Consider the following 144179-nt stretch of genomic DNA (forward strand, 5'->3'; position numbering starts at 1 on the left):
TGTCGACAGGAGCCAAGGCCTCAGTGAGAAATAATTGGGCCGGTGCCACATAATTCAGGTTCCGATTTTCGCAAGTGGGGGGACCTCATTATAAATCAGGTCATCCTTTGATACAACACCATAAATCAAAGACAGGCATGGCTCAAACAATTAGATAATTACTAGGCCCCCATGTCACCGCTGTTTTACCGCACCGCTTTGGAAGACAAGGAGAGGAGGGAGGGGGAGAGAAAAAACGCTCCGTAAACTCCACCATAATTAGTCGAGAGCCAAATGGGGTGAGTAGGGAGGCGAGTGGGTGGTAAGAGTAAGACAGGAGTAATTGGGAGGAAAGCCCTGGTGGGTTGACAGGTACACTGTAGCGCTTGAATCGTATGTGGGTCTTTGCAACTGATAATAACAATATGAATGAGAAGTAGCCTGCTTGTAGTCTAATAGTGATTACGGTTATGCTAATAACAAGTTAAAATGTGTAATATGCTTTAAGGCAGCTAATGAAGTAGTAGCATAACTGTAGTGCAATAGTGATTACACTATTAATGACATACTATTTATAAAAGACCATTATGAAGATGACAGGGAGCAAGTTAAGACTTGCAAGTTAAGCTCTGAATGTCACTTGCTCTCCCATGTTTTGACACTTCAACTCTAGATTCAATTATTGAATATATAGTTTAAATTATAGTTTATTTTAAAATCTAGGGACTCTGAAGAATCTGAAAAGTTTTTTTTTTGAAAATATTATGAAAATATGATCCGGAGTTGCTGACGAGTCCTCAAGTTTTAAGGTAAAAATTACATTTAATTTCAGATTTAACTCTAAACTGGTGTGTACAATACACAGGTACTTTGACAATATAAAGCTACTGGAGTCACCCTTTCATCTCCTCCTTTTCATTTAGCCATGAAGTGACACAGCGGCATGTATTTTTCATGAAGTCTGACCGTAGCTAGTTTGCCTTCTGTGGACTTCCACTGACCCCTAGTGTTTCGCATCTCTCTCTCTCTCTCTCTCTCTCTCTCTCTCTCTCTCTCCTCCCTAACTCCCTTTCTCATTGCCTGGCCAGCGTATTCCTCCAGAAAGCCAATTATTTCCTCATCCCGTGATTACCCGTAGGCAGGGCTGCCGCCTTGAATCCAGAGGCAGGAGTCCAATTGACCCCAATTGAAAGTGTCATTTTTCAGCACCGCCAAGTTAGCAGAGACGCTCTCTTAGTACGGGACACAGAGGCTGAGAGAGCAAAAAACTCTGCTGCACTCTTCAGCCAGCTCCACAGGCTGTCCTTCTCTTCTCTCACCCACTATGCACCCACACACACACACACACAGCCCTCCTGCCCAGGGTAGCTTGGTGGCGAGACAAGCAGTGCCACACTTGTGTCAAGTAAAGAAGCTCTCGACAACAGTTGGAAAATCGAGGTCACAGTGCGGGAGTGAACCAAGTGGAACAGATTGTAGCGGAACCTCCAGGCCTTCGTGGACACATGTTGATCCCTGGCAAAATGTGTCCTGCTTTTTACACTACACACACACTTACAGAGACACTTGTTTTTTATTCAGTGTCAGCTTCAATCTTAAACCTCAACCTGGTCTGGCCTCAGTAACCAAAAATAAATGTTTTTAGCATCCTATTGAAACATCTAGCTGTGGTTAAGGTGATTTTGTTAGTTCATTATCTTATATATGTACCCTGTTTTTGTCTGATTTTTGAGGACCTTTAGGTACTAAAAATGTCCAAAAACAAGCTCACACTCACACACACACTCCCTCTCACTCTACCGACCATCCCACTTCCACTCAGTCAACTCCCTTGACACAGGCTTTATAGAATATGAGGCGAATAAGTCCCTCAACCGTGGCAGTGCCCCTTGAATATCCGCGGCTGCCTGCACTCAGCACTGCCCTCCCAGGGGCCCTGAGTGCCCACCCCCAACACTCTGTACCACTCACTCCATTAGCTTCATCCAGTCTTCCAAAGGGCTCCGAAATTGGCGCGTTATTTTCATTCTGTGCTAAAACACACACAGAGAACACAAAAAATAATCCACACCGTGACAACTGCACACTACGCACACGTGGCATATAATTAACACAGACACAAACAGCAGGGAAAATAATTAAAAGCGCTTCGACGCTGAAATTTCTCGTGTTCCTTGCAGCATGGTAAACGGCGGATGAACTCGTGCCTATGGTTTGTTTGTTCATTTTATCACATCTCTGAACAGCAGCTTTGAAGAAGGAGGAACATATATGTCATATCTTTATTGTATGTTCATGTAATGAGATAATGACTCTGTTTACACCTTGTCACTTTGTCCATCTTGAGCATCAGGATTATATCTGGACAAGGCCAAGTCACATAAAAATACAAGCATAAACACACTCCAGATGCATTTAAAACAGGTATAAATCTGATAGCTTAAATCACTTTAGGAGGTGGTCTGAGACTCATTTGAGCCAAACGTTATAGCAGCGTAAATGTCGTCAAAATCACCAGTAAAAACTGCCCCTCCCAAAGCAACAGAACTCCAGTCTAACTAAATGGAGACACATTTGACTAATAAGTGCAAATGCATGTGGCTTAAAGCAGATCAGGATACAGTCCAGATACTTGTCACATAACGTGACCAAGTGTAACAGTCTATGGGTCTTTGCTGCAAGTTATTTAGGAACATGTCTACTGATCCACTGCAGTGTTCCAACAATATAAAGGACAGCTAATTTCAAAGTCTATAAAAAAGGGCTACATGGGTGTCTTTAAAGACTTGCTAACCTAAGCTTACAATGTTTGCACAAAGTCAAACCCCCAGTTGAAAAATTCACATAACTGCTACAGTTTTGTTTTGCCCATTGCATACAAGCTCCCCAGTACTGTAGGTGGTGCTATGCCATACTATAAATTATCGCCATATTGTGCTTTGTGTTGTGTTTGTTCATAGAGGTTGCTCAGCTGCTAGGCGCATGACACAACAAATGCATCTGCAGACCTTATAGACAAGTTTAAAATGGTTAAAAAACACATAGACATACATGGAGTCCCTGCTTTTTGCGTTAATGGTATTTGTATTTGTATATATGTGTTTTTGTGATATTGGTGTTTTATCTGGAAAGAAATAAACACATTCTTACTGTCTATATAAACATTAAAATGAATTTTAAAATAAAGACTTGAGCAGCACTGTAAGCCAGTATGTATGCAAAAATCTCTGGCCGAGATTCAGTCGAAAGCAATGGTTCAGGTTCACAATGTACACATCTCATTAGATGGTTGTCAGCAAAGCTCTCTAAATAGATATTAAAGCCGCTTTGGCATAAGCTCCCCGGCCACAGCCTTACAGCACGGAGGCAATGTTTTAAGGCACGATTGATCTTTTAATAACACTGTGACCACAGCATGACCCATAGCAAGGGCCAGGTCTGCCCTCGAAAAACGTGGCGGGAGGCTGAAAGTCCTATGGCGAGAAGAGCTGACGATATGTGGTCAGGTGACGTGAAACAGAGAGACGGACAGAAGGGGACAGATACATGCTCTGCGTAAACAGAGACAATATGAAGTATAAGGGGGAAAAAGCACGAAACACTTACGCCATCTGATATCGCTCGTGACATTCTGTCATTACTGTCATTTTGCATGAGGGATGTGCAGAGCGCTGTGACAGCAGATTGACCCCAGATGCTGTTCATTTGATCGCTATTTGTACCGACAACGATGGGTCGAGGATTTTTTTTTTAATGTTTCCTGTTTGTTTCTTTCTTCCTCCTCCCCCCTCTGCAGTGCTGGTTGGTTAGATGGGAAACTGTGTGTGTGTGTGTGTGTGGGGGGGGGGGGGCATGTTTGAGATAGGGTGGGTGGGTGGTGGTGGGGGGCAAATGCAGGAGAAAATGTCACACCAGGAAAGTCAGCGAGGCGTAAAGCCCTGCCCAGGCGAATGTGAGGTCAGTGGCTCCTCTCTGCCCCCTCTGTGCCCTGGGTAAAATGATCTAAGTGATTCTGGAGCGCCGCCATGGAGCTGCTGGGGCGAGAGAGAGAGAGAGAGAGAGAGAGAGAGAGAGAGAGAGAATAATATCTAATGAACTCTATCAGTACTAGCATTAGCAATTAGCAGTACTCAGCCGCATAGTCATATACAAACCTCTAATCAGATTTCAATGGCCAATTTGTTACCCGTACGCTTTACATATACTATTTCATGAGTACTTCTATTCAAATAAAGCTCTCCTGAACAATACGAGGTCGGTTTCACATTTAGCTGCTGCAACAGTACAGTTGGGATTAATTCTGAAACGTTTTTTTTTTTTTTTTTTTTTTTAACCAAAACGCTTTGCTTTCATGGTGTGTCTTCTGCCGTAAAAAGACACAGATGGGTTTCTTCATTTCCAGCGTAATGACTTGAAGTCCCTGATGATGAAGCGAGGGGGAAAGGTTAAAATTACATTGTTCTGGTAAATTACACTCAGAGAAATGGCTGCGAGGCACAAGATCTATCAGAGCACCGTGCCAAAAGCAGGCGGCGGTCCTGGGTGGCTTAGCTTTGGCTGCTGGATGCGAGCTGTCTGCAGCCTGATGATTGTGATCAGCCTTAATGAAATGTGCTAATACTGTCCTCGCTGTGCCTGTTTGTCTTCTCTTGTTTTTGACCGACATGGGGATGAAACGTGTGCCTCTTTTCTCGTCTCTCCTGATTCTTTATTGTTGCTGTGTGCAAATAATGGCAAATAAAGCCTGGATCATGCATAGAAACTGCTGTGAATTGGCTCTACTGTTTAAAATAAGAGCACACACTTTTTTTTTTGTTAGATGGAGGGAGACAGAAAGAGTGAGAGAGAGAGAGACAGAGAGATAGCAAGTTCAGTGGCAGGCTCGTCACAGTGCAGGGTAATAAGGTCAATGCGAAAAACAACCCAGGGGCACATTTCCCAGTAAACGCACATAGTGCGCACATACACACACAGCACACACACACAGCACACACAGTCCCAGCCTTATGCTGCAGAATCCAAACCCATCGAGTCAATTGCCAGAAAACATGACATGACCTTTCAGATTCACTGAACATCAAGCGTGAGTAGGACTGGCGTGCTTTCCATCTCTCCAACTGCCCCCCTCTCTCCCTTCCCTACCACCCTGCAGCCCCCCCAGGGCCCTCAGCTCACCACAAATAATTACTCCCCATCAAGTTCGTGCTGTGCCAAACTGCAGCCCCCCCCCAAAAAAAACTTGACTTCCGACTTGACCCTTCACTGGGTGCATGTTCCAGAGTCACATTACAACCTACAGTGCAACTTATATTCAAAGACACAAGAGCTGTGCCCAGGTCAGCTGACCTTAGTCATTGCTCTGTGGGGTGAAGTCAAGTGACGTTACGGACGTCTGCAGGCTGTGGAAGGATAAACATAGCAAAGATGCAAGGAAGACTGTCAGCGTAGAATGCATTTCTTAAAGCATTAAATCATATACAGATTTCGATATGTAGACATCGCCTGAAATGGTTGACAATATTTTGCATGGGGTGTACATGAACAAAGTTGAGCATCTATCAATTAGCCCCCTGTTACATCTATTTATGTTTATTAGTCAGATGTAAAGTGTCCATCACGATTAATGAAGAAGAAATGTGCTGGTGTAACTCCCCAGTAAAAAAAAAAAAAATCCACAGGGGCTTCTGTGCATGAACATCCCTTCTCGACATTGTCAGGAAGCATAATTTCAAAAGTCCCCATTTGCCCTGTGTTTAACCCAAGAGCTGATCACTTTCAGGAAGATAGTGGTGCAGTGCTTCAGGGTTAACCCATATTTGGGGTGGTGGCGTTGGGGGGTGTCATTTCCTCCCCATGAGCACCTTTCTTCCCTGTGCCTTGTGCCCGAGAACGGCACACTGATGTAATGTGACTACCACCTACTGGTGGAAAAAACAGACCCTAGCCTCAGCGTTCCCTGTCCTCCATGCTCTCGTGAGTTGCTCCGTTAATTATTCAGGACGCGGCCGTCGTGGTGGGGCCCGGGAGGAAGCTGTAACGTAGCCGAAGAAAAGCACGTTTGTTTGTTTGTTTCCCTCCACTCAACCTAAGTAAAGTGGAAAGCTGCTGGTATGAGCTCACTCATATCACACTCTTTATGAAACCACGCTGTGTCTTCTCTTGCCCTCTAATTACAACAGCCAGTCATGCGCACCTCAGTGGCTATCCCTGTGCCAGAAGAGCTCGACTAAAGTTTTTATTATTATTATTATTATTATTTATTTATTTATTTAGTTATTTTTAAACATCAACATGTTTTACACAATCTGAGGTTATGGTTAACTAATCAATGAGGGCTGGGAGGTATGGCTAAAAATGCTTAGCACAGCATTTGTTTTTCCCTCATGGTGGTTTCATAGTACATTAAGGCATTTTCATATTCCATTATTGAGACTTTCTATAGGTTGGCAGCTTATGTTTGTGTCAAATGTGTGAGAGATAGTTGTTAGAATATCTTACTAGCTTAAAGACCTCTAATCTAATCTCATTACTGAAAGTAATGCGGTGAGATCAGACAGTAGTGGTGGATTTATTTGTGCATTTGGCCTGTGTGTTTGCTCTCTGTTGCTAGCCTACTCTTGCTAGCCTACTCCTACTCCTACTCGCTGGCAACATGTTAGTGCTAAGCGTTTGTGCCGGCTGTGATGCGTTTAAACTACACAGCTCTAAATGGCTTTCTGCATTTTTTGTTGTACACTGTGGCATTACAGTACGTAAGAAACACGGACCATAGGAAGAATTTCAAACGGCCTGTACAGTGTATCATCATACTGCCCAGCACTATAGTCAAAACAAGCAGCAGTTTGTATGGATGCTTGTTGAACACGCACCACACAGACTAAAGAAAGCATCCGGTCCCAAAAGCAAGTGTCCTGCCTTTTCTTTGTTTGATTTAAAAAAAATACACAGATCACCTTTAAGTGCATTGGATAGTTTTCACCCGTGAAAAAGGTCACATTATATGTCACGTCTGGTAGGCAGGAATCAGAGGGCGTTTTCACACCAGACCCAGGTCAGCTTGCAGTAGAATGCATTTGCTTAAGTGTTTTAGTAAACCACAGATTAATCACCAAAGTTTAATCATAACAGTGTGGAGTACAGTTTTAATGCTGCTGTTACTTTTTAGCAGAATATTTTCCTCCACCTGGAGAGTTACAGTGAAAACATACAGACTGAGCAGTTAACTGTCACTTGAATGGAGTGTGTGGTTAAAACCTTTACAGAGCCATTAGACAACATGGCCACACATCTGCAGCGACATTACTCTGGTGTGTAAGTAGAGGGTAGAGTCTCATATGGACACAGGCTGTGTGTAAAAAGAAAAACCCTTAACCCAGAGGTGTTGTAAATGAGGAACCTGGTCAATGGTTGAATGAGTTATTGTAACGCTAAACATGGTGTCTGTTTATGGGTAAACTACTCCCTCTATGATATTGTGTCTCTGGACAGACCACATTAAAAAAACAGTCACTTTATTTATTTTTTGATGATCCAAAAAATTACTAATTACTATTAGTATAGGAAATTTTATTCACCTTTTATATTAGCAGTAAAAGTTAAAACAGTGTATTTCTGATGTTACTCATCTTTATTGCTAACTTTTTCAGTTAGCAAATGCATAACACAACCTCAAGCTAAATTTAAAAGCTAATAGCTACATAAGAGTTATTTGGTAACTAAGTGATAAATAATCTAAAAAATCAATTATTTGTTATGATCATCGCAAGATTTTTGACTATTAAAATAGTTGCTTGTTGCAGCCCTGCTACACATGCCGTTTAAGTTTAATTTGCTAGTGGAAAAAATAGTTAGCAATTTCCTAAACCACTTGAATGCAACATTAGATGCAGGTTGGAACTAAACTCTGCAAGAAAGTACATCTCCAAGAGAAGGGGTTGGTGACCACAGCTCTAAAGCAATGACCCTGACTTATCAGTCTAATGAGGGAGGTGAGTCCAGTCAAGCGACTGGTTTCCGAAGGCTGTTGCAGCATTGCCTGAAAACATGGATCATTGGTTCTCGACTCTACTTCGCAGTGTGAGAGTCTGCCTCCGTCTGAGCCCCGCAGACGGCGGGACACATTTGCCGGAGGGAACAGGCATACATGGTGCACTGATTCAGGGAGTTAACAAGCACCTTGGACATGGCTTTCTCGGAGGAAGCTTCTGGACGCATGGATCACTGAGCACTCCGCTCTGCGGTTTGGGGGTCCCAGGTTTTGAGAAAGATGCCAAACTAAAATGTGGCCAGGGGCCGGAGTCCTGACCCACAGGCTTGTCTGTCTGAGCCTGCCGCCATTTTCGCTCCCACACCAGCCTGACAGCAATCCTCCAGCTATGTTCTGCAGGGTTGACCACACATTAGCCCCCTTTTATATGTCGCAGCACAGATGCTGGTGAATGCAGTAGGAAACTGTCTTTTAAACCCACATGGAAATATGCTCTACACTAAAGACTTTATAGTTCAGCACTATAGGCCAGAACTTTCAATAACTATCTGATCAGATTTTGTCTTGTGGGGTTGACCTTTATTTCAGGGCTTAATCCAAGGATATACCCAATAATGCAATCAAGTATCTTCAGAAAAAAAAATCTGGTGATAGGTGTGCCTATAAATTTAGTCATTATTTTGCAAAGCACATGAACACAGTATAGAGCCTACAAAGCCCCCAAGGGTTCAAACAGGTCAGCTTAAGCAATTAAACAGGGCAGAAACTTAAGATTCTTCTTAAATGGATCCGAGTGTGTGTTATAGTGGAAACAGAAATCAAACTGAAGCTCAGAGTTCAAACCTTCCATAATCTGACGCAGTGTAGCTAAACTCTGATCCCTTTTGAATAGAGATACTCTTCATAAATGCGAACTTTTACTTAACCCCACTGACCGTGTCAAATATGTTTAACCCTTTGTCATCCTGGCCAACTTATCTAGAACGTTCATGCAGCCCTAACTTCCTCTATTGTCTGTACCTTTACCCCTTCTTAAATCAGACTGCAACATTGTGTTTAAGCTCTAGCAGCAAACACCCATTGTTACCCAGCAGGGGGGACTCAACAAGTTTCTTTTCATTTAACAGAAAAAAAAGATTGGACCTGAGGAGCGGGCGAACATCAGTTCACGGCAATCCTATTTCATGGGAGAAATCACCCCCCTCCCCGGACCACCCCCATGTTCCTGTAAAGTTGATTTGAAGTCATGGTTAAGTTCTCTCCCTTTGAGCCTGGGCCGGAGCAATTTGCCACCTGGAGAGGAGGGTAAAGTTGGGGGTGTCCGCTTTTAATTGGAGGGTCACTTGGTACGGGGACGCCACATCCTTTGGGCGCTTTGGCTGTCTTTGTGCTGGGCTCCAGCCACAGGAAATCCCCCACCTCATTAAGGGAGAAGAAAGATTAATTGACCAGTTCACTAACTTCCAGCCCCAGGACTTGATCAACTTTGTAAAGGAACTCGCCAATTAGACCTTGGCTCAGCATGATCCGTTCCTTAGAAGAGGAGTAATCCTTTTTTATTACCATTAGCCCAGGCAGTCGTCTGAAGGGATGAAGGTTTATTCCCCTTCCATATCTTCAGACACAATAGTGAAATAGTGTTGGGTTTGAGCCAATTTCTTCATGACAGGAAGTGTGGTATCACTCTAAAATGAAGCATGTGTTGAAAAGAGAGGCCTTGCACACACATGCATAGGCAGACACTTGTGACACAAACAAATTGATCGAGCAAATTCAAAGCGAGATGCCCGAGACTGCTGATGCTCCACAGTCAGGGTCGCTGTTATGAAGAGGTGCTGCTACTACAGAGCCTTTTGCTCTGACCTGAAAACTCACTACAATATCCGCCTTTTTATTTCGACAAACAGGAGGGCACGACATGCAAGCAACATCATACTGGAGAGTTGTTACCTCAGCCCAGGAGGCCTGAAATATGAATTTAATACATTCTGTAGGGGAGCTGGGTCCTGTCTGCACCACAGAGGATTATACATCAGACCAGACCAGGTCAGCGACACAGTAAGCCCATTACAAATTTAACAACCCAGGGTCTGTAGAAAACCCCATGTGGCGATCTCCGCCATTTCTCAACAAAAGGCCAGGCCAATTTCTTCTGGTAAACTGCTAGATTGATGTGACACTTTTGGCTCCAATTAACCTTAAAAGTGAACATTCTCCTCTACCACTCCCCCTCACGTTCTTGCTTTTCCAATTTTATTCCTAAATTAGTTTTATTTATTTATTTCTCAAGGTGGGAGGCATTCGCAGAAACAACAAAGGAAATTATGAAGAAATCCATTTCCCCCAAACTATATCTCAGTTGGCTTCACTGCATTTCACAGTCCTTAAAGGGATGAAAACAACATCAGAACCTGACACCCAACATCAGATATGTTCCACATAAAGTAGAATATTACAGCTTACATATGTAGTCCTTTTGGGTAATTATTTTTGTAATTCTCCAAACACACAACATAACGGCATAGACAAACAGCAAAGAATCATCATTCTCTTATGCTCACAGTTCCAGGCAATGAGCTGTATTATTTAGTAGCAGTGCAACGGCACTGTGCTATCCAGCTCTGATCTTTGTGGGCCTGCTGTGTGCTGCGGTTAAGAGGTTTGTGTCACTCGGCTCTGTGTGATGCCTTTTTAACCGCGGGCAAAGGAGATGTCACAGTCTGAGAGGTGTTGGGAATATGGTGCCAACACCTGTCGGTTCTCTGTGAGGTTATGTCCCCGATAACAACTCTGATGCAAAAGCGCACACACAAACATATGGGAGTGTGTGCATGCATGCACGCACATGCGCGTTTGTGCTTTTAGGGGAACAGAAAGCTGCATATGTCAGCTTCACTCACTTCAAGAGTCCATTCTCAGCCTATTATAGATCTACTCCAATGTGGGGTGCGGGAACTTGCCTCTCCGTGTTACCCAGGGCTGGTTAGTTCTCATGGGTGAACTGATACGATTGGTTGACATTTCTTTGGCTCCAATTAACCTTCGATTTGACTCCCAGTATACTCTGTCTTCTTCTATTGTCTCTCTCTGAAAAAAAAAACAGGAATAGTAGAGGGATGCATGTATAAGGGAAGCATCTGTTAAAGATGAGAGTGCTTTCCCTGGCTCACTTCTTTTTCTTCCAATGGAAGTTTTACACTGGAATTGAACAATTGATTTTGTCATTATATGTTCTTTGGTATGCCAAAGTATATTGATTTGTCTCCTTCTATATTTTTTACATAGATTAATTCCAGTAATCATGAAATGCATTACTTTTTTAATTTGATTCCCTGCCTCTTAATCAGTGGTCTAATGTGAGAATTAAATGTGCATTATTGTGGATTACACGGATCACTCTGAGGTTGCCTAATGCTTCCCCTGCCGCACTGCTCCCTTCCACTTTCCCATGGTTCAAACAGAGGGCATTTGCACCAAGTGTCCTCATGCAAGCATTTTCCTTATTTCAAGCGAATCTGACAATCGTAGGCTGTGGGCACTTTTACAGCTTTCTCTCCATCGCTCTCCTTCTCCACCCCCATGTCTCTGAACTGCCATTTCTACCCTGACCAGCCTTTCATCCTCCACAGAACAGGTGCGAGAGGTGTTCAAAGACTCCTGCCACACAGCGCTTTCATTTGGGGCTGTGCTAAAAGTGGTGTGACAGATGGCCTGGGCAGCAGTTTATTTTGGGGAGGGGTAGAAGAGTTGGAAATTAGGCTAAATATTTTGTCAGGTTTCTGACAGATAAACACAGGTAATGAGATTAAAAGTCTGCAATTTGATTAATCAACTCATTTGTATAATTAAGAGTTTTTTTTTAGAACTGTGGTTCTAAAACATACTGACTATTAAATAGGGGTATAGAATATAGAATATACACATTTCTAAAACAAGCTGCATTGCTTGCTTACAAAATGAAATACACAAAATATACATAAACCTACATTGTCATGTGTTCAGTGTTGAGCTGTTAATTGTACTAATTTTCTTATTCTAGCTATGTATTTTTATTTTAAAATGCACCACAACTCCAAGGGGGTGTGGAAGTAGTGGAAGTAACGGGAGTGCTCTTCATTTCAAACAATATTTAAAAATAAAATAAAGCAATTGTTTACAAAGAATTGTCCATGCTGAAAAGTTATTTCAACTAAAAATGAATAAATTGTCACATGATCCCTATTAGCAATGAGTATAACCAACATTTTTTACTTTTATACTATCATAGTCTATCAGCCTTTCACATTGTTGTGGAAGAACTGCTTTAATTCATATATATTGGTAGGTTTGTTAAAGGCCCTGCAACAGAGTTTGACTTTGACTTACTCAAAAGTCAAACATTAACTTGTGTGAGTTGGATTTGGTTATCTGATTTAAGTCATTGTCTAGCTGCATAGCCTGATTGTTTCAGCTTCAGCTCATGGACGCATGGACCAAACGATATATATAAAAGAGAACATGGTTCCTTCAATAATTACAATTTTCTGGGTCGCAAGGCAGCAAAACATTCCCACACCATCCTACTAGCACCATCATACATGAATGTTAGTAAGATGTTCCAACTGTGAAAAGGAAGGATTTTTACATCTCCATATTCAACAAAGCTGACTGCATTCAAACATGGCTGTTTTCAATCAGCTAAACCTCATTATCAATTAAATGGAGTTGAATATTTGTAACTAAGGGGCCAAATGTGTTGAAAAACTTTGCCTATTGAATAGGTTTACATATAATTATAAACACTGTGTTTTGTGTTTCTTAAAGTTTCCATTGTGTTTCCATTCCAATGTTATGTTTAAAAAAATGAAACCAATTATTGTGACAATTATGCAGGACTAAAGAATTATTGATAAAAATACTTTTTCACAGTATGCATACTTTATATATTTTTATATTTCCACATTAAATTTCTCACTCTTTAACAGGCTGGTCTGAGTAAAACACACTTCACTAAAAGAAGCGAGGTTCCAGCAAGGGCCAGAGATGTTAGTTGTTGTGATAGGCTGTCATCTCCTGTCGTCACACGCCAATGACCGAATGAGGACCCCGGACGGGAGCTTGATGAATATTTCAGAGCATGTGCTTTTCCCCAGCCTGGCCCATAATTTAGAGTCAGAAGTGCCGAGGTCATGTAGTGGTTAAACTAAGGCATGAGTTCTGAACAGTGAAGAGCCTAAACGCGATAGGCATGCATTATTAAAATCCCCAGGTCACTCGCAAACTCACATCCTATCAAACACAGAAAAAGGAGCTGATGATGCCTGTGACTCTGGTTTGAACTCGTGCCGAGAATACAAACCATTACAGGTTCAAACAGTTCCCACCTTAACATTTGATAGCCCTATATCTCTTTTTTTCTTTTAAATTGTTCATTACAAGTGGCCTTTAAACTGCCATAGCTCCAAATAAACTCCATGTGAAATAGTGCATGCAGTTTCAAGGAAGGAGAAGTCACGTTGCCATGTATTATTCATATTTTAGTTATATTATATAGTCAAGAACAACATGCAAATATGATTAGGATTGTTCATTAATTCCTATTTTTTACTAAAATCACTTTTTCTGAGTGTTTCTATTTTTACTGTCTCTGTATTTACATTATTATCTGACTTTTTTTTTTTTACCCAAGTCACTCCTTCCATTTGTGTGAATATGCACAGGCATAACTAAGGAACTGCTGGACAAACGGAGAGTAGTCTCATCTCATTTTCCTAAAGTGAGATGTTCCACAGTCAGTCAGTGCAGTGCAGTCTATTTGACTCCAAAATTGGATAGTTTCACACATCACTGCAAAAACCATCAGACTGGAATGGAGACTCCCCTACCCAAAGTTAATAAACAGGCAAAAGTCACTGGACTATCACTGTTGAGAGAGCTACAACATTAACGTGTTTGTTGACTTGGTTTTATAGCTGTGGAGTTTTTCTGATTTGTAAAACTCCCCCCAAGCCTTGTTCTCTCAGAGTCTTGAAAAAATGGTTTCAGTTCTAACTGTTCATGGTCCATTTTCACCAATACTGATTGTGTTCTGGAGAGGACGAAGACGAAGGTGGAGGAGGATAGGAAGACACTGCCAGCTTATATAGACTCTGGAGTGGAAGAGAGCAAAGCTAATCAAGGAAAATTATGGTAAATGACATAAAAGTACTTTTTTGGCTGATTGTTCATTCTTACTATCACTCACATCAATCCTGGAAATTGATCTTACGGGGGCCTTTCTAACCACTGCCTACCTGCTGACTACAATGCATTCCAAGACCAGTTCTCCATCACAGTTCAGCATGCATCACATGACACAAGACTGTATTTCACATCTCTGAGCCTGAGGTTTTGACATTAGCTTGAGAGATCAGCAGAAAGGTGACAGGCTGAAGTAAGTTCAAACTTTAAGCATAATGCCCTGAATAGACCTAGGTACAGAGCACAGATGAGCATGTTTTCTAACAACAACAAAGATTCTCTCACTGCGTGATGTTCAAACAGCATCCCTCCCTAATCTTTTTAAGTGAATTTGGGTTGAAAAAAAAAGGATTTAAGATTTTTCTTAGCACTACTGTGGTGATATTGAGTACTGTGTATCTGGTACTTCCACATTAGTTACTAGTGGTGTAATGGTCCATGTATTTATGGTGAACTGTCACAGATTGAATGTTACAGAGAATAAACACATAGTATGCGCTATTGTAAGGTAAATACAGTAATTTCACAAATGTGTGTGCCACCTGGAAAACTGTAGCTGTAAGCCCTTAGAGTCAAATGATAACATAAGTGTTCTGCCTTAGCAGTATTGTGTTGGTAACTGTAGTCTTGTTTGCTCCCCAAAGTCCCCTCCACCCACCACACTTCCTCCTTCTGTGTGGAGAGAGTGACTTATACGGTCTGTATTTACACTTCTTAGTATGTGTGTGGAAATGTCAGCATGCCAACATTTACACTTTACAAGTTGTCATGGGACACTATACAGCACTAGATGGAGCAAACTGTAACTTAAATGAAAAGAAACCTGGATTATGTTTTTTTTGTATAATTTTTTCCCCCCGTTGTACCAAACCCTGTGTAGCTCAAAGTATGTGCCATACATAGTTATTACATAGTAATAATTTCTCAAGCTTATGCAGTACTGATTCAACTTACCAGATAAGTACCAGGTTTAGTAGTCATGTTGGGGTGGAGAAATCACTAAATGGTACTGGACTGTAAACCTTTAGAACCAGAGTTGCCAATTTGATTAAGGTTTCTAAAGGTATCTGAGGCCTTTTTAGAACTAAGGAATTTCACTGGTGCCAGCAATCGATATGCACCTGCATTAATTTACAATGAACCACATGGGTGTTTACGAAAGTATGACACACAATATGTAATATGATGCAAAACATTTGTTTAATCATGAACTAAATATTTATAAGATGGTATAAAATGAGCTTTTAAAAGCCATCAGAGCTTAATGAACATATGCATAGATGCCTTTTTGCAGTGAGCTGCAGGTTTAGTGTGATCCACTTAATGATACAGATTTTAAGGTGTGGTAATGTTGAAGTGCAAAAATAGGGAAAGCCTACACTCTCAAAAAAGTTTTTTTCGAGTATGGCAATAGAAGAACCACTTGTGGTTCCAAAAAAAGAACAAAAAGAACCAGAGACGTATGAGTGTAAAGAAAGGATTAAAAACCATCACTTAATGTAAAGGTTCTTTACCAGTTTAAATATTTTTTACACTATCACATACAATCCTTAAATTAGCAGCTGAATCAATTTAACAACACAATTACTCTAAACACTAAGAACTGGATTAGGAGTTGGATTTGGGATTTTACTTTATTTACTTTATATTTGAAAGATGACTGAACCTGGCTGAATGTTTGGTTGTTCCTTGTTCTAAGAATGTAAGTTGCCTATATGTATCTATTCAGGGTCCTTTTGTGGTACAAGACTGGCCCTCTACAGACACTAAAGTCAAGGTAAATGTTTATCAGCAGCATCCTACCTGTCAGCACACCTGACCTTTGCAGCAACCCCCTGAAGTACTTGTCCCCTAACTAATAATAAGTGTCCCCTCCAAAAAAAACAGGAATAAATCTGGTGGGCGTTTATCTCTGTCAGCTTGGGGTCATGAGTAAATTCTGTTTTTGCTTTTCCTTCAGAAAAAACTACTACTAAGATGGGAACAAACCCAGGGTGTGCTATCGAAGGAACTATTGACAGACCAAGCCGCTCAGTTTGTCTCACGACAGAGGGCTGGAATAAATAGACTTTCAAAAATGCAAATACTTATGTACCTCATTCTTAGATGGACAGACTGGTGTAACGGTTCGTCCAGATCCTGAAACAGATGCTCTGACAAGTGATGAAAGTGGATGGTCATAACTGTGGCCTCCCCTACCATATGTGCTCTTTGCTTTGAGAGACATATCCAATATCTTCACTTACTTCACTACTAGGAGTAGCAAAGGAGGCCTGGGAAAGCCAGCCTTCCCCTTTTTGCTTGGTAATATATGCTAAGATATGCAGCAGTGCACTGAGAATAGCCTCACTACTAATGATCTACTAGAGAAGGCAAAAACAAGCTAGTAGAAGATCTGTGACCCCCTAGCCAAGCCATGAAAATTCAAGCTGGCAGACAAAGTATTTCCATCCACCACTTGGAAGTTCTTTGAGGAAAGGGTAGGTGAACCTGGTGAATTAGTGCCAATCTGAACAGTTATACTATAGAGCACCATACTATAGCTCACCAACCTACAACAATGTGTGAGGGCACAGGACTGTGTGTCTGATAAGGTGGACAGCAGCACAGGGGCCCCTCAGGGAATGGTCTTGGCACCGTTCCCCTTCACTCTGTACGCTGGCGACTTCATGTACAGCTCACCGAACTGTCACCTCCAGAAGTTCTCTAATGTTCTGATGATTCAGGACGTTTGGGACTGGTGTCTGCAGAATAACCTCCAGATAAATGCGAGGAAGACCGAACAACTGGTGGTGAACATCCAGGGTATGGACACAAAGAGAGTGGACTCTAATAAGTACCTGGGTGTTCACCTGAACAAACAAACTGGACTGGTCAGTTACCACTGCTGCACTTTACAAGAAAGAATTGAGCAGACTCTACCTACTGGGGAGATTCAGGTCAATTGGAGTGCAGGGGGCAAGTGGTGGCATCTGCCATCTTTTATGGAAGGCTGACAAGAAGAGACTCAATAAACTTATTAAGAGGACTGGCTCTGTCCTGGGAAGCCTCTTAGACCCAGTGCAGTTGGTGGGACACAGGAGGATAATAGTCAAGTTGGCATCCATGCCGGAGAACAGCTCTCACCCCATGCATGCACTGGGCAACTCCTTTAGCGACAGGCTGCTTCACCCCAAGTGTGTGAAGCAGCAGTATCACAGGTCCTTCCTTCCTGCTATCGTCAGACTCTATAACCAGCACTACTCCCAGTGGACCACATTCACACACACTTAAACTCTACACACTTACAGGAAGTAGAGCTCCTTCAATGTAACATTATATTGTGCAATATTTTCCTGTTTCCCCATGTGCAATCAAGGGTCAGTGTGCAATTATCTGTAAATAATATGTAAATAAGAGTGTCTTGCAATCCTTTTGCTCCCCACTGTGAGACTAATAAAGGATAATCTTATCTTATCTTATATAGAGATTGCCTCCCCTGGACAGACAACTTGATAGAGCAGGTAGGAAAAGTGTATTTCATTTTCATGCTATATTTAACAAGAGAATACTGTCAGGTTGCATTCAGACCTGAGGCCCTGAAGACCTCAGGTGATCATCGTTTTGGATTCCTCTGGGCTACCTCAACCTTCCAGAGACTCATGGACATTGTATTGAATTCTCATTATTGCTAAACCAAGGCCTATCTTGACAATGTCCTGATACACCTTGTCAGGACAAGACAAGACAACCATATTCACCATTTGTGTTTTTAACCAATTTGTGCTGTGAATACACACATACCCAGAGCGGTGGTGAGAGGGCTCAAAGGCCCAACAGGGGCAGCTTGCCAAGCCTGGGTATCAAACCCACAACCCTGTCATCAATAGTCCAAAGCTCTAACAACTGAGCCTGATATCCTGTATTGATACCCTGAGCGCTTGTTCCTTCAGCTAAGACATTGATTGATGATTTGACTAACTGCTAATCTACTGCGCATGGCAAACAACTATATAATGACCAAATGGTGACATGGGCTAAGGACACCAATACGAGATTGAGTTGTTAGTTCTTGTCCCTTCAAGATCCGCTTCCAACATCAGCACACTACCCAGCACAGCAACACAGATGGTATCTTAAAACTGCAGCCCCCTCCAGTATATGCCTGCCTCTGGTGGAATGTAATGTGGTTGTGGGCAGCCTGTGAGCTACAAAACTGCCATGGAACAGTGGGTCACTCTCCAAGGTGCTGAAGGTTTTACACAATTCTGCACACCTTTGTGATATACAGACAAGCACGTGTACCAGTGGGGCAGTTCGATCAAGCATGGCTGGCAGGCACTGATGAGCCACACCTGAGTGCACACCTCAGTGAGCACCAACAAGGAAAAGCTATTGCCTTCGTAGGACTTAACCCAGACGCACCAAGAAATCTTATGTACACATGCTTTTCTCAGAGCTTCAATTGCAGCTGTCCCCAGATCCTCTCTAACTAAATGACCTTGACCACATGGCGCCCTCTCATGATATACTATATGGTCAAAAGTATGTGAATGCCTTAAAATCACACTCATGCAAGCCATCTTCATCATCCCAGTTCATCTCAAAGGTGTTCACTGAGTTTGAAGCAGGGCTCTGTGCAGGCCACTGGAGTTCCTCCACACCTAACTTATAAAACCATGCCTTCATGGGCTTTACTATGTACACAGGAGTAGGTGAGTCATGCTGGAACAGGAAAATTCCTTCTATAAAACTGCTGCTTTTGTAGTATTAACATTGCCCTATGCTGGAACTAAAAGAGGCTGAGCCCAAACCATAAAAACCAGTTGTCACTCTGTATCGAGTGATGCAAAAGAGATATTTGTATATGTTATGTGCTTCAGTAATTGCCAGCTACAGTCTGTGTTTGCATGGTCTACTGCAAACACAGATGCTCCTAGATAATTTTATTTTACAATAACAGCACTTACAGCTGACTGGGTGGAAACTTACAGTGCAGAAATTTCACAAACTGACTGGTGGAAGGGTGATACTTTTGAGACAGTGCCACTCTTAAAGCCACTGAGCTGTACAGTATAATCCATTCTACTGCCAGTGTTTGTCTGAAGAGGCATAGTTGTGTACCTGATTTAACACACTTGTTAGTAATGGGACTGGCTGAAACACCTGAACACCTAAACTTAACAATAAAAAAGGAGGGGTGTATATATACTTTTGCCTATATAGTGTGCATGTGGTGATCTGCAAAACCATGACATTTTGGCTTCTACTTGGCCTCTCAAATCAAGAAAAGCCAACAATCACTTTGGAAGAGCTACAGGGTTCAATGGCTGAGAAAGGAGTAAAGGTGCATCAGCCAACAATGTTAAGGACTGTATGCGAGGGGGGCTAGAAAGAACATGAGTTTACATCACAACAGTGAAATATGAGGGCAGGAGTGTAAACATGTTGTAAGGATGCTTTTCCCCAATAGGGAATTGATTCATTTATGGGTGGTGCAAATTACAGGGAGGTACTGCAAGATATTCCTGCTTCAGTCAGCTAAAAAATATCAGCTTTCAGAGATACAATGATTTCAGATAGGGATGGACTGGCTATCACTATGGGTGTGAGCTTCTGAGCTTCTACAGTATCAGACTTGAGTTTTCTACAAAGTGGTCTCATGAGCAAATGGTCTCCCCCACAGCCTCCTCTGTCTCTCTTATGCTCTTATGTTTCTCTTTTTGTCCCTCTTGTCTGCACTCTCTAGTAAACGATGGGGATAGATAGGTAGCTTAATGATGATGCACTTTCACATGCTAAATATGGTTAATTGCACTGTTAATTACACACATATGGCTATATCACACCATCTTTAATGTGTTTAGACTTCACAGCGCATATTGTTGTAAATGTCAACTCAATGTCATGATGACAGTCTTAATTGTTTACTTCAACAAAATGTATTTTCTGTTGCAAGCAGTGGCTAGATGTTTGGTGGTGATATTTTATTTATTAGGAAGACTAAACTAATACTGGGTAGGGCCTCTTTTTGCCCTCAAAACATTCTTAATTCTTAAAACATGCTTAATTCTTTATAGCATGCATCTATTGACATATTGAGAACATTCTTTAGCGATACTATTAGCAATATGTGATAGATCATTTATAGCATTTCTTTTGGCAACCAGTTTGGATATAGCTATTTAATTTGTAATTTGCGCACTTGCTCATAGTATTTACAACTTGACAGTTAATGTCATGCGTTTAACTTGCATCAGCTTCAGAGGGGGGGTATTTAAATAAAACTTGATTTGATTTACAAAATATTACAGACATTCTTATGAAGAGCGACGGTATAACAATATTGCAGAGGAAATTAAACGATTCCCTCGCCCGCCAAGGTATTTCTTGAGATTTTACATCTGAAATAACATGCCCAAAATTAATCAATAATAGCTCACCAACTACAAGGGCTATTTATTAATAACTTTGTTGGAGTAAAAGACAATGCTTCATTGGTCACTAATGAAAGGAAACAAATGGAAAGTAAGAAAATAGATGGACACTGTGGGAAATAGGATCGAACTGACCAAGCTCGAGTGAGTTTGTCTCGTGAGGCCTTATAACAACAAAATGAGTTGTATTTGTTTCTTAAATGAAAGTGGAGAGCCTGAATGATTGAGCCAAGCCATTTATAGGAATTTTGTAGGAGATTTATGGGAATGATGTTGAAACTGGGCTAAAGAAGCTGTGACAAGTTTGTAAGACATATTTTTAGCACAGAGTAGCAGTATTCCAAAAGAATGGTCTCATTAACTTAATTAATACTTTCATTTTACTAATGCCAATTTAAACTATTTCTGACACCATGATGCTGTTATATATTTGAATAAGCTTGGAGGTATCCTTTGATTTATTGGTCTATTCTAACTAGCTAAGGTTTTTCTTGGGTAAATAGCAAAGCACTTTGTAAGTCGCTCTGGATAAGAGCGTCTGCTAAATGCCATAAATGTAAATGTAAATGAATATCATGATATTCAAAAAGATGGTCTCTGGTCTTTCTGGCTGGTTTAATAAAGTTGTTAATGTAAAAAACATCCTTATTAGCTTTTAAAAGTCTTGTAATTAATTATTTTATTTAAGCATACTGGGGTGAAGAGCATTTTCCTCTCACTTTGCTGGTCTCTGATATAACTACTATAACTATTATACTGTAAGTGTTAAAATTCATTTTAGCACCATTGATCATAAATAACACTACTGCACGTGGTTAAAGTCTGCTAATATTCCATTCAACTCAGTTCAGGATAACTGAAAGAGACTTTAAATGGGATCTTGATATGATATATAGGGGGACAATATACTTGCCATCCTGCAAATAAATTGACATTCACACTCCAGCGTATGTCCATGATTTTCTATTTGTGCTTTGTATTACACTGCCTTTAGAAGATCTGGGTTTTCCATAATCCTTATGTGGTGCCAATATTAGTGCTACAGCAATGCCTAAATCCCATGGAGAGTAAATATTTCAAAAAGAGCATTTAATTTAGGCCATGAACTTTGCAATCTGAAGAAACACTTTGGCAACGGGCTGTAAAAGCCAAAAGAGGTCCCTGCAGAAAAGTGGGTGAAGGAGGTGGGGGCATGTAGCATATTAAAAGTGTGCTCTTAGCGCGCTCGCCGCCCAGCGCACCCAGTGCGGTACGGCACACAACATTAACTCGGGAACTTAATGTTCATGATATCATTTTTGTATGCAGTGCGGGTCATTGCATATTTTAATAACAGACAGGCTGGGGGATCATGGAAAACGGCAGTTTGACTCTTTCGGTTCTATGTTTAATTCACTCATGCCCCAGGTTACCAATGCACCACACTCATTATTATTTTATTTTGAGGCTTTTTACTAGACTAGCAAAATGAAGTGAAATGAGAAATGCCTTAAATCTTGGAATATGGAATATGAGGCTAAAATGACAAGAAATCTTACCAGAGGAAGAATTTGAAAAGAAAACACCATGTCCTTTGACCTCTTCTTGCAAAAACAGAATAATTTTGTATTCAGTTTATATGCATCTATTCTGCCTCAAAGTATATATACATATATGTAAAGAGTGTATATGAGTGGGCAGTATGTCCCCATTAGCATGTCCAATGTGTTTCTGCACAAATACCCTACAACTGTCTAACAACACTGACACACCATCCTTGGAATTCATACATATGTGTCTAATTGACCATTTTAGGATTCAATGTGTACTAATCAAAAGCTTTATAGAGAATGTTACAAAACACCTAAAACCTAACCTACTACATCTAAACCTAATTCTAACCTTAACCTAACCTAAACATAACCTAGCCCTTACCCTAACTTTTTGTTTAATTAGCTCCAAACAGAGAAACTCAGAATGCTGTGGTGCCACTGTTTACTTTACTCTTCTTCAGGTACATGTCAGGCTGGGTTGTGTGTATTTGGCAAAACAGCCCCAGCAGTGTACAGGAGCTATTAAAATGTCAATCGTAAAATAACTACGATTGTCAAACAGGAGCTCCTTGTGATTTGTAAAGTATGTACAAATATTAGGAGATATAATCGTGATACTATGTACAGTGAGGAAAATAAGTATTTGAACACCCTGCGACTTTGCAAGTTCTCCCACTTAGAAATCATGGAGGGGTCTGAAATGTTCATCTTAGGTGCATGTCCACTGTGAGAGACATAATCTAAAAAAGAAAATCCGGAAATCACAAAGTATGATGTTTTTAATCATTTATTTGTGTGTTACTGCTGCAAATAAGTATTTGAACACCTGTGAAAATCAATGTTAATATTTGGTACAGTAGCCTTTGTTTGCAATTACAGAGGTCAAACGTTTCCTGTAGTTTTTCACCAGGTTTGCACACACTGCAGCAGGGAGTTTGGCCCATTCCTCCACACAGATCTTCTTCAGATCAGCCAGGTTTTCAGGCTGTCGCTGAGAAACACGGAGTTTGAGCTCCCTCCAAAGATTTTCTATAGGGTTTAGGTCTGGAGACTGGCTAGGCCACTCCAGAACCTTAATATGCTTCTTACGGAGCCACTCCATGGTTATCCTGGCTGTGTGCTTTGAGTCATTGTCATGTTGAAAGATTCAGCCACAACCCATCTTCAGTGCTCTAACTGAGGGAAGGAGGTTGTTCCCAAAAACGTGCAATACATGGCCCTGGTCATCCTCTTTTTAATACAGTGCAGTTGTCCTGTCCCATGTGCAGAAAAACACCCCCAAAGCATGATGCTTCCACCCCCATGCTTCAGAGTAGGGATGGTGTTTTTGGGATGGTACTCATCATTCTTCGTCCTCCAAACACGGCGAGTGGAATTAAGACCAAAAAGTTCTATTTTGGTCTCATCTGACCACAGAACTATCTCCCATGATTCCTCTGGATCATTCAAATGGTCATGGGCAAACTTAAGACGGACCTGGATGTGTGCTGATTTAAGCAGGGGAACCTTCCGTGCCATGCATGACTTTAAACCATGATGTCTTAGTGTATTAACCACAGTAACCTTGGAAACAGTGGTGCTAGCTCTCTTCAGGCCATTGACCAGCTCCTCCCGTGTAGTTCTGGGCGGATTCCACACCTTTCTTAGGATCATTGATACGCCACGAGGTGAGATCTTGCATGGAGCCCCAGTCCGAGGGAGATTGACAGTCATGTTTAGCTTCTTCCATTTTCTAATAATTGCTCCAATAGTTGATCTTTTTTCACCAAGCTGCTTGACAATTGCCCCGTAGCCCTTTACAGCCTTGTGGAGGTCTACAATTTTGTCTCTGGTGTCTTTGGACAGCTCTTTGGTCTTAGCCATGTTAGTAGTTGGAGTCTTACTGATTGTGTGGGGTGGACAGGTGTCTGTATGCAACTAGCGACCTCAAACAGGTGCTTCTAATTTAGAATTATAAGTGGAGTGGAGGTGGACTTTTTAGAGGCGGACTTACAGGTCTTTGAGGGCCAGAATTTTTGCTGATTGGCAGGTGTTCAAATACTTATTTGCAGCAGTAACACACAAATAAATTATTTAAAAATCATACATTGTGATTTCCGGATTTTTTTTTTAGATTATGTCTCTCACAGTGGACATGTACCTAAGATGAAAATTTCAGACCCCTCCATGATTTCTAAGTGGGAGAACTTGCAAAGTTGCAGGGTGTTCAAATAATTATTTTCCTCACTGTATTCTCTTTACAATTGCATCTACCAAACCAGGGACAGAGGTGCCTCATCGGTTAGAGCTCCAGTCTATTGATGACAGGGTTCGATATCCGGGCTCGGCAAGCTGCAACTGTTGGGCCCTTGAGCAAGGCCCTTCACACTCTCTGCTCCCCAGGCACCGCAGCAATGGCTGCCCACCACTCTGGGCACGAGTGCGTTTCACTGGTGTGTATGTGTGTGTTCACTGCACCGATGGGTTAAAGGGGGAAGCCAAATTCCATTTGTGGTTGTCTTGTCTTGATGTCCATACCGTAATGGTTCTGAAAGAATAAATGTACCATTGAGCCCCTAATGAATGATTTATTTGTTTTTGGGTAAACTTTGTTTATTTGTTTTTTGTTTTTTGTTTTTAAATTACATTCTAGACATTTGTAGAATGTAGGCTTTTTTTAACTGACATAAGCTTAAGTGTCCCCTAAATGTAGTGCAAAATCATAACACTGACAATTGACTCAAACTTGAAAGTTGTACAAGATCAACCATCCACACTGCTTAACATTGCATGTATACTGTGTAATATAAGTAGGACTAAAAAAGGGGAAATGCATGCATAAGCCATGCAAAAAAACTAGAGCATCACAAGAAAGTCAAAAAAGACAAGAAGGGGACTTAAAAACATGTCAGACCCTACAAGGCTGCATCCTCTGAATCAGACAGAATGTCAGCTTACATCCCCATTCCACGGTGAGAAACAAATAACTGTGCACATGCAAACAAAATAAATAAACCAACAAATAAATAAATAAATAAATGGGGGGGGGGGGGGGTAAAAGCAAAACAGTGGCAACAAAATGCTGTCCTCGTGTTCTGCAATAATGCATATGACCCACCACCCCCACCCCCGCCGAAAAATCGTTTGTAATTCCTGGAACCCCAGCAGAACAACACTTGCCCTTCTCTTGGCGCAGGACGTGAGCCGCAGCTGACGCCGGAGCCGTTGTGCTCTGCTCCGAATGTCCTCGGCTCATCGAGCAGCCAGGGCGAGGTTATACAGAGCCGCTAAACCCACAGAGCCTGCGCAACGGGTCAACGTCAATCACCCTAATATCAGCTGACGCACTGGTGAGGGTGGTGACAGGGCAAGGTTATGTGTCACCCCATGCTCCGGGCCACGGCAGGGTCCACTACTGCCACTACTGTTCCCCTTGGGGTCTTGGAGACTGCCCAAATGGAACTCTGAGGGAGCAGAGGGGTCTCTAACAGAGTGGCAGCTTCTCTGGACTCAGTGGATTGCTTACCCACAGCCCTGTGGCTGGACTCCATGGCACGAGGTTCGCACTGCCTGCAACCTTGCCCCACCATGTCCATTAGAGGCCAAACTCAGAAGAAGAAAAGTGCTGAGAGGGCAAAGCTGAATTCTTGGCCACGACTAACATCTTAGCCCGAAGCCCTCCACACGGTTACCATGTCAACACCATCAACCTTGAGTCTTTAAGTACATTAGCCATTCTATATATATATATATATATATATATATATATATATATATATATATATATATATATATAGAATGGCTAGAATTGATGGCCCTGGGAAAATTATAATACAGAACATGATGCTTGGAACATGATGCTGTCATCATGCAACAACCCAGAACCTTGATGGAATCAAAAGCTCTTTACAATCATTGGGCAATATGCAACAAGAATGCAACTGGTGGAATGCTTGTCTTCTTCTTTGCTGTGTTTCTTATCATAGTCTAAGATTCATTCTGTCCTGTTTCATGTAGTTTCACATAATTCAGACCCAAAAGACAACACATTCATTGGTTTGAAAGAATTTATCACTAAGGTCAAGCCCTTGTCCAAGATCAAGTTCATATGTGACAATGTTTAGTGCGTCATATGGGCTTTAATCTTCCTGTGGATTTCCTGAGATGAATCGTCCACCAAGGCCTCCTTGGAGTTATGAATCACGTTCACCTGGGGAGCTGACATTTAATCAATAAACTCCTGACCTAGTGCCGTGACCCAGAGCCGCCAGGATTAATTTTGTTTTCCCACACTGACTCCCACAGACCTCCCGCAGACATAATGTCCGGCTTCAAGCTGATCGGCATATCCCCAGTGCTGCCTACCATGTGGACACACACACACACGGTGTGTAAACAAAAACATTGCCATGTTAACACATCTTTTTTTCTTTATAGGTGCAACAGGTCTATTTTCTATTAGTTTTAGGAGCCTAAAATTGACTAAAGTAGTTCAGCAGTTTGTGTTTAAAGATTGTTGGTGCAAGCCTAAATGAACTGTAACATGTTTTACTTAGAAACAAAGAAATTGAAAATTGATGGACAATTCACTTTCTGGATGTATTTTCCCCCCATGCACATATATGTCACTGGAATGCATGAAGCTAAACTTTCAATGAGGTCTCTCACGGACAGCATAATAAAAGGACTACACTGCCATCTAGAGCTTGGAGCAGATATTTATGCGTAACAGTATTTGATAATACAATTCTCTTTTTACATGATCTTACTATGTGTATGTGGACAAAAGTCCTCACAGACGCACAGACTTGCATAATATTCCCATATTTCACATAAAGTAAAAAATTCAGAAATAGATATCAATAATTAAAGATATGTAATATGGTCACTATTTAGACAGAGCATATACATTGTACTATGCTGTGTTATTCCACCTCCATGTTTTCCCCTTCACTTGGACAAGCTGCTCAGTGGCCCTGAAACATGGACATTATGCCGCTTCACTGCTCCATGCTCAAAGTTGCAGCCTGCATCTGAATATGGTGTAAATGATATGATGGACTGCCACATGCAGAAGTTCACATTCATTATTATTTTGCCTTAAGCAAGCTTAAAAAAAGGTTGAACATTCAAGTAAGGCAATCACTTGGTGAAGAAACCACTATCCAACTGCTGCATTTAGAGATGAAACCCTGGTGAAAGGCAGATATAAATATTCAAACTCAAACATCATTAAATAGAAAACAAACCAAATATCTTAAAGCTAGTCTTGTAACCACACTGGTGATAATATATATATATATATATATATATATATATATATATATATATATATATATTGTTCTTTAAATGGAGACCTGATTTGCTGCTCTGTCACAGATGGTCAACTGAAGGTCAGTGGTACTTTCCAGTTGGGAGGACATGAGTTCTAAGTGCAGAGGAGGGGAAAAAACACAGTAAAATATGCATGACATCAATTAGCTCAGCCTTCGCCAGAGCCAGCCCACCATTAACACACATGCACTGTAGAGCAAGCGTTAAATATACATGCAAAGATACAGTGGTGTCAAAAAGTCAGGGCAGAACTGGTTTCTGCACGCTTTATTTGTAAAGAAGCGGAGGTCAATAAACACCATGGACACGAACAATACAGATAATGATGGATCTTTCGGGGCGTGAAATCAGAGACTAGCAGTGACCCAGATGACAGCTTGTACGCTCATCAGATCATGCCATCTGTGTAATCTGCCACTGAGAATGCACATATGCCCAGTTCCTGGAAGGATTGCGTTGCAGAGGTTAACTCTGGTGACTGAATGGCATATTCAGTTTGTGCTGCACTTCTCTACTGGGGTTTCGGATTTCCATGACTGGAGGTTTTGATTTTGACTTGTATTTGTCTAAAATCATCTAAATTTATTTAGCTATTTATTCAAAAGCTTGATGGTGCCATTGTTCTATTACATTCAGAGAGAAAGAAATGCTGACCAGCCATCTCCAATACATTGCCTGCCACTGTATATCATTGCATACAATAAACATTCTGCAGTATTAAGATGCTCAGAAACAAAAACATGTTGGATGAAAATCTAATGGAATAATTGAGAATATATATATGAGAATAATTCCTTGTATACCAGAAACAAACTCTAATCCAGCTCTGTTCAACCTTCTTGCTCTCCTGTGGCCCACTTAATTATGCCTTGCTGCATCCACACAAACAGTCTCGTTCACATGGAGACACAGATGAACTCTGTCTCGTTTCTGTGCTCGAAGGTCTTCAACAACCAATCTAAATGTGCCCCAGCTAGTGATCCATTCACTGCCGTTGCTTCTTTTCATGGGCACTCTGTTATGATGGTGACAGTTAAGCACCGCTAGCAACATGTCATGTCAAACGTGGAACTTGTTGATAATATACAGATTTAGTGGGTCTTTTGAAATGCCATGCCTGAGGCTATGGCCATTTAGCAACCTTGAAACTCTAAAGGCCACGGTACACTGACACAACAATCCCCAACAAACACCCACACTCTGATGTTGGTTGTAGACTTTATACTGCTAAAGAATCAATAAATCAGGAAATATAAACTGAAATATTTGGATATTTCTACAATTTAAGCCTACAGGACAAATATTTACAGGTCAAGTTAGACAGGACAATTTCCTTTTGCACCAGAGAGGGCAAAAACAGTTAACAATTACAAAAGAAAATGCCTTAGATTTTCTTGTGTGGCAGCACCCACACTCATGACTCAAATTGTGGCTCACGAGGTAAGCAAGTGTCTGCACTGTAAGGCAAAATAGTCTCCAAATAAAGGAGTTGATTTGAAGTTCTTGGTTTTGAACAGTAAGTAAAGTGGCAATAGGTAAGCAAGTTTTTACAATTAACTTTTATAATCAAACCACACTTACTTTGTTTGAGTTACGCATACATGCGAAAAATCACCTTTAAGTAAAGGCATGGCTTAAGTGCTTGTGCCTGCAAAAAGACAAAGAAACAAGACAAAAGCCACAATTAATCAGTGGTTCCAGCCACATCCAAAATAAAAATCACACATTGGTCTGGCACATCAACTCAACATCTGGGTTTCCCAGTGTTTGATGGAGAATGAATGCTGGGTCTGTGTTCTTTGGGCATAACACATCCTCAGGTTAAACAAATTGCTGAGGTTAAGATAATAATGTATACACCTCCCCTGAGAAGAAGAATGAGATGGTCACATTGGGTCTGAATGTACGGCGCCCCACATGTTTATTTTGGTCAGACGCCCTGACCTAAACCTGACTCAGTGCTGTACCTCTGGCCCAGTCACGGCAAGCAGAGTGTACATGTCTGCCCAAACAAAGCACGCAAGGCAGAGGCCAAGCGTAGAGAGCTCTGACAAGTGTCCCAGGGCTCTGTCCGTCAGCGTCCAGCGTAGGATCAGCCGAGGCAGGCTTGCATCCTGCTCCGTACACAAGGAGGCCTGCTCACTCACCTGTGCTTTAATGCCAGTGACTGAGACAACCTGATCGCTCTCTAGAAGCGTGGCCTCTATGTTGACTCATCTGTCACAGCCCTAGCACTGTAATGAACCCTACACTCTGGACAGCAGGAGCACTCGCAGTAGTCTCCACAAAGTCCTCACGAGAGTGACCACTTAGAACCTTCTGAAATTATCAAAAAGATTCACAGAACTAAAGCTGTCATAGCAAGAGAAAGAGGGACTCTGAGCATGAGTAACCTTTCACTGACGCATGACTCAAAGCATCACTATGAACTAGTTTTTTAGTTTTTCAGTTTCTTAAAGATAAATGGCTCCACCTAGAGGTTACACTCAAAATGACCATGTTGTGTTTTTATTCTTTACATAACCAATCATGATTAACAAATTTAGTCCAAGACTTAATAAATCAATAAATCGCAATAGGCTTAGGGAAACATGAAAATATGAAGAATACACACTGCACATTACCTGAACATTTCAGTTCCACACACTATATTTATAAATGTTTGTGGACACCCCTTCTAAGAATGCATTCAGTTATTTTAACTTGCATCTATTGTTGACAAAGATGTGCAAATGCACACACACACACACATAGCTTGTCTAGTCCCTGTAGAAAGGTACTGCTAATAGAATAGAACCCTCTGGAGCAAATAAAAATGAATGTATTAGCACCATGCCTAATGCATGGCATGGGCTAGAGAGGTATACACCCCCCACAGCATTGAGCTGTGGAGACATGAAACTGTGTATTTTGGAATGAAGGTGCTCCATTTAATACTTTTAGGATAAGCTGAAGAGTAGGGGATGAGGTACAACATCCTGACTAGTGCACTTTGCAGAATAAAATTAAATCCTCACATCAATGCTCCAGGCTATGTAGTAGAAAGCATTCCTTGGGCAGTAGAGACAGTTACTCCAATAAAAGCAGGATGAACAACTGCTTTTTAAAAAACTTTAATACCCTTGATTTTGGAAGAAACAATAAGATTGGACAGGTACCCAAATGTCTCAGCAGTTAAAGCTCTGAGCTATTGATGACAGGGTTTGATACCTTGGCTTGGCAAGCTGCCCTTCTGGGCCCTTGAGCAAGGCCCTACACCCTTCTGCTCCCCGGGCACTGGAGTTGGCTGCCCACCGTTGTGTGTGTTCACTGCCACAGATGGGTAAAATGAAGGACACATTTTGCTGTACATAGTACAGTGACAAATACACCCGTAGCTTTTTTTCTTTCTTTTTTTTTTTTTTTTTTACTTCTGTGCATATAGTGTATCTTTCTTTACACATAGCAATTTGGCAAACAATGCAATACTTCAACTTACTTTTAGTAGTTTTGACACTTCTTTTAGCATCCATTTTGAGTTTTGTACAGACAGAAAATGATTAATTAAATTGTTGTTTAATTAATTAAATTGTTTTCTGCACTGCAAAAATACATACTGACTTAACATTGATCTAATTGACCTGATCTCTAGTGATTTGTAACTAATCGTTTGAAATAAAATTCATATTTTAAAAGAAATCCTTATATATTTATGAAATTGGATTATGAAAATCTCCATTATATTGAGTATACGAGGGAAATGAGAATAAAGTTAAGTGAATCTCTAAATCATTGAACAGGACGATCGATTCATTTAAACGGACAGTAAATAATAGGTTTGGTAAACTAAACTAATCTTATTATTCGTGGTCAAAATCTGTCTAACTCTTCTGACGAATTGCGTTTATCTGCTCTAAAGTAGAAATGTAGTGAGTGACTTTTGTGTAAAATAGGGAGGGTTTTCCTGCTCTCCGTCCTAGCGATCTCCCTCACCTTTAAAGGAGTAGTCTTGACACGTCGGTCGGCGAAGTGTGTGTGGTGTCAACCAAACTTCCTGGTAGGGTGTAATCGTGAGTTAAGCCTTTAGTACTATCCTTGTGTGCTCGTTCGGACCTTTAAATCAGAATGTGTGGTTTAGAAATACAACGTTCTTGATTATAAATATTTATAAAGCATGTGTCCGCTTACAGCGGGAGTTTGCGCGATCCGCTGAAACTTTGTACAACATACAAATAAATCATCTCCGGCAACATGATTTGAAGATCAGCGTTGCTCGGCTACGCCTATCAGGACCCAAGAGAGGCGTGGACGCTGGGGAACACGCGCTCTTAAACAGCAATAGGACTGGCTAAACCTCCTGTCAGTCATGCCACTGCCCATGTGAAAACAAGCATGTTCGTCTGCAATTAGAACTTTCTACGATGCGCCTTGGAGTTATTTTTGTCACATTATGTAGCTGTTTTTTAACTCGTAAGGTGAGTAACGCAACCTAGCTTTTAGATCGTTTGCGATTATTCGGTTTCCTTAAGATGGGAAATTAGTTTTGGCAAAGATGTGGGTTTTATATCCAGGTCCAATACGGACCATAGAGACTGTATAGGTTCCGAAAATCAGATACGTCTCAATGATTTAGTGCTGTTTAACCTTGGAGCAAATCTTTAGACTATGTAGACTATGTAACAGTGCTGTAGGCTGACCTAGCATGTGCGCCATTTGTCCAACAACCACAAAAAAGCATTTTATATGAAGTCGAATATGCTTGAATGTAATGCAGTGGGTGCTACCTGGCCGCGTCTGCTGTTTTCTGCATCCGTCAAGACTTCGGACAACTTATATAGCTAATAGTCCTCTCACACGATCTTCAGTCAGTATAAATGAAACATTTTATTGTGAAAAAAACTAGAAATGTCTAACTTCCATTTAATTAACGTTATCTAAACTGTCAACTTGCCCCTACCTTTGACCTAGGAATCGATAACAGGAGGACGTGGCCACAAAATACATTCTGAAGGAACACAGAGTTTCTGCATACTAGTGCTAGTTTGCCTTCTTTAATGATTAGTTTTCCAGAGAAATGTAACAGCTATTGGCACAGGATTACGAATGCAATAAAATGCAGACATTTGCTAAAGATGAGTGTAAGTGTGAAGAACCTTTTTAAAGTTTAGAGTTGTAGCTAATGTAGGGTCTCTATAGGCACCCTTAAATTGGCATATCACATTTATAGTATGTTAAGGTAGGGGTGGGCAGTCTGACCATTTCATCAACTTGTAAAAGTTTTGTTATCACCATACACAACATGCTTTTTTTTTTTAGTATATAGTTGATCTTAATTATTGTCAGTACTTGAAACACAGACCAACTGCAGGTTTTATTATAGCTAGTGTGACTCCTTGTTTAACTGAATGGAATATTAAACAAATAACAAAGGGAATCTGTGTACTAACCGTGAAAGAGCATTTGGAGACTGATGATTTGTCTCTGCATCACAAACTTTTATGATTAATTCAGCATCATTGGACCTGCATCAGATCACCTACCCAGTATTTGTTTCATAATCCTGATCCTGAAACGGATGGGTATTTGGCTAGAGGTGCGTCAATCAGGGATAGAGAATCTGAGAGATTGTTTTTGTGAATAATATTGTATTTATAGAATCTAGAAGAGAGCTTTTTAGTGGGCTTTTGAGTTCCTTTTCCTTTTTGAGAAATAAATGAGGAAATCTGTCACTAGCTGCACTGAGCTGTTTAAAAATGACTGTGGCCCTCTTTGACTTTATTGCTGCTGATGGTTCTGCTCAGCTGGAGCCTTGCTCCTACATCCAATGTGGGACATAACAGAATAATTGTTGAGGCTGAGAAATGCATGACTAAAAACAACTTTGCCATTAGCAAATTTTACAAACAGACATTTATCTAGATTATTTATGTACCTAACAAGGGATGCTTAAATTAGTTGTTTAGAAGACTTATTTATTTGCATATCACTAATATGAAGTTTCCCTTTCATGACACCTCATATGTTTGTCCACATATGAGTTTCCTGCCCTTTGAAAACATCAGCATTCCTTTTCCCTTCAGTGAAAATATGGTTTAAAATGTCTGTTTAAAGTGTTTAACAAAAGGGACATTTCTTCCTCCTCCTCCTAATACTGTGTCATTTTGCCTTTTTTGACTCATGTTTGGTTTTGTGTCATTAAGCTGTCACCACACATCCAGTACCTGCAGGAAGTAGCACTGAAAGTTGCAGAAAGTCCATTGTAGAGTGTAAAATCGTCCTTGACTAGTTCAACCTGGACCATGTTTTAATTGCCACAAATTAAAACATTCTAAAATATAATGCTTAAGTATTTCCAGATTCATTTAATGATTTTGATTCGGTCTGGATTCTGGGGTGATCCATCTGCTGTTGTGAGAACAGAAGACTTTCAGCAGTTTGTGAACATTCTTCTTCTTTTTTTTAATGCATTTCAGCTGCATTTCGGTTTCATACCCATAGTGCTGAGCTTTCTTTGTTTTATTTTTTTTTCCAAATCCTTTTATTGTTTTACACTATATGATGGTTGTTACAGTGTATCAAAATTATATTGCAATTCTAAAACTTGACCCTCTGTGTTGTGGAAGTTTGATATCTAATGCAGCTGTATTGTTTGAACAGCAAAGTTACAGACTTTACAAACGTTTACAAACGGGACCAATATACAATGTCTGCAATTTAGCATTGTTTAGCATTAATTGTTTGTAAATTGATCATTAGCATTGTTTGCTTCCCAGATAGGAGTATGGATTTGAAATTCACTCATTTTTGTCCCTTTACCTAGAATGTAGTGTGTGACAGTTACTGCTTTGTTGTTATAACAAAACTGTAGATCTGTAATGTAATGTAATCAGTTTGTCTTGAAATATGCTGAAAAAGTAAATGGCAGCTGGTATTCTAAAATGGCTTTGAAGCCAAGCGGGGGAAAAAAAGAGTTTTGACTACCAGATTTGTTGATTCATACCAAAAATATCTTTGAGATCTGTGATTCTGTCTTGTGTGTAAGTGTAGAAATGCGGCGCGGGGAACCTCTCCCCCAAGCCTTTCAGGCTCCAGTGGACGTGCACGCCAGTGAGGATGGGCAGGTGTACATGTTCAGAGGCAGACAGGAAGAACTGGAGGTTTCCTCAGAAGACGAGGAGTTCAACATCATGGAGCTCCGCCCGCGGAACCGGGACACTTCCTCTCAGGAGCGAAGCAGACTGGGAGAACTAATGCTGCTTGAGAGAAAAATCTCACACGAGGACAACCTCAACAAACTTGCCCTTCAGTACGGATGCAAGGTATTTGTGCAAATTGTTCTATCCTAAGTGGAATGAAAAGGCTCCACTTAGGACATCACAAGCGGATAAAATGTATGGGAAACAGCATTTTCCCCCCAAGGTAGTGTATGTGAGTTTGTATTTAATATTCACAATCTGTTTTTGTGCCGAGAAAGAAAGCATGCTCACTATGAAGTCATCTGTCCCCAGAATTTTGATAAAAATTTGTTGGCAGCGTAAACCACATGCCAACGCAAAGTAAAACACACATCAGCACATTTTGGAGTTTAAAGCACCTTCGGGCAAATTATTTCCAGTATCTGCTTTAAATAACAGTATTTAGGGGTTAAATCAGTGTTTAGGCAAAGCCTGATTTCATTCCACTTAGGATAGAAGATACTTTAATAAATAAAATATTAGTGCATCTCACACAAAGAATTCCATGCCATATTATTAATTTTCATTTTTACACAATAAGGATATGGGTTTAAATTCTATACTCTAAATAGGATTTTGGGTACAAAAAGATGCCGCTAAATAATAAATGGGTCATTCTCTGTTTTTAAAGTTTTCTTAAGTTTTCTGTGCCAAGAATGAAGCATATTCATTTTATAATTTTATTTCTGACTTCATTTTTATTTATTTACTGCTCTGAGTAAATTTAGAAACTTCTACAACCCCTATGCTTCTTAATGCTTAAAAAAACACAAAACAAATGCCCAGCAGATTTTGCAGGTTTACTGGACTGTGATTCTAAACTTTTAGACCGTAGTGTTTGTTAAAGTGCCCATATCTTGTAAAATTATTGAAAAGAAACCAAGCTGTTCCAAATCTTGTCACAATGTACTTTGTGTTGGTGTTTAGGTGGCTGACATTAAGCGAGTGAACAACCTAATCAAAGAGCAGGATCTGTATGCGCTAACTTCCATCAAAATCCCTGTGAAGAAGCATGGTCTGCTAACGGAGACTAACTCTGAGCTCCGGGATCCTCAGCAAAGACCCTCCTCAAGTCCATCACTGCCACCCTCTGACCAGCTGCAGGACTTTGCTGGGGCTGGCCCCTCTGTCAGGCCTCGAGTGGAGGAGTATACACACTTTCTCAGAGAAGTGGACAATGACATTGAGCGTCTGATCCAAAGCACAGATGCTCAGGAGGAAGTGTTTGGAGGCAGCTCTAATGAATCCCGGCAGTGGGGCTTAAGGGGCAAGCGTTTGACTAACTACGGTGCAGACTGGGGCATCCAATGGTGGAACGCTGTAATAGCCATGTTGCTTATTGGTATCGTCTTACCAATCTTCTATGTGGTGTACTTCAAAACTCAAGATAGAGGGGAGTCTACGCTGGATAATGGAGTGGTAAACAGCACTCTAGCTACCTCAAATAATTCAGGAGCAAGCTTCAGTACCACTAACCCTAACAGTTTGATTAAGAGCCACTTGGACAAACCATAGATAAAAATGAAACTGACAGTATTAAAACTGTTTAAAATGTGTGGCCTTTTAATCCGTTGGTGACAGCATTGATACTTCACAGATTTTGTTGAATTGGGCATGTGCTGTTGAGACCTCAGCAGTGAAAACCTAAATTCATTCTCCTTCAAGAGGGCTTCAAGCAATTAGCCTAAGTTACAGAGGTACTTGATTCAATGTTATTACTTGTACATAAAATGTATTGACTTACAGGTGTATGCAGATGTTTGAGCAACTCTGGACATATTACATGTTTAGTTGATTAAAAACACACTACAAAAAAAGCATTTTTGCACATTACTGCAAATACTGTATTTGCTTAATTGATCATATGGGGGGGGGGGGGCATTGTACAAATATTGTCACAATATATATGGCAAATAATGAAACTCGTTTTTTTTTTCCATGCATCAAAATTTCATTTGATGAATTGACCAATATGCAAGTTTTTGCGTGACAGAGGCAATTTATATTTATTTATTTGCTTATTTAATGTATGTTAAATTGAATAAATAAATAAAAATGTGGTCTAATATTTTTTTAGAGAAATACCATATGGAAGTTTGTCCTGTTTTGGAAACTTTATCTTTATTGTAGCAAATCAACTAAACATGTAATTGGAACACTTGAATACAACCATTTCATTTGGATAATTACCCACAAATCCTTAGGAATTATGCATTAAATATGTGTATTAAGCTTTCATGTACATCAGAAGTAAAGAAATGCCAAAGAATTAGATGATGAATGGTGGTGTAAGGAGTAATCATTGAGGAATCTCTGAAGTTACCTTTGCCAGATTAACATGTAGTTCTTTGGAGGATTAATTCCGTACATTTTATATATATGTGTAGTAGCCATTTTTCTTTTAGCCAACTTTTTTTTTTTTTTTTTTTTTTTTTTTTTTTTTGGGACTAGATTGGGTTTAATAATTCGCATCACAGCCCTTGATTAGTTTGTTTCTGGTTACAAGAGGAGTTACAATTTTACTCTTTATCCTGTTAAAGTGACTTGGGATTCATTTTGTGTAACATTGAGTATTTTTAATTGTATCGTCTGAAAACGTAATCGCAATGGTGCCATGGAAGAGAATCACATGCACTCCTGTGCATGGTTAAGTGCAATAAATATTCCCATTTATATAAAAGCACAACAGCAGCACAGTGTTTTTACTGTTATAAAGTTCTAAATCAGATTCCATGTGCTGCTACAGATTCTCTACAAAATTGCTGCATGAAAAACAAGAATACTCACTATACTTCCACAGCTAGTACTGTTCAGGGCAATAAGCCAGCTATAGTCAGTTTCTTTGGTGAGTGTGTTGGCAACATTCAAGTTACAGTTGGCAAAACCTGTGTGCTATCAAGTATAATATATGCTTTCAGTCTGAAAACCTCTTGTGACCCATTAAGAAAATGTTTACTGTTGAATCAGGTTTGTAGGTACCAGCATTTAAACTAGCTCAGAAACTGTAGCCCCTGGAATAAACTTGCAACTATTCAAGATCAGAGTCAAAAAAACAATAACTTTTTTTTTTTTTTGTGCTACTGGGATTAAACAAAAAGTTAAGTCATCCAGTTTAGGTTTGGTTTGACAGAGAAGTAAAGCTGAGTGTCATCAGCATAGCAATGAAAGTCAGTGGCATGCTTATTAATTATTTTGCCCAGCAACAGCATATACAGTGTGTGCAGAATTATTAGGCAAGTTGTATTTAAGAGGATTCTTTTTATTATTGAACAACTATGTTCTCAATCAACCCAGAAGACTCAAATATCAAAGCTTAATATTTTTGGAAGTTGGAGTGTTTTTTTTTTTTTTAGATTTGGCTATCTTAGGAGGATATCAGTTTGTGCAGGTAACTGTTACTGTGCAGAATTATTAGGCAACTTAATAAAAAACAAATATATACCCATCTCACTTGTTTATTTCCACCAGGTAAACCAATATAACAACATTTAGAAATAAACATTTCTGACATTCAAAAACAAAACCAAAAACAAATCAGTGACCAATATAGCCACCTTTCTTTACAATGACACTCAAAAGATTTCCATCCATAGATTCTGTCAGTTGCTTGATCCGTTTACGATCAACATTGCGTGCAGCAGACACCACAGCCTCCCAGACACTGTTCAGAGAGGTGTACTGTTTTCCCTCCCTGTAGAGCTCACATTTTATGAGGGACCACAGGTTCTCTATGGGGTTTAGATCAGGTGAACAAGGGGGCCATGTCATTATTTTTTCTTATTTTAGACCCTTACTGGCCAGCCACGCTATGGAGTATTTGGATGCATGTGATGGAGCATTGTCCTGCATGAAAATCATGTTTTTCTTGAACGATACTGACTTCTTTCTGTACCACTGCTTGAAGAAGGTGTCTTCCAGAAACTGGCAGTAGGTCTGGGAGTTGAGCTTCACTCCATCCTCAACCCAAAAAGGTCCCCCAAGTTCATCTTTGATGATACCAGCCCATACCAGTACCCCACCTCCACCTTGCTGGTGTCTGAGTCGGGGTGGAGCTCTCTGCCCTTTACTGATCCAGCCTCGGGCCCATCCATCTGGCCCATCAAGAGTCATTCGCATTTCATCAGTCCATAAAACCTTAGAAAAATCAGTCTTAAGATATTTCTTGGCCCAGTCTTGACATTTTATCTTATGTTTCTTGTTCAAAGGTGGTTGTTTTTCAGCTTTCCTTACCTTGGCCATGTCCCTGAGTATCGCACACCTTGTGCTTTTTGATACTCCAGTAACGTTGCAGCTCTGAAATATGGCAAAACTGGTGGCAAATGGCATCTTGGCAGCTTCACGCTTGATTTTCCTCAATTCATGGGCAGTTATTTTGCGCCTTTGTTTTTTCAACAAGTTTCTTGCGACCCTGTTGGCTATTTGCCATGAAACGCTTGATTGTTCTGTAATCACGCTATAAAAGTTTGGCAATTTCAAGACTGCTGCATCCCTCTGCAAGACATCTCACAATTTTTGACTTTTCAGAGTCCGTCAAATCTCTCTTCTGACCCATTTGCTAAAGGAAAGGAAGTTGCCTAATAATTAAGCACACCTTATATAGGGTGTTGATGTCATTAGACCACACGCCTTCTCATTACAGAGATGCACATCACCTTATTTACTTGATTGATATCTGTCAGATATGACTTTCATTCCTACAGTATTTTCAAGCCTGTCAAGCAGGAATGCATGATCTATGGTGTCAAAGGCAGCACTAAGGTCAAGCAGCATAAGAATAGTAGTGCAGCCCCTCTCAAATTAAACAAGTAGGCCGTTTGTGACTCTTAGTAGAGCTGTTTCAGTGCTGTGGTTGGGTCTAAATCCAGAATGAAATACCTTGTAAATGCTACTGTTGTGGAGGTGAGTGCACAGTTGCTGAAACACTACTTTTTATAGGACCTTGGCTATGAATGGGGAAATTTGATATTGGTCTATAATTACCAAGCTTATTGGAGTCAGGGTTGGGTTTTTATAATAGGCTTGATAATTGCTGATTTAAAGGATTTAGGCTTTTAGCCAATGCTGAGGGAAGTGTTAACTATGGCCAGTACTGGTTCAATGACCCTAGGCAGAACAACTGTGTTGAAACAGGACCTAGTACACATGAGGATGACTTTGAGAAGCTAATAATGCTAACCAAGTCCTTTTTTTAAGTAACCGGATGGAAATACTCCAAGTGTGCATTAAAGCTGGTGCACCATTTATCAACATTAACTGCAGTGGTTAGGGACTGGCTATAATTTTTCTAAGTCTAATGTTTTAAATTGTATCTTATCATTACTACTTATCATTACTACTTATCTGAAAAAGTAGTAATGAAATCATTACAAGTAATGTCAGCAGGAATGGCTAAGTTTGTTTGTTTGTGACTTCTGGTGAGTTTGGTCACAGTATTAAAAAGGAATCTAGGTTGTTTTTGTTATTGTCTAGTAGTGATGTGATGTATGACGATTTGGCTTTAATCAAGGCTTTTTTGTATTCTGCATGACCATGATTCCATTCAAGCCGTAGAGAGACGCATATGGTCATTATACCTAATTAGTTTGGGACTAATAAAGGATTATCTTATCTAGTTTGATCTTAATTGGCGCAACATTGTCAAGATAAAAGTGGCACACAGACAGCAGATCATTTCTTACATGCTTAAGATCTATAGGCTGATATGGCCGTGAGATGGTTAAATCTGGAAAGTTATTAATGAATACATTTTATCTATTTTTGCATAAAGGCAATGATCTCTTCTCTGAACTTTTTTAGACTACACCTCCAAACGATTTAGCCATATTTCTGACATGCAATCAAACAGTCGACAAACTCCAAGCCAGTCCAGGTATGTAATTGTTTTGTGAAATTTTGAATCAAAGGGAGGATCGTCAAATAACTCAGGTTCCACACCAGAGGTTCTGTATAAAAAGGTCCCTTTATTTCACAATCAACACAAACAAACCAAAAGCATACTTAGCAGAATGCTTTCAGTTTCACAATGAGACTTGCTGTTACTCACCACTCACACTGGATCGTGACAGCCCGTCGATCCTGGTAAGAGACAGCAGTCTCAGTGAACCACCGAGCTGGACATGCAGTTCCACTCAGCCAACTCTCACCAGAAAAAGGGGAACCCTGTCCTTTATATCTTTAACAAAAGATATACTGCCCCCAACTGCTCCCACCAGGCACAGTCTTCCCTTGACCCTTAATTCCAGTGGTTGATAACAGCACCCTCAAGAAAAACAAGTTATATAATTGATTATATAAACGTGAGTTTGCAGTATAACATAACCCGTGACTTAAAACAGCTGTATAGACCTCTTTCAACATATTGCCAATACATTGTGACCAGCAAGCATACCTTTAATATAAGGTGAACATGGACGCATTATATCCTTATATTCGGCTATGTAGACCAGATTAGCGTGCTTCCGCAGTGCACCTGCACCACTTCCTAATGCCTTTCATAGTACAAACACCCTTGCAGCCTATCCAAGGGGGTAGGTCTCTTCCTAGTGGTTACATCCCATAACCGAACAGTAAGTTGCTCATGTGCCACAGTGTGTACTAACTGAATGGAGTGTACCCAAAGTTGGTGCCTGGGCTTCCGCAGGGCAGAATTCATTCTTATTACAGTAATGTATGATGATGCAACTATTGACGTCCTTGATTTGCCATCTGATTTGTAAGTGTGCGCTCTTATGATTGATTCTGTTAAGGAGGTTAAATAAAACTGGAAGTGCAGTAGTCATTAAAAGTGTCATTCTGATTTGAACATGGAGAACGTATTTGAACTGGTCTTCTAAAAGAAACAGCTGAAAGCTTTCTACTAAGCTTAATTAGCAATTGAAGTTGAATAATAGTATGCAACTGTATTTACAGACTGGACTATGTATACACTCTCAGCCACCACGGTTTGTACAGCTTTACCTTATTGTCTGTTGTACCTTTTACAGTAATTTGAAGTTAGCAATCCGCATTTTCTGGCATCATTGTTGTACTCTATTGTTGTACTCTATGGACAGTTCTGTAGCAGACTATTTGAGCCTTATTAATCCAGTTTTGAATTCAATCCATTCCATGTATTGTTAGATCAGATCAGTCATAGAAAGAAAAGGTTTTATGCACAGACTAAACACTGTTAAACACTAAAACGTTAAAAAATGTTTATCCTCCAATGTAGATGACATAACCATACACTTTCAGGACTCTTAGCAGAACTGTGGGATTTGTCACAGCTAGTACCCTGAAGATACTATCCAGCTAGACTGTTTCTCCAGTGACATCAGAGACTGAGGGGCCCTATTTTAGCGATCTTAGGTGAGCTTTTGCTCAGCTTGATTTAGAGCGTGTCAGTGTGTCATTGCTATCGTAACGACAGTTCGCCTTGTGCGGTAAGATAGCAATGAGAATCTCAACACGCCTTGCGCATGTAAATGAGGTCTTTTAGTTTCTTAATTATTCATGGGTGTGTTTTGGGAGTAACATGCATTAATCAGCATGTCACTTGCCATTCCCTTTAGGAGCCAGGTGACTTTGGCAGGTTGCAATTTTAATGCTGCATTGCGCATGGTCTGGGAAGGCATACTGAAGCGGTAGAGCACCTCGCCTGTAGAATAATTGTATTTTATTTTGTATTATGTTTATTGTTAATGTAAAAGCTGATGTAAAAGCTACCTACCATAGCTACCAACTGGCACATGCTAGTGTGTTTTGCTTTGCCAAGATAGCAATATGCTGGACATTTACCAGAACACAGCTCGTTTCATAGCAATGAGCATCACAACGCGCCCAGGGTGTAAGATAGGGAAAACAACAGGGTTGAGCAGTGTAAAACTAATATGCCCATCTGCCTAGCATTGTGATACCACATGTTTCACTGCGAATTACAGCACTTGGAATGTCGTTACTTTAAACATAGTCATTCAGAAAATCACAAAAAGTCACTCTTACAAGGAATGTGCTAAACCTTATCTTCATTTCTTTTATGCAGGTCTTTATTTTTTCTGTGGAAGCCTGATGGAGAATTGTTCGAAGTCACACCTCTACAGGCCCTCTTTGGGTTGTCACAGTTGTCATCAGTCACAGTTAACTTCATCTACAGCAGAGACTTTTGATGTTCAAAATGACAATTCATAAAAGCAGGAGAGGATATGATCACTGGCCAAATGAGCAAGATCATGACTGGTCAGACTGTTTTAGGTCTGAATTGCAGTTGGGGCAGATGCCAAGACTGTGGCATCCAACTTCTGTACTTCTGGTTCAAATGATGTACATTCCTCCGCTCGGACTGAAACTCTGCAAACCACTTTAGTATTTGCAAGACATTGAAGCAGATGGTTGCATTAAAGATGTGATAAATGAAATCAGTGGCACATACACTCTTCAATAATAAAGGTAAAAGATGTGACAATTAAATTGAGAACCTTTACATCAAAAGAACGATTTTTGATTTTTCACACTCACACATCTCTATGACAAACATGTTTTTTTTAATGGATTTTTAAGAGTGTACATATCAGAACAGAACAAAAGATCAGAACATCTTTCACTGTTGAGAAAAAATAATTAGCTGTTTATGTTCAGGCAGATAAAATTGTTAACAGCAAACTACCTTTTCTTCTGAGACATCAGTCAAAAGCAACATCGTCTATCCAAAACTGATCATGTATCTGGCTTGTCCAGCAAATTCAATCCAAAAATGGACAAATTTTAGAGCAAAGAATTTAAATGATAAATTACAAAGCGATTCAGCCCAATCTCTCTCAATAGTCAGTAAACAAGTTAAATGATACAGGAGGTTTCCATTCATCAGCTTTTCCCTCTAGTGAAAATGGCAGGACTGATTCATGTCAATCCATCAGTACTTCTTATTAATTTCTACTATTTCTACTATGATAATGTGAGAGAAATACAGTGGGTGGTAAAAACATAATGGCAGTCCATATACCAAAAGTTATGCAAAAGAACTCCCCAAGAACACACGGTACAAGACAACTTAACTATATATATTTTTTTCCCAAAATTTCAATATTAAATGATTAAACTAAAGGTAAACAATCAGAGCATCTATACTGCCTGTAGAGCCCCCCTCCCTCCCTTCTATTTACATAAAAGGCTTCAGTTCACCCTCAAAACAGGTGCAAGTTGTGTCAATTTAAATGTCAATGAAGCAGTAATCCAAAATACGTTGAAACTGAAAGCTAAAATTACTATCTCACATTTGTCCTTTTTGCTAATCCAAAAAATGATCCAGTCTGCGACTCAAAAATTGTGATTCGATCTTAACCATGACTTTTCTGATCCATTACATCACTAGGCAAATGCTATGTGATGTTATATAGGTCTTAAGTAGACTCAATGCACTACTTCAATTCAAGTGGTCTTATGGATGTTTGCACACAGGAAATTGGCTGAGCTACAGAAAAGTTGGAGACTGGTAAGAAGTTATAAACTATCCCAATATCTGATTCCATTGCACATGATGAGCCATTTTTCAAGACAAGCTCTGTGTGAATCTGAAAGTAAGCAAAAAACCTTCTCTGATGTCATATCCATGCTTGTTAAGGGGTTAGTAAAGGAAGTTGCATTTTTTTTTACATTTCTGCATTAAATAGCAAACAAAATAAAACACATTCTAAAAAGGTGCTTTTTACACCTTACAGCACCCCTTCTATTTGCTTTATTTCACCTATTCTGAACCTACATTACATGTGTATTCACTTACCCATACAAATCATTGAATTTAGGTGTTCCAATCTATTCCATTGTCACAGGTGTATAAAACCAAGCACCTAACCATGCAGACTGCTTCTACAAACATTTGTGAAAGAATGGGTCACTCTCAGGAGCTCAGTGAATTCCAGCGTGGTACCATGATAGAATACCACCTGAAAAAGTCCTGTTGTGAAATTTCCTCGCTACTGAATATTCCACTGTCTGTGGTATTATAACAAAGTGCAAGCGATTGGGAACGACAGCAACTCAGCCACGAAATGGTAGTCCCCATAAACTGACAGGCGCATTGTGCGTAAAGTTCGCCAACTTTCTGTAGAGTCAAAAACTACAGACCGCCAAACTTCATGTGGCCTTCAGATAAGCTCAAGAACAGTGCATAGAGCGCCTCATGGAATAGGTTTCCATGGCCGAGCAGCTGCATCCAAGCCTTACATCACCAAGCACAATACAAAGTATATGATGCAGTGGTGTAAAGCACGCCACCACTGGACTCTAGAGCAGTTGAAACATGTTCTCTGGAGTGACGAATCATGCTTCTCCATCTGGCAATCCGATGGAAGAGTCTGGGTTTGGCAGCTGCCAGGAGAATGGTACTTGACTGAATGCATTGTGAAAAGTATAAAGTTTGGTGGAGGAGGGATTATGGTATGGGGTTGTTTTTCAGGAGTTTTCAGGAGAAGGGTAAAGTTTAAGTTGAGTAAAGTAGTATAGTTTTTTTCTTCTTCCAAGTAATTTCTGAGCATTTCTATTGGTCCATTCATTATGAGTTTGACATAAACAACTGACAAGTTCACTTTATGTCAAAAAGTGAAAAACTAAAAATTATTTCCCTAATAAACTGATACAATTAGTAAACATAAAATTAGTAATTATTACTATTATCCATAAATAATTATCTCATCAATAAATATTGATTCTGCTGACACTGAACATTGTAGACCTTCATTTGGACTGCAGGCCAAATACACCCTCTATTTTAAGTATTACAGGAAGCCCATTGCCATGTTGAATTTTTACTTTCACCTGATGGTGGCAGCAATGCCCCCCAGATATCATATGTTACCATACTGTGTTAAAGAGAGCAAATTATACAAAAGTTATTTTTGAATTATTTTAAAGCTAAGAAGAACTAAGCATGCCATCAACCAACAATCTGGCTGTTTTGCTTTCAAGTGGTTCCAAATCTTTTTTTTATCCTGCTGTGATCTGATTGCTGCCTTTTTATTACATGGACATAACTCATTAAATTAGCACTATCCCCACATTTTTGAAAACCTCTTCAGCAGAGGAACCGACTTTGGTGAGCAAACATTGAGCAGAGCTTTGTTGCAAGGAAAAATCTACAACAGGCCTTTACAATGTCAATTCAAGACATGTTTTCACTGCATGAGGTGCTCCAGCATGTCAAAAACATACAGGTGCAAAAACATACAGGTACAGGTTCAACAGGTGCGATCAAATGAGTATGACCTGCATGAGTAGAACTGGAGACACATTAGTGAATGACATCAGTGGTAGATCTTGTAAGTACTTGTACCTCTTCTGCAAGGTTGCTATTGGATAGGACTGCTCTGCTAGAGCCAGTTGTTTTGCAGTGAAGGAATTATGGATGGTATAGCAAGTCTCAGATATGGTTTACTAGAGACACCATGAAGTTAACTGAGGCTCCATGGAGGACTTGTACCTCTTGTCCGTTCTCAAAGTCAGGTCCTCTGGTAAACCTTGCAGATTAAGTTGCTGAACAACTAGGTGGAGTAAAATTGTTCTTTCTGTCTAACAGCATTTTACTTTAAGCAGGAAAAGCAGTAAAGTATTGCTTAAAAATGCCTTACATGATTATGCTAGTCAATATTCAAAGCCTTGGCTTGGGGTCTATTTGTTGCATTAATCAGTAAACCAAGAATAATGTTATATCCCATGCAGTGGTGGACAGTTACTAAGTAAATGTAATTCCATACAAAATTACTTCAGAACAGTCTCAAGTATTACTATTTTGAGTGACATTTTACTTCAACTACTACATTTCCAAGACTTAAGGGCGTTCCATGTCTTGAAAAAACAGGGGCAATCACTGTATAAACATGGTACTGACTGGCTATGACCCCCATGTCCATGCTTTAATCTGTAGTGTCTCAGCAGTTCTAATCTAGATGTATTAGAGCTACAGATTTTACATGACTAGTTTAAGGTTACCTAGAAAACAGTAAACTGTAAGCAGTCAATTTAGTACTTATAATTAGGTACAATTTGCCATTTTAAAATGCTATGGACAACATTAATTGTAGCAATTCATTCAAATGATTTACATACCTTCACATGCCGTCATAATTGCAAAACCTCAGGTTTTCTACCAATAGTCTGTTTAAAATAACATGAAAGTGCATGTTAGACAGTGAAGAAATAGAAAAAATATTAGAAAAGCCTAATTTAAACCTTGCAAAGCATTAACATTAAGTTCTACATGTTTCTTACAAAACTGAGGGTTGCCTCAATTTTAATCTAGATAAAGGTTCCAAAATTCTAATCAGCTACTGCATAATAAGCACTTAAAGCTTTTTAGGATTTCTTAAGCTGCCCTTTAGATAAAAGGGCCCTGTAGAACAGAATTCACTCACACACAGACATGCCACTTTGTTCGGTATATAGCCTATATACTTGGGAATCACTGCATTAAGTGACTAAGTCTAATTAGTTGAGAGATTTGACAATTGATTGTCTTAGCATACTACTTTGTTGTTTAGCAAATGCATAAAACATGTGTAAGTAAAATACATTCGGTTAGCACTATATGTCTACCAAAAACAGAACACTCAGACAACTTAATATGTAGCTAAAAGCATTAGCTAGCAAAACAGTTTAATGTTCCGTAAACCACTGTAGAATACAAACAGTGAGCAGAAAGGTAACTACAGTGGGGCAAAAAAGTATTTAGTCAGCCACTGATTGTGCAAGAATCTGTATTTTCTGTAGTTCTGTAGAGTCTATCATTTTCATCATATAGTCTTCAACTATGAGAGACAAAATGAGAAAAAAATTCCAGGAAAACACATTGTCTGATTTTTAAAGAATTTATTTGTAAATTATGGTGGAAAATAAGTATTTGGTCACCCACAAACAAGCAAGATTTCTGGCTCTCACAGACCTGTAACAACTTCTTTAAGGAGCTCTTCTGTCCTCCACTCGTTACCTGTATTAATGACACCTGTTTGACCTCGTTATCTGTTTAAAAGACACCTGTCCACAGCCTCAAACAGTCACACTCCAAACTTAACCATGGCCAAAGAGCTGTCAAAGGACACCAGGAAGAAAATTGTAGACCTGCACCAGGCTGGGAAGAGTGAATCTATAATAGGCAAGTAGGTTGGTGTGAATAAATCACCTGTGGGAGCAATTGTAAGAAAATGGAAGACATACAAGACCACTGATAATCTCCCTCTCTCAGGGGCCCCATGCAAGATCTCATCCCATGGGGTCAAAATGATCATGAGAACAGTGAACAAAAATCCTAGAACTACATGTAGTTTGCCAGAGATCCAGAAGAGGATTGGGAGAATATCATGTGGTCAGATGAAACCCAAATAGAACTTTTTGTTAAAAACTCAACTTGTTAAACGCTGACTTGCATCCCAAGTACACCATATCTACTGTGAAACATGGGGGTAGAAACATCATGCTTTGGGGCTGTTTTTCTGCAAAGGGGACAGGACGACTAATCCGTGTTAAGGGAAGAATGAACGGGGCCATGTATCTTGAGATTCCATCAGTGAGAGCATTGAAGATGGAATGTGGCTGGGTCTTCCAGCATGACAATGATCCCAAACACACCACTCAGGCAACGAAGGGGTGGCTCTGTAAAAAGCATTTCAAGGTTCTGGAGTTCTAACCAGCCTCGAGATCTCAACCCCATAGGAAATTTGTGGAGGGAGTTGAAAGTCTGTGTTGCCCAGCGACAGCCCCAAAACATCACTGCTCTAGAGGAGTTTTTCATGGAGGAATGGACTATTTTTTTTTCTCATTGCACAGTAGGTACAGTGTACGTATGATGAACATTACAGACTTCTCTCATCTTTCTAAGTAGGAGACCTTGCACAATAAGTGGCTGACTAAATACTTTTTTTGCCCCACTGTAAGTAAAACGTTGCCTGACAAATTGGACGGCTTTAGCAGCCATTGATCGCCACAAGGTTCAGCTGGGTGTGTAACCTACCACCTTTTAGCTTAAGTACACATTCACTTGATGCCAAATAGGTGAATTAAAATGACAACACTAACACCGTATTCATTGCTATTTTGTTACTAAAACAGTTGAATAACAATTAGTAAATTCCCTCGTTGTCCTGTTCAACTCCTCATCTGTTCATTTGCGCATGCACAAGAGTAGGCAGGATTTTAAAAGTTAAAAATTTCATATTTATTCCTCTATTTTCTGAGAAGCTACAAAACGATTGTAGAATGAATGCAATATATTGAGAAAAACATACCATTTAACAAATTTGACTATATTAACAATTTTTTTATAAATTAAATATGGAACTCATAAAAACCAAGCAATTTCCATTATTTAGTTTTTTTTTTTTTTTTTACTAAAAAACCTGCTGAATAATTTTTTTGAGTGTGTTTCTTGGACGATGAGCAACAGGTGAGGTGCGGTAACTAGTGGCTTATTATTATTTAAAGGAACAGGAACTCAGACAGGCCATTCAGGAAAGGGCTGTTTGGACAGGGTGAAAATGTGTGCAGTTGCTGCTTGATCATTATGTTTTTTGACCAAAGTATGTCGAAGACATTTCATTGAGACCACAGGGGAAAAACCCCAAAACAAACAAAAAACCCCTAAAAAATCAATGTGTGTGTCTAATCTCTTAGGAGACTGTTGCAAGGAATTCAGTATCAGAAAACATGCATCAAAGCTTGGGCACTACAGTAAATATTCAGGAGATTACATTGCAGAGCAACTGAAACAGATGTAATCTTCCATATTATCACCACAGCTTTTCAACAGAAAGGGGGAGGAGCAGAATATTTTCAGAGTTTAATGAGTATTAGTCAAAATTCAAGACACACATCCGCTTGCATTAAATGTAACAATATTTTCCCCTTTAGATTCGTAAGTATCTGTATTGCTCATCAACAGCATCAAGGAAGAACGTTAATCTGAGGGTATGCTGCATTACACCACCGATGTTAGCTGATGGAAGTTGTTTGAAGGTCCAGCTAAGTATGCTGCCAGATTGTTTGCATTGTTTAAGGAAATTCTATCAAAAGTCGAAAAGGTCACCTAAACAAATATATTATGGCAACCCAAATCTCACTAATTGTTACTCTTTTTAAATCCATATTTAGTCTTTAACCTTGGCAGTGGATACCAGTAAATATAAATTAAGCACACCAATACATTATAAATACTTCTTAAGAATTTGTTGCAACTGAAGTGACTTAACCTCTGTAAGTTAATTTAATTTAGAAAGCAACATCATGGATATGATGAAGACTAGTAGACACTGAGCAAATTTTAGCCTTAGCCTTAATAGGAAAATAAAATAGGCCAATGGTGGAGGCCGACAGAAGATGGTGGCGTGGCGCTGAGGTACAGTGGTACCGCGTTTGTGGCCGAGGAAATGATGGATGAATCCCAGTGAGGTAAGTGCATCCAAAGTTTTTAAGATCCACACAGTCAGCTAATTATTTATAGTTCTGGTAAATGCTCAACGCGCTATACGGCAAGTTTGATGTTCTGCGTTATGTAACGTTGGTGGCGTGACATAGGTTACATAGGTTATGTTGTTGGTAGCCAGCTAGTGGTCAGCTAGGCTAAGAGTTTTGCTTGGCATGAGCTGGTCTGAGTTTAGGAAGCCATGTTGGCAGTGTGTTTAAAGTGTATTGGTTAACAGTAGAGTACAAATAATAGTCATGTTTTTCTAGTGTTTATAGGAAAATGCTGATGTTATCAGGTCACCAAGGCATCTGTTGTCCTTGTTGACCTCATAGTCAGGAAGAGCAGCTGGCCCTGGTCAAGAAAATGCCAAGTCTCTTATTTAATTTAGTGTAGTGAGCTATTAGAATATACTTAGTCCTGTCAAGAAAAGAACACCATTATCCTCTGTCAATTTTATGGAAGGCCATAACATTTTCTGCATTTTTCGTGTTTTTTCCTTCCATATGATTTTAGATATGTGTACATGTAAAGGAACTGTATCCAAAATTAGCTGACTGGTGAAATGAGCTGACTGGTGGTTGGCTTATCTACAAAGCCTCAGGTACATATAGGCATGTTATGGCAAAATAATTAATAAAAAAAAGTGATAGGGGGGTCAGGGGAGGCTGTTGACAAGTGTATCTGTCAGGGCTGAGGGTGAACACCAGACTATTTTTCAGCATGAAAACATGAACCTGGATAAAATAACATTTGCAGAATTTTCCAAAAATTGTATTGAATTGAAATCACATACAGTTTGGATTTGGCATAGCTTTTCTCAGTTTCTGCTTTACAGTGGGATCATGTAATTTTAGTACATTTCTTTACAAGCATTATTTGTGGGAACAAACTTCTAAGTCTGGAAAATGATAAAAGAGCAATAACCCAGAAAATTGCCATCAAACACTGTGCTTATTACTGTTGTTTTTGTTTCAAGGACTTTTGTTTCAACCCTTGTAACACCTGATGATGGTGGATACTGCAGCAAGCTTTTGAAAACTGCCAGGCAGAGTGGTAAAGGAGTTCTGTACATAGCATCTCTTCAGATGGAACTTGATACCTCTCCTCTGCCACCAACCTCAGAAAGCTTCAGTGGCATGCCGAAAGAAAAATGTCAGAAATGTGGTGTCTTTTACCCGCTTGTCATCCTGCCTGCCCATATAAAGTCCTGTGAGGTCATAAATGTAGAGGATGATCAGAGTGAAGAAGTAAATAATTTCTTATTCAAACACTGGAAAGTTACATTGATTGTGTGTTACTTCGTGGAATAGTTCATTGAATGGAGATAAAAAAAATATAAAGAAATAAAAAAATCCAGTGGTTGGTTTCTAGACCACATAATAATGAACATCTCTCCACCCTTTTTACAATTAGCATCTAAAAGGAATTACTCAATGAATCAGTTATTTCTGTTTCACTTATAGGCGTAAACCAAATAATTCTCAGCGAAATTGTATTGCTGAACATTTTCCTTTGCTTTTCCGAGTAATCATCAGGTTCAATCTGTTTGAGCAGAAGAATCACCAAAGCCACTGGACTGGAAATTAATATTGATTGTCTTGACCATGACATACGAGAAATCATCAAATTGGTATGAACGTTATGTTGTCATTTTCTAGTTTTCTATTTTTATTGAAAAAAGAAGTTGAGTTACAGCCATTTATGTATTTTGTTTGCATTCTACAATTTAGTTTCAAGCTTGATGGACATGCTGAACTCAGTGATGATGAACACTAGGTTGTCCTTGACCTGTGTCTTTCTTGGGATCTACCTGGCCCAACCAATACAAACAGAAGGTGGCTCTTAGAACGCCTTTTGTCACATGCCATATCTACACATTGATCCCATTATTAACACTGCTGACTAAGTGTGGCTGTTTTACTTTTGGAGTAACTAAGCTAAACAGTATTGTGATTTTTGCCTAATCTACAGGTCATTGGTAAAAGATTCTGTCAGCTGAAACAAATTCGGAAAGGACTAAAGGAAACCAAACTGTAGTCACCGTTGATTGAAAGGAAAGATGTGCACAATTTTCCAATAGAAAGTGAATATTCACTTATGCCACAGGTATGTTTTAGGTAGATAGATAGAGATAGAGAGAGAAAAAACTATCTTTAATTATGCAGAGACGTAGAGACCTAGTCATATACAAACAGCATTAATTTATAAAAATGCTTTTATTTTTTAAGATTCTGCTCCCATACATCCACTGGCCCACTAAAGCAGTGCAGATGATGATGATGATGATTGTCCACTGGAAAACAAGTGTCGCATCTCAGGATTTTTTTTGGCAGTTCATTTGAGACTGGTATGTATTTCTTTACATTATTTTAATGGTGATTGTTGTGTAACATTTACCGTTACCCTGAATGTATCGTATTTCTGCCATTTCGTGAACATTTTGTGCCTTTTGGACCTTGCGGTAGACCTGGTGATTCTCTACAGACATTAAACTATCCATGTTGCTACAGTTCAGCTTTATGAAAACTCCCTGGACTACCTCTAAAATGAAAATAAATCTGCCATTCATGTTTTAAGTAACATTACTAACATATCAATTAGAGGTTTATTTATTTTTTTGACTTTACATGAATTTTATGCACTTGCTATCTGATATTAAAAAAGAGTTTCCTTTTTTGCATTTATGTCAATGTGTTGTATGTGTACTTTTTTTAGCATCCAGCTCTCACCCTAAGGAGTTGGTGACGTTTTGGATAGAATAGGATGGGATGGGCCAGGTGGAGACATGGTGGTGGAGATCGTCAATGGCCTCCTGCCAAAGTCTTCCACCTTCTTCTGCACACTATGCTTACCAGGTCAATACACCAGTTACAACCACTTCCAGGAAGACCTGTTGAGGTGTATTGGCATTTCAGAATTTGGTTTTGGGCTTATTTAGGTAAATGTTGTAGTTTAGCATAGGCAAGCCTCTTAATGTGTTCTATGGCTTAAAAAGCAAGTTCAGCAAAATGTATACACCATGTTTGAAAAATTGTGGAAAATAGTGTTCTTTAACCATGGCTTATAAAAATTTTTTACACTCTTATTTAGTATTCACGCTCACGCTTATTTAGTATTAACATAGTAGATATGCAAACATCGTTACAACTATGCATGTCTTATTATACAATTTTAAATAACTTGTGTCTACAGATAATAAGACAGAAATAAATGCCTTTTTTAAGCTTTTATGAGGACACATTTGTACTAGTTTAAGCAGAAATTGATGAAACAAACTTAAATGTTTAAGGAAATAGTATTTTAAATTTACACTGTTTTCCATTTCAAAACAATCCACTGTGGCAGTTTTCTTGCTATTACTCCATCATCCTTTAAAACATATTCAGAAAAGCCTGGCAGAACTGCATGGCAGCCATATAGATGTCAGCACCACGTGACTGTGATGTTACAAAGTCTCTGAGTGCTGTTAACTGTTCTGCTGTAAGTGGACAGCCTGTTGCAGGAACATGAATGCCAGAATTTCTAATGTGAGGTAACCCACTGCTCTGCCAATCTCTGGGATGTCCAATGCCTAGATTTTTTTTTTTTCAAAAGTTTACTTATTTAAGAAATGCATTGTACACCCCAAAAATTATTATGGTACTTGTGGCATAAACCAGGGTTTCCAAACCTTGGTCCTGGAGTACCCCATGCCCTGCATATTAGTGTTTTCCCTGATCCCAGTACATCAAAACCACCAACTATGTTAACAAACACTGCCTTAGAGGTGCGTTAAAGAAAACGATGCACAAAAATATGCAGGGCCAGGTTATCCAGGGTCAGTGTTGAAACATGTTGACCAAAACCTCCAAGTAGATTAAAGTAAAACAGGATATGTGATGGGTTACATGGCATACCTAGGTCAAAGGCTCTAGGTCACAAGTTAGTGCTAATTTATCAATCATGAGCTACATTTTAAATAAACAGCTTTTGAACTGTCCAAAATACCCTAATAATTTGTTTGCAGGTTTTTACGCACATTAAATTATACAGCCATTTTAAGTTCAACAGTTTATACCTCCTCATTTTGGGGCTCCTGAACTGGCAGCTAAACATGTCCTATTGGCCATCTGGTTTGGAGTCATTTTGCCTTCTGTTCTTAAGGGATGATTCTCCCAGCCATCTCAAAAATGTCCAGGTCAACTTGAAGTCTTGGTACAAAGGTGTAATGGCAACAAAAAAGATGTTTGGTCTGCAATGTCAAGATAGCTGTCTTCCTCAAGATAGTGGAGGACATCGTACTACATGCTGGTCACTGCAGTCCACACATCTCTCCATAATCTCGCGATACTAAAAAGTAAAAATACAGACTTTATAACAAGACAGCAGCTTCTATTTACTATATAACATTGTCTTGTTTTAAAATAATTATTTATAGAAAGCATGCTATATTTCCTGAATAACATTAACATTTGGGTTAAGGCCAAAACACAGGTCACAACATGTCATTTGTTAATCAACTAAAAGGGTTAATTGTTGCATTAAGAGCAGGAAAATCATCAAAGTATGTTAGACATACGCCCAACACACAACTGTATTACTTTGTGTATCCTTAATCACAGTGGTCCATCTAGGATTAAAAATTCTATATTATTACAATATGCTCAACATTTATTGAAACAAAATGAAAAAGTATAACACAATGTAATTAATTGTAAATGTAATTAACCTGTGTGCACATTTTAAAGAGCATTGTAACATACCTAGAAGGGAAGCCAAATTTGTCCACTGACTCCTGGAAGAGGGTCAGTGCAGTTGAGGCCAGGTTGTCTGAGGCAGCTCCCAGGTACATTAGCTATATCATAAAAGGTCCAGGTTTATTAACATTATGATGCATACTGTTAGCAAACAAAACTAATTGCAATAAAATAATTTAAAACATTATACAAGCAATAGACAGAAAAAAAAATCACAAAAATGTTTAACAAACAAAACAAACAGGTATCACATTATGACAAAGAGTTGATGCTACATTTCACCAACTAAAGAAATAAATAAATAAAAACGTCAAGCACTGCAATGCTTGGGATGATGCAGGAAATGCAGGCTTCTGCTTTGCTCATCTCAAGAGTCACTTCTTTGATGGGGCCCAGTACCTGGACCAAATTTGAGATTATATCCCATTGTTCTGCAGAGGGACTTGCAAACTTCTTATGTTCTCCTGAATACACATTTAGGGCACGCTTCTGCTCCAGCATCCTCTGCAACATGTGCAGAGAGGAGTTCCTGTAGGTAGGAACGGCTTGAATGATTCCATGTTGGGGGAGGGCAAGGTCTTGAATGGCCCTAAGATGCTGTTTTTTTAGCAGAGTGTGTGAAGTGTGTTGCACTTATCTTCAACTTGCTGATCCCCACTGCTCTCTGACTATTGATGCCCTCATTTACCACAAGCTGTAGTATGTGTGCACTGCAGCTGAGGTCCGGTATCTCTGCCAGTCACATACGTCTGATCATGTTTGCACCACTGTCACTGTCTCTCTATCTAGGTCAATCTCCCAATCATCCATCATGTCAAGAAACAGCCCACAAATATAGTCCCCAGTATGGGAGCCAAACATGGCCTTCACATTTAAGACAACTTGTTTCCTATCACAGTCGCTGTCTATGAAATGACACGTTAGACTCATTAATGATTCAGTTTCTCCTAAACAAACAGTCTGTAGTGAAAGCCCTAGGTGTTGCCATGAAGAATTCCCTGCTAATGCCACAGACTGAGCGCAAGCTGAGAAAATTATTATTAGATCATTTATTTTCATTAGTAAATGGATCTGGTGGAAAAAAAGCGGAATAGAGAAACATATTTAACCTATTTTAATAATGATATACTGTTCTGTGATGCAGTTTTGTTCAGATTCACACCAATAGCACACTTTTTATTAAATATTTTTTCATGAACAGTATTGTCTGTGTGTTTTGTTCAAAACCAGAGCTACAATATTTTTCTTAATAACAGTAATTATTATTAATATAATAATTCTAAAATGAGGCCACTAGTAAATGTAAACTTAAAATATGCATTAATTTATTTTATTAGTGTTTATAATACTAATGTGTAAAATGTAATTTACTTACTGTATTGATATGTGGTTATTTCATTTAGATAATACAATAATGTCATGTACATGCATATATCATAAATCAGAAATTGCTATTTACAACTCCATAAACCTACTAGTACTACACAAAAAACTGACCAATAGTATGGGCCAACTTTGAAGCAGTAAACGTCTACTAAACCTCTAAAACTGAAAAAGCTGGAATTGAGACTTTTGATTTGATTGCATGTTTTATTTGGTTTTAAAGTCAATGGGAAGAAATTAAACATGAAATCTAAGTATCTGGCACTATATACAATTATAATAAAACACATATTTTGTCTCTTTCTCAAAGGTATGTAATGTTATTGAAAATCCTCCTGTGATTAGAAAGCAGTCTGTGCTCAAAAATTGGAATTTGTGTGTAAAACAATTTTGTAATACTGTATGCTTTTTATGTCTCTGTATAGGGTGTGTGTGTTTGTTTTTATTCATTTATTTTTCCCCTCTTTGCCCTAGCTGTAAAAATGTCAGATGTTTGATGCATTGATTTGAGCTTCTAGCTAAATAGTCTGTTGAATACTATGTTGTACACAGAGGCAATAAAATAAATAAGTATTTTTTTATAGTATTAAAATGGCAACATATGGCAGATGTAAACATACTGAATTTAATCTTAGTTTGATGAGAAATAGTAAGTACACACTACAAAAGGGCACAGGCTGCCATTTACAATAAATCACTTTTAATGTTGAATGTAAACACTGTTCTGGTGTCTTCAACCTACAACACAGAATTTCCTTTAAACTGCACACCACTAGGGAAGCAGGGCAGCTGATTAAATGTCAAATTTAAGTTTAATGTTTCTTTGTCTGGAGGAGTGTATATATCAATGGCGGTTTTATTTTATTACAGATTTTAATGTTATTAACAAAGCAAGAAAAGGTCAAATGTCAACAACAGCAGCGTCTCACAAATTCAACTTGCTCACTTCATTAGAAACAAACTTAGCAGTGAACCTGTAATCTGATTACATACTTTTTAACTCTTACTGTTTTATTTCGAGTAAAGTTCGTTTCATTTTCATTAATATCTTTTGAACAGTATGTAAAAGACGTGCATCCAAGACAAGCTACAAGTCCTTTTATGTCGGAAATATCTCCCATTGATATCAACGAGAGCTTAGGGGCTGTCTACAAACTGCATTACACTTACATTACGCAGGTGACGATCAGTGGGGTTTTTATATCATAAGGTTTTTCCATATTTCAGTCAGGGTCAAATCTGCCAACACCCATTTCTATATATGACGAGTTGTATGTAAAAGTCACACCTGGGACTGCTGATTGCAGGGGTTTTAAAAACTGAACTGAATTCACAAAAACAAGTTCCCTTTTTAGCACGTTTGACATTGTCGCTCCTACACAAATTGTTTTTGCTCAAGTACAACCCACATGACATAATACACCTCTTATAAAAGTGTTTAAAAAGCTGTTGAAATTGTTTCACAAAAATCTATCATGACAGGCCAGCCAAGGTTTAGACAGGTGCCATGTGGGTTGGACTTGATCAAGTACAACTTCTTTAGGAACAAAACTGTCAACTGTTTTAAAGTTATTGAAAAGAATTTACAATAACCCTGTCAAAAGAATGTCCCAAAATAACATTTGCTGATGTAAGAGTTGTTGCACATCATTCACATTGTACATAATATATTTGGTTTGGAGCCTTCCAATTAAACATTCAAAAGATTATTGTTTTTGGTGAATTATTCACCTTTTTGTAATTTCGTCTTTACTGTGTAGTGTAATTTGTAGACGGTCCCATGCAGAGGTCACGGCAGCCCATGGTGTTCTGTGATTTCTGACATAAAAGATCTTGTAGACAGCATGCTTGCTTAGATGCTAACGATGATCATTTGCAAGTATTAACCCCTTTGCACGCATTGTTCGAAAGCTATTATAAAAAGAAATCTGAAAATGCGAATACCGCAGTTTGTCTGTTTGACATGCACCGAGCTGTGATGTCTGTAACGTACAGTATAAAGATAATTACACCCGTGCTTAGCAGCTGTGTGTGAAATACAAAAAACAAAACTTTTAATGCAATACAAATAAAAACATTTCCAGTCATTCTTTCATATATAAAAACTTTACACACCAAACCAGGAGAAAATAAATATAGAAACAGAGTTGACAGCAATGTGTTGAGTAATTTCTACCACAGCATAAATTAATTCAGTAAAAATGTCATGAAAAAACAGTAAGCAAATCCTCCGATTTAGAATCAAAATGTAAAGAACAACACTCTTTAAACAGTCAAAAAAAAGGTAAATACATTATTGTTGTGTGAAACAAGAACTTTTGTGTTGCACTAGGCAAATGCTCCATTTATTATATATTAGTGGCCTAATGGATAAAGCATCAGCCTCCGGAGCTGGGGATTGTGGGTTTGAGTCCCACCTGGGTCGTTCTTTAGGTTCTGAATTTGTAAAGAGACCAGAAACAAGCTGTACACTTAAATTTACTCCTGCTCAATGACCTCTGTGTAGTAATTGTGCCCAATTAAGTGTAAGATCAACTTGAACGCTCCCAGCATGAAGGCAATATCTAAATACAACTTGATATAATCAAAGTTTGGAAGGCTACTACATTATTGTTGTGTGAAATAAGAACTTTTGTGTTGCACTAGGCAAATACTCCAGTTATTATATATTAACGTCTGAAAACGGTCAAAATGACTGTCTCTGTCTTTCTAAACCCTGGAATAAAATCAAACACTGTACGCGTTTAAATATTTTAAAGGGTGCTGCTGGCGTACATAGAACCATTGTGTCAGTGATTTTTTTTCAAAGGAAATTTAGACACTTTTGTAGTTGAGATAAAACTGCACATGAACTTTAATTTAAGAAGTTTTCTTAGTGAGTTATGAATGGGTCAAAATTCTCTTAACTCACAAACAAGCTGAAGTACTTCATTAGTTGTGTTAGAAATCCGGCGTCCAGGAGACAGATTCAGGAGTCAGGAGACTGGATCTTCAGTGTTGATGAGTTTATTGGTACACACAGAGATGTACAACTCGATCGGTCACGGTCAACCCAGTCTGATTAGGGGTATTTTGAGAGGGCCTTATATACATTGGAAATTGTGGGAGGAGAAAGGTTGATGAAGAGGAGTTTAAGGAGGGGTAGGAGGGGGATGAAGGATAGGTCACTTGGAATATCAACAATAGGGGGTGATAGTTATCACTTTAAAGAGGGGTAGGAGGTGGGTGAAGTTGAGGGGGGGTTGATGGTATACAAAGAGAGAGTGACCACTTTAGGCCGGCAGACGAAGGGTAACAAAAGGTGAGACAAAGGATTAAGATAACCATTTGATAATAAGTTGAAACCACATGAAAGTAATGTTAGAAAAGACCATATTTTCTCTCAATTCCCCCTTTGATTCTCCCTCATGGAGAATCACAAAACAATATTAAGACTACTAAGTACAATACATATGTACAATAAGAAGTCAAAAACAAAAACAAACAAAATAAACAAAATAAAAGGCAATAACTATACAAAAACAGGGCAGTGCCTATTTCTATATTATTATGCTAAAGAATGTCACATTGAAGTTGTCCATGGCTGCAACTTCCTGAAAAATACCATAGAGAGTTTTCTTCTGTGTCTGTGAGCAGTCACAGTGTGTGTCCAAGTTATGTTTGTGAACATCCGCCGATGGTAGATCCAAGTGGTCAGTTGGTTCTTCGAGTCTAAAGCTTGGGTGCAATGTGTAAACTATTCTTGCCATTCTCAATGAACAGGAGCACTGTCTGGCTCCAACTGATCTGTAACACAGAAGTAACATTGCGCAGTAAACTGTTCATTGTTGTTGGGAATTTTTCAGCATTAGTTTACCTGCTTATCCCCACTATCTGTCCCTCAGAGGAAGCTGCTATGGTAATGCATAGTGTGTTGAAAGTCTTCACCAAAGGGTTGGCCCCTATGGCATAAAAACCATAGTTCTTCCCTGAGGCTCTGTGCATTACCCACCTCTTCTCTTTACTGACCCTATTATTTCGTTCTGATGAGCAGATACAACCTTACAGTAAGAAACATGAATAACTGTTTCCTTTACATTTCACTGCTGAATCAGTGATTAGCATAACCTGAAATGGGCCACCCCATCTAAGTTCTAAGGACTGTTCGTCACTGTTTCCTCACCAAGATCCATTGACCTTTCAGCAAGTAGCACAGTTTTGGCTAACTAATCTTGTTAGTTATATGAACTTAGCATTCCTCAAACGTGTGAAAACATTTTTGCTACACTACTGTAACCAGGTAGTGTGATGCTAGTGTCACATCATCTGGAGACCTTTTCACACCATTATTTAGCCATATCTATTATTCCACAGATCAGTGGTTTACTCTAGTGTTCACTCTAAATGTACAATAGGGCAACAAACGACTACTGCAACTCTCTTCTGGCTGGTCTCCCTCTGCGCACCATCAGGCCCCTGCAACTCATCCAGAATGCAGCGGCACGGGTCGTCTTCAATGTCCCAAAATTTAGCCATGTCACTCCACTGCTGCGTTCTCTCCACTGGCTTCCTGTAGCTGCCCGCATCAGATTTAAAACACTGACGCTGGCCTACAAAGCCAAGAACGGACCAGCCCCTCCGTATCTGATGGCAATGGTCAAAAGCCGATCCGCACCAAGAGCCCTTCGAGCTTCAAGTACGGCTCGCCTTACCCGCCATCCCTCAAAATCCGCGGAAGACAAGCGTCCAGGCTTTTTTCTGTCCTGGCACCAAAGTGGTGGAACGAGCTGCCCCTGGGTGTCCGAACGGCCGAGTCACTCGCTGTCTTCAAACGCAGACTGAAGACCCACCTCTTCAGAGAGTACTTGGACGAATAGTTCTATGGTCGCCTTATTGTATTGTGTTTAGTAATGTCTAAGCTTGGAGGTATCTTTTGAATTATTAGCCTATTCTAACTAGCGAAGGTTTTCTTGGGTAAATAGCAAAGCACTTTGTAAGTCGCTCTGGATGAGAGCGTCTGCTAAATGCCGTAAATGTAAATGTAGGGCCATGTTGCCCAGGGTTATCTTTAAGCAGATCGTATAGTGTTTTTTTTTTTTTAAATGTAGCATTACTTACAAGGCCTAAGAAAGCTTGGCAATTAGTGCACTGTGCTTGGCAGTGGCATTGCGATAACTGCAGCTTCTCTACAAGGCACAATTCCTCTAGAACCCTGGGTAACAAATTGTCCAGAGTGTGTACACCATCACACCACAACTGAACTGCATCAGGACTGACCTTATGTCCCTTGCTTACATAAAAAACAGTAAAAAAAAAAAAAATCAGTAAGTGAATTTATGCATTTGATATGCATTTTCTCATTCACACTACTTGGGTGTCATTAACATGAGACAGTAAATATGGTGAGTTCAATTCTGTGGACTGTTTAGTTTAAACCACAGCAGGAGGAACTGTTGATGTCCCTATGACTCTCTGTATTCCATTGAATATCAGAAACAACTGCTCTGTGACTCCCTGCAAGGTCCTTAACGTCAAATACAATTGCTCTTGTGAAATCCCTGCTGGGCTTCCCTGTGAAAACCCCCCAGAGGAATTTCCCACTAGGTTGTCTTTCAACCTTGCACCCATATTGGGGCTATCTGCCCGCTTTTTGCGACATACTCTAGAAAAGTGACCAATTTGATGACAGTAATGACATTGTTTCTTCTGATTAGAGAACCTCTTGCTTGCATCTGAGTTAGAGCTAGTCTCTTTGAGGACATGGATTGATGCTGGAACATGGCATGGTTCTAGATCAATGTCCAATCGGTCAAGTTCATTCTTAAGGTCACTCCACTTAGTTTGCCGCCAATTTGGAACAGCAGTCACCAGAGCTTGTTTTAGATCTGTCCGTAGTGACTCAACCAGCTGTCCAAAATGGGGACCATCAGTTGTACTGTCAATGTTATCACCATTGTATTGATGAATACCTGAGTGACGCAAAAAGACTCTTTCAAACCTCTCACAGAAGTCTGCTGCAGACTCTCCCTTTCTTTATCTACATTTGGTTATCTGTGTCCAGTCAGTTGTTTTATGGCATTGACAGCTAATCCAGCTTTCCATCCCCCTTCAAGGTTCTGGCCATTGTTACCCATAGCATTTAACACCTTTTTAGCAAGCTGTCTACTGTCTGCAACGTTAAGTACCTGGCTTGCTATAGCTACAGCATCATTGGGGTGCAAAGAGTAGAGATTCCTTTTCTCATGCATGAGGTCAATGAAATCAAGCCCCATTTTCCTTGGATGCTTAAACTCCTTGGACAACTTGTCCAAAGTATTTGCATCTAAAGGAACATGACCAATTTTTACTCTGGTTTCAGTACCTCGGCATTTTGCGTGATTAAGTACCTCAGAAGATACAATGGTTACAGGTCTCATCTGAACTCGCCTTGCACTAGCATGTTCAGAACCCTCGTCAGAAGATGAAGATTCTGATCCATCAGAATGAACAGTCTCATTGCCTTTGTCGTTTACAGATAATTCAGGATACAGCCTTACTTTTATTTGAGAATCTCCATCCTCTGTGTAACATGGCTGACACTGGCACCTTGATTTAGTTTTACAACTAGCATGCTGCTGTTCAACTTCTGTCAGGTTTTGCTGAAGTGTCTTACATATTCTTTTGGCATTTGTGGTAGCTGTTTTATGCCGTCTGCATTCACTAATTAGTTCTAAGATCTTTCCCTGAGCTTCCCTTAACTCATCTTCCATAGACTTTAACTTGCATTTCCAATATTGCTTAATTACAAAAAGACACTTCTTCACTGAGTCATGCTTAAGGCCATAACCTAAAGCTACCTTACACTCAGCAAAAGTCCATTCTCTATCAGCAGAGAAACCTTTGGATGAAAAGTACTGAGTTATCTTTTGCTCATTAATATGTTTCTTCACTATGCCATTGATTATCTTTTCAAAATCAGAATCAGTCCACTGAGGCATTTCAGTCCCTCCCTTAACTAAGTTGCTGCTTTTATAGTTAAGAGGCTTCCATGAGTCTTTACCAAGATTCTGAGTATGTTGGCCTTTTCTGGACATGGTGAGGGAACAGGAGAACAATACAAAGTTTTCTTCTTATTAACTATAGAAGAACAAAACACTACTCATCAGTAACAAACAGACCTCTCTCTGTTCAGAGAGGATTCTAGTTACAAACGTTACGTTTAACAGTAACAAAACAAACTTCTCTCCTTTAGAGAGGATAACAGCCACAAAACACTAGTTTTTTGTCAGTGACAAACAACAAAACTTCCCTCATAAACAGAGTGGATAACAGCCACAAAACACTAGGTTTTTATCAGTGACAAACAACAAAACTTCCCTCATAAACAGAGAGGATAACAGCCACAAAACACTAGGTTTTTATCAGTGACAAACAACAAAACTTCCCTCAAAAACAGAGAGGATAACAGCCACAAACACTAGGTTTCTATCAGTGACAAACAACCAAACTTCCCTCAAACAGAGAGGATAACAGCCACAAGACACTAGGTTTTTATCAGTGACAAACAACCAAACTTCCCTCAAACAGAGAGGATAACAGCCACAAAACACTAAGTTTCTATCAGTGACAAACAACAAAACTTCCCTCAAAAACAAAAGGATAACAATTACTGACTCCTCTGTCTTAGGAAACCAGAATTTCTCCTCGATTCGAAATGGCGTTTACTCACCAAGAAGGTTTCAGTAGGCCATCCGGGTCACGGCACCAAATTGTTAGAAATCCGGCGTCCAGGAGACAGATTCAGGAGTCAGGAGACTGGATCTTCAGTGTTGATGAGTTTATTGGTACACACAGAGATGTACAACTCGATCGGTCACGGTCAACCCAGTCTGATATGGGGTATTTTGAGAGGGCCTTATATACATTGGAAATTGTGGGAGGAGAAAAGTTGATGAAGAGGAGTTTAAGGAGGGGTAGGAGGGGGATGAAGGATAGGTCACTTGGAGTATCAACAATAGGGGGTGATAGTTATCACTTTAAAGAGGTGTAGGAGGAGGGTGAAGTTGAGGGGGGGGTTGATGGTATACAAAGAGAGAGTGACCACTTTAGGCCGGCAGACGAAGGGTAACAAAAGGTGAGACAAAGGATTAAGATAACCATTTGATAACAAGTTGAAACCACATGAAAGTAATGTTAGAAAAGAGTATATTTTCTCTCAGTTGGACCATTCTAGACCACCAAGAAAGGAAAGGAAGGAAAGGAAGGAAGGAAGCTGAAAGGAAGTGGCGGAAGTCACAACATGACTCCGACCTCCACTCCTATCAGTCTCTTCTCTCCAGGTTTAGAACGGAAGTTGCTGCCGCCAAAGCATCTTACTACAGGGGGAAATTGGAATCCTCTGCATCTGACCCACGCAAACTATTCACCATCTTCTCCTCTCTCCTCAACCCTCCTACTCCCCCACCTCCCACTACCCTGTCTGCAGATGATTTTGTCTCCTTCTTTGAAGAAAAGGTTGACAAGATCCGCCGATCCTTCCCCCCTGCCTCTACCCCCCTCTCTAGACACTGCCCTCCTCCTCCCTCTTCTCTGACTTGCTTCTCTCCTCTTTCCACAGATGACCTCCTACATCTTCTCACCTCCAATAATCCTACCACCTGTCCACTAGACCCTATTCCATCCCCTCTGTTCCAAACAATCGCTCCAAACCTCCTCCCCTTCATCTCCTCTATCATAAACAGCTCTTTGTCATCAGGTCAGGTACCATCGGCCTTCAAGTCTGCCAGAGTCGTGCCCATCCTAAAGAAACCAACTCTAGACAGCTTGGACATCGGCAACTACAGACCTATCTCTCTTCTCTCTTTCCTCTCAAAGATTCTCGAACGTTCCGTCTACAACCAACTGTCTCTCTTTCTCACTCTGAACAATCTTCAGGACCCCCACCAGTCTGGCTTCAAAGCTGCACACTCTACTGAAACTGCTCTCATTGCAGTTACAGAGAAGCTCCATGCAGGTAAAGCTGCCAGACTGTCCTCGGTTCTGATCCTTCTTGACCTCTCCGCAGCTTTTGACACAGTGGACCACAAGATCCTCCTGTCTATCCTTGCCGGTCTTGGAATTACCGGCTCTGCATGGCAATGGTTCGCATCATACCTGCAGGGACGCTCATACCAGGTAACGTGGCAGGGCGACACGTCCGCTCCTTGTAGTCTCTCCACTGGCGTTCCACAAGGCTCAGTTCTTGGTCCTCTTCTTTTCTCACTGTACACTCACTCTCTTGGTAAAGTGATATCCTCCCATGGATTCTCTTACCACTGTTACGCCGACGACACTCAACTCATGCTCTCTTTCCCACCGTCTGACACACAGGTTTCTGCCCGTATCTCAGCACCTCAAACTCAACCCCAGCAAGACGGAGCTGCTGTACATCCCGGGAACTGCTGGACCAAGAAACGATCTTGCCATCACCTTCGAGAACTCACTGGTCACTCCCTCTACTGAAGCCCGCAGCCTTGGTGTAGTGATGGATGATCAGTTATCGTTCTCAAGTCATGTTGCAAACGTAACTCGGTCCTGCAGATTTCTTCTGTACAACATCCGGAGAATTCGACCCTTCCTCTCTAGAGAGGCCAACCAGGTGCTTGTTCAGTCTCTCGTCACTTCCAGACTTGACTACTGCAACTCTCTTCTGGCTGGTCTCCCTCTGCGAACCATCAGGCCCCTGCAACTCATCCAGAATGCAGCGGCACGGGTCGTCTTCAATGTCCCAAAATTTAGCCATGTCACTCCACTGCTGCGTTCTCTCCACTGGCTTCCTGTAGCTGCCCGCATCAGATTTAAAACCCTGACGCTGGCCTACAAAGCCAAGAACGGACCAGCCCCTCCGTATCTAATGGCAATGGTCAAAAGCCGATCCGCACCAAGAGCCCTTCGAGCATCAAGTACGGCTCGGCTCGACCCACCATCCCTCAAAATCCGCGGAAGACAAGCGTCCAGGCTTTTTTCTGTCCTGGCACCAAAGTGGTGGAACGAGCTGCCCCTGGATGTCCGAACGGCCGAGTCGCTCGCTGTCTTCAAACGCAGACTGAAGACCCACCTCTTCAGAGAGTACTTGGACGAATAGTTCTATGGTCGCCTTATTGTATTGTGTTTAGCAATGTCTAAGCTTGGAGGTATCTTTTGTATTATTAGTCTATTCTAACTAGCTGAGGTTTTCTTGGGTAAATAGCAAAGCACTTTGTAAGTCACTCTGGATAAGAGCGTCTGCTAAATGCCGTAAATGTAAATGTAAATGTAAATTAGTTGCAACAAATGTGGGTTTTCAATGATTTCAGTCGTTCAACTTGCTCAAATTTGATGCTTCGGGAAGTATTCCTGTGACCCAGTGGCCTAATGGATAAGGCATCAGCCTCCGGAGCTGGGGATTGTGGGTTCGAGTCCCACCTGGGTCGTTCTTTAGGTTCTGAATTTGTAAAGAGACCAGAAACAAGCTGTTCCCTTAAATTTAATCCTGCTGAATGACTTCTGTGTAGTAATTGTGCCCAATTAAGTGTAAGATCCCCTTGAATGCTCCCAGCCTGAAGGCAATATCTAAATACAACTTGATATAATCAAAGTTTGGAAGGCTACTCTAAAATTTATATCTGGTACTGATTAACTGTGAAATAAATGTAATGTAACACATAATCAGGCTCAAGACCATTGTTGAGTAATTTCTACCACAGCTTGAATGAATTAAGTCAAATTGTCATATGAAAACAGTAATCAAGTCCTTCAATTTAGAATCAAAATGTAAAGAACAACACTCTCTAAACAGTCAGAAAAATGGAAATACATTATTGTTGTGTGAAACAAGAACTTTTGTGTTGCACTAGGCAAATACTCCAGTTATTATATATTAACGTTTGAAAACGGTCAAAATGACTGTCTCTGTCTTTCTAAACCCTGGAATAAAATCAAACACTGTATGCGTTTAAATATTTAAAAAGGTGCTGCTGGCGTACCTAGAACTATTGTGTCAGTGATTTTCTTTTTCAAAGGAAATTTAGACACTTTTGTAGCTGAGGTAGAACTGCACATGAACTTTAATTTAAGAAATCTGCTTAGTGAGTTATGAATGGGTCAAAATTCTCTTAACTCACAAACAAGCTGAAGTACGTCATCAGTTGGACCATACTAGACCACCAATGGGAACAACATGAAGGTTCTTAACACACACATCTACACAAACTAGTTGCAACAAATGTGGGTTTTCAATGATTTCAGTCGTTCAACTTGCTCAAATTAGATGCTTCGGGGAGCATTCCTGTGGCCCAGTGGCCTAATGGATAAGGCATCAGCCTCCGGAGCTGGGGATTGTGGGTTCGAGTCCCACCTGGGTCATTCTTTAGGTTCTGAATTTGTAAAGAGACCAGAAACAAGCTGAACACTTACATTTACTCCTGCCCAATGACCTCTGTGTAGTAATTGTGCCCAATTAAGTGTAAGATCAACTTGAACGCTCCCAGCATGAAGGCAATATCTAAATACAACTTGATATAATCAAAGTTTGGAAGGCTACTCTAAAATTTATATCTGGTACTGATTAACTGTGAAATAAATGTAATGTAACACATAATCAGGCTCAAGACCATTGTTGAGTAATTTCTACCACAGCTTGAATGAATTAAGTCAAATTGTCATATGAAAACAGTAATCAAGTCCTTCAATTTAGAATCAAAATGTAAAGAACAACACTCTCTAAACAGTCAGAAAAATGGAAATACATTATTGTTGTGTGAAACAAGAACTTTTGTGTTGCACTAGGCAAATACTCCAGTTATTATATATTAACGTTTGAAAACGGTCAAAATGACTGTCTCTGTCTTTCTAAACCCTGGAATAAAATCAAACACTGTATGCGTTTAAATATTTAAAAAGGTGCTGCTGGCGTACCTAGAACTATTGTGTCAGTGATTTTCTTTTTCAAAGGAAATTTAGACACTTTTGTAGTTGAGGTAGAACTGCACATGAATTTAAATTTAAGAAATCTGCTTAGTGAGTTATGAATGGGTCAAAATTCTCTTAACTCACAAACAAGCTGAAGTACGTCATCAGTTGGACCATACTAGACCACCAATGGGAACAACATGAAGGTTCTTAACACACACATCTACACAAATTAGTTGTAACAAATGTGGGTTTTCAATGATTTCAGTCGTTCAACTTGCTCAAATTTGATGCTTCGGGAAGCATTCCTATGACCCAGTGGCCTAATGGATAAGGCATCAGCCTCCGGAGCTGGGGATTGTGGGTTCGAGTCCCACCTGGGTCGTTCTTTAGGTTCTGAATTTGTAAAGAGACCAGAAACAAGCAGTACACTTAAATTTACTCCTGCTCAATGACCTCTGTGTAGTAATTGTGCCCAATTAAGTGTAAGATCAACTTGAACGCTCCCAGCATGAAGGCAATATCTAAATACAACTTGATATAATCAAAGTTTGGAAGGCTACTCTAAAATTTATATCTGGTACTGATTAACTGTGAAATAAATGTAATGTAACACATAATCAGGCTCAAGACCATTGTTGAGTAATTTCTACCACAGCTTGAATGAATTAAGTCAAATTGTCATATGAAAACAGTAATCAAGTCCTTCAATTTAGAATCAAAATGTAAAGAACAACACTCTCTAAACAGTCAGAAAAATGGAAATACATTATTGTTGTGTGAAACAAGAACTTTTGTGTTGCACTAGGCAAATACTCCAGTTATTATATATTAACGTTTGAAAACGGTCAAAATGACTGTCTCTGTCTTTCTAAACCCTGGAATAAAATCAAACACTGTATGCGTTTAAATATTTAAAAAGGTGCTGCTGGCGTACCTAGAACTATTTTGTCAGTGATTTTCTTTTTCAAAGGAAATTTAGACACTTTTGTAGTTGAGGTAGAACTGCACATGAACTTTAATTTAAGAAATTTGCTTAGTGAGTTATGAATGGGTCAAAATTCTCTTAACTCAAAAACAAGCTGAAGTACTTCATCAGTTGGACCATGCTAGACCACCAATGGGAACAACATGAAGGTTCTTAACACACACATCTACACAAATTAGTTGTAACAAATGTGGGTTTTCAATGATTTCAGTCGTTCAACTTGCTCAAATTTGATGCTTCGGGAAGTATTCCTGTGACCCAGTGGCCTAATGGATAAGGCATCAGCCTCCGGAGCTGGGGATTGTGGGTTCGAGTCCCACCTGGGTCGTTCTTTAGGTTCTGAATTTGTAAAGAGACCAGAAACAAGCTGTTCCCTTAAATATAATCCTGCTGAATGACTTCTGTGTAGTAATTGTGCCCAATTAAGTGTAAGATCCCCTTGAATGCTCCCAGCCTGAAGGCAATATCTAAATACAACTTGATATAATCAAAGTTTGGAAGGCTACTCTAAAATTTATATCTGGTACTGATTAACTGTGAAATAAATGTAATGTAACACATAATCAGGCTCAAGACCATTGTTGAGTAATTTCTACCACAGCTTGAATGAATTAAGTCAAATTGTCATATGAAAACAGTAATCAAGTCCTTCAATTTAGAATCAAAATGTAAAGAACAACACTCTCTAAACAGTCAGAAAAATGGAAATACATTATTGTTGTGTGAAACAAGAACTTTTGTGTTGCACTAGGCAAATACTCCAGTTATTATATATTAACGTTTGAAAACGGTCAAAATGACTGTCTCTGTCTTTCTAAACCCTGGAATAAAATCAAACACTGTATGCGTTTAAATATTTAAAAAGGTGCTGCTGGCGTACCTAGAACTATTGTGTCAGTGATTTTCTTTTTCAAAGGAAATTTAGACACTTTTGTAGTTGAGGTAGAACTGCACATGAACTTTAATTTAAGAAATTTGCTTAGTGAGTTATGAATGGGTCAAAATTCTCTTAACTCAAAAACAAGCTGAAGTACTTCATCAGTTGGACCATGCTAGACCACCAATGGGAACAATATGAAGGTTCTTAACACACACATCTACACAAATTAGTTGTAACAAATGTGGGTTTTCAATGATTTCAGTCGTTCAACTTGCTCAAATTTGATGCTTCGGGAAGTATTCCTGTGACCCAGTAGCCTAATGGATAAGGCATCAGCCTCCGGAGCTGGGGATTGTGGGTTCGAGTCCCACCTGGGTCGTTCTTTAGGTTCTGAATTTGTAAAGAGACCAGAAACAAGCTGTTCCCTTAAATTTAATCCTGCTGAATGACTTCTGTGTAGTAATTGTGCCCAATTAAGTGTAAGATCCCCTTGAATGCTCCCAGCCTGAAGGCAATATCTAAATACAACTTGATATAATCAAAGTTTGGAAGGCTACTCTAAAATTTATATCTGGTACTGATTAACTGTGAAATAAATGTAATGTAACACATAATCAGGCTCAAGACCATTGTTGAGTAATTTCTACCACAGCTTGAATGAATTAAGTCAAATTGTCATATGAAAACAGTAATCAAGTCCTTCAATTTAGAATCAAAATGTAAAGAACAACACTCTCTAAACAGTCAGAAAAATGGAAATACATTATTGTTGTGTGAAACAAGAACATTTGTGTTGCAATAGGCAAATACTCCAGTTATTAAATATTAACGTTTGAAAACGGTCAAAATGACTGTCTCTGTCTTTCTAAACCCTGGAATAAAATCAAACACTGTATGCGTTTAAATATTTAAAAAGGTGCTGCTGGCGTACCTAGAACTATTGTGTCAGTGATTTTCTTTTTCAAAGGAAATTTAGACACTTTTGTAGTTGAGGTAGAACTGCACATGAACTTTAATTTAAGAAATCTGCTTAGTGACTTATGAATGGGTCAAAATTCTCTTAACTCACAAACAAGCTGAAGTACGTCATCAGTTGGACCATACTAGACCACCAATGGGAACAACATGAAGGTTCTTAACACACACATCTACACAAATTAGTTGCAACAAATGTGGGTTTTCAATGATTTCAGTCGTTCAACTTGCTCAAATTAGATGCTTCGGGGAGCATTCCTGTGGCCCAGTGGCCTAATGGATAAGGCATCAGCCTCCGGAGCTGGGGATTGTGGGTTCGAGTCCCACCTGGGTCGTTCTTTAGGTTCTGAATTTGTAAAGAGACCAGAAACAAGCTGAACACTTACATTTACTCCTGCCCAATGACCTCTGTGTAGTAATTGTGCCCAATTAAGTGTAAGATCAACTTGAACGCTCCCAGCATGAAGGCAATATCTAAATACAACTTGATATAATCAAAGTTTGGAAGGCTACTCTAAAATTTATATCTGGTACTGATTAACTGTGAAATAAATGTAATGTAACACATAATCAGGCTCAAGACCATTGTTGAGTAATTTCTACCACAGCTTGAATGAATTAAGTCAAATTGTCATATGAAAACAGTAATCAAGTCCTTCAATTTAGAATCAAAATGTAAAGAACAACACTCTCTAAACAGTCAGAAAAATGGAAATACATTATTGTTGTGTGAAACAAGAACTTTTGTGTTGCACTAGGCAAATACTCCAGTTATTATATATTAACGTTTGAAAACGGTCAAAATGACTGTCTCTGTCTTTCTAAACCCTGGAATAAAATCAAACACTGTATGCGTTTAAATATTTAAAAAGGTGCTGCTGGCGTACCTAGAACCATTGTGTCAGTGATTTTCTTTTTCAAAGGAAATTTAGACACTTTTGTAGTTGAGGTAGAACTGCACATGAACTTTAATTTAAGAAATTTGCTTAGTGAGTTATGAATGGGTCAAAATTCTCTTAACTCACAAACAACCTGAAGTACTTCATCTGTTGGACCATGCTAGATCACCAATGGGAACAACATGAAGGTTCTTAACACACACATCTACACAAATTAGTTGTAACAAATGTGGGTTTTCAATGATTTCAGTCGTTCAACTTGCTCAAATTTGAAGCTTCGGGAAGTATTCCTGTGACCCAGTGGCCTAATGGATAAGGCATCAGCCTCCGGAGCTGGGGATTGTGGGTTCGAGTCCCACCTGGGTCTTTCTTTAGGTTCTGAATTTGTAAAGAGACCAGAAACAAGCTGTTCCCTTAAATTTAATCCTGCTGAATGACTTCTGTGTAGTAATTGTGCCCAATTAAGTGTAAGATCCCCTTGAATGCTCCCAGCCTGAAGGCAATATCTAAATACAACTTGATATAATCAAAGTTTGGAAGGCTACTCTAAAATGTATATCTGGTACTGATTAACTGTGAAATAAATGTAATGTAACACATAATCAGGCTCAAGATCATTGTTGAGTAATTTCTACCACAGCTTGAATGAATTAAGTCAAATTGTCATAAGAAAACAGTAATCAAGTCCTTCAATTTAGAATCAAAATGTAAAGAACAACACTCTCTAAACAGTCAGAAAAATGGAAATACATTATTGTTGTGTGAAACAAGAACTTTTGTGTTGCACTAGGCAAATACTCCAGTTATTATATATTAACGTTTGAAAACGGTCAAAATGACTGTCTCTGTCTTTCTAAACCCTGGAATAAAATCAAACACTGTATGCGTTTAAATATTTAAAAAGGTGCTGCTGGCGTACCTAGAACTATTGTGTCAGTGATTTTCTTTTTCAAAGGAAATTTAGACACTTTTGTAGTTGAGGTAGAACTGCACATGAACTTTAATTTAAGAAATTTGCTTAGTGAGTTATGAATGGGTCAAAATTCTCTTAACTCACAAACAAGCTGAAGTACTTCATCAGTTGGACCATGCTAGACCACCAATGGGAACAACATGAAGGTTCTTAACACACACATCTACACAAATTAGTTGCAACAAATGTGGGTTTTCAATGATTTCAGTCGTTTAACTTGCTCAAATTAGATGCTGCGGGAAGCATTCCTATGACCCAGTGGCCTAATGGATAAGGCATCAGCCTCCAGAGCTGGGGATTGTGGGTTTGAGTCCCACCTGGGTCGTTCTTTAGGTTCTGAATTTGTAAAGAGACCAGAAACAAGCTGAACACTTACATTTACTCCTGCTCAATGACCTCTGTGTAGTAATTGTGCCCAATTAAGTGTAAGATCAACTTGAACGCTCCCAGAATGAAGGCAATATCTAAATACAACTTGATATAATTAAAGTTTGGAAGGCTACTCTAAAATGTATATCTGGTACTGATTAACTGTGAAATAAATGTAATGTAACACATAATCATGCTCAAGACCATTGTTGAGTAATTTCTACCACAGCTTGAATGAATTAAGTCAAATTGTCATATGAAAACAGTAATCAAGTCCTTCAATTTAGAATCAAAATGTAAAGAACACCACTTTCTAAACAGTCAGAAAAATGGAAATACATTATTGTTGTGTGAAATAAAACTTTTGTGTTGCACTAGGCAAATACTTCAGTTATTATATATTAACGTCTGAAAACGGTCAAAATGACTGTCTCTGTCTTTGTAAACCCTGGAATAAAATCAAACACTGTACGCGTTTAAATATTTTAAAGGGTGCTGCTGGCGTACATAAAACCATTGTGTCAATGATTTTTTTTTCAAAGGAAATTTAGACACTTTTGTAGTTGAGGTAGAACTGCACATGAACTTTAATTTAAAAAATCTGCTTAGTGAGTTATGAATGGGTCAAAATTCTCTTAACTCACAAACAAGCTGAAGTACTTCATTCGTTGGACCATTCTAGACCACCAATGGGAACAACATGAAGGTTCTTAACACACACATCTACACAAATTAGTTGCAACAAATGTGGGTTTTCAATGATTTCAGTCGTTTAACTTGCTCAAATTAGATGCTGCGGGAAGCATTCCCATGACCCAGTGGCCTAATGGATAAGGCATCAGCCTCCAGAGCTGGGGATTGTGGGTTTGAGTCCCACCTGGGTCGTTCTTTAGGTTCTGAATTTGTAAAGAGACCAGAAACAAGCTGAACACTTACATTTACTCCTGCTCAATGACCTCTGTGTAGTAATTGTGCCCAATTAAGTGTAAGATCAACTTGAACGCTCCCAGAATGAAGGCAATATCTAAATACAACTTGATATAATTAAAGTTTGGAAGGCTACTCTAAAATGTATATCTGGTACTGATTAACTGTGAAATAAATGTAATGTAACACATAATCATGCTCAGGACCATTGTTGAGTAATTTCTACCACAGCTTGAATGAATTAAGTCAAATTGTCATATGAAAACAGTAATCAAGTCCTTCAATTTAGAATCAAAATGTAAAGAACACCACTTTCTAAACAGTCAGAAAAATGGAAATACCTTATTGTTGTGTGAAATAAGAACTTTTGTGTTGCACTAGGCAAATACTTCAGTTATTATATATTAACGTCTGAAAACGGTCAAAATGACTGTCTCTGTCTTTGTAAACCCTGGAATAAAATCAAACACTGTACGCGTTTAAATATTTTAAAGGGTGCTGCTGGCGTACATAAAACCATTGTGTCAATGATTTTTTTTTCAAAGGAAATTTAGACACTTTTGTAGTTGAGGTAGAACTGCACATGAACTTTAATTTAAAAAATCTGCTTAGTGAGTTATGAATGGGTCAAAATTCTCTTAACTCACAAACAAGCTGAAGTACTTCATTCGTTGGACCATTCTAGACCACCAATGGGAACAACATGAAGGTTCTTAACACACACATCTACACAAATTAGTTGTAACAAATGTGGGGTTTCAATGTTTTCCCCCTAATGGATAAGGCATCAGCCTCCGGAGCTGGGGATTGTGGGTTCGAGTCCCACCTGGGTCTTTCTTTAGGTTGTGAATTTGTAAAGAGACCAGAAACAAGCTGTACACTTAAATTTACTCCTGCTCAATAACCTCTGTGTAGTAATTGTGCCCAATTAAGTGTAAGATCAACTTGAACGCTCCCAGCATGAAGGCAATATCTAAATACAACTTGATATAATTAAAGTTTGGAAGGCTACTCTAAAATGTATATCTGGTACTGATTAACTGTGAAATAAATGTAATGTAACACATAATCAGGCTCAAGACCATTGTTGAGTAATTTCTACCACAGCTTGAATGAACTAAGTCAAATTGTCATATGAAAACAGTAATCAAGTCCTTCAATTTAGAATCAAAATGTAAAGAACAACACTCTCTAAACAGTCAGAAAAATGGAAATACATTATTGTTGTGTGAAACAAGAACTTTTGTGTTGCACTAGGAAAATACTCCAGTTATTACATATTAATGTTTGAAAACGGTCAAAATGACTGTCTCTGTCTTTCTAAACCCTGGAATAAAATCAAACACTGTACGCGTTTAAATATTTTAAAGGGTGCTGCTGGTGTACATAGGACCATTGTGTCAGTGATTTTTTTTTCAAAGGAAATTTAGACACTTTTGTAGTTGAGATAAAACTGCACATGAACTTTAATTTAAGAAGTTTTCTTAGTGAGTTATGAATGGGTCAAAATTCTCTTAACTCACAAACAAGCTGAAGTACTTCATTCGTTGGACCATTCTAGACCACCAATGGGAACAACATGAAGGTTCTTAACACACACATCTACACAAATTAGTTGCAACAAATGTGGGTTTTTAATGATTTCATTTGTTCAACTTGCTCAAATTTGATGCTTCGGGAAGCATTCCTGTGGCCCAGTGGCCTAATGGATAAGGCATCAGCCTCCGGAGCTGGGGATTGTGGGTTCGAGTCCCACCTGGGTCTTTCTTTAGGTTGTGAATTTGTAAAGAGACCAGAAACAAGCTGTTCCCTTAAATTTAATCCTGCTGAATGACTTCTGTGTAGTAATTGTGCCCAATTAAGTGTAAGATCCCCTTGAATGCTCCCAGCCTGAAGGCAATATCTAAATACAACTTGATATAATCAAAGTTTGGAAGGCTACTCTAAAATTTATATCTGGTACTGATTAACTGTGAAATAAATGTAATGTAACACATAATCAGGCTCAAGATCATTGTTGAGTAATTTCTACCACAGCTTGAATGAATTAAGTCAAATTGTCTTAAGAAAACAGTAATCAAGTCCTTCAATTTAGAATCAAAATGTAAAGAACAACACTCTCTAAACAGTCAGAAAAATGGAAATACATTATTGTTGTGTGAAACAAGAACTTTTGTGTTGCACTAGGCAAATACTCCAGTTATTATATATTAACGTTTGAAAACGGTCAAAATGACTGTCTCTGTCTTTCTAAACCCTGGAATAAAATCAAACACTGTATGCGTTTAAATATTTAAAAAGGTGCTGCTGGCGTACCTAGAACTATTGTGTCAGTGATTTTCTTTTTCAAAGGAAATTTAGACACTTTTGTAGTTGAGGTAGAACTGCACATGAACTTTAATTTAAGAAATTTGCTTAGTGAGTTATGAATGGGTCAAAATTCTCTTAACTCACAAACAAGCTGAAGTACTTCATCAGTTGGACCATGCTAGACCACCAATGGGAACAACATGAAGGTTCTTAACACACACATCTACACAAATTAGTTGCAACAAATGTGGGTTTTCAATGATTTCAGTCGTTCAACTTGCTCAAATTAGATGCTGCGGGAAGCATTCCTATGACCCAGTGGCCTAATGGATAAGGCATCAGCCTCCAGAGCTGGGGATTGTGGGTTTGAGTCCCACCTGGGTCGTTCTTTAGGTTCTGAATTTGTAAAGAGACCAGAAACAAGCTGAACACTTACATTTACTCCTGCTCAATGACCTCTGTGTAGTAATTGTGCCCAATTAAGTGTAAGATCAACTTGAACGCTCCCAGAATGAAGGCAATATCTAAATACAACTTGATATAATTAAAGTTTGGAAGGCTACTCTAAAATGTATATCTGGTACTGATTAACTGTGAAATAAATGTAATGTAACACATAATCATGCTCAAGACCATTGTTGAGTAATTTCTACCACAGCTTGAATGAATTAAGTCAAATTGTCATATGAAAACAGTAATCAAGTCCTTCAATTTAGAATCAAAATGTAAAGAACACCACTTTCTAAACAGTCAGAAAAATGGAAATACATTATTGTTGTGTGAAATAAGAACTTTTGTGTTGCACTAGGCAAATACTTCAGTTATTATATATTAACGTCTGAAAACGGTCAAAATGACTGTCTCTGTCTTTGTAAACCCTGGAATAAAATCAAACACTGTACGCGTTTAAATATTTTAAAGGGTGCTGCTGGCGTACATAAAACCATTGTGTCAATGATTTTTTTTTCAAAGGAAATTTAGACACTTTTGTAGTTGAGATAAAACTGCACATGAACTTTAATTTAAGAAGTTTTCTTAGTGAGTTATGAATGGGTCAAAATTCTCTTAACTCACAAACAAGCTGAAGTACTTCATTCGTTGGACCATTCTAGACCACCAATGGGAACAACATGAAGGTTCTTAACACACACATCTACACAAATTAGTTGCAAAAAATGTGGGTTTTTTAATGATTTCATTTGTTCAACTTGCTCAAATTTGATGCTTCGGGAAGCATTCCTATGACCCAGTGGCCTAATGGATAAGGCATCAGCCTCCGGAGCTGGGGATTGTGGGTTCAAGTCCCACCTGGGTCGTTCTTTAGGTTGTGAATTTGTAAAGAGACCAGAAACAAGCTGTACACTTAAATTTACTCCTGCTCAATGACCTCTGTGTAGTAATTGTGCCCAATTAAGTGTAAGATCAACTTGAACGCTCCCAGCATGAAGGCAATATCTAAATACAACTTGATATAATTAAAGTTTGGAAGGCTACTCTAAAATGTATATCTGGTACTGATTAACTGTGAAATAAATGTAATGTAACACATAATCAGGCTAAAGACCATTGTTGAGTAATTTCTACCACAGCTTGAATGAACTAAGTCAAATTGTCATATGAAAACAGTAATCAAGTCCTTCAATTTAGAATCAAAATGTAAAGAACAACACTCTCTAAACAGTCAGAAAAATGGAAATACATTATTGTTGTGTGAAACAAGAACTTTTGTGTTGCACTAGGCAAATACTTCAGTTATTATATATTAACGTCTGAAAACGGTCAAAATGACTGTCTCTGTCTTTGTAAACCCTGGAATAAAATCAAACACTGTACGCGTTTAAATATTTTAAAGGGTGCTGCTGGCGTACATAAAACCATTGTGTCAATGATTTTTTTTTCAAAGGAAATTTAGACACTTTTGTAGTTGAGGTAGAACTGCACATGAACTTTAATTTAAAAAATCTGCTTAGTGAGTTATGAATGGGTCAAAATTCTCTTAACTCACAAACAAGCTGAAGTACTTCATTCGTTGGACCATTCTAGACCACCAATGGGAACAACATGAAGGTTCTTAACACACACATCTACACAAATTAGTTGCAACAAATGTGGGGTTTCAATGTTTTCATTTGTTCAACTTGCTCAAATTTGATGCTTTGGGAAGCATTCCTGTGGCCCAGTGGCCTAATGGATAAGGCATCAGCCTCCGGAGCTGGGGATTGTGGGTTCGAGTCCCACCTGGGTCTTTCTTTAGGTTGTGAATTTGTAAAGAGACCAGAAACAAGCTGTACACTTAAATTTACTCCTGCTCAATGACCTCTGTGTAGTAATTGTGCCCAATTAAGTGTAAGATCAACTTGAACGCTCCCAGCATGAAGGCAATATCTAAATACAACTTGATATAATTAAAGTTTGGAAGGCTACTCTAAAATGTATATCTGGTACTGATTAACTGTGAAATAAATGTAATGTAACACATAATCAGGCTCAAGACCATTGTTGAGTAATTTCTACCACAGCTTGAATGAACTAAGTCAAATTGTCATATGAAAACAGTAATCAAGTCCTTCAATTTAGAATCAAAATGTAAAGAACAACACTCTCTAAACAGTCAGAAAAATGGAAATACATTATTGTTGTGTGAAACAAGAACTTTTGTGTTGCACTAGGAAAATACTCCAGTTATTACATATTAATGTTTGAAAACGGTCAAAATGACTGTCTCTGTCTTTCTAAACCCTGGAATAAAATCAAACACTGTACGCGTTTAAATATTTTAAAGGGTGCTGCTGGTGTACATAGGACCATTGTGTCAGTGATTTTTTTTTCAAAGGAAATTTAGACACTTTTGTAGTTGAGATAAAACTGCACATGAACTTTAATTTAAGAAGTTTTCTTAGTGAGTTATGAATGGGTCAAAATTCTCTTAACTCACAAACAAGCTGAAGTACTTCATTCGTTGGACCATTCTAGACCACCAATGGGAACAACATGAAGGTTCTTAACACACACATCTACACAAATTAGTTGCAACAAATGTGGGTTTTTAATGATTTCATTTGTTCAACTTGCTCAAATTTGATGCTTCGGGAAGCATTCCTGTGGCCCAGTGGCCTAATGGATAAGGCATCAGCCTCCGGAGCTGGGGATTGTGGGTTCGAGTCCCACCTGGGTCTTTCTTTAGGTTGTGAATTTGTAAAGAGACCAGAAACAAGCTGTACACTTAAATTTACTCCTGCTCAATGACCTCTGTGTAGTAATTGTGCCCAATTAAGTGTAAGATCAACTTGAACGCTCCCAGCATGAAGGCAATATCTAAATACAACTTGATATAATCAAAGTTTGGAAGGCTACTCTAAAATGTATATCTGGTACTGATTAACTATGAAATAAATGTAATGTAACACATAATCAGGCTCAAGACCATTGTTGAGTAATTTCTACCACAGCTTGACTGAATTAAGTCAAATTGTCATATGAAAACAGTAATCAAGTCCTTCAATTTAGAATCAAAATGTAAAGAACAACACTCTCTAAACAGTCAGAAAAATGGAAATACATTATTGTTGTGTGAAACAAGAACTTTTGTGTTGCACTAGGCAAATACTCCAGTTATTATATATTAACGTTTGAAAACGGTCAAAATGACTGTCTCTGTCTTTCTAAACCCTGGAATAAAATCAAACACTGTACGCGTTTAAATATTTTAAAGGGTGCTGCTGGCGTACATAGGACCATTGTGTCAGTGATTTTTTTTTCAAAGGAAATTTAGACACTTTTGTAGTTGAGATAAAACTGCACATGAACTTTAATTTAAGAAGTTTTCTTAGTGAGTTATGAATGGGTCAAAATTCTCTTAACTCACAAACAAGCTGAAGTACTTCATCAGTTGGACCATGCTAGACCACCAATGGGAACAACATGAAGGTTCTTAACACACACATCTACACAAATTAGTTGCAACAAATGTGGGTTTTCAATGATTTCAGTCGTTCAACTTGCTCAAATTAGATGCTGCGGGAAGCATTCCTATGACCCAGTGGCCTAATGGATAAGGCATCAGCCTCCAGAGCTGGGGATTGTGGGTTTGAGTCCCACCTGGGTCGTTCTTTAGGTTCTGAATTTGTAAAGAGACCAGAAACAAGCTGAACACTTACATTTACTCCTGCTCAATGACCTCTGTGTAGTAATTGTGCCCAATTAAGTGTAAGATCAACTTGAACGCTCCCAGAATGAAGGCAATATCTAAATACAACTTGATATAATTAAAGTTTGGAAGGCTACTCTAAAATGTATATCTGGTACTGATTAACTGTGAAATAAATGTAATGTAACACATAATCATGCTCAAGACCATTGTTGAGTAATTTCTACCACAGCTTGAATGAATTAAGTCAAATTGTCATATGAAAACAGTAATCAAGTCCTTCAATTTAGAATCAAAATGTAAAGAACACCACTTTCTAAACAGTCAGAAAAATGGAAATACATTATTGTTGTGTGAAATAAGAACTTTTGTGTTGCACTAGGCAAATACTTCAGTTATTATATATTAACGTCTGAAAACGGTCAAAATGACTGTCTCTGTCTTTGTAAACCCTGGAATAAAATCAAACACTGTACGCGTTTAAATATTTTAAAGGGTGCTGCTGGCGTACATAAAACCATTGTGTCAATGATTTTTTTTTCAAAGGAAATTTAGACACTTTTGTAGTTGAGGTAGAACTGCACATGAACTTTAATTTAAAAAATCTGCTTAGTGAGTTATGAATGGGTCAAAATTCTCTTAACTCACAAACAAGCTGAAGTACTTCATTCGTTGGACCATTCTAGACCACCAATGGGAACAACATGAAGGTTCTTAACACACACATCTACACAAATTAGTTGCAACAAATGTGGGGTTTCAATGTTTTCATTTGTTCAACTTGCTCAAATTTGATGCTTTGGGAAGCATTCCTGTGGCCCAGTGGCCTAATGGATAAGGCATCAGCCTCCGGAGCTGGGGATTGTGGGTTCGAGTCCCACCTGGGTCTTTCTTTAGGTTGTGAATTTGTAAAGAGACCAGAAACAAGCTGTACACTTAAATTTACTCCTGCTCAATGACCTCTGTGTAGTAATTGTGCCCAATTAAGTGTAAGATCAACTTGAACGCTCCCAGCATGAAGGCAATATCTAAATACAACTTGATATAATTAAAGTTTGGAAGGCTACTCTAAAATGTATATCTGGTACTGATTAACTGTGAAATAAATGTAATGTAACACATAATCAGGCTCAAGACCATTGTTGAGTAATTTCTACCACAGCTTGAATGAACTAAGTCAAATTGTCATATGAAAACAGTAATCAAGTCCTTCAATTTAGAATCAAAATGTAAAGAACAACACTCTCTAAACAGTCAGAAAAATGGAAATACATTATTGTTGTGTGAAACAAGAACTTTTGTGTTGCACTAGGAAAATACTCCAGTTATTACATATTAATGTTTGAAAACGGTCAAAATGACTGTCTCTGTCTTTCTAAACCCTGGAATAAAATCAAACACTGTACGCGTTTAAATATTTTAAAGGGTGCTGCTGGTGTACATAGGACCATTGTGTCAGTGATTTTTTTTTCAAAGGAAATTTAGACACTTTTGTAGTTGAGATAAAACTGCACATGAACTTTAATTTAAGAAGTTTTCTTAGTGAGTTATGAATGGGTCAAAATTCTCTTAACTCACAAACAAGCTGAAGTACTTCATTCGTTGGACCATTCTAGACCACCAATGGGAACAACATGAAGGTTCTTAACACACACATCTACACAAATTAGTTGCAACAAATGTGGGTTTTTAATGATTTCATTTGTTCAACTTGCTCAAATTTGATGCTTCGGGAAGCATTCCTGTGGCCCAGTGGCCTAATGGATAAGGCATCAGCCTCCGGAGCTGGGGATTGTGGGTTCGAGTCCCACCTGGGTCTTTCTTTAGGTTGTGAATTTGTAAAGAGACCAGAAACAAGCTGTACACTTAAATTTACTCCTGCTCAATGACCTCTGTGTAGTAATTGTGCCCAATTAAGTGTAAGATCAACTTGAACGCTCCCAGCGTGAAGGCAATATCTAAATACAACTTGATATAATCAAAGTTTGGAAGGCTACTCTAAAATGTATATCTGGTACTGATTAACTATGAAATAAATGTAATGTAACACATAATCAGGCTCAAGACCATTGTTGAGTAATTTCTACCACAGCTTGAATGAATTAAGTCAAATTGTCATATGAAAACAGTAATCAAGTCCTTCAATTTAGAATCAAAATGTAAAGAACAACACTCTCTAAACAGTCAGAAAAATGGAAATACATTATTGTTGTGTGAAACAAGAACTTTTGTGTTGCACTAGGCAAATACTCCAGTTATTATATATTAACGTTTGAAAACGGTCAAAATGACTGTCTCTGTCTTTCTAAACCCTGGAATAAAATCAAACACTGTACGCGTTTACATATTTTAAAGGGTGCTGCTGGCGTACATAGGACCATTGTGTCAGTGATTTTTTTTTCAAAGGAAATTTAGACACTTTTGTAGTTGAGATAAAACTGCACATGAACTTTAATTTAAGAAGTTTTCTTAGTGAGTTATGAATGGGTCAAAATTCTCTTAACTCACAAACAAGCTGAAGTACTTCATTTGTTGGACCATTCTAGACCACCAATGGGAACAACATGAAGGTTCTTAACACACACATCTACACAAATTAGTTGCAACAAATGTGGGTTTTCAATGATTTCAGTCGTTCAACTTGCTCAAATTTGATGCTTTGGAAAACCTTCTTGTGGCCCAGTGGCCTAATGGATAAGGCATCAGCCTCCGGAGCTGGGGATTGTGGGTTCGAGTCCCACCTGGGTCATTCTTTAGGTTCTGAATTTGTAAAGAGACCAGAAACAAGCTGTTCCCTTAAATTTAATCCTGCTGAATGACTTCTGTGTAGTAATTGTGCCCAATTAAGTGTAAGATCCCCTTGAATGCTCCCACCCTGAAGGCAATATCTAAATACAACTTGATATAATCAAAGTTTGGAAGGCTACTCTAAAATGTATATCTGGTACTGATTAACTGTGAAATAAATGTTATGTAACACATAATCAGGCTCAAGACCGTTGTTGAGTAATTTCTACCACAGCTTGAATGAATTAAGTCAAATTGTCGTATGAAAACAATAAGCAAGCCCTTCAATTTAGAATCAAATTGTAAAGAACAACACTCTCTAAACAGTCAGAAAAATGGAAATACATTATTGCTGTGTGAAATAAGAACTTTTGTGTTGCACTAGGCAAATACTTCAGTTATTATATATTAACGTCTGAAAACGGTCAAAATGACTGTCTCTGTCTTTGTAAACCCTGGAATAAAATCAAACACTGTACGCGTTTAAATATTTTAAAGGGTGCTGCTGGCGTACATAAAACCATTGTGTCAGTGATTTTTTTTTCAAAGGAAATTTAGACACTTTTGTAGTTGAGGTAGAACTGCACATGAACTTTAATTTAAAAAATCTGCTTAGTGAGTTATGAATGGGTCAAAATTCTCTTAACTCACAAACAAGCTGAAGTACTTCATTCGTTGGACCATTCTAGACCACCAATGGGAACAACATGAAGGTTCTTAACACACACATCTACACAAATTAGTTGCAACAAATGTGGGTTTTCAATGATTTCAGTTGTTCAACTTGCTCAAATTTGATGCTTCGGGAAGTATTCCTGTGGCCCAGTGGCCTAATGTACAAGGCATCAGCCTCCGGAGCTGGGGATTGTGGGTTTGAATCCCACCTGGGTCGTTCTTTAGGTTCTGAATTTGTAAAGAGACCAGAAACAAGCTGTCCACTTAAATTTACTCCTGCTCAATGACCTCTGTGTAGTAATTGTGCCCAATTAAGTGTAAGATCAACTTGAACGCTCCCAGCATGAAGGCAATATCTAAATACAACTTGATATAATCAAAGTTTGGAAGGCTACTCTAAAATTTATATCTGGTACTGATTAACTGTGAAATAGATGTAATGTAACACATAATCAGGCTCAAGACCATTGTTGAGTAATTTCTACCACAGCTTGAATGAATTAAGTCAAATTGTCATATGAAAACAGTAATCAAGTCCTTCAATTTAGAATCAAAATGTAAAGAACAACACTCTCTAAACAGTCAGAAAAATGGAAATACATTATTGTTGTGTGAAACAAGAACTTTTGTGTTGCACTAGGCAAATACTCCAGTTATTATATATTAACGTTTGAAAACGGTCAAAATGACTGTCTCTGTCTTTCTAAACCCTGGAATAAAATCAAACACTGTATGCGTTTAAATATTTAAAAAGGTGCTGCTGGCGTACCTAGAACTATTGTGTCAGTGATTTTCTTTTTCAAAGGAAATTTAGACACTTTTGTAGTTGAGGTAGAACTGCACATGAACTTTAATTTAAGAAATTTGCTTAGTGAGTTATGAATGGGTCAAAATTCTCTTAACTCACAAACAAGCTGAAGTACTTCATCAGTTGGACCATGCTAGACCACCAATGGGAACAACATGAAGGTTCTTAACACACACATCTACACAAATTAGTTGCGACAAATGTGGGTTTTCAATGATTTCAGTCGTTCAACTTGCTCACATTAGATGCTTCGGGAAGCATTCCTGTGACCCAGTGGCCTAATGGATAAGGCATCAGCCTCCGGAGCTGGGGATTGTGGGTTTGAGTCCCACCTGGGTTGTTCTTTAGGTTCTGAATTTGTAAAGAGACCAGAAACAAGCTGAACACTTACATTTACTCCTGCTCAATGACCTCTGTGTAGTAATTGAGCCCAATTAAGTGTAAGATCAACTTGAACGCTCCCAGAAGGAAGGCAATATCTAAATACAACTTGATATAATTAAAGTTTGGAAGGCTACTCTAAAATGTATATCTGGTACTGATTAACTGTGAAATAAATGTAATGTAACACATAATCATGCTCAAGACCATTGTTGAGTAATTTCTACCACAGCTTGAATGAATTAAGTCAAATTGTCATATGAAAACAGTAATCAAGTCCTTCAATTTAGAATCAAAATGTAAAGAACAACACTCTCTAAACAGTCAGAAAAATGGAAATACATTATTGTTGTGTGAAACAAGAACTTTTGTGTTGCACTAGGCAAATACTCCAGTTATTATATATTAATGTTTGAAAACGGTCAAAATGACTGTCTCTGTCTTTCTAAACCCTGGAATAAAATCAAACACTGTACGCTTTTAAATATTTTAAAGGGTGCTGCTGGCGTACATAAAACCATTGTGTCAATGATTTTTTTTTCAAAGGAAATTTAGACACTTTTGTAGTTGAGGTAGAACTGCACATGAACTTTAATTTAAAAAATCTGCTTAGTGAGTTATGAATGGGTCAAAATTCTCTTAACTCACAAACAAGCTGAAGTACTTCATTCGTTGGACCATTCTAGACCACCAATGGGAACAACATGAAGGTTCTTAACACACACATCTACACAAATTAGTTGCAACAAATGTGGGTTTTCAATGATTTCAGTTGTTCAACTTGCTCAAATTTGATGCTTCGGGAAGCATTCCTGTGGCCCAGTGGCCTAATGGATAAGGCATCAGCCTCCGGAGCTGGAGATTGTGGGTTCGAGTCCCACCTGGGTCGTTCTTTAGGTTCTGAATTTGTAAAGAGACCAGAAACAAGCTGAACACTTACATTTACTCCTGCTCAATGACCTCTGTGTAGTAATTGTGCCCAATTAAGTGTAAGATCAACTTGAACGCTCCCAGCATGAAGGCAATATCTAAATACAACTTGATATAATCAAAGTTTGGAAGGCTACTCTAAAATTTATATCTGGTACTGATTAACTGTGAAATAAATGTAATGTAACACATAATCAGGCTCAAGACCATTGTTGAGCAATTTCTACCACAGCTTGAATGAATTAAGTCAAATTGTCATATGAAAACAGTAATCAAGTCCTTCAATTTAGAATCAAAATGTAAAGAACAACACTCTCTAAACAGTCAGAAAAATGGAAATACATTATTGTTGTGTGAAACAAGAACTTTTGTGTTGCACTAGGCAAATACTCCAGTTATTATATATTAACGTTTGAAAACGGTCAAAATGACTGTCTCTGTCTTTCTAAACCCTGAAATAAAATCAAACACTGTATGCGTTTAAATATTTAAAAAGGTGCTGCTGGCGTACCTAGAACTATTGTGTCAGTGATTTTCTTTTTCAAAGGAAATTTAGACACTTTTGTAGTTGAGGTAGAACTGCACATGAACTTTAATTTAAGAAATTTGCTTAGTGAGTTATGAATGGGTCAAAATTCTCTTAACTCACAAACAAGCTGAAGTACTTCATCAGTTGGACCATGCTAGACCACCAATGGGAACAACATGAAGGTTCTTAACACACACATCTACACAAATTAGTTGCAACAAATGTGGGGTTTTTAATGATTTCATTTGTTCAACTTGCTCAAATTTGATGCTTCCGGGAAGCATTCCTGTGGCTCAGTGGCCTTATGGATAAGGCATCAGCCTCCGGAGCTGGGGATTGTGGGTTCGAGTCCCACCTGGGTCGTTCTTTAGGTTGTGAATTTGTAAAGAGACCAGAAACAAGCTGTACACTTACATTTACTCCTGCTCAATGACCTCTGTGTAGTAATTGTGCCCAATTAAGTGTAAGATCAACTTGAACGCTCCCAGCATGAAGGCAATATCTAAATACAACTTGATATAATTAAAGTTTGGAAGGCTACTCTAAAATGTATATCTTGTACTGATTAACTGTGAAATAAATGTAATGTAACACATAATCAGGCTCAAGACCATTGTTGAGTAATTTCTACCACAGCTTGAATGAATTAAGTCAAATTGTCATATGAAAACAGTAATCAAGTCCTTCAATTTAGAATCAAAATGTAAAGAACAACACTCTCTAAACAGTCAGAAAAATGGAAATACATTATTGTTGTGTGAAACAAGAACTTTTGTGTTGCACTAGGAAAATACTCCAGTTATTACATATTAATGTTTGAAAACGGTCAAAATGACTGTCTCTGTCTTTCTAAACCCTGGAATAAAATCAAACACTGTACGCGTTTAAATATTTTAAAGGGTGCTGCTGGTGTACATAGGACCATTGTGTCAGTGATTTTTTTTTCAAAGGAAATTTAGACACTTTTGTAGTTGAGATAAAACTGCACATGAACTTTAATTTAAGAAGTTTTCTTAGTGAGTTATGAATGGGTCAAAATTCTCTTAACTCACAAACAAGCTGAAGTACTTCATTCGTTGGACCATTCTAGACCACCAATGGGAACAACATGAAGGTTCTTAACACACACATCTACACAAATTAGTTGCAACAAATGTGGGTTTTTAATGATTTCATTTGTTTAACTTGCTCAAATTTGATGCTTCGGGAAGCATTCCTGTGGCCCAGTGGCCTAATGGATAAGGCATCAGCCTCCGGAGCTGGGGATTGTGGGTTCGAGTCCCACCTGGGTCTTTCTTTAGGTTGTGAATTTGTAAAGAGACCAGAAACAAGCTGTACACTTAAATTTACTCCTGCTCAATGACCTCTGTGTAGTAATTGTGCCCAATTAAGTGTAAGATCAACTTGAACGCTCCCAGCATGAAGGCAATATCTAAATACAACTTGATATAATCAAAGTTTGGAAGGCTACTCTAAAATGTATATCTGGTACTGATTAACTATGAAATAAATGTAATGTAACACATAATCAGGCTCAAGACCATTGTTGAGTAATTTCTACCACAGCTTGAATGAATTAAGTCAAATTGTCATATGAAAACAGTAATCAAGTCCTTCAATTTAGAATCAAAATGTAAAGAACAACACTCTCTAAACAGTCAGAAAAATGGAAATACATTATTGTTGTGTGAAACAAGAACTTTTGTGTTGCACTAGGCAAATACTCCAGTTATTATATATTAACGTTTGAAAACGGTCAAAATGACTGTCTCTGTCTTTCTAAACCCTGAAATAAAATCAAACACTGTATGCGTTTAAATATTTAAAAAGGTGCTGCTGGCGTACCTAGAACTATTGTGTCAGTCATTTTCTTTTTCAAAGGAAATTTAGACACTTTTGTAGTTGAGGTAGAACTGCACATGAACTTTAATTTAAGAAATTTGCTTAGTGAGTTATGAATGGGTCAAAATTCTCTTAACTCACAAACAAGCTGAAGTACTTCATCAGTTGGACCATGCTAGACCACCAATGGGAACAACATGAAGGTTCTTAACACACACATCTACACAAATTAGTTGCAACAAATGTGGGGTTTTTAATGATTTCATTTGTTCAACTTGCTCAAATTTGATGCTTCCGGGAAGCATTCCTGTGGCCCAGTGGCCTTATGGATAAGGCATCAACCTCCGGAGCTGGGGATTGTGGGTTCGAGTCCCACCTGGGTCGTTCTTTAGGTTGTGAATTTGTAAAGAGACCAGAAACAAGCTGTACACTTACATTTACTCCTGCTCAATGACCTCTGTGTAGTAATTGTGCCCAATTAAGTGTAAGATCAACTTGAACGCTCCCAGCATGAAGGCAATATCTAAATACAACTTGATATAATTAAAGTTTGGAAGGCTACTCTAAAATGTATATCTTGTACTGATTAACTGTGAAATAAATGTAATGTAACACATAATCAGGCTCAAGACCATTGTTGAGTAATTTCTACCACAGCTTGAATGAATTAAGTCAAATTGTCATATGAAAACAGTAATAAAGTCCTTCAATTTAGAATCAAAATGTAAAGAACAACACTCTCTAAACAGTCAGAAAAATGGAAATACATTATTGTTGTGTGAAACAAGAACTTTTGTGTTGCACTAGGAAAATACTCCAGTTATTACATATTAATGTTTGAAAACGGTCAAAATGACTGTCTCTGTCTTTCTAAACCCTGGAATAAAATCAAACACTGTACGCGTTTAAATATTTTAAAGGGTGCTGCTGGTGTACATAGGACCATTGTGTCAGTGATTTTTTTTTCAAAGGAAATTTAGACACTTTTGTAGTTGAGATAAAACTGCACATGAACTTTAATTTAAGAAGTTTTCTTAGTGAGTTATGAATGGGTCAAAATTCTCTTAACTCACAAACAAGCTGAAGTACTTCATTCGTTGGACCATTCTAGACCACCAATGGGAACAACATGAAGGTTCTTAACACACACATCTACACAAATTAGTTGCAACAAATGTGGGTTTTTAATGATTTCATTTGTTCAACTTGCTCAAATTTGATGCTTCGGGAAGCATTCCTGTGGCCCAGTGGCCTAATGGATAAGGCATCAGCCTCCGGAGCTGGGGATTGTGGGTTCGAGTCCCACCTGGGTCTTTCTTTAGGTTGTGAATTTGTAAAGAGACCAGAAACAAGCTGTACACTTAAATTTACTCCTGCTCAATGACCTCTGTGTAGTAATTGTGCCCAATTAAGTGTAAGATCAACTTGAACGCTCCCAGCATGAAGGCAATATCTAAATACAACTTGATATAATCAAAGTTTGGAAGGCTACTCTAAAATGTATATCTGGTACTGATTAACTATGAAATAAATGTAATGTAACACATAATCAGGCTCAAGACCATTGTTGAGTAATTTCTACCACAGCTTGACTGAATTAAGTCAAATTGTCATATGAAAACAGTAATCAAGTCCTTCAATTTAGAATCAAAATGTAAAGAACAACACTCTCTAAACAGTCAGAAAAATGGAAATACATTATTGTTGTGTGAAACAAGAACTTTTGTGTTGCACTAGGCAAATACTCCAGTTATTATATATTAACGTTTGAAAACGGTCAAAATGACTGTCTCTGTCTTTCTAAACCCTGGAATAAAATCAAACACTGTACGCGTTTAAATATTTTAAAGGGTGCTGCTGGCGTACATAGGACCATTGTGTCAGTGATTTTTTTTTCAAAGGAAATTTAGACACTTTTGTAGTTGAGATAAAACTGCACATGAACTTTAATTTAAGAAGTTTTCTTAGTGAGTTATGAATGGGTCAAAATTCTCTTAACTCACAAACAAGCTGAAGTACTTCATTCGTTGGACCATTCTAGACCACCAATGGGAACAACATGAAGGTTCTTAACACACACATCTACACAAATTAGTTGCAACAAATGTGGGTTTTCAATGATTTCAGTCGTTCAACTTGCTCAAATTTGATGCTTTGGAAAACCTTCTTGTGGCCCAGTGGCCTAATGGATAAGGCATCAGCCTCCGGAGCTGGGGATTGTGGGTTCGAGTCCCACCTGGGTCATTCTTTAGGTTCTGAATTTGTAAAGAGACCAGAAACAAGCTGTTCCCTTAAATTTAATCCTGCTGAATGACTTCTGTGTAGTAATTGTGCCCAATTAAGTGTAAGATCCCCTTGAATGCTCCCACCCTGAAGGCAATATCTAAATACAACTTGATATAATCAAAGTTTGGAAGGCTACTCTAAAATGTATATCTGGTACTGATTAACTGTGAAATAAATGTTATGTAACACATAATCAGGCTCAAGACCGTTGTTGAGTAATTTCTACCACAGCTTGAATGAATTAAGTCAAATTGTCGTATGAAAACAATAAGCAAGCCCTTCAATTTAGAATCAAAATGTAAAGAACAACACTCTCTAAACAGTCAGAAAAATGGAAATACATTATTGTTGTGTGAAACAAGAACTTTTGTGTTGCACTAGGCAAATACTCCAGTTATTATATATTAACGTTTGAAAACGGTCAAAATGACTGTCTCTGTCTTTCTAAACCCTGGAATAAAATCAAACACTGTATGCGTTTAAATATTTAAAAAGGTGCTGCTGGCGTACCTAGAACTATTGTGTCAGTGATTTTCTTTTTCAAAGGAAATTTAGACACTTTTGTAGTTGAGGTAGAACTGCACATGAACTTTAATTTAAGAAATTTGCTTAGTGAGTTATGAATGGGTCAAAATTCTCTTAACTCACAAACAAGCTGAAGTTCTTCATCAGTTGGACCATGCTAGACCACCAATGGGAACAACATGAAGGTTCTTAACACACACATCTACACAAATTAGTTGCAACAAATGTGGGTTTTCAATGATTTCAGTCGTTCAACTTGCTCACATTAGATGCTTCGGGAAGCATTCCTGTGACCCAGTGGCCTAATGGATAAGGCATCAGCCTCCGGAGCTGGGGATTGTGGGTTTGAGTCCCACCTGGGTCGTTCTTTAGGTTCTGAATTTGTAAAGAGACCAGAAACAAGCTGAACACTTACATTTACTCCTGCTCAATGACCTCTGTGTAGTAATTGAGCCCAATTAAGTGTAAGATCAACTTGAACGCTCCCAGAAGGAAGGCAATATCTAAATACAACTTGATATAATTAAAGTTTGGAAGGCTACTCTAAAATGTATATCTGGTACTGATTAACTGTGAAATAAATGTAATGTAACACATAATCATGCTCAAGACCATTGTTGAGTAATTTCTACCACAGCTTGAATGAATTAAGTCAAATTGTCATATGAAAACAGTAATCAAGTCCTTCAATTTAGAATCAAAATGTAAAGAACAACACTCTCTAAACAGTCAGAAAAATGGAAATACATTATTGTTGTGTGAAACAAGAACTTTTGTGTTGCACTAGGCAAATACTCCAGTTATTATATATTAATGTTTGAAAACGGTCAAAATGACTGTCTCTGTCTTTGTAAACCCTGGAATAAAATCAAACACTGTACGCGTTTAAATATTTTAAAGGGTGCTGCTGGCGTACATAAAACCATTGTGTCAATGATTTTTTTTTCAAAGGAAATTTAGACACTTTTGTAGTTGAGGTAGAACTGCACATGAACTTTAATTTAAAAAATCTGCTTAGTGAGTTATGAATGGGTCAAAATTCTCTTAACTCACAAACAAGCTGAAGTACTTCATTCGTTGGACCATTCTAGACCACCAATGGGAACAACATGAAGGTTCTTAACACACACATCTACACAAATTAGTTGCAACAAATGTGGGTTTTCAATGATTTCAGTTGTTCAACTTGCTCAAATTTGATGCTTCGGGAAGCATTCCTGTGGCCCAGTGGCCTAATGGATAAGGCATCAGCCTCCGGAGCTGGGGATTGTGGGTTCGAGTCCCACCTGGGTCGTTCTTTAGGTTCTGAATTTGTGAAGAGACCAGAAACAAGCTGAACACTTACATTTACTCCTGCTCAATGACCTCTGTGTAGTAATTGTGCCCAATTAAGTGTAAGATCAACTTGAACGCTCCCAGCATGAAGGCAATATCTAAATACAACTTGATATAATCAAAGTTTGGAAGGCTACTCTAAAATTTATATCTGGTACTGATTAACTGTGAAATAAATGTAATGTAACACATAATCAGGCTCAAGACCATTGTTGAGCAATTTCTACCACAGCTTGAATGAATTAAGTCAAATTGTCATATGAAAACAGTAATCAAGTCCTTCAATTTAGAATCAAAATGTAAAGAACAACACTCTCTAAACAGTCAGAAAAATGGAAATACATTATTGTTGTGTGAAACAAGAACTTTTGTGTTGCACTAGGAAAATACTCCAGTTATTATATATTAACGTTTGAAAACGGTCAAAATGACTGTCTCTGTCTTTCTAAACCCTGGAATAAAATCAAACACTGTATGCGTTTAAATATTTAAAAAGGTGCTGCTGGCGTACCTAGAACTATTGTGTCAGTGATTTTCTTTTTCAAAGGAAATTTAGACACTTTTGTAGCTGAGGTAGAACTGCACATGAACTTTAATTTAAGAAATCTGCTTAGTGAGTTATGAATGGGTCAAAATTCTCTTAACTCACAAACAAGCTGAAGTACTTCATCAGTTGGACCATGCTAGACCACCAATGGGAACAACATGAAGGTTCTTAACACACACATCTACACAAATTAGTTGCAACAAATGTGGGGTTTTTAATGATTTCATTTGTTCAACTTGCTCAAATTTGATGCTTCCGGGAAGCATTCCTGTGGCCCAGTGGCCTAATGGATAAGGCATCAGCCTCCGGAGCTGGGGATTGTGGGTTCGAGTCCCACCTGGGTCGTTCTTTAGGTTGTGAATTTGTGAAGAGACCAGAAACAAGCTGTACACTTACATTTACTCCTGCTCAATGACCTCTGTGTAGTAATTGTGCCCAATTAAGTGTAAGATCAACTTGAACGCTCCCAGCATGAAGGCAATATCTAAATACAACTTGATATAATTAAAGTTTGGAAGGCTACTCTAAAATGTATATCTTGTACTGATTAACTGTGAAATAAATGTAATGTAACACATAATCAGGCTCAAGACCATTGTTGAGTAATTTCTACCACAGCTTGAATGAATTAAGTCAAATTGTCATATGAAAACAGTAATCAAGTCCTTCAATTTAGAATCAAAATGTAAAGAACAACACTCTCTAAACAGTCAGAAAAATGGAAATACATTATTGTTGTGTGAAACAAGAACTTTTGTGTTGCACTAGGCAAATACTCCAGTTATTATATATTAATGTTTGAAAACGGTCAAAATGACTGTCTCTGTCTTTCTAAACCCTGGAATAAAATCAAACACTGTACGCGTTTAAATATTTTAAAGGGTGCTGCTGGTGTACATAGGACCATTGTGTCAGTGATTTTTTTTTCAAAGGAAATTTAGACACTTTTGTAGTTGAGATAAAACTGCACATGAACTTTAATTTAAGAAGTTTTCTTAGTGAGTTATGAATGGGTCAAAATTCTCTTAACTCACAAATAAGCTGAAGTACTTCATTCGTTGGACCATTCTAGACCACCAATGGGAACAACATGAAGGTTCTTAACACACACATCTACACAAATTAGTTGCAACAAATGTGGGTTTTCAATGATTTCAGTCGTTCAACTTGCTCAAATTTGATGCTTTGGGAAACCTTCTTGTGGCCCAGTGGCCTAATGGATAAGGCTTCAGCCTCCGGAGCTGGGGATTGTGGGTTCGAGTCCCACCTGGGTCATTCTTTAGGTTCTGAATTTGTAAAGAGACCAGAAACAAGCTGTTCCCTTAAATTTAATCCTGCTGAATGACTTCTGTGTAGTAATTGTGCCCAATTAAGTGTAAGATCCCCTTGAATGCTCCCAGCCTGAAGGCAATATCTAAATACAACTTGATATAATCAAAGTTTGGAAGGCTACTCTAAAATGTATATCTTGTACTGATTAACTGTGAAATAAATGTTATGTAACACATAATCAGGCTCAAGACCGTTGTTGAGTAATTTCTACCACAGCTTGAATGAATTAAGTCAAATTGTCGTATGAAAACAATAAGCAAGTCCTTCAATTTAGAATCAAATTGTAAAGAACAACACTCTCTAAACAGTGAGAAAAATGGAAATACATTATTGTTGTGTGAAATAAGAACTTTTGTGTTGCACTAGGCAAATACTTCAGTTATTATATATTAACGTCTGAAAACAGTCAAAATGACTGTCTCTGTCTTTGTAAACCCTGGAATAAAATCAAACACTGTACGCGTTTAAATATTTTAAAGGGTGCTGCTGGCGTACATAAAACCATTGTGTCAATGATTTTTTTTTCAAAGGAAATTTAGACACTTTTGTAGTTGAGGTAGAACTGCACATGAACTTTAATTTAAAAAATTTGCTTAGTGAGTTATGAATGGGTCAAAATTCTCTTAACTCACAAACAAGCTGAAGTACTTCATCAGTTGGACCATGCTAGACCACCAATGGGAACAACATGAAGGTTCTTAACACACACATCTACACAAATTAGTTGTAACAAATGTGGGTTTTCAATGATTTCAGTCGTTCAACTCGCTCAAATCTGATGCTTCGGGGAGCTTTTGGGGAGCTGTTAAACAGCTTGAATTAACAATAACAAGGTTGTCCATAAATCAGAAGACAAGTGCGATACCAAAAGTACCAGACATTTTAAAAACATTTCAAACACAGTCAATAATGAAACCAACAAACAGGAAATAAGGCTCAGTATGCAACAGGAAATAATAAGCAGTACTTGATAACTCAGGAACTGAGTTAAAATGCAACTGACACAATAAAATGCAACAAAATGCAACGAAAGTCCAAAAAAATAAAACTCAAACAAACCACACTGAAATGCATTGTAAAGTGTCTCTGTCTCTGAAACTGTGTGACATAACTGAATTAAGTTCATAATTGTTTATTGAGAACATTGGAAAAGTTTGGAGACTATGCTTCCTTTGTGTCTTGTTATGTTGATGATAATATGTTAATTTGTTAATTTTTCAAAGACTGCACACCAGTGCACAAAGCAAGGTCCATGGGTGAGTGAGTTTGGTGTAGGAAAACTTAACTGGCCTGCAGTCCTCTGTGTACTTTAGTAATGAAAGCTTAGATGGACCATTAAAATGGTGTCATTTACATTTACATTTACATTTATGGCATTTAGCAGACGCTCTTATCCAGAGCGACTTAAGTGCTTTGCTATTTACTCAAGAAAACCTTAGCTAATAGTAATTCAACAGACTATTTTATAATCTAGAATTAAAGATATCAACAGTTTAACAGAAGAGTCCAGATCTCAAAACAGCAGTTGGAGGAAGGCTTCAAATTTGAGAGACCTTTGAGAGAGTTATGTCAGATTTGACTTTTTTCCTCTGTATTATGTTGTTTCAATGCAAACAAAATACTCTCTGGAGCAGATAAACATGATCCTATTGGCACCATGCCTAATGCCAGGCACGGGCTAGAGGTGCCCCTCCAGCATTAAGCTGTGAAGCAGTAGAACTGTATTCTCTAGGATGATGGTGCCCCATCCAATATTTTTGTGATGAGTTGGGGATAGGATGGTGTGACCATTCAACATCCTGATCCCACTAACGCTCTTTACACGGATTGCAATAAAAACCTCACAGCAATGCTCCAAAATCTAGTAGAAAGCCTTTCCTGGACAATAGAGACAGTTACTTCAACAAAAGCTAAAATACTTTTTAATATTCTTTGATTTATAAAGAAACAATGAAAGAGCAGGTGCCCCAATAGTGTATAAAGAGAGAAAAATAATTTGGATTATATAATAATATTGTATATAGTTATTACTGTAGGCTTTACTGTAATTGAGCTTTATTTATAGTTATCATGAAAATTATTTTTGCTTTATTATTGTCATTCCTTTCGACCTTTTTAGCTTGTATGTATGTGTTTGTGTGCTTTTTACACTGTGGTCACACTGAGAACACATTTTAATGACAAGTTTAAACAGAATCCAGTCAAAGTATATCCAGATAGCATTCTGATCCAAAATGCATGTTATCACAATGTTTTGCAAAGAATAAAACAACAACAAAAATATGTTTCCCGGGTTGACCTGGATATTTGACTTAAAAGTAAAAATGTCTAAAAAGTGTTAAAATTATCTTTAAAAGTTGCTATAAATGATTTGACAAGCCTCAGTATATACTGTAAATATGAACACATGCACCCAAGGCTGAATCTGTGAAAAGTTTGATGAAAGTTTGGAAAAATAACCACCTTAATATATACTGGATTTATTATACTACAGTATCCACATACTGTACTATATTCTATACTACAAGTGTCCACACAAAATTTGAAGCAGATCTATGGTGGAAATATTTAGTTGTCAGATTTTACACATGAATGTCACCTGCACCTATATGTTTACTGTAATTAACAATGCATGCTTATATATCTGGGCCTACATGTTTATTAAATCTCATACTATATTCCTCATTGCAAATCAATTGTATAATGCAGTGTCAAATTTTAAGTTTTAAGGAGCGGTATGATTAAAAACTTGGAACAGTAACCATTATAATGTATACTTTCTTATAGTGTTTAAACTAATGGGCCCATATCTTTGTTAAAGCTAATAACATATCCCTCATTCCAGCTTGATTCTATACCACCAAAAGTGTCCATGCCAACTATAAAGCAAATCTACGCTGAAAATGTTAACTACATTTGAACCTAGCCAATGATGGACATTCACAGTTTTATTCTGCAAAACATTACCAACACTGCACACTCTAATAATTATTTCACATATTTACTTGGTATATGACTTCATTATATATTACCCAGTTCACCTCTGTAGTGCTGTAGTACTTCACAAGTGACTACACCATGTTTCAATCAGATCTATGGTAGAAATATATCAGTACAGCATTTTTGGTGATTCTGCACCTTACTTTTCTTAATTCACACTTTACAGAAATTAATAAATGTCATTTTACATACTTCACTGTATACTGTAACTATAAACATTAACATATGCCCATAAGAGCCCTAGGGGCTGTTACCAAAACGCATAATAATGGTTCCATTTGATTTATGTAATGACAACATTAATTTTAATTGTTTAACAAATACATAAATCATTACATATTTTTCAACCATATTGTTTCTCTGTTGAACAATATTTAGAGCAAAACTATTTGATCCAGGTCATCAGCGTGCATTAATACATTATATCCATTTTTAAAAACAAGATTCTTGTTTTTTATTATTTTGACAAAAACATAACAAATCAGTGGTCTCGCCAATCAATCTAAGGTCTAAGTGAACCTCAAAGAGTTTTTAAAACCACGGATGGCTTGTACACACAGATTACTTGTACTGCCACTCTGCACCCACCTGCTTGCCTAATAATATTACAAGTGAATAATTATTATATTAAATAAAGTTTACTGTTATTGGTCATATTGCAACACTACTTTTGCAGAATTGCCAAACATAACATAAATCTAGCTAACATAAATAAAGCCTATGCTAGCGTAACGGATGCATTTGTTAATTTAATGAATGTCTTTGCTTCAGTGGTCTAATACGTAGCTATGTTTGGTAGGTTATAGAAGTGGACACATGTAGCTATGAGCTATCACTGCATTTTCTGTTTTCTTTAAATATTATATGAATGTCTTATACGATATGTAGTGCCTGTAGTACATTCGCATGACGTGCCTTGTACTTGTGCTCAACAATCAAAGATGACATTGACTTTTTACCGCCGTAATTTTAGTGAGACACAGCAACATTTTACTGAGGCACATGGTTTTGAGAGCAATCTCATTGGTAACACATGCAGAGCTATAAATTGTAGGACATTTGCTTTTCAGTGTTTGATGCATATTTCTGTTACTTTCTGTTTCTGCTGTGCTGTAATGAACCAGGGCAAATAATAAATTACAGCTGCCTAATCCATATTTATAATTACTCATACTAAATTAACTTAAAATAAACATTTTCTTCTGTTTAAAATGGACTTTGCCATTCACATATTATTTGGAATATGCTATTTGTTTTACTCATTTAATTTTTTGGCAGAAAAAAGAAGAACATCCTCTTAATAATATCATCTGAGCTATATCAATTGACTTCCATGCATCATTTCATCTCCAGCACATGATTACATGTTGTCTTGCCTGAATGAAAGCAGCAATCCTGTCAGGTATTGATTACAACAGTCTCTTGAGACAGTTTCTGTTTCATTTTAGCCCACTCTTCCACAAACTGTGAACTGAGTGATAAGTGGTGACTCTCTGTGCTGAACACCCGGTGCTCAGGTGGGATGCTGAGACACACTCACATGAGGTCTAGCTTAAATGGGAACAGATTTATTACATTAAAAAATGTATAACATTAAATATAACATTAACACACAGTAGTCAGTCTGCCTAGTCGTATCCACTTCCGCAAACTATTTAAAGTTGCTTTAAGGATAAAAACATTGTCATAACCACCACATTGCACAGTATTTTCCATCACACTGCAGAAACGTACTGCGACTCTGCGCCATCTTCCTCAGCAGTATGAACAATGAGTGTGGTTTGGCAAACTGAGCAGCATCTGCATAAAATATGTAAAGGAAAAAATCTTGTTACTCGTTACAACTGCATTACTATTTGTGATTGGTTTACCATGGAAGGACCCCTACTCTTACCTCTACTTTACCCTTAGTGATGTGTGTTGATGGCTGTATATCAACACTAGTTTGTGGATTTGTATATATTGAACTGTTGGGGTTTACCCATATGTAACAACTTCGCAGAGTACCTCTGCAGTTCTGGACTCCATGCCCCAGAATCCCTCGGATGACCGTAGGAGTGATCACATGACTCTTACAATCCCTCCATGTTCCCAGTCACCTGAATGCTGATTATCATCTGAGTCTGCTCTATAGTATAGTATATAAGCCTGGGCTTTAGTTCAGGCTAGTTGCGAGGTGTATCCCTATTCTGATGAACTACTGAGCATTATTTTCTGATTGTTTATCTAGTGTATGACTTTTTGCCTTTGTATTGTCAACCTTGTTTTTGTATTGCCCTTTGGACTTGTTGCCTGTATGTTTTGCCTTGGATTTAGACCTAATGCCTGTTTTGTGACTATGAATCTGGACTACAATGTTTTTTATTAAAGCCTCTTTTTCATTTTCACTCTGCGAGCATCTGATTCTGGGTGACACATTACAGAATACTTTGCCGTATTTGCCATAATCATGCAGTGTGACATTTATTTCAAGAATTCCCCAACCAGTTCATATCAGGCTATGGTCACGTTAGTTGTATCCTGTTTGACTGGGAAAGCCCTAGACTGGACTACTGCCAGCTGGAGCCTGATCAATCGACTTACCTATGTGCAATTTATTAAGGAGTTTAAGGTGGTCTTTGATCACCAATTTGAAAGGAAAGGTCAGTGGGGACTTTCTCGCAAAGAGATAGCATTTGTGTTTGTATGGTGGAAAAGAGGGCCAACAGCTGTGAGAATGCAGAAAAAAGGGCAATTAAAACCAAGGTGCAGACCCCTGTACAGCACGTGGGGACCACTTCACATGCTAATGTGGTGAGTGTTTCCACAAAGGGGTTGGTTTCTAAATCTTTAATGTTGCGAGCAATTTTATACTGCCAGTGAAAATCCTTTGTTGTTTCAGCCCTTTTAGATTCTGGTTTAGGGACTGTCTCCAAAGTAACCCAGCCGATACATTTACAGACCAGTGCCCCACATCAGGAAATGTTATCCTTTTTGGTTCTGGACAATTCAAAAATTGATCTAATCTTAGGATTACCATGGTTAGAAAAACACAATCCTATTATTTCTTGGTCGGACCTCACTATTAGGCGTTGGTCAGACTTTTTTCTTGATAATTGTATGATAACGCCTCAATTATCTCTAATGTCAACCTCCGAGACCTAGAGAGTCTGAATGCCAATGAAGAGGTGCAGTTACCAGCTGAATGCGTAGACTTAGGAGAAGTGTTTAACAAACAAAATGTTACCAAATTGCCCCCTCATAGAGATAGTGACTGTGCTATTGATTTGATTGAAAACCCCACATTTACTAAAGCCTGCATTTATCCATTACCTCAAGAGGAGGAAAAAGCGATGGATATGTATATTCAGGAGGCTCTAGAACAAGGCTTCATTAGACCCTCTACCTCTCCCATTGCCTCTTGTTTTTTCTTTGTTAAAAAGAAGAAAAGGGAATTGCGACCATGTATCGACTACAGACTATGTATCGACTGCAATCACCAAACCTTATCTGTATCCTCTCCCCCTAGTCCCGGTCCCCTTGGAACAACTCAAAGAAGCTAGATTTTTCACCAAGCTCGATTTACATAGTGTTTATAATTTAATTTGACAAAAGGCAGGTAATGAATGAAAGACAGCATTTGTGACCACTAGAGGGCACTATGTGTATTTGGCAATGTCTTTTTGGATTTTTGATAGCACCCTCTGTCTTCCAGGCCTATATAAATGAAGTACTCAGAGACATGCTGGGCAGATTTGTTATAGCCTATTTGAATGACATTCTAGTTTACTCACCCACCTTTGACACTCAGGTCATTTCTGTTCTCATTCTGTTCTCTTCTGTTCTCATTTCTGTTTCCATAAGTTACAGTTGTGTTCAAAATAACAGCAGTGTGTTTAAAAACATTAGTAAAGCAGAAAATCTTTATAGTAGTTTTTATTTCCATGCATTGGGAACATTGCATACTGTTTTCCAAATCAAAACATGAACTGTTAAAAAAATAGCAGTGTCTGCATTTGTCTTTACAAACTCAAAATATGTACTTTTTTTTTTAGGATTTAGCATTCCTATGAATCACTAACCTAATATTTAGTTGAATTACCACAGTTTTTTAGAACTGCTTCACATCTGTGTTGCATAGAGTCCAACTTCTTGCACCTGTCAACTGGTATTCTAGCCCAGGATGTTTTGACTAAATCCCACAATTCATTTGCATTTCTTGGTTTTGCTTCAGAAACGGCATCTTTGCTGTCACCCCACAAGTTTTCTATCGGATTAAGGTCCGGGGATTGGGCTGGCCACTGCATAACCTCAATTTTGTTGGACTGGAACCAAGATTTTGCCTGTTTACTGGTGTGTTTAGGGTCGTTGTCTTGTTGAAACACCCATTTCAAGGGCATTTTCTCTTCAGCGTAAGGCAACATGACCTGTTCAAGTATTCTGATATATGCAAACTGGTCCATGATCCCTGGTATGCGTATGTAAATAGGCCCAGCACTATAGTAAGAGAAACATGCCCATATCATGATGCTTGCACCACCATGCTTCAAGTCAAGTCAAGTCAAGTGGGTTTTATTGTCATTTCAACTACATACAGAGTACACAGTGAAACAAAACAACGTTCCTCCAGGACCATGGTGCAACATAGACAGTGCATACAAAACACAAGTGCAACACAATACAAGTGCGGACAGACAACACAACACAAAACAGACAGAGAATAATAAATAATTGGTGGTAGTGTGCAAATTATGCAGTGTGTAATAAATATTGAGTCCAGTGAGGTAGTAAGGTTATTAGTGCAAATGCTTTGTGCAAAAAAAATGCTTCCCATTTTATCTGGGGTAAATGGTTGGAGAGAGAGAGAGAGAGAGAGAGAGAGAGAGAGTGTGTGTACATGTAACAGAGAAGACATCAGTTCAGAAGTTGAGTTGAGTTGAGAAGTCTAATGGCTTGGGGGAAGAAGCTATTGCAGAGTCTGGTCGTGTTGGACCGGATGCTGCGGTACCTTCTTCCTGATGGCAGGAGGGAGAACAGTCTGTGTGAAGGGTGGGTGGAGTCATCCACAATACTGGTTGCTTTGCGGATGCAGCGGGCAGTGTAAATGTCCATGACGGAGGGGAGAGAGACTCCGATGATCCTCTCAGCCATCCTCACAATGCGTTGGAGGGTCTTGCGGTCAGAGGCTGGTCCCAAACCAGGCAGTGATGCAGCTGCTTAGGATGCTCTCTATGGTCCCTCTATAGAAGAGGGTGAGGATGGGTGGAGGGAAGCTGCTGGGCTTTCTTGGCTGTAGAGCTGGTAATCAGGGACCAGGTGAGGTTCTCTGCTAGGTGGACACCAAAGAACTTGGTGCTCTTAACGATCTCCACAGAGGAGCCGTTGATGTTGAGCGGAGAGGGGTCGTGTCTTGTTTTCCTGAAGTCAACAACCATTTCTTTGGTCTTCTCTACATTCCAGTGAAGGTTGTTGACTGTACACCAGTCTGTCAGCTGCTGCACCTCCTCTCTGTATGCTGACTCGTCGCCTTTGCTGATGAGACCTAGCACAGTTGTATCATCTGCGAACTTTATGATGCTGTTAGAACTGTGTTTCGCAACACAGCCATGAGTCAGCAGGGTGAACAGCAGAGGACTCAGTACACTGCCCTGGGGTGTCCCAGTGTTCATTGTGATGGTGCTGGAGCTGCTGTCCCCGAACCTGACTAACTGGGGCCTCCCTGTCAGGAAGTCCAGGATCCAGTTGCAGAGGGGGGTGTTGAGGCCCAGCAAGCTTAACTTCCTGGTGAGATTCTGTGGGATGATGGTGTTGAATGCTGAACTGAAGTCTATGAACAGCATTCTGACGTAGGTGTCCTTCTTCTCCAGGTGGGTAAGGGAGAGATGAAGGGTGGTGGTGATGGCATTGTCCGTGGAGTGGTTGGGATGATATGCAAATTGCAGGAGGTCCAATGAAGAGGGCAGTTGGGTCTTGATGTTCCTCATGACTAGCCTCTCGAAGTACTTCATGATGACTTCATCACTGTCTTCAGAGTGTACTGTGGCTTGAATTCAGAGTTTGGGGGTCGTCTGACAAACTGTCTGCAGCCCTTGGACCCAAAAAGAACAATTTTACTTTCATCAGTCCACAATATGTTTCTCCATTTATCTTTAGGCCAGTAAAGGTGTTCTTTAGCAAATTGCATCCGCTTCAGTACATGTCTTTTTTTTAACAGTGGGACTTTGCGGGGACTTCTTGTTAATAGATTAGCTTCACACAGGCATCTTCTAACTGTCACAGTACTCCCAGGTAATTTGAGACTGTCTTTGATCATCCTGGAGCTGATCATTGGTTGAGCCTTTGCCATTCTGGCTATTCTTCGATCCATTCAAATGGTAGTCTTGCATTTTCTTCCACGTCTCTCTGGTTTTGCTCTCCATTTTAAAGCATTGGAGATCATTTTGGTTGAACAGTCTATAATTGTCTGCACTTCTTTATAAGTTTTACCCTCTCCAATCAACTTTTTAATCAAAGTTTGCTGTTCTTCTGAACAATGTCTCGAATGACCCATATTTCATAGGCTTTCAAGGAGAAATGCATGTAAAGCATTTCATGTACAACACAATGTCTCAGTGCTCGCCAAGCCCTGGTCCCTCTTTTTCTCACATTTTGGTTTAACATCAGATATTGTCCCAGGTCTAGAAATACCAAGGCTTATCATGTTTACATCAGACAGAGCAGGGTGAAGTCTAATCAGTTACTAACATTTTGCCACCGGAGATAGTAGTTACATCTATTTGCTGGGAAATAAATGAAGCCATCAATAGAGAATTAAAGTAAGTACTGTTTTTTGTTCTCGTTTTGTTCCATGTGGCACCCTTGTTCTGGAAAAAACGTCATTTCATTTCACTGTCTACTTGTACAGAGCTAAAATTACAAAAAAAGCTACTTGACTTGAATCTGGACTACAATATTTTTTATTAAAACCTCTTTTTCATTTTCACTCTGTCAGCGTCTGATTCTGGGTGACGTTACACCATAGGTCTTTCGTAACTTTACCTCAAAGAGAGAAAGAAAGGGATGATGAAAATAAGGGAAAGAGAGAGAGAGATAGAGTGGGAGTAATGCAGCAGCACTCTGATAAATAACAGAATGACAATAGAAAGCAAAAAATTTGGAGTGTCTCAAGTTGCTGGATCTGTAAGTAAACATAAATAAACATGTGACTGACACAAATCTGTAAATACAGTGATTAAACTAGGGTTAAGATTAGAGTTTTTTTGGATTTTGTTGGAAGTTGTCTCATCAAAGCTTTCCAACACTGGAGCAACAGAGTGATAAAAGCAGTTTTGGTTACTTTTACTTTTTCTATCATCCTCATACTGACGAGCTTCTGTTTGCATTCACTGTGGACTCTCGGCTTCTGGCTGTTTTTGATGTTGCTTCAGCAGCTGATTGTCTAGTTGGCATTGCAGCAAATTCCAAACCAAGTTCCTCTAAGGGGTATTAAATACAGCGCAACTGTCTTTCCTGTCAAAAAGCTTTACTGCACTGTTCTACCTCCAAGAGCATTGCAGCAGAGCCACCTTCTTCTGAGGGGAATTAAATACATACACAATCATACTTACCAGGATGTCACACATTGCCCAGCGTTAGAGTTCGGTCTTTAGAGATACACTGTATGTAGTCAAGTCAAGTCAAGTCAAATTTATTTGTATAGCGCTTTTTACAACTGTTGTCGTCACAAAGCAGCTTTACATAATTAGTACTTAATAAAGGACAGAGACAGAGAAGAAAGAAGAAATAACATGAAGGGTCAAAGACCCCCGTGAGCAAGCCAACGGCGACAGTGGCAAGGAAAAACTCCAATCTTCCAGCAGGTCGGGCTGGGTGGCCATTTACTTGAAGAAGGTAAAGAGAGAAAAGTTAGTTCTAAGTTCGTTCTAGTTAGGTCTAAGTGTCCATGTAGTGGACACTCCTTGTAATGAGTGAATTCAGCTACTTTAAATTGCATTCATTACTGACACAGATGTGCAAATGATGACCTAGATGACCTCAGATCACGAGTGGTTATTATTTGCCCTAGCCCATCTGACAAAGCATTTTGATCCCTCAATAAAGCAAATTGTCTCTATATTTATGTTCATTCCCTTTTATATGTTGTAGACTTCTACAGACGGGCGTAACATATAATTGGGTGCTCATCCAGAGCTTATGGAATTTATCCAGGATATTTATTAGGATTCGGTTTTGTGGTTTGATAATGTATTTAATAAATTATTTGGATGTAGTGAAATGCTTATTGAGAACAATTGGTTTAACAAGGAGTTAAGGTATTAAAATGTGGAGCACTGAAAACAGTAAGTCAAGTCAAATTTATTTGAATAGCACTTTTTACAACTTTTGTCATAATTAGTAATTAGTAAAAGACAGAGACAAAAAAATAAGTAACGTAAGACATGAAGGATCAAAGACCAGTGAGCAAGCCAATGGCGACAGTGGCAAGGAAAAACTCCCTCAGAGCTGGAGGAAGAAACCTTGTGAGGAACCAGGACTCACAAGGGGGACACATCCTCCTCTGGTCAGAGCTATTTACACATTATTGATAAAAATTACCAAACCAGATACAACAAATAGTTAATAATGGTGATATTTATAGTGGCAGATAGTTACAAGTCCATTTACTGGTATGGGTGGTGGTGGGTGGGGGGCCTGATGTTCGAACTGGTAGGTGGAAGCTGGTCTGACGCAGGTAGAGGGGACCTCAGCAGGCAATCTTCCAGCAGGTCGGGCTGGGTGGCCATTTACTCAGAGATGGTAAAAAGAGAGAGTTAGTTCTGAGAGGATTTTATGGAGAGCAGAGAATGTTGAAAGGTATCAGAGTTTTTCGGGCGACTCCGGCAGGTCTGACAGCCTAATTAAAAGGAGAGAGCCAGAAGGTAACACAGACACGGGAGCACCCTGAAATGCTAGCGTCCATCTGCTCCACCGTCCACAAACCTGAGTGATCGCGTGTAAACAGCGAGATGACAGCTCCAGCATCTCAGTGTACTAGAATTCCCTGTCCGCGAACCCCTGGATCTGCAACCTTTATCAAAGGGGAAACATTAAGTACCAAAAGCTAAACTAAACAGATGAGTTTTCAGCTTAGATTTCAAGATTGAGACTGTGTCTGAGTCCTGAATATTATTTGGAAGGTTATTCCAGAGTTGGGGGGCTTTATAAGAAAAGGCTCTTCCCCCTGCTGAGGTTTTCTGAATTTATGGAACGAGTAAGAAGCCAGCACCCTGAGATCTAAGTAATCTTAATTGTTTGTAGTGTGTAATAAGATTCCGCAGGTACTCAGGAGCGACTTAGTGTCCCAGCTGAATTGTTTCCATCCTTTAGAACACTGTTTGTTATTTTGTTTTCTTATTTTGCCTTTGTTGTTTTTGAAAATAACTGTAGTTTCGAGACAGTTCAATTCCAGTGTTGCACAGATCATCACAGTATTGGAGAGGGAACTCTAAGCACTTACTGGAGAGATGAGAGAACAGCCTCTTCTAGAGAGATTAAAATTATGATGGTTAGATGGTCAATATTTTACAACAATTCAAGCTATATGAAGGGAGCCAAGATCAACCATCTCTCCATCATCTCACTACTTGTCTTAAGTTTCCCCATTTACCCCAGGTGCATTGAGCCAGTCCTTACAGTTACTAAAGCAACTTAGAAATCTGTATGTATATAGTATATCTGTGTACACTATTTAATAATTAAGATAATAAGTTGTTTATTTATCAGACTGATAATTAAGTATGACAGCTAAAGCTGGGGTCTAGGAAACTCAATACAGTCTAAGCTGTAAGAGTGACATACTACTGAAGGGTGAGAAGTTGTAAAGATTGACACTAGTCTTATAATGTAATCTTACACTTATTCAAGGATAAAAACTATTTTATAATACATGGTGCCTCATAGATTTCTGTGCACTGATGGGGCACCCATGTCATACAGTAGGTGCGCTTTTTTATTTTTTTGCCCCTGCCCTTTAGTCTGCCATTGCATCTGCCTAAGGTTGAAACATATCTAAAACAATTGGTAAAACTGGGCAAAATTTTTTTTAGCTAACACTAACACTGGAAGCACTGAATTTAGGGCTGCGGGGGCACTGGCCGCACAATTAGGTCTAATCTCATACTCTCATGCCACACATGATTTTCTCACGCATTTTACAAGACCCTCATTGCAACAAGTACTTTATTACTATTATATATAACATTACAATGTAAACTGTTTAGCACATACTTTGTTCTTTGTGTAGCCTCAAATGGCAAACAAAGTTTGATGTTGCTGCATCTCCATTGGTGATCTTCATCGCACATGTCTTGCATGTTGCAGTTTGGTTTTTTTATTATTAATATTCACTACAGCATCTTTATAGTTGAAAAGAATTATCTTTGGCAGCCTGTTTACTTTCTGATTGGCTCAGCAACTCAGATTACTTGCTACACTGATACAGTACTATGCAAGCAATAAAAGGCTCAGGATGTGATTCAATATTATTTAAAACTTGGAAATAAATCCTTACAATAAAAAATGTTTGAGGAGTCCCTCAAGTCTTTTTGAGTCTAAAAGTCTGATTTCTTTTTTAATTTTTTAGAGACAAACTGCAAATCAATAAATTTGTGACTCAGGTCCACACCTCTACTCATCTCCTAAGGATTTTAAATATAATAAAGCTTCCTTCCTCAGCTACAGCTCCCACTTTCACTGATAAAAAAAACAAAGAACTGACACTGAAGGACTGGTTTTCATAGCAGCTACAAATGAGAGAAGACCAATGAGGGTCATAGGTTGAACAGTTACTCCTGCAAACCGAATGCAGTGGGAAAGAAGAGCAGAGATAACCTTTGCTAAACAAAGATAGGAACCGATAAAAAAAAAAAGCCTATGGCCTGCCAGCGGACAGAAAGTGTTATCACAAACTTCTATTACCAAAGAATAGCTCCACCAGTTTGTACAGAAGTCCCTGTAGTTACTGAATAATACACCTTAGTGTGTAGTATGCCTTGTTGCATTAATGGGTATAATCTGCTCAAATAGGGTTGAATAGAAATAGAAATGAGGAACATGGGGTGGGGGTGGGGGAATCCTTTCCCAGAAAAGAAATCTGCAATTTAACACACATATTTGATAGACTTTGAGCTGATTATTTTAACTTTATTAAATCAGTTTCTGTACCACAGAAATCCAAGTTCACACTATCACTGTAAACCCACAAGTTATTTGAACTCAAATAAATTTAGTCTATTGTAATTAAAACTGAATATTCCTACACATTACTCTACTAGTATGAGTTAAGTGTCCATGTGTGGTCATTTTATACATTCAGATTCAAACCAGGTATAACTGAAACATATGTGAGATTTAACTTTAAGTCTAATCATTTATTTCTTGCTGCTTTTTAATTTTGGAAGTTAAAAGTTGGGAAGGCTGATATGTACATTTTTGTATCATCTGCATAACAGTTGAAGTCAATGCCATGTTTGCCATGTAGACATACATATTGGGAATAATACTGGTCTTAACATATAACCTTGTGGGACTCTCATTTTTGCATAGTTGGATCATACATAATTTACCTTTACAAACTGATAATGATTTGGTTAGGTAGGACTGGAACCATAATACAGTAATTTCCAGTGATTCCACTCATTTTCTAAATCTTTTAAGGGAGTTGAGTGGTCTGTTTTATTCACTTAGGTCGAGTAACACCAACAGGGAGACACAGCCTTGATCAGAGGCAAGTAGATCATCATTTGTTATCTTAATTAGAGATGTCATAGTGCTATGTTGAGGCCTGAATCCATGGGAGTTTTTCTTAAATGTGATTCTTTTGCAGGTATGAGTTGCTGGGCTACAGGCTTTTTTATCTCAGATATTAATGGCTGGTTAGAAACAGGTTTGTAATTAGACAGTAAACCAGGATCACGATTATTTTCTTGATCAAAGGTTAAATAACTTTAACATTAAAGGTTAAATAAAGTTGAGTCTAGTATTACAAGGTCAAGTCTAGGATTGATGTGCATGCCTTTATTAGGGGATCATCAGCCTCCTTAAAATAAATGTTAATAATTTCTTAATAATTTTATTCACAATGAGTATTTATAAAGGAAATAATATTATATTATCTTAAGAGATTAACAACAAAAAAATATATATATATATGATCTTTAGGCTAGTAGTGAGCATGTGCTGTATGAATATGTGCAATTGTACACAGTATTAGCAATTGTACAAAATGTCTACACATATATTGTCCTTCTTTTCAGTATTTTTAAGTAATACTGTTACTGTAGTGGATACTGAAACTCCCTTTCCATTGAAACTGCACCCAGCAAGCCAACACTGTTGCATAGGTTTCTTTTTGATGAGAAATAGTGATTTGTAGAAAAACTAATCAACTTTGCAGATGTGCTAATAGGAACCAGAAGTTGCAATGTCTACAATAGAACTATATATTAGTTATTCAAATGGCCGGTGAACCTTTTCATTAACATAATATGAAATATGTATAAAGATTTTATATATAATTCTGATTATAGTGAAAACTGTAAACATTGACTCTTTGGGGACTCTCTATTCTGCCCTACAATGCCCTGCATAAACCTTTCTGTCCTCCTTCCACTCAAATGTGTGTCTGAGATTTACTAAGCTGTAGTTGGAACAGTAGGCACTAAAGCAAACACATATTTTAGTGCTGCATATTTACTTCAAGAACTAATAAACTGTTACAAGGAGCTCATAAACCACATGAACAGAGAGCACCCTCTAGTGTGTTCAAAAGGCTGCCTGGTTCAGTGTGTGCCTGAAGTAATCTAAAGAAATAAATAAATAATAATAATAATAAATATGTTTATAAAATGACACATCCTAAAAATCCAGTTAAAGAAGTAATACAAAAAGTTAGGCTAGTTTTTAAACTATAAGCTAACAGTTTACACTTTGTAATAATCTGTTTGTACAAACAATTTACAAACAATTGTACACACTTTGTACAGTGTGACTCACATATATATATATATGTGTTTTAAGTATAAAATAAAAAAACGTATAAAACATTGAATACATAATTACTAATAATAACTTAATAAAGGAAATGTAACATACAATATTTCCATTTCCTTTTTAACATCTAGCTTATCTAATCAGTTCTTGATGAAAGGAAGTCAGATGAGCTGCTTGTGAACTTCTATCCATATATCATTAGTGAACACATTCTGACCAATAACTGCTGTATTTATGTTTATTTGTATGTTTTCTAATGTTATCTAATGTTTTAATAGGCAACATGCACTGACTACCAAGATAAACAGTTTGAAGACTTTTTAACAGCACTGTACAGTTTTACAGTATAACAGTATAGTTAAGTAGTTAGGTTTTTTGTTTGCCTTTAGATTGCAGAGATTGCAGAAACTGCAGAGATACTAAGTTTTTTTTTACAACAGTGTCTATGCGAAGCGAGGCAGAAGGTAGGAGTGCTCTTCAAGTCTGCAAGTCTTCTGTGATCCCAGAGCCCAAGAGCTCACAAAAAAGGCTCTGATCCCTCTCCAGAGTGCAGACTCCCGGCTCAATGCCAACTCCAAAACTGACGCATACACTTCTCTAGTGCTGCAACTCCGACCAAAGAAAAAACAGTTTTCTCTCTTTGTCTACTTTTCACTGCTTTTCATAGTCATAAATAATGCAGCGGTAGAAGAAAGTTTTAAAATGTTCTTTATGCTCACAAAAAATCTTGGAGTAATTGTATGGTATTGTCCCAAAGGACAGTCTTTACAGTGCTACAGTGCCACAGTGTTAGTACAATAGTGTAATATACACTCTTAAAAAAAATTTTCAAAGGTGTTTAGTAAAAGCAGTACATAAAACAACTCAAATAGCTGTTTGGATGGAATGTTCTTCACATTGGTGGGTAATGTTTTATAGTTGGTTCTATACAGTACCCAACAAAGTTCACTGTATTTACACTATCGAACCCTTTGTGTTTAGAGTGTAGCGTATTGTAATCTTACAAGCGGCCCTTGGATGGAAGTCTTTTCACTGTTTGCTGAGTCTGGGTATTGTACGCATTACGTGGATGATCCTGGCCGCATTGCTGTAATTGTTGCATACCTCTCAGATTTAGGGACTGCCTCAAAGGTAAATAATGAAAGCGCTGTTCAGGCACGTCTGGGATGTCATAGCCTGTTAACTGTGAAAGTGATTTTCCACTGAGCTTCAGCAATGACACCCTGTCACATCTGCTAGCTTTGTGCTCAGACTGAGAGAGGAGCTGAAACCGTGGGGAGCTGTGTTGCAGACACATCTTCAAGAGTGTGATCAGTCTATCTCGTGTTTTGAGACGGACGTGCATGTGGAGGAGTGCTCGCTTTCTTGTGGTCACTGTGAACAAAAGCAGGACCCAACTGGGGCGTATAGGCGGAGATAGCTCTGAACCAGGAAATTCACGGCTGACACCAATCACTGCAGCTTTATGGAGTTTGCACACTTGCGCAGCTGGCCGTCGGCCACTTGGCCACGTAAACAGCCCTAATCCTTTTTCCAAGGAGCTTTCAGCACTCATCTCTTCTGCAGACTCCCCCCTCCCAGGCATGTTTGCGACCACGCATGCCTGTTGGCTTCATGGGTTCTTGCACAATGTCCACCAGGGGGCAGCCTTGGTCAAGGGCAAGGTCGAAACAAGGCATTCCATGTTGTTGATCATTATTCACTGCTTAGGAATGCGCCTTGCTTTGATTTGCCATCAGTCTCCTCAAGTCTACTCCTTTTACTTTCTTACAGGGAGAAAGTTCTTTGTTGAGTTATGGGAGCGTGGCAGTCAATTAACCTCAGCATCTTTACAGAAGTGCAATACTCCAAACAGAGAAGTGTTTTAAAAGGTAGATTCCGCATTTAGTTTAGTAAAGCTGGGGGTATTTACAGGTCAACTTATGTAAAGTGTTTAGTAGTCAATCCAGTAAATGAAAACAAGCAACAAATTCAATTTTGCTTTGTGCTTAAAAGCCAAGTGAAATGTGTATAGTTGTGTACGCTCTGTGATAGTTTATTATTGTAACTCGGTGTGTGTGTGTGTTTGGTAAGCAGTGTTCCTGTGGGGGTTGGGTAGGTTTGATTTTCTTCTGCTGCCAGAGGGATTGGGAAGACACAGAGTAATTTGTAATGAAATTTCCAGGAGGGTTCGTTTTGCAGGTGGCTGAGCAGGCAGGGCGTGGCGGGGAAGGATAGAAGCAATTTGCTGTCTGCGGGCTGTGAATATGAGCATTGTTGTGCAGTGGCAGGTTGGAGTGTCGAGAGGCGGTGCGCTCAGAGATCGGGGTGAGTTTGTTCAGGCACGGGTTCTAAAACAAAATTAGATCCTTACTGTCAATAACATTCTATTTGCAGCATTTTAGCATTGTATTGGTACTATGTCCATTGATATGAACAGTATCCTGTTACCCTCTGGTTTGATGTCATGTTTGATGTTTAAGTTACAGGTTAATATAAAACACCTGTGATATCTTTAACGACAGGTACCAGTAATGGCAACACTGTAATGTTACTGGACATAATCTGAAACCACAATGCCATTAACATCATGTCATGACAGATAAAAAAAAAAAACATTTATTGTCAGCTTTAAACATCTCTGGCATAACATTATTATACTTGTTTGGGACTGTTTTAATATACAACACAAAAACACTGCGTTTTTCTCAATAATGCATCAATGTGGAATTTTGATCCATAGCGAAATGTTTTCATTTTCTCTGTACAAAATTTTTTAGCCAGTTCCCTTCTTATCAATTATTGAACTATTCCCTTTCCTCTCTGCTGACTATAGGGGTCAGCTTAGTTAAAACACCACCACCAACATTGAAAGTCAATCCTTATGCGTCATGTTGTTTAAAGTGTTTAAGTATCTGCACACATTCGCTAGTTAATTTTGATTACTGTAGAATTAAACACATGGATCAGATCTATAGATAAATATATTCATAAACAGATATGTGATATTTATCCATATAAGTGTTTGCTTTGGTATTCAACCTTGGCTTTGGTGTCTGTCAGAAAGATAGAGAACATATGCACAGAGCTGTTACAAGGAGCTGATATTTTGCCTTGATAGGCATGTCATACTTCCCTCGGCCTTCAAATAGTTTAAACGGAGGGCCGGAATGATTTTGTTATGAAAATATAAAAAGATTATTACATACAATATGGTTTTTACTCGCTGTTTCACATAGTCAATAGTAGCCTTCTGCCACACAAAATTGTTGCACAAAATCACATTATAATATTGAGAATCAATGAATACTAATTTGCTGTGCATCCTTTAATGCTGGGGTGGGGCTCAAAATAAAGAGCTTAAAGAGCTGCATAGGGCTGAAATGTCCACAACCCAACCATACCTGACACCTCTAACATCACCCCCACCATACTCCTACATGCTTTAACCACATCATCAGTCCACAAACTACTCTACATTGTTCTCACCCCATACATGTCCATCACCACCCCCACGCCATATCTGCATTAACATAAACCATCTCCATACCATGCACACCCTTTCCTACACCAGTCTCACACCATCCCATCATTAATCTGTAATCATTAATCCTTAAACATTCCCCCATTGCACCACATTACCCTGCATCTTCCTCTCATTATACCTTGCATTACCCTATACTGTCCCCACGTCATACGGCATTACTGACACCAACACCCCACCATCCTCCCATTAATCTACACTGTCGTCCCACTATATAAGTTTTCCTATTTTTTCCCCTGTTTTCCCTCTAATATCTGATCCAGCATCTTTCTACAGATATTGGCCTGATACTGTTACACATTGATATCAATATGCCACCTCTAGCTACATACTCCCATTCTTGAGGCAGATATTTGATGCTGAAATGAAGCTTTTGACTTAAGACAGGAGTACAGCATTTCTTCTCATGCATTACTATGATGTCTGCTTTAACTATAAAACATCAGCCTTAAACTGGTTCGATACAACTATCTACCAACGTCTTCTACTGTTTCAATTCAGATCAATCAGAAAGTGCATATGTGTCTGGGAGGAAACAAAGGTCAAATAAGAAGATGTGAAAGTACACATTTGGCAGTTTTATTTCAGGGAAGCCATTTTAATCTCCATAGCTTTGGTGCTGACTATAATAGAAAAGCAGCTTTGAATCTACTGCCAAGTGTCTCATGCTCAGTTTTATGTCATGCCAGAGAGCTCTGTAGAGAAACACATATGAAGCCCCAAGGAAAAATCTGAATGTTTTATTTCATTAGCAAATATGTATTCATAGGAAAGGGCCTGGTCTTTTACTAATAGCACTGCCAGGAATTTGATGGTGCCGGCGACGACCTGGATGCATTTAAAATCTAATAAGAAAGGTGTAAGGAGAAGAAAACCACACCAAAGTTTAGCATCACATGCTTGTGGTCTCCAACATGTGTTGCTCTTTCAGGAGGTTTTGCATTGTGCATGAATTTCTCTCTCTCTCTCTTCCTCCCTCCCTCTTTCTGTTTTTTTTTTTTTGTGAAAGATCAGCAGAAGATACAGCTGGCCAGAGAATGTGAGGTGCTGTCAGTCAGTTCCTTTTCTCAGCGTGGGCGGGTGTTTTTCTTCCCTCCCCTCCTAGGGGGAAACCAATGGTGCAGCACCTGTTTTACATTCCACTTGTGGGGGTGGGGTTGGTCGGGGTGCATGCTTAGGCACAATAAAATTCAATACCATTGGAGTTATCAAGTTGGTCTGCCATTACATAGATAAAAAGTATACAAGTTCAGGTAGTCTCTTTAAATATATATTCATGATTGATTACTTAACATTTTATGAACCAATATTCACAGAATTAAAAAATTACTAAACATTAACATCAACATAAGTATACATTCTCACCAAACATCAATGCAATAACACATAGTATAAACTTTCTTAGCTTGATTATAATAGTTGATGTCCTTTGAGCTAGTTAGATAAAAAAAAATGTTTAGTTCCAGATTCTCCTAGCCATTGCATCCATTTGCATTAATCCACCACTGGCTACAGCAGCTGAATACGACTGCTCGAACTAGAGGATAATTACAAATAATACTGGGCTTGCTTTAGGAAAAGTTTGGAAATGAAGTATTGCTATTATTGTGCATTCTAAGACACATGTTTTTGTACAATTTTCTTAGATATCTAATATTTTTGCTTGTATCTTGACTTAAACACAACCACAACAAATGATACCACACACTTTTAAATCATGCTACAAATGGTTCTTTGAATGATGAAGAACTACTTTTGATTCCATAAAGAATGAAATTATAATAGTGCAGCAATCAAATGCAAAGATAAACATGTAAAAAGAGGGCCTGCTGTAGATTTTGATTATGTATGAGGATGTCTTTTTCATCTATGGCATAAACTGGAGTACGCGGCAACTTCGCTACTTGTCATGCTTAGTAAGGACGTTTTGTTATGTGCACAGCATGAAGTGCCCTTGAAGCGATTCCAGTTAAGGTGACATACCGAAAGCATCTGTCAGCAGGTGTAGCATGGGGACTTCAAACAATGCTGCTGCAAGGGGGAAATGGATTTACCCAGTGTGAAGTCTTTATCTGCAACATGCTCCCTTTTTTGTCTGTGGGCTTAGTTGGAAATGGTTTCAGCTCACTGACAAATCCTGGCCAAGGGCCTCCATGGGGCTTAGTGTTTTTGCTGAAGTAGGTGTTTGATTAATGCTGTGAAATGACCACCACGTTTTTCTTCATTCCTTGTGCAAACAAACGTGGTGACCTGTGAACATCTGGCCTGGGTGGAAAAGCACATAAAACGAATCAAATCCCACTGCAGTTATTACATAATTTTAATTACACTATATTGTCATGGAGCTGGTTATCCAAGAATGAGTCGATGTCTTTTCCTGCTGTGATACAAGGCTCTCTGCAGATCTGCTGGAACTAAAAAGAGACCAAATAGCCAACACATTTTGCTTGCAACAGTTTGGATTTTGCAGATATTAAAAGCATGTTTTTGTCTTATCAACTTGAACATATATTTTCACATGAATGCAGCATTTTAAAAACCTAAGCTTAAACTCACCCCACTATGTGTTAAAAATGAATAAAATTGCATTTGCGTTTCAGCTTTTTTTTCCACATGTGCTGCTCTGAAGGCTTATGCTGAAACCTTTGTTAAATTATTTATTTTCCACTGCCGAACTTCCTCTCCCCAAAATCTGGCCTCATTTTGTCATGAGCTCACATCATCATGGCAGCTGCTAGCAGGCCCTTCAGGAGATGATGGGAGCAAAGCTGGAAACAGCAGAATAGCTGCTGAGAACATGCTTCCCATAGTATAATTCACAGTGGAAGTGCTCTATATGCACAATGGGTTATAATTCTTTTAAAGGAATGCTGTAGAAATGCAATCTAATCTGTATCTGATGCATCTGTACCATAATACTAATTGCCACAGACAATAATTTGACAAATCAAAGATTTCACATCCCAACAATTAAATATATATATATATATATATATATATATATATATATATATATATATATATATATATATGTGTGTGTGTGTGTGTGTGTGTGTGTGTGTGTGTGTGTGTGCCAGGCTGACTGGTTTGAGTATTTCTAAAACTTCTTATCTCCTGGGATTGTTTTGCCCAGTAGTCTGTACAGCTTTCTCAAAAAACATCCAGTGAGCAGAAAAGCAGAATGCATACACACTTTATATCTGGCTGGGCTACAGCAGCAGAAAACTGTGTAGGCTTCAACTTCTGTCAGCCAAGAACAGAAAGCTGAGGCTTTAGTGGGCAGTGGGCAATTTGTGCACACAGATGGTAGGTTCAGGTTTTGGCACCAACAGCATAAACCAATGGATCAAACCTGCCTGGTGTTAACAGTAGAGGTTAATGGAAGTGGTGTAAAGGTGTATGGAATGTTTTCTTTAATACAAAACAATCATTGCTTAGCCTCTTTAGCCTCTTTAAATATTGTTGTTGAATGTGGGCCTTCTTTTAAGGCCACAATTTACAATCTTCTGATGGCTACTTAACGCATATGCAAGCATTAAGCATCATTCCACAAAGCAAAAGTCATAAACATGACAATGAATTCAGTCTTTTTTTAGTTACCTTGCCAGATCTGAATGCTTGGGAGAGTCACAGCAGATACATACCATGAACAGCTATGGTTACAGGATTCCAAATGTAGTGATCGGTGAGTGCATATTCAAGACTATTTCTCGGCTTGCTCTTGACTCTGACTCGGTTACTACAAAGTGGTAGTGATTTATAATATTAAGGTTTTCCAACATTCTGTGTCATGCTTGCTGAAAACATAAAAATACTGAATATTTCATGCTTGACACCCTTTATGAGAAGGTAACACAATATTACCATTCGCTGACCTTGCAATTTTTCTCAGAATAACCGCCTCTGACTTTGTTGACGAGGCTATTTTCCTCAATGTCACAATCTCAGACTTTATTATCTCTCAAGCTTCTTCTCTTTCTGTTTTTGTAGGACAATCTGAACAATTGCAGTTGTATTGATTTCCGCTATGTGCAAAGCAGCTGTATTAGGCCCAGGTGCTGTCTGATCATTTTCTCCACATCTCAGGAACAATTTATACCGCAATTCCTGTTGGAGAAGCAGCAGTTCTCGACTGCCAAAGAAAACCAGATGAAAGCCGTTAATGTAGGGTGGCTTTGGAAATAGAAACACTTCTCCACAAAAGGTGTGGATTTTTCTCTCTGCTCTCCTCTGCCGTTATTTTCCCTTTGGGCCCTCTCTAGCCTCAAATGGACAGCTACACCATGTAAATTTAGACCTCCCACTTTACTTTTATTAGATTTTGTGTCCTGCAAAATCACTCATTTCTTAATTACACCTCACACACCATTCATCATAGTGCTGTGTCAGTATACCCAAGGTTACTGTGAAGCAGGTGCGCTGTGTACTTCAACTGATTTCAACCTTTAATTATGTGTGACATTAAGAACTGAAATGAAGAAGCAGCTATTTAAAAATAAATAAATAACATGAAATATTGCTAGCCTGAGGTTCGGTAAAGTAGGTCAGCTGCAATTAACAGATTAACTAATTTAACAAGTGCAGACTTTGATGCTACTTATAATATACCTCAGAGCTACACTGTATGCTAATGATTTCCGACATCACCACTCAATTCCTAATTTTAATTATCTAATGCAAGTTAAATCCTCACTATTTTTAGACTCAGTGACTGCTGAGAAAGAGCAGTTAACCTTTCAAGAAAAGCTACATTTTAGTATGAATTTCTTCTTTCCCAGCTCTAAAGTGCATTGGATCGAGTGCAAAGTGCATAAAGAAGGTTAGCTTTCTAAAGACACGGGGGGAGGTGGTTTTCACAACACTAGCAGTGCACAAGATCCTTACTAGCCAAGAGACAAACTACACAAAAGCATGCCAGTGTAGTAAAGTAATCAAACAGGAACAGACAAATCAGAAAACAAAAGCCCTTTACTTAAACACAGTTCAGCTAGTGCTAATGCAGCCAAACCTGGGCACAACATGAGTAAATAACATAATACTCCTTCATAAGTGCAGGCCCAGCTGTGAAAGCCAAGCAGTAATTTGTTAGGAAGATGACATGTTTAATGAGAACCACTTGCTGTCGATCTCCATAAATTGTGGAGGGGTGGGGAAATGGAGAGGGGGGTAATAGAAGGGGGGAGCTTGAGATTTTCTGCTCATCCTCTGAAGTGCTTGGAAAACATTCGGTGCACGTCACGCTGACAGCCGCCGAATTTCCTGCTATCCCAGATGTGCATGTGCAGCTGTGGAGCAAATGTTACCCAGAACCCCCTTTGGGTCTAGAAATGGCTCAGAGAATTAGAGTGTGTGTGTGTGTGTGTGTGTGTGTGTGCAGATTTAAGTGTGCTGATGATGATGATGAAAGTGAGAAAGTGTTTTTGTACTAAGAAACGTGATGCACTTAATTTTTTTGATTCACATGCATATATTATGTAATGTTGTTAATAATAATAATATGTATTATACAGTATACAGTAAAAAAACAATCCATATACTGGCTAGAGTCATCTCTATCCATACAGTAACCAAACATCTGTTCTTCCAGCTGCATTCAAATATAACCAACATAAAAAAACATCAAAAACTTAAATACACATTCTGACTACCTACTTACACATTTGTGTTCAGTACTATACATACGAGTAATCATTGATACTGAATATAGAGAGATATGTTATCATTTTAGTGTGTATGAGTGTTCTGTTACACAAACATTGCAGAGAATCTGGCCTCCAGTGCTGTGTAGTAGGTGGCCGTGTTGGAAAAACTATCAACACTATCGACCATTCCGACCAAGTGTGATCTTTTGTAATCAGCTTTTGTTTGTCTCTTTCAGGGTGGCCCCATGAGCCGACACACAGCGAGATTTCTTTTTCTCTCCTGCTTTCCCCTTGTTCATTCCTTCTCTGTTTACATGTCAGGCAGCAGCATATGGAACTGATAGACGTGACGCCATGCAACATGTACTCAGGTCTTCACGTTCTTCCAAAAGCTGCACTATGGGGAGCTTTTCCCACAGTTTTTCCTCTCACTTGCCAGCTTAGACTTGACATCCATCCAGTGGTACTAATATGTTACGTCCTGCTGGGATGACCAGCCCTTTCCAATGCCGCAACATGAAACCATGTCGCTGCCATTGCACACACTTTACCCAGTCTGATCCTGCACAATCCAATGGTGTAGTGCAGATAAGCTCACAAAGCAATAGGGACATGAGGCGGGCCAAGCACCGCAGAGGTTATCGCCACTAGCCATGATGGATGGTTTAGTCAACACAGAGGATGGACACAAAGTAAGAAGTTGTGCCTTTGTGCAGTAGGAGGTGGTTTGTGTGGAGTTAGAAGACTGGGGGTAGTGATGTTCTCCTTGAGCAAGACTTTTCTGATTCAAGACTAGATAAACACCCTGCTGATAGAGTCTTTACTCAACACAGACTGGACTGAAGTGTGTGTGTGTGTGTGTGTGTGTGTGTGTGTGTGCGCTGAATTAGTCTGTCATGTCCTGCTAAGCAGTGAATGGAGGCTCTGTTGGCCACTCATAAACCTCTGATATTCACTTTCTCTTGCTTCCCTCTGGCAGCAGTAGCATTGACTTTAACTCAAACTGATTAATTTTCCTTCACGTTATTTGCCTAAACATTCCTCTTAGCTTCAGTTTTTTGCATGTAACTTAAATAAGGTCACTTTTGAATGACATTTAGCTTTGCTTCCCCAATGTGTAGTGATGTTTAGACATTATACTAGCTCACCCAGAGTTACAGCTTCCGTGGCCAAATCTAAGATCTGCTAGAGATGGGCAATTCAGCTATTGTTGCAGCTGACCTAAATATAATACATTGTGTTATCATGTCATTAAAAACGAAGTTGTGACTTTAACATGCCTTTAGTGGTGCAGGAGATGTAAGGCTTAAATATGTTATTTTATTTTTTGTTTTGTTGCGTACACCAGTTTGTGTTTTGTATATTTGTCTTTCTGTTTTGTATGGTTTTTTTTTTTTACCAGTTTTAATGTTATAAAGTTTTTTAATAACTGAATGCATTTGTTTATCTGTAACCCATGGATATCACTAAATGCTAAGTTTAAATGCTTTGCCAGGCTTTTACTGCAGCCACCTTCAGTTGTTGGCATTTGTTTGTAGGACTTTCTGCCTTCAGTAAGTGTAAAGCTCGGGCTTGGGTTGAGATCAGGCGACTTTGTCCTTTGACTGATTTAGCTCACCTACATTTGACTGAATCTGAACAGAATATACAGTATATATACAGTATATCTCTAAACACATTAGAATTCATCTTGCTACTTCCGTCACTGTCATTATGTCAAGTGACAAAGTTCAATTGATGTCGGAAAAGTATCTTCGTCATGTTTGTGTGTGTGTGTATGTGTATATATATATATATATATATATAAAATGTGAGCGCGTGTGTGTGTGTTATTACATAAGGTGGGGGCTCCAGGGCCAATTGTGTCTGAGGAAGCCCCTCTCAGCAGGGCAATGAGTGAGTGAAAACAGGCTGACAGAGATAAGGTTACAGCAAGAAAGAAGGCAATTGGCACAGTGTTCCTCTCTCACTTTCTTTCTCTCTTTGTCTCTGTTTCTCATATTCTCTTTCATACATTTGTAGGGGTGTGTGTGTGTGTGTATATCTATGTCTGTGTTTCTTTTGTCCAGTGGGCGATGAGTGAGAATCAGGCCCAGGGGAGATCACCTCACCGGGGAGATCAGGCCACATCGCCTTGGAGCCTTGCCCCCAGACCCCGAGAAGGAAGTGAGATGGGAAAGGATGATCCTCTTTTAAAAATCAAAATAATGGCACTTTTCAACAGGGAAGCCAATATGTATTAACCCCAATGATGCCATTAAGTCCATTAAATTCTGTTGTAATTAATACTTGAACAATAAATTGAGGACATTAAGCCATGTAATTTTGAACAATCTGAGCTCAGTTTTTTCCCTATCAAATTTGTGTCCCCATCTTTCCGCCAGGAGATTTGCTTTTACAGCCAATCAGTGTCATCCTGTTTAACTTATATACAGTTTTCTTTGTATGTTGTGTGTCTTTTGCCCTTAATTTGCCCAAAAGTAGGGCTTTAATGAAAGCCTAGATTTACCAAACTACCTTATTTATTTTATTTTATTTATTTTTTTGCTCTCAAAAATGTCAAAAAACTTGTGTCGTGCGAGTGGAAGAGAGCCAGTGCATGTGTGCTTTGAAATTTGTCCCCAACTGATCTGTATTCTTTATGCTCTGTAACTGGACAGTTTTTATGTCATTACAGCTCTACAGTAGGTTCACATTACCACCCAGGTAAACATAGAGATGATCATTGCTGAATGAGAAGGTAAAGAGTTAGTTCTGAATAGATTTATAGAGAGCAGAGAATTTTAGCAGTATCAGAGTGTGGCTGGCAACTCCGGCAAGTCTGACTATAACAGCCTAATTAAAAGGAGAGAGCCAGAAGGTAACACAGACAGGGGAGCACCCTGAAATGCTAGTCTACATCTGCTCCATCGTCTACAAACCTGAGTGATCGCGTACAAACAGCGAGACATCAGCTCCTGCATCTCACTATACTACAATTCCCTGTGTCTGCAAAAAAATGAGTCATGTATAATTCCATTTTCCCTTACAACATTGCATTACATATACATGCCTATATGGTTATAAGATATCTTACATTTTTATTCATTAAAATCATAGAAAAATACATTCAGTAATACTTTTGGAACTTGACTAGGGGGAGTTCAGCACTGTCAGAAATTATGTCACTCAACTGCATTATTCTACATGCAACAATACTTTTATACATTTAATACTAGCAAATAACTGTTTTAGAACAGTCTAGTGATTTAGGATGGCAGAAAGAGTATTAACAAGATGACAAAGGTAATAATAATAATAATGGTTTAATATATTCCATTATTATAAAAGGGTGCATGGGAGTTATAGTATAGGGCTCTATAATTAACTTGTTTCACCATCTTCCCAAGACGCTCCTAAAACTTATATTTAACTTATACATTTGTTTAACATAAAGTTTATTTACCCATTCAGTTACTAGCAAAATAGTCAATCTAAGCAATTAAGCACACTCAGACACAGGAAAAAGGGAAAAGAGAGAGGAGGAGGTTGTGCAAAAACATAACATAGCAAGCGCAGTCGTCTGGAAATACTAGCTAAATAACGTTGGGTATCTTGGGTTATAACTACCAACTTAGTCGCTTATGATAGCAGACTGTTAAGCTGAAAAACACTTTTTGAGCTCTGTTCACCCATTAGCTCGCCAGTTTAGCTGGTCAAAGGCTTGTTATCGTTACGTTTCCAAATACGATTATTGGCATTTTCTCTCTAAATAAAAGAATCACACTAATTCTGCAGACAGTAAACACTGTCATGGAATCATGCTGGAATCCACTAAGCTCCTGAGAGCGACCCATTCTTTCACAAATGTTTGTAGGTGCTTGGTTATATACATCTGTGGCCATGGAATTGATTGGAACACCTGAATTCAATGATTTGGATGAATGAGTAAATACTTTTGGCAATATAGTGTCATATATATATATATATATATATATATATATATATATATATATATATATATATATATATATGTGTGTGTGTGTGTGTGTGTGTGTAAATATTTAATTTTTTTCTTTTTGTTTTATATTTTATTTTGTAGAGTGTTTATTGTTACACAAATGGTTGCAACTGTAACGACTGCAGTTTCCCTCCTGGGATCAATCAAGTATTTCTGATTCTGATGTTTTAATGAACACAGGGATGTAAAACCATTACTTTTGTATGAATAGTATTTGTATTTATTTTAATATTAGGGTTTTGCTGATTACATAAACACTTACTGCCCAGGTAAGGAGCTTTTTCATTTTAATGATGACAAGTGGCTAAAATATTTTACCATACTGCATATGGGGAGAGAGAGCAAGAGATATTTAGTGTTTACACAGATATACAACTGAACATGGAAAAGATCTGATGGTAATAGAACTTTTTTGTTATATTTAAATTGGAAATTCAGTAGCTGTCTATACATAAAAAAGACTTACACTTAAAATATATCTGCATTGCAAAAGACAATCTAATGTTGTAGTCCTGAATACCACTTTGTGATTTATTCTTTTCACATTTCAACTGTGTTACACATTCCTGTATAATGACACTGGTACTTTGTTTATATTAAGTTAACTACACATTATAAATAATCTTCTGGGGAAAGAAAATAAAGAGAAAATCTAAATGTAGGATATATTTCATTTAATCCATTGCATTTACATTTGTGGCACAGACTTTCTTTTCCTCTAATTTTTGTATCTGTTTTCTCCATCTTTATATAACATGGACACACACACAAACACACAAAGCTCAGACCCTGAGCTCATTTCAGCCGTGTAACGAGACAAATGATTGTCTTCCTGCCAGACAGTGCAGAGGAGGGTTGTGGACACAGCAGGTGCAGCTGGGCCTGAAATTGCTTTGTTTAAACTTGTCAGTTTGGAATGGAGATTTCAGAAGGGTTGCATCCTGAGGCAAGTGCAAGTGAGCTCCATGCAGACACCTCAGATCGTGTGTGTGTTGTGTGAAGTGTGTCTCTGTGTGAGTGAGTGAAATCAGAGCTGGTGTGTTTGACCTGAGCCCTGGGTGAAAATAGCATGCAGACCCCTGTAGCAGCCTGCAGCCAAACCGACAGGGACCCTTCAATAATTCAGAGTGTTATCATGGTGCGCCATGGACCCTGCTGCAAAATCTGGGTTGTTGTTTGTTTACGCTTGTTGTCAGCTCCTCTAGCTGTCAGAGAGTGGGCTTTTCGAAGGAGGCCTTTAAGTTGGCTTTCTGCTGTAAACAAGTTCAATGATTTATGGCGGGAGTCAGTGAAAATGATACCAGCGCAAATCATAATTAATCGCATGCTAATTTCATTACCCAGACCCTCCGCTGTTGCTGTATCGCAGGCGAGGTGAAGCAAGGCCCCCGATTCCCACTGCTTCCGAAAAATCCATTTCAGCACTTGACACATCAATTACACACATTACAATTAGAAACTAACTGACTGAATAGGACTTAAAAACTGGCATCTAAAGTGACAGATGAAAATACATGGCAATGCAAGCACTAAAGAAGATCTACTTTATTAACTTTTAGAAGCAGAAGTTTACATTCTCATTGCTGTGTATCATAATAATGTTTTCTTTTTTTGTTGTGTTTTGATATTGGCATATTTCATTTAATTAAATTATACTTTGTCATGACACCAATACAGAGTTGTACGGTGCTGAATACTGATTGCTAAATGCTTAGTGTGAAGCTGGCCAGTATAGGTGTTTGCTAGCAGATGCATTAGAACTGTGTGTGCAATGCATTCGTCCAAGTCAGTTGTCCAGTGATGTTGCATTGGTGGCAGATTGAAAAACCAGCATTGGCTGGTTGCGTATGTGCCAGAGGAGGCATGTGTCAGTCCTCACCCTCTCAGTGTTGAGAGCATTACAGGTGATAGGGGACAAGCACTAACAAGTGGGTTGGGTAATTGGCGATCTAAAATTGCCGAGGAAAGTTAGATAAATAAAAAAGGACACTTGAATTAGTAATAATAATAGTACTTTATCTCCAAACAGAGTTTAGAATAAATATGTTCATCATTGGTTTGGTTGCATTTCAGGTGTTATATTGTTCAAATTTACCAAATCATCCTTTAAAGTGAAAGTAAATCATTAAAGTGAAAGTCTCTGTGCTGCAGAGCTCTAGAGGACTAGGGTTGTGGGTTGTGTGAGGAGTTTGGTGTGTTCTCAAGGTGTCCACATTGTATTTCTACTGGTATGCTGATTTCCTTTCACTTCCCAAAAACACATGGTAGGTGAGTTGTCTATGCCACATTGCCGCCTAGGTATTGATTGAGTGAGTGTGAGTGGCAGACTGCAATAGAGGTATTCCTGCCTTGTGTCATGATTCTGTGTAGATTCCGAACCCACTGTGAACCAGACCAGGACGAAGAGAATAATAAGAAGGATGGATGGGTTATGGTCAGTCCTTGCTTCTGATTAAACTGGAACAAGTACTTTCATGGGCCGGTTCTGATCAAACGGTCCATAGTTTTTTAAGTCAACTTTCTCAATACTTCACTACAAAATTATAATAGTATTTGTTTAACGTATGTTGTTTAAAGTATGTTGTTTTATAAAACTTTTCACTGCAAAATAAACCTTTGCCTTGCATGGGGTTAACATGGCTCTGTCTGAATCCTCATCCTTCAGCACCAGCCCCTCCTTCTTTTTAGCCTCTGGCACTCTGGCTGAAGCATTTTAACAATGACGGTTTGATTTGAAACTTCTACAGGCAGCAAAGCCCCAGCATTCCATCTCCTGCTTGTAATGGCTCGGGGCTACAGGGAAAGGAACTGTTTCCTATTAGTCACATTTACAGGTTAGGGCAGAGAGTGCCGGCCTTGACTGGAAGGTGTGCCGAAGTGGGTAAGAGGTGACCATTATGAACACCTCATCAATCACACCAAATGAAAGAAATCCATGAATGCTTATATTCTGGTAGGAGCCATCTGAGTTATCAGTGCTAACCGCTGGCAGTACTCCTATAATCTTGAATGCACAAGGCAGCGCTGCATATTACACTAAAATCTGTGATACAGAAATTGATTTGGAAGTGCAGGCTTAGGTTCTTCCATAACTGCACAATATCAACTATCAGCTGTAATTAGTCCACAGGTAAGGGTTGTAGCAATAACATATACTACCACAGTGTTTACTCCTTTACTCAGTCATCTGTGATCAAGCAGCAGATTTGTCTAAGCGAGGTTAGATTTTCCATCCATTAATGCTGTAGGGCATCAGTTGTAATTAACAAATATTGAAATAAATATTGGATAAATTACACACCACCTCATCACTAATCCATTTTTCATGAAGAAAAAAAAGGGAAAAAAACAAACAAAAATAAAAATGATCACAGTAACTGTAACTGACGTATCTCACAGCTCTGCAGCTTTCCAGCTGATCAGCACAGCTTGGGCCCCTTTTTCTACAATTTAGAAGGTAGAGGAAAAGCTGTGAAAACTAGGCGCTCAGGTATTCAGCCCCAGGCTGTTTTCTGCTGAGTTATGAAGTTGCTATTGTATGCAGAGTTTCCTGTCACGTGGACTGAAATGCCTGATATGCAGAGAGGTGAAAGCTAGCGTAGTATCTTTCTTTCTTTTTCTCTCTCTTGCATCCCTAAATTCAATTCCTCTTTCTCCTTCATTCATCTTCTTTTTTCAGTCACCTTTTGTGTCCCTCACTTTCCTCCTTCCACCTCTCTTCTTAACTCAGTTTCTCTCTCTCTCTCTCTCTCTCTCTCTCTCTCTCTCTCTCTCTCAGGGATAACCAAGAACCTTCCAGAAGGTGTAGTGTTGCAATAAATTGGTTCCCTCAGACAACGCAATCCACTTACACAAACCGCATAATTTGCTTTCCATGTTGAGCTTAATCACTTCTCTTTATAGTGAGACTTCGTTATGACTCAGTGGAGTAGGAGTTACTACAGACTTGTCGTCTAAACAGGCCTGGTTAAGGCTTATGTCCAGCCTTCCTTTTCTTTCCCATGGCATGAGCAACCGTTAAACAAGGATTTACAAAGCAACCTCATGTAATTAGTCCATGGCAAACAATCATTAGTTGCCTAATGCTATTTCTTGAGACCACCTCCCTCCTTTTTTGGATCATTGCAGACTCTCTGGTCATAAAAGAAAACTGCTACATGTGGTGTGTGTATATGTGTGTAAAAGAATGTCTTAAATAGTTTGGCTTAAGAAACTGCGAAATTCACTTGTTTTGCCACAAGCATTGCCGTAATACCCCTTGATTCCTGAGTCATGTAAATACATTTTTGGCATTACTAACACTCCACTCTATTTACTCTCTTGTTACCATGATACAGTGTCTCACTCAAAAAGGGGTGATAAATTCTCTTTTTATCCTTCTCTAGTGCCCCTCACAGCTGTTAGCTTGATTGACGCATGGTGCTGAGGGAGGACAGTGTGCTTGTATGAGTAGTCTGGGGCAGTGCTTGTGAGATCAGGGCACTAAATCACCCGGCTCAGAGCAGAACTCCTGCGAGAAAGTCGGCAAGTCCAAGCCACAAAATTACAGTATCTAAGCTTGTGGCCGCGGGAATGCGAGCAACGGTTTTCTAATGAGGACCTTAGACATGTAACCAGAGACCGCAGACAACTACAGCAGTCACCATTAGAGGGCACTCTGGGTCCTGATGGGCAGCCGAACATCTTTTCTTAGGACACAGCAGAAATCACAGTGAGCGCTGTAGTGAACATAGACATTAGCATGCATACAAACTGAATCCAATGAAAACATCACATTTAGCTTAAAATGCTGAAGTTTTGCTTGCAATTAGATATGACAAAAAGCAGAAAAACTCTGACGTGATTTCACACAGAACAAAAAAAACAAAATTGTAAGAATTAATTTTCAGTATGTAATGTTTCTTCTATTTGTATTTGTATCTGTTTGGCAATTAACAGGTAATGCACATCTAGAAATCATATATTCAACCAGTTTAAATGAAGAAAGGTTGACTTTTCTCAAGAAGAGCAAAGAATTGAAGATAAAAACCAAAATTGTGGAAAAGCATGGACAATCTCAAGGCTACAGGTCCATCTCCAGAGAACATAATGTTCCTGTATCCTCTGTGCGCAACATCATTTAGAGGTTTACAGCCCACAGCAATTATAGCTAACACCCTTGGCATAGACAGAAAAAATTATGGAAGACTGCAACAAATGATTGTTCGAATTGTGGTTAAAGAACCTCAGTCAACTTCCAAACAAATTCAAGCTGACCTGAAGACACAAGGTTCAACAGTGTCAGCTCATGCTCTATTTTCAAATAAGAAAATAGACTTTTGGTAAAACAAATTATTGTACCATTTACAGAAAGCAAATAAGGCCTTCAAAGAAAAGAATACGGTCCCTAAATGGTCACACATGCTGTAGGTTCAAAGATGTTTTGAGGTTTTTTTAGTACTGGATGCATTGGCTCTGTGCATGCCAATATTAAATCTGGATATTAATTTTGGAGTACAATGTTGGGCCAAGTTTTAGAAAGTTGGGTCTCTCTCGGAGGCCATTGGTCTTCCAGCAACAATGACCCAAAGCATACTTCAGAAATAGATGTTTTTTGAATAAATGGTTTAAGAAAAGTATTTGAATTGCCAGACATGAGTCCAGAACTAAAACCTATCGGACACCTGTGGAGAGATCTCAAAACAAGAGGAGAAGAATGTGTTTAAGTCTCAGAGACCTGGAGCAACCAGAATGATCCAAAATTCCAGTAAGATAATCTTACATTAATCACAATTATGGTTACAGGAAAGTGTATGCTGTATGCTTATGCTTATGTTGAGCATGCCAATAATATTGTCCAGTCTATTTCTGGAGTTCTGTGTGGGATGCGTTTTCTGAAAGAAGCAGGGGTGCCAATATTTTTGGCCTTGAATGTACTTTAAAAGTGTACTATGTTCACTTTCAAGGGGAACATAAACAGGCATCAACTGCTTGAAATTTTATTTTTAGCCATGTTTAATTAGCCATGTGAACTGGACTCTGTCAAGCTAATTTATGCACGCTTAATTCACATGCAGTGGATAACCAGAGCCTAGTTCTTACAGTCTTTTAATTAAACCCACTGGGATGTAAATACCTTGATATACATTGACAAAAGCAAACACAACTTACAAACAGAAGCCTTTTAGCACTCATCAAGTTTATGTGAGATTTCCACAGTGCAGTGGTGGATGCCCAGTGCCCTTGTATGACCTGGAAGGAGAAATCATGTGTGTATAGGTGTGTGTGCACACTCGTATATCATACTCCAGCATACAATATGACAACATCAGTTTTCCTGTACTATATGTAAATACAATAACCCCCACTCCATTACAGCTGCAGAGGTCCTGTGCTTGCTGTTGCCTAGAAGTGTGTGTGTGTGTGTGTATCTGTGCATGTCTGAGTTAAAACAGCTGCTTCTACAGCCCTGCTCCCAGCTGCTTCCAAATTGGCCTGCCATTAAGTTATTATCTGTTTATGGCTCCGTAGCCAACACAGCCTCTGGGTCCACTATCCCCCTACAGTCGTGCAGCTCTGGATGGAGTAAAGAGGCTGGAGGCTGGAGTGATAATTGTCCACATCACACACACACATATAAACCCTGTAAAGATCCAGGCTGGCCTTGTCCTTCATCTCCATGGAATCGCCGAGCTGCATATATTTGATGTGGCCACTGCCATCCTTCACAGTGTCATCATTAAAAGCCTCTATAAACCTCTGTGGTTTGAAAGAGACACTGCATGGAGAGTGGAGTGATTACAGGAATTTCAGCATGGACTTAACTTTCGCACATGGCACGTCCCTGGTCTAGGAAGCCCACCAGAGATGGAGTGAAACTAGAGACACAGCAATACAGAATGTAGTCATTTAGAGATGAACTCACTTCTGTTGGCCCTTATGTGAGAACTGTCTGTAATCCACATTTGTGCATACTTCGATTCTAATATTATGGTATTTTGCATAATCCAAGCTGACATTTCGGCTGTGAAAAACATGCTCTAGACTGCGATGGCTGGACAATGCCTAGCAGTGGAAGCTCATGGATGGTTGTGTTTACCACTGGCACTCATCTGAAACCTACCGGACATTCTTGTTGCCAGACGAAGAACCATAATGGAGTGCAAACATGCTGTAGTAATACATCTTTGACTGTGGCGGAGCTGTTACACAAAGGGCCAAACTTGTTAATCAAAGTAGTGGGCAATAACTGCAACACTCACATTTGCACCCATACCCAAAGTTAAAACAGTTTGCCAATCCTAGAAATAAAAAAATAAAAAAATCCAAAGCTAACATTAACATTATTGATCTACTAGCAATGACAACATGATACAAGTTTTAACCTACTTTGTTTTTGCTGTTAGGCATACCATCCAGCTATTTAAAAATTTGTTTGTTCAACTAAAAATGAACATGTGGAAATAATCAATATGCTGGTTTTAACTGAGTTAAACAAAATAATAATAATAAATTGCTTGTTACCGCAGGAAGTAATTTTTTAAGTTACCATTTTTCACAGTGTTGTAACACAGTCACATAGATCTCAGATCTGTCTCAAAAATACCTGTTCTGTCATTTAAATCATTGTCATATTAAATTATAAACTGCATGTACTATTAATTAATATAGTAGTAAACTGTATAACAAACAAATCTTAGGCAAGTGGTTACAGGCATTTATGCTTTTCTTTAGGACCAATGCGTTATATAGAAATGAAGACAAAACTGTCCATCATGTTGAGACATTTGCAACCAGAGTGTACGCAGTAGACACCAGAGGTAAAGCCATTTATTGCTAGACCTGTGTGACACTCAGAGTGTGTCTCAATTTGTCTAGTTGTAATGTTTCAAAAGTAAAAGTGCAGTTCATTAACATACAACCAAACTAAGATACTCCATGTAATAAACAGAAATGGTGTGATGCAGGTTCTGTACATGATGTTCTCTTTTGGTCAAGTCAAGTCAAGTCAAGTGGGTTTTATTGTCATTTCAACTATATACAGAGTACACAGTGAAACGAAACAACGTTCCTCCAGGACCATGGTGCAACATAGACACAGTGCATACAGAACACAAGTGCAACACAATTCAAGTGCAAGCACCATTTCTTGGACCAAGAGTGGCCGCTGCGTGTTAATGCGCCGCCGACCGGAACCGGAAGTCACAGCTCTCAATAACTTCATTCCTAAGTGTAACCCTGCCTGCTTATGCCCATATTAGCACAGGGAACTAACTTGGAATTAGATACTAGAGATTGGAGAGTGAAAGATAACGGACGGTTTGCACTGTCCATATTTTCTAGTCTTTAAGACTGTTTAAGACAAAGCAAAGCTAGCAGTAAATGCATTCAAAGGCATTTTTAATGCTGTATTAAGGGAAAACTGTCACAAGGGCCAACTAATTTACTACATATCTTTGTGTACTCTAGCTCAGCTCAGCTCAGTGAGGTCAAATCATATTTCTATTATGGATCTAGATCTATGGATCTTCATCGCATCACAGGTCTCCAGATATCTTAAACAGGCCAAGAAAATCAGTAAGTAGTGTTATTTCCAGAATCATTGTCAATGTATTGGGGTCTGTTCCTTCTGAATCTGCAGCAATTGTAGAATGCAGGAGCGCTGAATGAAGCCAAAGTCTGCTGTCAGAGTTATGCAAAATACATATTTGTGATACTTGGTCACTTAGCCTGGCTGCACACTCCAATGTACTGTGACAGAGGAGACCTTTTTAGATGCAGACAGATAAGGTGTGGGCTATAGTGGGGAGCTGTTCTCCAGATACCCTCTACTGAACTGTTTTATTGTGGCATGCACCCAGCAGATTAATTCACTAATGGCATCCTAATTAAATGATTTATGTAAAATCTAGTTTGTTTGACATGGCCTGGGTCTTGCAGGATAGGCTCTCATTAGCAGCAACCTTGGAGAGCAAGGTTTATATTAAAAAAATTAAAAATGTTTGTTTTTAGACAAATGTTTCTAGCATTTTCTTACCTTCCTTTCAGAAATTAATATCTATATGTATTTTATGTACTTTTATATTATTTTAGAAACAACTGCGATAAAGTGCTGAAAAAAGTGCTAATGCTTTTGCAAGTTATATATCTGTTTTACTCCAAGGATATATATGTATACACACACACACACACACACACACACACAAACACATACAGGACACATACAGGACCTTTTTAAACTTGGTCACGTGGATTGTATACTAATAAGATTTTATCTACATGCATTTACAAATATCGGGGTAGTCAGACTGAAATCCCATTGTTAAGTGCAAAATCATTGATTTGATGGCAATTATAATGGTGTTTTGGTTGTACTGAGAAGGGTTTTAGTTGTCCAATGCATCTTGAAGAGATGGATGCATTTACACTACTATAACGTGGCTCAAATGCATCTCAGTTTACATTTGCATTTTTATGTGGCCTTATCCAGACATAATCCTGATACTCCAAACATATGACCAGGTGTAAACTGGGAAGAAAATTATGAATGAAATCTCTCTTCAAACAAATGTTTCTAGCATTTTCCTACGCTTTCTGAAATAAATATCTCTATATATTTTATGTACTATTCTATTATTTTAGAAATGAATATGCCACAATAAGCTTTCACACTGAATGGTCACTGAGTAGTCTATTTAGCACTTAACAAAACTGTGATAAAGTGCTAAAACAGGAGCTTCTGCAAGTTATATATCAGTTTTACTCCATGGAAGAGAAACACCATACTAGCATCTAGGGAAAAAATCACAAGGGAGGAAAAAAAACAGTTTCAAAGCTCTAGCATCTCTTATCTGTCATCTGTTTACAGAGAGGTAATAGAAAATACAGATTTCAATCACGAGGGCCAAGTGCAAGATTGGTTTACGCTCAACTGGCTGCCCAGAGATAGCATTACAGATATGTGGTTTTGGCATATGCTAGACTGCATCCTATCAGATCAGGCACACTGGGGGGATAAATGGAAGATTCTAAAGTAAGGAATGCCCCTAAGAGCTGATTACATAAATATCTGACTGTGACTGCCATCTGCAATACACCTGACAATGTGTCTTGCCTGCGTTTACATTTACATTTTTATGTGACTTGGCCTTATATAATCCTGATACTCAAGACGTATGAAGTGACCACCATTCTAAATACGTAGCCATTATAATAGAGTTACAACTCTAACAGCAGGTTTGGAACTGCAGTTATTCAGACTTTTCTGCACTAGGCGCCCCACTCTGTAACTTTATGTAGTCTACAACTTTGTGGATGAGATGCTGTGGTACAATGCAGAGAATGGCACTTTCACTGGACGTAACGAAGCTTAGACTGCTAAAAGTTTGGTGTCACGTATATCTGTTATATTGGGCACATTCCACGCAGGGAATGGCACGTCAGACAAATGAGTAAGCTGCAGATGTGCCTGATTATGTGTCGGAGTGGGCTAATGGTATGGGGCATGAGATGTCATTTACATATTCACATTTTTAGCATTCATTTGGAAACCTGCATCAGACAACTGACACCCAGCCAAACTACTTTTTGCAGCAAATCACTAACTGTTTCATGCTTCATTGCAATTGCTTTGGAAAATGGAAACCCACCCTTCTGCCTGAGAAATGTGTCTATAATGTGTGCTGAGGTGGCGGGAGCCATCGTTTCTTGGATGGATTGCTTCTTAGCTGGCACCGCCAGCAATGCAACCCTGTCAAAGCCTGAAACTGCCCAGCTTCATCAACTTTCATGGCTTGGTGGAAGTAAGCCAGCAAGGAGTGGAGCCAATGAGAGGTCTGAGAGCTTTCCACCTGGCTGCTGTTAGTACTCATCCAGCCACAGATCCATCTCCCTCCAACAATGCAGCAGCACTGGTGAGCCTAGATGGAGGGAAATGGGATCTCTTGATGGTGAAACTGTGATCCAGGTGCTAGTCTATGTGACATTTGAAAAATGCTCTAATGTGGTACTTTCATCCAGAAGGTATGATAGTAGAGATTGGGAGCTGTTGGAAAAAAGGTGCCAGCTTGTTTCCTAATTTAAGGGGTTCTGTTCCTTTTTAGAAGATTTTAGTAATCTTCCAGAGCCGTTCTGAGTTTCAGACTGCTTTCATGATTGAGCATTTGAGAACTGAGCAGTTGTGATATAGTGTCACTGTACTAAATAAAACTGGAATGTTGCGATTACATCAAGCGCCTAATGTCAAAACATTGCATTGTTTACAATAAAGACTTTCACGTTTCCAACCTCTAATGCTGTTATTAGTGTAATTACTGTTATTACAGCTGTATGGTACTTAGGCTATTTGAGCAGGCTTACTCTTGGTCTTAGAGTGAACTGAAAGTAGATCTTAATGTTATAGAGGGTATGCACATGACATCACAGGTGACAGGAATCACTGCGGCCACACCCAGTGAGTGGCAGTGATAGCGTTCAGTGTGAGTGCCGCTAAAACACAAAAACAGGAAAAAGCTGTTGTGCGATTGACTGCCCAAACAAGTTCAGCAAGAATTCAAATCTTTCATTTTCAGACTATCAAAAGCTAAAGAGAAGAGAAACAAATAAATTGCTGCAGTTCACAGAAACAACTGGAACCCAGGCACCAAAGAGTGTGGAAGCTCACTGATTGGTGAAGGCACGCTCAGATGGGAAAAAAAACAGCCCACCATTGCAAATTTAGTGCTAATTTTGCTAAGTTGCTAAGTTTGATTTAAAAGCCAGTTGGATGAACCAGACTACTAAATGTGCCTGAAAACAGTCGAAAACACTCCTAAGACCATTCACTTGACCATTCTGCTCCCAGAAATGCTTTATCCAGCAGCTGCTAACAGACTGGTGTGCAGTCAACAACCTTCACTGGAATGTAGAGAAGACCAAGGAAATGGTTGTTGACTTCAGGAAAACAAGACAAGACCACTCTCCGCTCTTAAGAGCACCAAGTTCCTTGGTGTCCACCTAGCGGAGAACCTCACCTGGTCCCTGTCTCTACAGCCAAGAAAGACCAGCAGCGTCTCTACTTCCTCCGGAAGCTAAGAAAGGCCCGTCTCCCTCCACCCATCCTCACCCTCTTCTATAGGGGGACCATAGAGAGCATCCTAGGCAGCTGCATCACTGCCTGGTTTGGGACCTGCACAGCCTCTGACCGCAAGACCCTCCAACAAGTCTCTCTCCCCTCCGTTATGGACATTTACACTGCCCGCTGCATCCGCAAAGCAACCAGCATTGTGGATGACTCCACCCACCCTTCACACAGATCTGTTCCCCCCCTGCCATCAGGAAGAAGGTACCGCAGCATCCGGTCCAACACGACCAGACTCTGCAATAGCTTCTTCCCCCAAGCCATCAGACTTCTCAACTCAACTCAACTTCTGACCTGATGTCTTTTCTGCTACAGGCACACTCTCTCTCTCTCTCTCTCTCTCTCTCTCTCTCTCTCTCTCTCCAACCATTTACCCCAGATAAAATGGGAAGCATTTTTTTGCACAAAGCATTTGCACTAATAACTTTACTACCTCACTGGACTCAATATTTATACACACTGCAGAATTTGCACACTACCGGCAATTATTTATTATTCTCTGTCTGTACTGTGTTGTGTTGTCTGTCCGCACTTGTTTGTGTTGCACTTGTGTTTTGTATGCACTGTCTATGTTGCACCATGGTCCTGGAGGAACGTTGTTTCGTTTCACTGTGTACTCTGTATGTAGTTGAAATGACAATAAAACCCACTTGACTTGACTTGACTTGACTTTGACTTGATCCTCTAAATGTGTGTGAGCGACAGTTCAATGTTCAATGACACATCAATGTCCATGGATCATTCTTTTTTTGGTAATTTGGATGGAGCACTGTCGAGTCCAACTGCCTTTAACTTAAGCAGATAATTGCTTGTTTCAATGCTTTATTTGGCCGTTTTCCTAATAAACACATATGTTGCTAAATGTTTTGCCTCAGGCCAACTAAAGGGGGTGTGTTTCATTGGGAATGTGACATCAGTGCACACCCTGTATAGAAAAGAAATTTAAAGATATTCAGTGGTAGACCTGCTATACAATGCTGTGGCACCAAGCATTAGAAAGTAATAATCCCCAACCCCACCACCCACAGTCTGCTGTGAAGAGATTTTAATAGAGTTCAGCTGTGCTTTTTTGTGCTGTAAGCTCCTGAGCCTTTTCTGTAGGCTTATCAAAAATAAAATCATGTTTTCGTCTATAGACTACATCCACTGTTTGAGAGATACTGTTGCAAACACAGCTTTTGTAAAACAAACAATGGGGTTCTCTCTTTTTCATGGGCCTTGTAGGGAAAGATCAATGACAGTTGTAGGATGCAGCCTTTGATAAGTGATAGATCAGCCTGTATTAAATAACAAAAGACTCTCTCTCCCTGTATTGACCTCAAACCAGTACCAGTAAGTAGTTAATAAGCACACAAAGAGCAAGGGCATATTAAAAACTTAATTTACTTGACTTCAAAAACATTAGTAAATACTGCTCTCCCTAATAGCAGGTGGGGTTTCATTTCGACAATGCACGTTTCTTGCAAGCTTGAAATAAACCTCATTTGCAACAAAAGCATTACTCTTCAGGTGCAAGTTGAGCCAATAGGATCTCCTGAAAGGCGCAGGATCAAAATGTCAATACAGAGAGTACAACACAATGCAGACAGCATAGTACAATACACAGAGTGCAGACAAGACACTCTGTAGCTATTGTAGTATTGTGGAGGATCAGCCAGAAAGCAGTAGAGACAAAAATGCAATGTGCAACTAAATGCAAAAGAGTCCAGTAACGCAGTGAGGTAGTTTTAGGTACCTTCTTCTCTAGGCAGGAGCAAAGGGTGGTGTAAATGTCCATGATGGATAGGAGAGAAGCTCTGATTATCCTCTTAGCTGTCCTCACTATTCGCTGGAGGGTCTTGCGGTCAGAGACAATGCAGTTCCCAAACCAGTCAGTGATGCAGCTGTTCGGGATGCTCTCTTTGGTGCCTCTGTAGAAGATGGTGAGGATGGCTGGAAGGAGATGAACCTTTCTCAGACTTGTAGCCTTTGCTGATCAGACCCAGCACTGTATCTTTGGCGAACATGATTTTTATCGTTGGTTTTCAAGATATCGACACCATTCCAACTCCAGATTGTTCGGTCTAAGCAGTGCAGGCTTGTATACAGCTTTGTTGGAAGTCTTGTCTTAACTGCTCTCATTGCAGTTACAGAGAAGCTCCATGCAGCTAAAGCTGCCAAACTATCATTGGTTCTGATCCTCCTTGACCTCTCCGCAGCTTTTGACACAGTGGACCACAGGATCCTCCTGTGTATCCTTGCTAGCCTTGGAATTACTGGCTCTGCATGGCGATGGCCTGCATCGTACCTGCAGGGACGCTCATACCAGGTAATATGGCAGGGGGACACGTCTGCTCCTTGTAGTGTTCCCACTGGCGTTCCACAAGGCTCGGTTCTTGGTCCTCTTCTTTTTTCACTCTACACTAGCTCTCTTGGTAAAGTGATGTCCTCTCATGGATTCTCTTACCACTGTTACGCCGATGACACTCAACTCATGCTTTCTTTCCCACTGTCTGACACACAGGTTTTTGCCCGCATCTCAGCATGTCTCGCTAACATCTCTTCTTGGATGGCGGCTCACCATCTCAAACTTATCCCCAGCAAGACAGTTGCTGTACATCTCGGGAACTTCTGGACCTAAAAATGATCTTGCCATCTCCTTTGAGAACTCACTGGTCACTCCTTCTACAGAAGCTCAAAGCCTTGGTGTAGTTATGGATGATCAGTTATTGTTCTCAAGTCATGTCGGTCATGCAGATTTCTCCTGTACAACATCCGGAGAATTCAACCCCTTCTCTCTAGAGAGGCCGCCCAGGTGCTCGTTCAGTCTCTCATCACTTTGAGACTTGACTGCTGCAGCTCTCTTTTGGCTGGTCTCCCTCTGCGCACCATCAGGCCCCTGCAACTTATCCAGAATGCAGCGGCACGGGTCGTCTTCAACGTTTCTAAATTCAGCCATGTCACTCCACAGCTGTGTTCTCTCCACTGGTTTCCTGTAGCTGCCCACATCAGATTCAAAACCCTGACGCTGGCCTACAAAGCCAAGAACAGACCAGCCCCTCCATACTTGATGGCAATGGTCAAAAGCCGATCCACACCAAGAGCCCTATGAGCTTCAAGCACGGCTCGGCTCGACCCGCCATCCCTCAAAATCCACAGAAGACAAACGTCCAGGCCTTTTTCTGTCCTGGCACCAAAGTGGTGGAACGAACTTCCCCTGGGTGTCCAAACGGCAGAGTCACTCGCTGTCTTCAAGTGCAGACTGAAGACCCACCTCTTCCGAGGATACTTGGGCGAATAGCAGAGCGGTCACCTTACTGACTTGTTTTTAGTAGTGTCTAAACTTAGAGGTATCTTTGAATTATTAGTAACCTAACCATGAACAAGGAGTACCACAGTAACCAATTTGCAACACCTGAGCAACTACTTGGGATACCATAGCAACTGCACCTATCAACACCATTGCGACCACCTGGAAACCATAGCAACCACCTAGCAGCACTATAGCAACCACTTAGAAACACCATAACAACCACCTTGGATACCATAGCAACCACTTAGCAATGCCATAGCAACCACCTGGGATTCCACAACAACCACCTAGCATCCACTTAGCAACATCATAGCAAACAGCTAGCATCACCATGGAAACCACCTGGAATACCATAGTTACCACATGTCTTCTGGTCCATTTTTTACTTTGTAGGCCAAACCACAGTTTTAAATCTGATGCAGGCAGCTACAGGAATCTGCCCTGTCAAGGTTTATTGACAAACCTCTGGAGTCATATTCAGTAGTGCTAAAATTGTACTGTAATTCGACTATAACCTCCATAAAAAATAATTTGAAAACGTTTATTTGTAGTAAAGATAGTGTTGCTGGGCTGCCCAGAGTTTGTCCCAAAGTTGGCATAAGGATGTTTGGAATTTGGTCTTGTTTGGTTTGATTTGGCCTGCCAGAAAGTCACCCAAACTTCACCCTTTAATGCAGTGAGATAACAAAATATAGAGGGATAGTATTTAAGAAATATTTACGCCCTTGAAATCTACCTTTTTTTTTTTAAATAAGTAATTCAGCATTTTGGCCATTGGTCCACCACAAACATTTAGGCTCCCAAGACATAAAGAACTCCTGGTTTAGAGTTTCTGCAGTCTTAATTAAATTTAGAGAATCTGAATCTGAACTCTCATGCAGTGCTCAGAAGCTGTGAAGCAGTCAGCACCAGACACTGTGCAGAGGTCTAGAGTAAAAATAGCAGTAAGCTCCAATTCAGACATACTATTACTTGAAGCATAAAGGAATAATCCATATGGGTTTCCTTCAGGTACTCTGTTTCCTCCCACCTCCCAAAAAACACATTGTAGGTGAATTGGCAAAGCTACATTTCCCTGTAGGTGTTTGAGTGAAAAGCTGTGTGTTAGTACCCTTTGATGGACTGGCACCCTGTCTAGGAGGTATTCTTGCCTTGCCAAGGCTCAGAATATACTGTGACCCTCACCAGGAAGAAGTTGGCAGTGTGGCAGCTGTCCTCTGTACTAACTTTCTGTCAGTGTTCATGGTCAGCTATAAAACTTGCATTAACATTTCTGTCTTTCTGAAAGACTATTGATTTTATTTTATGTATTTTTATGTGGCGTGGTAATATTTCTGGTCCAAATATTTGTTACTGTGAATAGCAAGGAAATAAAAGATGACCTGATTTCCAAAAACATTGCTTTTTTATTTGCATCTTGTGCCTCTTGGGTAGATCATTTTGAGACGTGTTTAAGAGTATTATTTTGCTGTAGAAGCCCTCCTCTTTTCATCTTCAGTGTAATAGAATCCATTCTTCACTCTACCAGTGAAATGTTTCCTGTGCCACTGTCTGCAACCCAAAGCATGCTGTGCTTAACAGTTGGATAGGAATTCTTTTAATGCGGCTAGTTCTATTTAAACTTCATCAGTCCACGGGACTGCTTGTTTTCAAAATGCTTGTTAAAAATTTGAGAGCTGCCCAAATATCTTTATGGTGCTCCTTTCCTATTTTTTTCCACTGTACAAAAGATAAAAAATAATACACTATTCTTGCTTTAGAATTGTTTATTTTTAACAATATTCTTTTGGAGATCAATTCTTCTTATACTCACAATAAACCTTTGAGCAGGGGTTTTCAAACATTTGCATCTCTTTGTAACATTACAGTGTAAATGTTCTATTGAATTTTATTGTTATTTGCACAGCGTTATTTTTCTAGAGGCTAACATTTTAGACTGTGGCTCGATCATTAGAGTGTTCGATCATTAGATATTTACTTTCAAACATTGTTCTTTTATAGTACTCAGTGCTTTAATAGTCTGAAGATGGAAACATTAGCATGTTGACAAAAGACACACTTTTAGCAACTTCTTATCAGAGATCATCATATTGTATAAAGACTAAACTTTGTGAATTGTTACACTCTAAGTAACTTGTTTTTCTTATATTTTTGGAAACTTATTTATATATTTTCTTACATATTAAGTTATGTTTCATTTAATTTATATTGTGTAGTTTTATCATACTTTTTGTTTGTTTTGCAATAACAAAACAAGACACAAATTTACACCACAACGTTACACCAATTTACCTGTGTGGTATTGAAGCCAATCCTTTGACAGAACAGTCGGCTTGTGCAAATTTGATATGGCACTGAATTAATTTAATTAAATAATTAATATGGAATTACACTAGGCTTTATCACCAACAATAAGTGTGACAGCTGTTTTTTTTTATATTTAAACAAGAGCATAGGAAGGAACTTGGTTATGAAGAATAACCATGTACACTACATGTCCAATTGTTTATCGACACACCTTCTAATGTACTAATCTACTTTAAGTTGCACCCATTGCAGACAAACACAACAGCTTCTCTTGTCCCTCCAGTAAAGCATTGCTAATAGAACAGGACTCTGGACCAGATAAACATGGCACCATGCCTAATGGCAGGCATGGGCTAAAGCCCCCCAGAATTGAACTAAAGTTGTGGAATTGTGTTCTTTAGGAGGATGGTGCTTCATTCAATACTTTTGGGATGGGTTGGGAAGTTGGGGATGAAGTGGGGTGGTGATAATCCAATCCATCCAGACATTCCTAATGCTCTTGACACTGAATGCAATCAAATTCTCACCACAATGCTCCAAAATCTAGTAGAAAGACTTCCCTAGACAGTAAATACAGTTAGTCCAACAAAAGCAGGATAATATTTTAATATCTTTGATTTTGGGAAAAAATTGTGAAGTAGCAATTCTTTTGTCTATATAGTGTATTTGTAAAATAATTAAATATCCCTGTCAAAATTATATATTTGTTTCATTTGGTAGGTATTTTCCACGCATCCAAATATCCATTATTTTTATTCTTCTCTTTTTTAAGTTATTCACTGCATTTTCATGTGGGTTTGACCAAGTTTACCCTTTGGGATGAGGATTGCAGTCAGACTGGGGCAGACTGTCAGCTCAAATCTGCTCTTCCAGGGTGGAGTGCTGGATGTAACCCCAGAACCGCATGCCACAGGGATTTCAACCCTGTGAGGAATGCACACATGCTGCCTTGGTGTGCAGCCTGCTGGGACCCGGACCCCTGCAAATTGCCCTAGGAAAGCTGTGAATTTTATCATTCCATAACTCATCCCCAGCTAAGAGAAGTCAATGAGGCTCAATGTCTAACAGACAGTGAGTAGACCCGCATTTATGCACGCTGTTGTTGTTGGATAGTTGTAAAAAAGGACTGGATGAGCAGATGATGCTTGACAGATAAGTCTGGAGCAATTCAGAGTGGACAGTTAATACAATCATAGATAGGATTGAGTGATACATTGTCTGTCTAAAATACATGGTTTTTATGTGCATTGTACAAGCTCAGGAAGGCACACATCTGAAAAAGGAATCATGTGGACTGAGGTGGTAGTATAATATTACAGGATTTTATGTTACATTGTTCTCACAAGCTAAAAATACTACATAATACTGCTTTAAGGATCATGTACCTTTAATGGTACATTTACACTATTTGTGCCTTGATGAACAAAAACATACTTGTTTTTCACAGTGTATGATGTGTCTATGATCTAGATTGCCCAGCATGTACTGAGGGTACTTGGTAGAGACACGAAGAGAATTTGTGATCCCTGTGGACTTAAAATTAAGTCATGACTACAACTTAGTAAGTCATGGGAACAAGATAAGATGTGGCCTTACTAAGTCATGGCCACAAGTTAAGTATCTCGTTCCCATGCCGTACTAAGTCATGGCCACAACTTCATTTCATTTATGTGAGATGTCACCAGTAGATCCCATTTAAACTGAAGAACTGGTATTTTGACCCAATTTCTTATACAGGGAGGCATGTGTTATGAAAAAAAAATCACATTCCCCCTAAGAGTTAGCTAGGGAGATAAAAAAAAACTAGACTGACACTGTTCTCTCAAACCCAGATTGCTGAGAGGTCAAAAGTAGCAACTATAATGGACAAACCCAAAAAGACCAGAGTTGCGATGGGTGATGCCAGTTTAAGATGCTATATAATAGCAAATATAGCTAGGAAAAAAAGCTAGGATTTTCAACCACAGTTGTTGCAAATGTGTAACTCTCTTTCTACACAATCCCCAATCTCTCTATATATATCTTTCACTCTCTCTCTTTCATCTCGGGCTGCAAAAATTACATTCATTGGACAAGCAGCTGAGCACAAATGTGTTAGCATTTAATTACATCATTTTTATCGATGTAGTTTATGTTCATTTAATTACTGCCTGACAGAAGCTTGACCTCCCCCAGCACAAAGGAGAGCTGTGTGTGTCTTTTCTGGAAAATGACATCATCAAGGTATTTTGTTCTCTTCTTCTGTTGTATAACATATACAACATATATATATATATAACATATGTCTGTTGGTACACTTGACATCCACACACACCAACACATACACTATTATACTACATTTCTTCTAAAAATATTCCTCTAAAATACTGGCCAATCTTTGCAATGTTCATCAAATTCCATATACTAAATTATTATGGCCCCATTTTGATACACTTTGGAATGTAAAATAAATATTCAAGGTTTCTTTATAAAAAATCTGGTGAAAACTGAGATTTTGTGTTTTCAAAGCAAATGAACTGTGTTTGAAAACACACCTAAGCAGTCAATTAGGTTTGAAAACACACCCGAGCAATCAATTAGCACTGAACCTTATTTAAGTGACTCCAAGAAGCAGAGTTAGTATCACTTGACCTCTTTAATGAAAGGGATACTCTATAGTACTCAAAGGGTTGCTCTAAAATATTTGTAAGAAAAAATATCATCATGGCAAGAAGAAAAGAAATCATTCCAGACCTCAGACAGAAGATAGTGGACCTTCATTCTCAGGGGGAAGGAGATA

General features: G+C 38.8%; 1 protein-coding gene and 29 non-coding genes across 30 annotated transcripts; all 30 read left to right on the plus strand.

Annotated features, from left to right (window-relative positions):
* Positions 1 to 31495: 31495 nt before the first annotated feature.
* On the plus strand, positions 31496 to 37060 carry lysmd4 (LysM, putative peptidoglycan-binding, domain containing 4). Its single transcript, XM_072695247.1, has 3 exons — positions 31496 to 31900; positions 34473 to 34744; positions 35588 to 37060. The coding sequence occupies exons 2-3, from the start codon at positions 34475 to 34477 to the stop codon at positions 36173 to 36175; spliced, it is 858 nt and encodes a 285-aa protein (XP_072551348.1). The 5' UTR covers positions 31496 to 31900; positions 34473 to 34474; the 3' UTR covers positions 36176 to 37060.
* Positions 37061 to 66536: 29476 nt separating this feature from the next.
* Positions 66537 to 66609, plus strand: trnar-ccg (transfer RNA arginine (anticodon CCG)). Its single transcript has one exon. It is a non-coding gene; the product is annotated as a tRNA-Arg (tRNA).
* An 858-nt stretch (positions 66610 to 67467) lies between these two features.
* On the plus strand, positions 67468 to 67540 carry trnar-ccg (transfer RNA arginine (anticodon CCG)). Its single transcript has one exon. It is a non-coding gene; the product is annotated as a tRNA-Arg (tRNA).
* Positions 67541 to 68398: 858 nt separating this feature from the next.
* trnar-ccg (transfer RNA arginine (anticodon CCG)) lies at positions 68399 to 68471 on the plus strand. The gene has a single exon. It is a non-coding gene; the product is annotated as a tRNA-Arg (tRNA).
* An 858-nt stretch (positions 68472 to 69329) lies between these two features.
* Positions 69330 to 69402, plus strand: trnar-ccg (transfer RNA arginine (anticodon CCG)). The gene has a single exon. It is a non-coding gene; the product is annotated as a tRNA-Arg (tRNA).
* An 858-nt stretch (positions 69403 to 70260) lies between these two features.
* On the plus strand, positions 70261 to 70333 carry trnar-ccg (transfer RNA arginine (anticodon CCG)). The gene has a single exon. It is a non-coding gene; the product is annotated as a tRNA-Arg (tRNA).
* Positions 70334 to 71191: 858 nt separating this feature from the next.
* Positions 71192 to 71264, plus strand: trnar-ccg (transfer RNA arginine (anticodon CCG)). The gene has a single exon. It is a non-coding gene; the product is annotated as a tRNA-Arg (tRNA).
* An 858-nt stretch (positions 71265 to 72122) lies between these two features.
* Positions 72123 to 72195, plus strand: trnar-ccg (transfer RNA arginine (anticodon CCG)). Its single transcript has one exon. It is a non-coding gene; the product is annotated as a tRNA-Arg (tRNA).
* An 858-nt stretch (positions 72196 to 73053) lies between these two features.
* trnaw-cca (transfer RNA tryptophan (anticodon CCA)) lies at positions 73054 to 73126 on the plus strand. Its single transcript has one exon. It is a non-coding gene; the product is annotated as a tRNA-Trp (tRNA).
* An 856-nt stretch (positions 73127 to 73982) lies between these two features.
* trnaw-cca (transfer RNA tryptophan (anticodon CCA)) lies at positions 73983 to 74055 on the plus strand. The gene has a single exon. It is a non-coding gene; the product is annotated as a tRNA-Trp (tRNA).
* Positions 74056 to 75788: 1733 nt separating this feature from the next.
* Positions 75789 to 75861, plus strand: trnar-ccg (transfer RNA arginine (anticodon CCG)). The gene has a single exon. It is a non-coding gene; the product is annotated as a tRNA-Arg (tRNA).
* An 858-nt stretch (positions 75862 to 76719) lies between these two features.
* trnaw-cca (transfer RNA tryptophan (anticodon CCA)) lies at positions 76720 to 76792 on the plus strand. Its single transcript has one exon. It is a non-coding gene; the product is annotated as a tRNA-Trp (tRNA).
* Positions 76793 to 77650: 858 nt separating this feature from the next.
* Positions 77651 to 77723, plus strand: trnar-ccg (transfer RNA arginine (anticodon CCG)). Its single transcript has one exon. It is a non-coding gene; the product is annotated as a tRNA-Arg (tRNA).
* An 857-nt stretch (positions 77724 to 78580) lies between these two features.
* On the plus strand, positions 78581 to 78653 carry trnar-ccg (transfer RNA arginine (anticodon CCG)). Its single transcript has one exon. It is a non-coding gene; the product is annotated as a tRNA-Arg (tRNA).
* An 857-nt stretch (positions 78654 to 79510) lies between these two features.
* On the plus strand, positions 79511 to 79583 carry trnar-ccg (transfer RNA arginine (anticodon CCG)). The gene has a single exon. It is a non-coding gene; the product is annotated as a tRNA-Arg (tRNA).
* Positions 79584 to 80440: 857 nt separating this feature from the next.
* On the plus strand, positions 80441 to 80513 carry trnaw-cca (transfer RNA tryptophan (anticodon CCA)). Its single transcript has one exon. It is a non-coding gene; the product is annotated as a tRNA-Trp (tRNA).
* Positions 80514 to 81370: 857 nt separating this feature from the next.
* trnar-ccg (transfer RNA arginine (anticodon CCG)) lies at positions 81371 to 81443 on the plus strand. Its single transcript has one exon. It is a non-coding gene; the product is annotated as a tRNA-Arg (tRNA).
* Positions 81444 to 82300: 857 nt separating this feature from the next.
* Positions 82301 to 82373, plus strand: trnar-ccg (transfer RNA arginine (anticodon CCG)). The gene has a single exon. It is a non-coding gene; the product is annotated as a tRNA-Arg (tRNA).
* An 857-nt stretch (positions 82374 to 83230) lies between these two features.
* trnar-ccg (transfer RNA arginine (anticodon CCG)) lies at positions 83231 to 83303 on the plus strand. Its single transcript has one exon. It is a non-coding gene; the product is annotated as a tRNA-Arg (tRNA).
* An 857-nt stretch (positions 83304 to 84160) lies between these two features.
* Positions 84161 to 84233, plus strand: trnar-ccg (transfer RNA arginine (anticodon CCG)). Its single transcript has one exon. It is a non-coding gene; the product is annotated as a tRNA-Arg (tRNA).
* An 858-nt stretch (positions 84234 to 85091) lies between these two features.
* On the plus strand, positions 85092 to 85164 carry trnar-ccg (transfer RNA arginine (anticodon CCG)). The gene has a single exon. It is a non-coding gene; the product is annotated as a tRNA-Arg (tRNA).
* Positions 85165 to 86021: 857 nt separating this feature from the next.
* trnar-ccg (transfer RNA arginine (anticodon CCG)) lies at positions 86022 to 86094 on the plus strand. The gene has a single exon. It is a non-coding gene; the product is annotated as a tRNA-Arg (tRNA).
* Positions 86095 to 86954: 860 nt separating this feature from the next.
* Positions 86955 to 87027, plus strand: trnar-ccg (transfer RNA arginine (anticodon CCG)). Its single transcript has one exon. It is a non-coding gene; the product is annotated as a tRNA-Arg (tRNA).
* An 857-nt stretch (positions 87028 to 87884) lies between these two features.
* On the plus strand, positions 87885 to 87957 carry trnar-ccg (transfer RNA arginine (anticodon CCG)). Its single transcript has one exon. It is a non-coding gene; the product is annotated as a tRNA-Arg (tRNA).
* Positions 87958 to 89747: 1790 nt separating this feature from the next.
* Positions 89748 to 89820, plus strand: trnar-ccg (transfer RNA arginine (anticodon CCG)). The gene has a single exon. It is a non-coding gene; the product is annotated as a tRNA-Arg (tRNA).
* An 857-nt stretch (positions 89821 to 90677) lies between these two features.
* On the plus strand, positions 90678 to 90750 carry trnar-ccg (transfer RNA arginine (anticodon CCG)). The gene has a single exon. It is a non-coding gene; the product is annotated as a tRNA-Arg (tRNA).
* An 858-nt stretch (positions 90751 to 91608) lies between these two features.
* On the plus strand, positions 91609 to 91681 carry trnar-ccg (transfer RNA arginine (anticodon CCG)). Its single transcript has one exon. It is a non-coding gene; the product is annotated as a tRNA-Arg (tRNA).
* Positions 91682 to 92538: 857 nt separating this feature from the next.
* trnar-ccg (transfer RNA arginine (anticodon CCG)) lies at positions 92539 to 92611 on the plus strand. The gene has a single exon. It is a non-coding gene; the product is annotated as a tRNA-Arg (tRNA).
* Positions 92612 to 93471: 860 nt separating this feature from the next.
* trnar-ccg (transfer RNA arginine (anticodon CCG)) lies at positions 93472 to 93544 on the plus strand. The gene has a single exon. It is a non-coding gene; the product is annotated as a tRNA-Arg (tRNA).
* An 857-nt stretch (positions 93545 to 94401) lies between these two features.
* trnar-ccg (transfer RNA arginine (anticodon CCG)) lies at positions 94402 to 94474 on the plus strand. Its single transcript has one exon. It is a non-coding gene; the product is annotated as a tRNA-Arg (tRNA).
* Positions 94475 to 144179: the final 49705 nt, after the last annotated feature.

This window comes from Salminus brasiliensis, chromosome 13 (genome assembly GCF_030463535.1).
Source record: "Salminus brasiliensis chromosome 13, fSalBra1.hap2, whole genome shotgun sequence".
Classification (NCBI taxonomy): domain Eukaryota; kingdom Metazoa; phylum Chordata; class Actinopteri; order Characiformes; family Bryconidae; genus Salminus; species Salminus brasiliensis.

What these genes read in the sequence shown, in the direction of transcription:
- lysmd4 (XM_072695247.1), top strand. Translation starts at nt 34,475, where the DNA reads ATGCGGCGCGGGGAACCTCTCCCCCAAGCCTTTCAGGCTCCAGTGGAC. An exon ending in CCCTTCAGTACGGATGCAAG is followed by an intron (nt 34,745 to 35,587) that starts GTATTTGTGCAA and finishes GTTGGTGTTTAG; the next exon opens with GTGGCTGACATTAAGCGAGT.